Genomic DNA, 144179 nt, shown 5'->3' with positions numbered 1-144179 from the left:
ATTGAAAAGAGAGTTCAATTTCTATTTTTCCACATGCTAAATGACATTTTTCACTCTAAAATCATGTCATATTTAGATGAATTTAGTAGGAATTTTGGGCCAATCTCCTAAAAGAATCATATGTAGTCAAGAAAAAGGCATTGGTCTAAAAGGCTTAAATAAATTGTGGATCTAATTCCAAGCAAATTGAGCTATAGTGCAAAAACAAACAAAAATTGCTTAAGAGTTTCTTGGTGTTAGAAGGGGCAACAAGGATTGAAAAAATCCAAATGGATTAATCTGGATGCCATTGGAAGGATTTGGTAGAGAAACAACAAATAGAGCAAGCACGTTTTTATATATATTATAAGTAGAGTACAAAACAAAATACATTATAAGGAGCATTGTCCCATAAGGTTAGATTGATAACTCCTACAAAAAGATAGTAAATAATACGTCCATCTAAAAATTGGCTCAAAAAGAGACATATATAACAGATTGCTGCATCAATAGAGAATGGCAAATACTGAAAAAAATATATCCACCGAATATCACATTGGTAGAAGTGAAGTTATTCCCAAAGAGCCTTTGATTTGTTTCTATAGTTTGCATAATCCTAGTCATATGTTCCAATTGGAGGCTCTATCTCATCCTCAAGATCTAGATTCTTGACAATAGGCTGATAGTACTCCTTCTATCCTCCCTTTGGTTTGGCAGTTTCCTCTTCAAGAGGATTTTGAATTTTGATCTTGCCCATGTATTGTTTAAGAAGTGAAAGTTCTTCATTTAGATTATTCCTTCCATTTGGGAAGAAATGGGCAAACATGATTTCTATTCAGTACACAAGAGTTAAACCTTCTTTAAGGAGAATCTGTCTTTTGGAATATTTATTACCACCCAGACCTACAACATAATATTAATGAAAGTGAGTCAACTAGTGAACTCAGTAAGGTACCTTTTGTTGCCTTGAAATATTTTTTCATTTCTCTTCTTCTAGGTAAACCATAAAATCCCATTAGACAAAACAAGCCAAAAATCATTTCAACTTAGCTAGAAAAGCACTAATATAACCCTTCAAGATATCAAACCAATTAAAACCATGATTGTTGTCCTAACCAAAAAGCATACCCAAAACATTGACCACAAAGAAGAGGCAATCTTGCAATCAAAAAATAAATGCTCAAAAGACTCATTAACTTGACAAATTCACAAGACCTAGCAGGGACATAAGCAACCTCAAGGACATTTCCAACAACTTATTTTTAAGCAAAAGTAACCATCTAAAATAGGCTTTCTTGGTTTCAATAGACTTGGACTAGAGGTGAAATAATCTATTAAACTAGATAATATCACTCCAATTCAAGTTCCAAGACTTATTAATCTAGAGAATAACATCATGTGTGCCAGTAAGCATATTGCAAAGTTTCTTGACATGGATATCTTGAAATTGAGAACCATCACACCAACAAACAAAATTTAGACATTCCTCATCACATATAGTAGAAATTATAAAACTCAAATTTTCAATGTCTTTATTTAGAATAGAGTCTGTTATTTTTTGAGTTTTTGATAGGTTATACTAAAGAGATAGTTTTTGCTAGCTAAGCAAACCATTATCATAAAAATGTCTTGAAACAAATTAATTCCCTTAGCACTCCACCCTTTAGTTGAACAACCTTGGGTGAGAGCAATGGATTTATCTTTCCAAACCAAACTCTACCATATAGATATGCATTTAAAATAAGACTAGAGAGAGGAGGATAAAGGCTTAGTATTAAGAATAAGGTTCTTAACATTGTTCCAAGCCTTCCAAATGTTACTAAACACCGACAACCCAAAGACCTTTTCACCAAAGTTCCCAAACAATATGTCATGAAAATGAAGGTTACCCCAACATTTGCCTTTTTTTGGTTTAGATAGCCTTAAATTATTTTAGATCAATATTTTCTAGTGCTCTTCCCTAACATAGGCTTTGAAAATCCATCTAGTGGCTAAGGCTGAACCTTGCATTTTCAAGTCCATAATGCCCAAACCACCCATATGTTTAGGGAGGCAACACCACTTCTAGTTTACAACATGTTTATTCCCTTCACCCAAGTAATCATACTATAAGAACTCTCTTAGGATCCTTATAAGATTGTTGAATTGACTATTTCAAATCAACCAAGTAGAAGAGAAATAAATAGCATGAGAGGCCAAGACTTTTTACACCACTTGAATTCTACCAATCAAGGAGAGGAGGTGGGTCTACCATTTATGATGTTTATATTCAATCTTAAGGAAAATATAGTCCCACATCTCTTTTATATTGGGAGAAAGAGAAGATGAAATACCCAAGTAGCATACCACCTAATTAGGGCCCAACCACTACCAATCTTGGTCTCTCAACTAGTCAAAATGGGATCAATTCCAACTAAAAATAGAGGATTTACAACTAAAGATCTTAGCACCAAAGGCTTTACAAAAACATCCAATCTATGAAGAGCATTATCAAAGTTCTCCTTGTTCATCTAAAGAAACATGACAATATCATTAGCAAAAAGAGCATTGAGAAACTAAGAGCTGCAATTAGGAAGAGAAATACCTTGGATAGGGGATATAATGAAGGAGGTTCTCAAAAAATAGTGAAGGGCATTAGCTGCAATCATGCATATAAGGTTGAGGTAATGGGGTTGCCTTATCTTATATACCTCTATAGAAAAATAGAGAAATCAAGTTCCCCATTAATGTTAATTTATGTGGAGGAGTCTTCAAAGAGAATTCTAATCCATCTACAAAATTTAGGAGGAAACCCAAGAGCTACCATCATATCCATAACAAATGACCATTAAATCTTATCATAAGTTTATTTAAAATAAAGGTGTTTGTGTAATTATTTATTCATGTTGGATATTATTACACCTTACTTAAGTTTACTTAGGTACATGCAAAACATAGTAGTTTGCATATGAGATACTTAGGGAGATGTGCTAAATTGGGAGTGTGTATGTAGGAGAATTTCCACCTTTTATGGTGTGATCTTGTTGTTACTTTACCATATCCACTTATTGTGGAGTGATAATTCCACCTTCGGTGGGTGATCCACCTCATGTGGAATATTTTACTATTTCTCCTACCTACCCTTGCATCTCATTGAGCCGCATGTCATTATTGTGTGCTCTCTTGTCTCTTAGCCTCGCCTTTATAAGCATGCTCATCTACATTGTATGTAATTTTTCTTGATGATCCGGTTGATTAGTATTTGCTCTTGATAGAATACAGTTTATTCCTATCAATATTTTGTCTCTCTATTTTGTACTTTTCATTGAGCTCTTGATCTTGGAAAAATCTCACATGGTATGAGAGCATAAAGGGCTTCATTGATTAGTCTTTTGGAGACATTTTGGAGGCTTCAATTTTTGGATTTGGGGATCTGCATTTTTTGGGGGCGTCTTATAGTGATTTGGACATCACGATTGAGTTCAGGAGGCCATTTGCATAAATTTTGAGAATAAACTCAGCCATATTCGGTGAAGGAAAAAATTTCGCCGATTCTAGTATATTGTACGGATTTTTGCAAATATATATATATATATATATATATTATTTTTTTGCATTTTTTCAATTTCTTTATATTATCCCACATAATTTTTTTTTATATATTGGGGGTGTGATTTGAAAAAGTTATTTATTTAAAACAAAAAAATTATTTGGGTTCAGGGGGGTCAAATCACCCCACCTTCGACCCACATTGTATGTCGACAGATATTTTTCGTAGAGTCTGTCGGCTGTCATACAATAGCTGACGCCATTCCGGCTAGCCATTTCTTTCTGTGGTACTGAGCATCCAACCTCCCCCTCGCTTCGGCCCTTGCCGCTTCTCTAACCAGACTGTGTTGCCCGGGACCAGGACTGCTTCCGTTGTGATTTGCCTGGCCTCCTCACCACTTGCGGCCCCCATCTTGCCCCTCCGTTGCTGCTCGTGGTTGTTATTCTGGCCACTCGAGCTATGCCAACCAGCCCTAGCTGTGGCCCTTGCTTCTCCTTTGCTTTCTCGTCCCACCACCCCGTCTTCCAATGTTATCTGCCACCCAGTCTCCACGTGTCGCAATATAATTTGTTGTTTCGGCCCAGTCATCTCACCACGCAGGCACCGACTCAGCGTATGGCTAGCCATGTTGTCCGCCACATCAAATTGCACACTCAGCGAGCCATATGCATAGTTGGCAGCCATATCATTTCCGTATGGTGCCACGCAAACAAACACATCAGTTTTCGGTATCGCCAGGTCATCGTACAGAGCTAGTCGTGATTCACTATGTGATCCAGTCCATACCCTACAGACAACTTGTACAGAGGGGTGTAATGACCATCAAATTTAACCTCATGAATTGGCGATATCAGCATACATCAGTAGTATTTTGAATTTTTTTTAACCCCCTCTCATTGAGCTTTTTGATCTTGCAGTTCAACCTCCAGAGGCCGTATCTTGCTCATTTTTGCTTCTTTTTGGGTGCAATTTTTTTTATTTGGGCTAATTTTTTGTGCTCTTCATAGTGGTGGAGGGATTTTTTGATTTTGATGGACAAATTTTTCACAATTTGGAGTTTTTGATGATTGTACCTGTCTAATCCTCAATTTTGCAACTTCAGAGGCTTCATTTGGGGTCATACGACCTCCTTTTCAGGTGTCATTTTTTTTGAAAGTGCATAATATTTTTGTCCAATTTTATAACATACCATCAATTTGTAGTGATTTTGAGTAGAAATTATACTTTCAGTATTTGGTCATTTTTAGCCTATTTGGTACTTGTATTTTGCTTGGATCTCAGTTTAGATCACTTGCAGTATTTGTTGGGGTCTCTTATAGCCTATTTGAGGCAGTAGTAAAGTTGAAATCAGAAGTCAACCTTTCCTTGTTTTGCAAGTGGCCCATTGTATGCGCACTAAGTATAAAGTGCCAAATCATCTTTTTTTTCTTTTTTTTTGGGGGGGGGGTGTCTTGTGTGTTTGCACCTCTCTCTATCTTGTGCTTTTTCATTTTGGTGCTATGGTTTCTCCTAAATTTCCACTTTTAACTCCTCATAATTATGCTTCATGGAAGGTTAAGGCATGGAGTAAACTAATGGCAAAAGGACTCATTCATTATGTAAATGAACAATTACAACACCACCTGATCTTAAGGTTGATCCTAGTGCTCAAGATGAATGGATCACTAAAATTCTATGGCACTTGGAACTCTTAGAAAGTATCATTCGCATGACCTCATTTTTCACATTGAGAAGTGTACAACAATTAGAGAGGCTTGGGATATTTATGATAAATTGTATGGTCAAGTTGATGAGATTAAGGGCTACAAGCTTGATAGTGAACTCACAACATTGGATCCCAAGGATTTTGATACAATCCAAGATTATGTCACAAAAGTAAATGAGCTAAGAACAAAGCTAAAGGATTGTGGCATTGATAAAAAGGTTGCTCAATTGGTTTACAACTTGTTGGACAAGTTTCCATCAGAGTATGCAACCTTTGTCTCTAGCTTTCACACCCATCGATTGGCTCAAGGTGCCTCCTACACTCCACCATCCTTTGATGCATTCATGAAGATGTTGATTCTTGAGCAATCTAAGTTGACTAAGATGGGGATTCTCAAATCTTCAAAGTCACAAGCATTGGTGGCTAATAAAGGGAAGCAAAGCAATCAAGGAAAAGGCAAGAACCAAAAGCAACCTAAGCTTAAGCCACAACAAGATGGAGCACAATCCTCCTCTCCACAACAAGGTGATTCTACATCCTCACCTAAGAGGAAATCAAATAAGGACAATCTTTTTTATGCATATTGCAAGAAGTCAAGACATGATGAACAACGTTGTTACAAGAAGGCTATTGATGAGTTAAAACATCTTCTTAAGAAGAACAAAATCAGTTTACCTTCTAGAATGTCTACTTCGGCTTCTTCTTCTAAAGAAAAGGATCACTCTTTGGGATAGATAAATGAAAGGGATAAGCTCTTTGTGCTACTACAAGTCATGATTTAGGGAGATGACTTCTAGATTCAAGGGCTTCTCATCATATGGCATCTTCGCAGTCTATGTTCTCTTCATTTGAGCCTTGAACCATGCCGCAGATTTTGATGGGTAATCATACATACATGAATGTGATTGGGAAAGGATCTATTGCCATTGGGGATAACTCCTTGAATGATGTGTTGTGTGTAACCCATTTGACAAATAATTTTCTTTCCATCTATCAAATCACACATGGGGCAACGAAGAAAACTGTGGAGTTCACACCTGATTCAGTTATCATTAGAGACTTGGAGACTAGAGCTATCATTGCGACTGGGGTGGTTGATCATGCGTCTCGATTGTACTCCTTTTTCACATTTTGATGCTATTGATGAGGTTGATTCTTCACATGACGATTCACATTTTGAGGAGAACTTTGGGTACTTGAACTTGGGGATTCTCACATGTGACCCCCTTCTCGAGCCTTCCATTTCATCTCCTCCTATTGATATCACATCACCTATTGCACTTGATGATGCAACAAGTGCGACAATTTTGCCTTCTTGTGATTTAGTGCAGTAGGATATATCTTGTCTTCCATCTTCAGTTCATTGGGATGACCACTTGACATACATTGCAGTTTTGTTTGTGGAGTCCTACATTGTAGATTTGGGAGACATCATTGATGACATTCATCTTCTCTTTGATGAAGATGATCCTTCTTTGATTGTTGCGAGGGAACACTCTGACCCTCTTGTGCATTCTCTACATGATCCTTCTTTCGAGGTTGACATGATTGTGGATACTTTTGTACAACAGTTGGAGGAGATCTCTTTATCCTTAGAGGAGACATGTGAGTCTTTGGATATTGTTCTACATTCATCTCCACTAGATCTTGGAGTGCCTCTTTCAACAATGTGGAGCAACTCACCACCTTTGAAGGGGGTAACTTTTAGCATCGACATGGGGACACTTGAACATTTTTAAGAGACTTCATTCATCATGAGTTTTTTTCCATCTTCCCTTCACGATTGGGGAGAATTCATGGATACACCTTTGGTTTTGTTTCTTCCTAAGGGGAGGAATGTTGTTCAACGTTCATGGAGTAGTTTCTTCATTCACCTTCGAGCTTCTACCATTGGTGCATATTCTCCATTGAGGGGGGGGGGGGTACTTGGTCTCTCTTCTTTTCTCATATGGGGTGATGAGTTGAGACATTGTCATATTTCTATCCTTAGAACTCTCAAGCTTTTGTCATATTTTTATTTACATTATAGTAATGATGTATTGGAAGTTTACAATATGTATTTCATATGTTATCCCGAACCTATTAAAACATGTTTTATCTTTGCCAGTTTATTCCTGCAACCATGCCATTTATTCCTGCAGCCATGTGATTTATTCCTGTTGCCATGTGGATTGTTTAGGGCAATATCATATGTGAAATTAATAGATGTCTTGATTAAATAAAATACGTATGTATGTTCTTGTATGTTATTTCTTTTGTAGTGCAGGGAATAAATGATGCTGCGGTGGATGTTTGCCTATCATGCCAGTTGAAGGAAAAGATACTCAAGAAGATGACTAAAGATCGAACAACAGAAAAGATGAGAAGCATAAGGAACGACATAAGAGGAGAAATCAAGCGATAATACCGATGTCTAACTTAAGTGGAAATTGAAGTTGTAAATACCGCCATAGTATGTTATGGCTGTGGTTCGGTCACATTTCCTGTAGCATAACTCCAACTATCTCCTTTCTCAGTCAATTATTCGCCTCTTCTTTTCGGCGTGATTTGTGTTGTCTATAGTAGATGATTTATTTTTAATAATAAGCTCTTTATCTTCTTAGAGGTTAGATAGAAAGGAGAGAAAAAACAGAGCAGAGGATTTTTCATAAGTATTTTTGAGTTTCTTTTCATATTGAATCATGTAATGACTTCCAAAGAACGATGAATAAAAATATGTTATTCTAAGCATTTAGAGTTGTTTTTGGGAAGCCTGGAATTACTCACCCAAGGGGGGCCACTTAGTGAGTGTTCCTATGCATTTGTTAAGATTAGTTTTCTTTCCTTAGCTACAGTAGATGTTCTTGCATTGACTGTTCCTGTAGCCACTGGAAACAGATCCACTGACTGTTCCTACAGCCAAACCAAAATAGAGTAATTTCTATTTATCAACATTGAACTTATCCAGTATTGCTTTTATGAATTTATGTAGAAGTTTTCATGTAGCCTTTCTATAGTTTCAATTCTTGCTTACCTTTTTCGCATAATGTTAGTTGCTGCAGTAATGCAGAATAGCTGTTGCAAGAACTTAGTGCATATATAGTGCAGACCCATTTCAAGTATTACGTCCCTGGGTTGACAATCAAATGAACACTAGCTATGGAAATAGTGACTTTACCAAATGAATGTCCGAAATTCGGGTTGAGACTTCAACTAGAGTTATTATTCTTATTGTTGGGTTAAACATTTTTGGCACCGCTACCGGGGATGGTGTCAAACTAAGAACCTGTTATGGCTATTGTCTTTTTCAGTTTTTAGTTAATTGTTTTTTGTTTTTTTTTGGCATACCTGATTGTTCTAATTTTTTTTTCATGAATCTACATGCATAGGCGAAGAAGAGATGTTCTAGGTAGATTTTTGCCCAGTCATCCTAATCATGCAAAAAATAATTCCCCTGATATAAATCCTTTTGTTGAACTTTATCAAATTCCAGAGAATTTGAACCATCCTGAATCTGAATTTCTAGAAGGTAGTCTTTAGTTTCTCTTTGGACCTCAAGTAGAAGAATTTCATATAGAAACCCCCCCACAAGTCCAATGCAAGGAAACCCACCTCCTAGTGGAAATAATCCACCACCGCCACCTTTGAACCCAACGTTTGAGTTTCCCATATTTGATCAACATGATAATGCTAATCTCAAGAACATTTCAACTTCTTTCCTCCCTAAATTCTATGGATTGGTGACTGAGGATCTAGACACCTTTCCATTTGAGTTTGATGCTCTCTGTAGGAGTTTTGATTATACTACAGATGCCCATAGACTCAAAATATTTTCCCCCACCTTGAAGGAATCGTCTTTAAGATGGTTTATGAGCTTGGGTAGTAGCACAATCAATACATGGGATGAGATGAAACGATTGTTTCTTGCAAAATATAAAGATTATTGTAGAGGCACTGATCGTCATGGCGATGATATCTTTAGAATGAAACATAAAGAAGATGAGAGTCTTGAAGATTATCTGGAGAGGTTTCTATTTAGTGTCAAAAAGTACAAACATAGTACTCTAAATGAAGATTCCCTCAAAGTTGATATTTTTGAGTGGAATCAGTGATGAATGTATTGATTCTTTGGATCTTATGGGAGGATGTGACATTACATAGTCTACCTGGATTGAAATAGGACAAATTTGTAAGAAGTATTCCAGATCTACTTCTAAAAAGAACATGCATTTCAAGCCAGGAGCACCTTCATCAACATCTGGTACTGGAGTTTCTAGAATGGAACTTAGCCATTTATTGAGGGATTTTAAAGAGGACATTATAAATAATATGAGTGCTCAGTTGGATACACTTTCAACTATGAAGAAGCATGAAGAAGCTGATGCATTTCTTGCATAAGTTTGCCCTCATTGTAGATAGTAAAAAAAGGACTGCAGATGTAAAATGATTGCAAATGTTGAGGTTCCTGACTTCAATCCAATATAAGGTGAGGATGAGCAAGTTTTCTATGTTTCTCAAAGAAGGCCAAATTTACAAAGATAAGGTATGCCTCCATATCCACTTTCTTTTTCTGGTTATAATGGAAATTCTTATGTACCAAATAACCAATGACAATCACCATATGCTCAAAATTTTGGTAATTATCAAAACTGGTATGGTTCTCAAGGCCAAGGGCAGGATTTTGCTAATCAAATGCAACAGTGGAAGCAGCCACAAGGGAATTGGTATCCACCTCAGGGCCAAGGAAGTCAGTTTCAAGGGAATTGGCAACCTACTCCTCAACGGAGGGGGAGTCAGCCATGGACTACCCAATATTCTGGTTATCAACAACCTATTCAGCAGCCACAACCGCCTGCAATGATGCCTCCCCCTGCAGCCACTGTTGTCCCATCTAAACCAACGCAGTTGCCCACTCAACCAATGCCAAATCCTAATATTAAATCTCAACAACAACAAGCTTATTCAGCCGATCTTAATCAATACCCAACCTATTCTCTATCCCTAAGTGATATTCACCTCCGATTTGGGACAACTCTACCTAATCCGTCTCCTCCAGTTATCACTGAGGTACAAGAAGAACAATAAATCTCTAATCCAACAGATACAGTACCTTAGAAGCAGATATTACCACCATTTCCCCATATATTGCAAGAAAAGGAAGTTCTCACAGAACAAGACCAAGGTTTTGATATCATAGATCAACTGAAACATGTTTGTGTTAAAATTCCATTGTTGCAAGCAATAAAAGATGTTCCTATATATAGTAAGGCATTGAGAGAAGAATGTCTAAAAAAACCTGGTAGGAAGAAGAAGGATCCACAAACAATGCATGTTATGGGTCAACTGGCAGATATTATGCTAGGCAAGGTTGCAATTCCAAAATATTTTGATCTAGGTAGTCCTGTTGTAAGTATAGTCATTAATGGTAGTCAGATAAGAAATGTTTTAATTGATTTAGGGGCAGCCATTAATGTGATGACAAGAGAAGTAATGCAATAACTTGAAATCAGTATTCTAAGGCCTACACCCACAGTTCTACAACTTGCTGATAGCTCTACAGTGAGACCTAATGGTATGATTGAAGATGTGGTGGTTATTTTGGATTCCTGGGAATACCCTACAGACTTTATGATTCTATCTCTAAAGGAAACATTGGGAGGATATCCGGTGATTTTAGGAAGACATTGAATTGCCACGACTGATGCATATATTGGATGTAGATAAGGGGATATGACTATTTCAGATGGGAACTCTACAAAAACATTAGCTTTGTATTCTCCTGCAAAACCCCACTATGATCAACAATAAGCTGTTTGGCCTATTTTGAGAGATGAATCTGAGGGAGTTGACTCTATTAATCACCTTATGATGATCAATCGAGGGCCATTCATGCAATTACATGATGAAGACTTAATTCTTTATAAAATTCTGATAAATGAGTTGACACAAGAACAACAATTGTAGGAGTTGGTACCAAATATTTCAGATTTAGACTTTCTTGCAGCCATTGATGTATTGCATACTCTGTTGCTGCAGGAAGTCTGTACTTCTCATTTTTCTGATATGTCCCAGATTGATCTTACTATCAAGATAGAATTTGATTTGAATAAATGTTTGAATATCAATAGTGATCTTTCAGATACTCAAAAGCGGGCCCTTGTGGACTTGCTAAAATGTCATAAAAATGCCTTTGCATGGGATTACAAGGATATGCATGGAATAGATCCAATGGTTTGCACCCACCGTATCTATATAAAAGAAGAATGTTGCCTACTCAGACAACCGCAAAGAAGAATCAATCCTGCATTAAAAGAAATAGTTAAAGAAGAATTACAGAAGTTGTTAAAGGCCACGTTTATCTATCCTATCTCTGATAGCCAATGTGCATCACCTTTGGTAATAGTTCCCAAGAAAGGAGGAAAATGGAGGGTATGTGTTGATTATAGAGCCTTGAACTTAGCAACAAGAAAAGATCATTTTCCATTACCATTTGTGGCTTAGGTATTGGATTATTTGGCTGGTAAAAGATATTTTTTATTTCTTGATGGATTCAGTGGTTACAATCAGATTCAGATAGCCCCAGAGGACCAAGAAAAGACAACATTTACTTGTCCTTGGGGCACATATGCATATTCTGTTCTTCCTTTTGGATTGTGTAATGCTCCAGCCACTTTTCAAAGAGCAGTGATCAGTTTCTTTTTGGATATTTCTAAAGACATCATGGAAATCTATATGGATGACTTTACAACTTATGGTTCTGAATTTGAACAAGCATTGGGGAACCTGAAAAAAGTTTTGTAGTGATGTGAGGACTATAGTTTGTCATTAAACAATGAGAATTGCTTCATCATGATGCAGGAAGGAATAGTCCTTGGTCATCGTATCTCTATAAAAGGAATACATGTTGACCCAACAAAGATTAAAGTCATTCAACATATCAATCCGCCTGTGAAGCAAAAAGATGTAATAAGTTTCCTTGGTCATGCTGGATACTATAGAAGGTTTATCAAAGATTTTAGCAAAATTGCAAGTCCCTTATATTCACTCCTTGCCAAAGATATGGAATTTAAATGGACCTCTTCATGCAATGAAGCTTTCTTGAAGCTTAAGCATGCTTTGTCCCAAGCACTAGTTCTTAAAGGTCCAAATTGGTCTTTTCCATTTCAAATTCATACAGATGCATCTGATTATGCAATAGGAGCAGTATTAGGACATAAGATTGATAACTTGGAAAGTGGAATATATTATATTAGCAAGAACTTACAGGGTCCTGAGTTGAATTACATAGTCACTAAAAAGGAAATGTTAGCCGTTATATATGCACTCAAAAAATTCAGGCACTATATCACAAGATATCCCATATTTGTGCATACAAATCATACTGCAATCAGATATCTCATGAATAAGCCTTCAATTACTAGTAGATTAGCTCACTGGTTATTGTTGATGTAGGCATTTGATATCACACTTGTTGATAAACTAGGAAAGTCTAATATGGTTGTAGATTATCTTTCAAGACTTCAGTTATAGGAATATTCTACAGTAATAGATGATGCTTTTCCAGATGAACATTTATTCCTTATACAAGCTCACACTCCCTGGTATGCTGATATTGCCAACTATTTAGTTGCTGCTAAAATGCCACTTCATTTCTCTCTTAAGGAAAGAAGGTTGTTAGTAGAAAAAGGATTTAACTTCTCATGGATTGTTGATTGTTTGTTTTATACTGGGCCTGACCAAGTCATGAGAAGATGTGTAAGGGAAGATGAAACATATGATATCCTGCATGCGTGTCATGATGAGTCATGTGGTGGACATTTTGCTGCCAAAAGAACAACACTGAAAATACTAAATACAGGATATTATTGGCCCACATTATACAAGGATGCAGCACAACATACAAGAAAATGTGACAAATGCCAGTGTATGGGAAGACCTACTAAATCTGATGAGATACCATTATATCCACAAATATTAGTTGCACCATTTGATAAATGGGGATTAGATTTTGTTGTCCCAATTGATCCGTCTTCTAATGACAAATCCTACATTTTGGTATGTACAAATTATGTAACAAAATGGGTGGAAGCTCGTGCCATGACACATGCAAGAGATAATAAGGTGGCCGAGTTTCTTTATGAGGAGATATTTACAAGATATGGAGTACCAAGAGAAATTGTATCAGACCAAGGCCCACAGTTTACTTCAACATTGATTGTAACTTTGGTCAATGAATACAATATAAGGCACACAAAATCTACTCCATGTCATCCACAAGCTAATGGACAGGTAGAGGTTACAAATAGGGAGCTTGAGGATATTCTTACCAAAACAGTATCTGTATATGGTGAAAATGGATATCAACAATAACAATATTGAAAAGGCTATATGAATTCAACCACAAAACCCTAGCCTAACAACAACAAAGATCCACCATAACATATGAAGATTACCTAAGACAATGCAAATCAAATGAAATTACAAAGTTTATACCATCACATGTCCAATAGGGTTTTGATCTCCATTCTTCCTATCTCCATTGATCTTGCTTGATATATTTGCTCTCAGATTTTATGTGCACAAGAGCTCAACAAAGAATAGAATGTGGTTGCAAGTAGGATCGTAGTGTAGTCAAGTCATTAAGATGATTCATTAGAATGCATAGAACGAATAGGGTTGATAATGAAGGAAGCATCCTTTTATATAGAAGACACTATATGAAATGGAGGGATAAGATTGAGAGGTGTAAAAGGAGGTCGGCTATGATTAGAGGGTAGGTAAAAGAAATAATAAAATAATGAAAGGGGTAGGTAGTGTATGAATTAAGACATGAATGACATGTGTCATGGGTAGAAAAGGTTAATGAATTAATTAAATAAATAAAGATTTATTTAATTAATAGAAGAAGTGGGATAATTAAATAAATAAGATATTTATTTAATTTAGGAAAAAGATAATTTAAATAAATAAATGTATTTATTTAAATGAGAAATAAGGCTAGAAGAGGATAAATGAATTAAATAAATAAATAAATAAAGATTTATTTAATTAATAGAAGAATTAAGCTTAGATAATTAAATAAATAAAATATTTATTTAATTAGATAATTAAATAAATAAAACATTGTGTCTTTTGTGTCTTCAAGTGTATGCAAAACAATTTTACATCAAACAACACACTTTTCTTGGAGTCATTGTCTGTCTAAACACTTGCAAACATTGAGTCCTCATCAACATTGTGTCCTCTTGTCACGAAAAACAGTCAAACATTCAGATTTGGTCACAACCAACAACTTCACAAATTGGAAAAATTTTATAGTCCAGCAAACAAGAGCAATCAGTTTCGGAATTCTTGAGCTTCCTAGGTTATTTCTCCAGGTTTTCATCTAGCATTCAACTTGTCTTTGGGTCTTACAAAGTCCATCATTGCTTTACATCTTGCATTAAATTTACATTTGTCTAAACTTGAGTCAAAAGATCACTTGCTTGTCCTCATCATACTTTGTCAACACACTACATACAACAACATTTTGCTAAGTGGTCCCTCATCAAGGTCTATCACCTTTGGGTCTCATTTAGTCTTACTTAGAGTCAAGGTCAACTTACCTCATCAAGAGAAACTATCCTCTCTTTGGAAGTCACACCTACTCTACTACATACATACTTGGTCTTACACTTTGGACATTGCAAGTACACTTCAGATTCATTTACATTCCATCCAACCCTTGGTCTTCCATACTTTTTCCATTTTCATCTAGTCTCACACATCTCGATCAATACCTAGTTCATGGTTGAAACCCGTTCCCAAAAATCTAGGAGAGAAACTAAAGAGGCTCAAGAGTCTGCAAACATGAGTTCTTATGAGTATGACAATGATATCTTTTTCAATTCTGATCATACTACATTACCTGACATGGATGCCTATAGAAACATTCCAAATGTTGAGAACATGGACACTACAAACAACAATGATACACACAATGATGATATGGACAGCTTTTCAGTACATTCAGCAGATGTGGAAGAATCCATTATGGATCCCTGTTTCAATCGATTGGTTGAGGAAATAATGAGGAGGGATAGACAATACTTCTTACAAATGATGGCACAAAGTGGAGCCAAGATACCTCATGATTTTGACATGTCTCAAATAATGGAAAATAGGCCTTTGCAACAACCTCACCATCACCTTTGTTTCAAAAACTAGAGGTCCCACATACACATGGTCAAGCATATGATACTCACCTTCACAAACCATTATGGATGTCTTATGCAGAGAAATATGCTCAATCACATATTAATGCTAAGGATCAACCACCAAAGCATTTGGATATTCAAAGGCATGCTCTAAATTTGGACACAAGGAAACCCTATGTCAAATTTGGGGGCAACACAATAGAACATGACATGCCTGTAGAGTATGGTATACATGGACAAAATAGATATTTCGTTCCTCAACATGAATCTATACCAAGTGGTCCATATATGCAACATCACTATAGACCTCCTCCATATGAACATGTGTATGATCAATATCATCCATATATGCAACATGCTTCTCCTCCAATTGGTGCCTCAAGCATGGGGTATGGTCCAAGAAGTTGATCTCCACCTAAGAGCAATTTGGAGCAACAAATCAGGGACTTACAAAAGAAAATGGAGGACATAAATACACCAAAGCCAACATACACAATGAGAGACATATGTCCTTATCCATTTGACAAGAGCATTCCAATGCCTCCTTTTCCTACACACTTTGTGACACCTAAGTTTGATAAGTATAGAGGAAAAGGGGATCCTAAGGCACACATAAGACAGTTTTTCACAGCTTGCTTTGAGGTAGCTTCAGAAGAGACATATTTGATGAGATTATTCCCACAAAGCCTAGGTGATCAAGCTATGGAATGGTTTTCCCAACTTCCACATGGTACTAAGTCATGGGGTGACTTAGCAGAGGCATTTATTCAACATTTCTCCTACAATATAGAGACAGACATATCAATCACTACTTTGTGCAACACCAAGCAAAAAGAGGGAGAGTCTTTTGCATCATTTTTACAAAGATGGAGAAATCTAGCCAGCAGATGCTCTTGTGAAATTCCACAAAAACAAATGGTAGAAATGTTCACCCAAAATGTTAACAAAGACATTGGCTATGATCTAAGGAAAGCTTGTTTGTCCACCTTCAAGGACGTCATTGAAAAAGGCTTGGCGATAGAAAAGGTCCTAATTGAACAAGGAGTCATTAAGATATTCAAGGAAAACAAAGATGACTTTAAAGGAAAAGACAAGCCAAGATTTTGGAATAAAAAAAAGAACAAAGTCAATGATGGTGTTGTTGATGCGAATACAGTGCGAACCAAATTCATTTTTTCCGGATCAAATCAGGTGAATACTCAAACAACTTCTAAATCACGAAGGAAGTACACTCCATTGGGAGAACCACTTGAGTCAGTTTTCAAAAAGCTAGTGACAAACAAGGTAATCACTATTCCAGATTTTCCTCCGTATGAACCAAAGGTTAAACCAAATTGGTGGAATGATGATGAATATTGTGAATTTCATAAGAGCAAGGGTCATAAGACAGGAAATTGCCATCGACTGAAGAACATCATACAAGATCTCTGATAGGGGTGACATTGAGATTGAAGGGCACTCATCCAATCAAGAACATGAGATGTTTAAGGAACCATTCCCAAAGCATGACAAGGGAAAAGCTAAAGCCATAGATGACCAAACCAACTATACCAGAGCAACCTATAATTATGATTCAACTATCAATCACATTTCAATGGACAATTATGTCTCTACCATTATCATCAAGGACAAAAACCCTGAGAATTCTACCCAGAAACCCAAGATTGTCCTGAAAGGTGTTGGATCTTCTTCCAAACCTACCTCTGAATGTAATGTCACAACCCACCGAGGTAAATTCACTTTGCAAGGTGCTCCAGCTAAAAACACCGCTTCCTCATCAACCAAACCTGAGTATGATCTTGTAGAACAGTTAGGGAAGACACCCGTGCTCATCTCTATTCTTGAGCTCCTATGCATATCCCCCTCACATAAGGCCATTCTTGACAAAATCTTGAGAGACACTGCCGTTCCTACTGATTTGAGTGTGGACTAGTTTCAAGCCATGGTGGGATACCTTTCCATTCCACATTCCCTTACATTCACATAAGCCGATGACGCCTCCGTAAGTCAACCACATAATGCACCACTACACATTGAAGCCTTCATACACAAACATCAAATAAAACGAGTCCTGATAGATGGAGGAGCTGGTCTAAACATTTGTACATTGAGCACAATTAAACAATTGGGATATTCTAATAAAGCTGTGAATTCTACAAATCAAATCACTATCAAGGCATATGATGATGAAGAGTGTTCATCTAAGGGCACAGTCACCTTACCTCTCAGAGTCAGGCCGGTTACAAAGGATGTGGTTTGTCAAGTCCTAGACCTAGATCTCACTTACAACATATTGCTAGGGCATCCTTGGATTCATGAAATGAGGGCAGTCCCATCTACATATCACCAATGCATTAAGTTTCCTCACAATGGAGTTGAGGTAACAGTTAATGGTGATCCTAATCCATTCATATATTGCAACAATCTGCAACCAAGATCATAAATAACAATTCCAACCAATCGAGAGGCTATTCCTTCATCGGCATATGTGGATCTAGAATCCTTGAAATCTTCTACGTCAACACAAGCAGAGATCAAAGAAAAGTTCAAGGTTAAAGACCTGGGATGTGGTGAGTATATCTTTCATGTTGATCAACTCCCACTATCTCCTAAGGTATTCAGTCAACAAGAACAATCTATAAATAATTTGCAAGGAATTGGGTATGAATCACCTAGTGTTGTGGCTACTAGGTCTGAATGCAAATCTCCTCTAGTGGTGCAAGCAACTTTTGATATCAATACTCCTAAGAGTGGTTCCAATGAAGAATCTATTAAGCATATCGCCAGCCCTCTTGAGAGCTCACATAGCCTTACCATTTCATCCACTCATTCCATTTCCACTCCACTTCCAGACTTGGATCAATAAGAATTACAAAAGCCCTTACTCATTGGGGATCAAAAATCAAACTTTGAAAGGAAAAATCTAAAAGTAAAAAATAAAGAAAAGTCCTTTAGTCTAAATCAAAATCAAAAGCTATTGAACTCTCCAAAAATCAAATTCAAGGATAAAACTCCTATGAAGCAAAAAGAGAAAGAGTTGATCTCCCCTAATATCAAAATAACTAGGGGCAAAAGTTCTAAAATTTCAAGTCAAAAAGCATACTTGTTGATCCTAAGTCTCCATCATGCTATCCTACTTTCACTTCTTTTCACAATCATAAGCCTTCATCACTCATTCACTTGTTCCGCACATCCTTTCCCTTCTAGCGATACATCATGGACCTTTAATGGAGCTTCCTCAAGGGACTTTGTTATCAGGGATGCCCAAACTTCTTTAGGTGACATGCATACGGGCCTGTGTAGTCCACACACTAGTAATTCTATCTCAGTTTCTTCATCAAGGAAGACAGTCACTCAAGATACACATCATTCAGTCAAGGAACGTTGCAGTTACAATCATAAAGTCAAGCCTTGCACATTTGAGGTAGGTGACTTGGTTCTCAGAGAAAACCCCAAAAATCAGCAAGTCAGAGAGAAGAAGGGCAAGTTTGAACCAAATTGGCTTGGTCCTTGTATCATTACAACAACATATGGATCTGGGGCATATCAGCTCTCAACTATAGAAGGTGAACCTTTGAAGGATCCTATCAATAGCATGCACCTTCGCAGGTTCTACACATAGCTCTTTGGAATATCCTAATTCAAAAATACAAAAAAATAAAAAAATTCAAAAATACAAAAAAAATCAAAAAATGCAAAAATACAAAAAAAATTATAAAACAAAAAAAATCGTTACTTGGTGAAAACCTGGCAAACAGGTGCCTTGTGACACAAAAAAACATTGAAAAAATAAAAAAAAGTAAAGAGAAATAATTTCTTCCAACGGTGAAAACCACTTTGGTGGCGCCCTGGGCAAGTACCATGGTGAAAACTGGGTCACCAGCGCCATGCGTAGAGACATTGCTCCTCCCTCCTTCAGGATTCACTTTCATCCTTTCACTTTGCACACACTCACAACCTATTTGTTCATAATAAACTTACCCATTCCCATCATGGCTTGTTATTGATCTACCCAAGATTCATTAGCCATTCATAATAAATCTCCCTTTTCACCTCCCTTTCCATCCATAATAAATCAGCTCCTATCTGTGGCTAAGGCAAATCCTACATCTAGTGATGGGTGTGGAACTGAGAACATCACATGTTTCAAGGAGTACAGTTTCTTCTAGCTTCCTTCAGTTAGTGATGGGTGTGGAACTGAGAACATCACATGTTTCGAGGAGTACAATTTCTTCTAGCTTTCTTCAGTCTATCCGCACACAATTCGCAATAAAGCAACATTTGCATTGCAGACCCGCAATAAAGTTCCGTCTTCTTCGCAATAAAGTATCAGTTTCATGGATTCAGTTAGTTTTAGATGAGACAACAACAACAATGGGCTTCAACAAAATCAAATCTTTCAACAGACTCAGACAACATATGGTTCCGTGCTATCTATTCATTTCTGTGAAAGTAAACATTGTGACCACAATCAAATCAGACTTATACAAGTGACAAGAGACACTAAACTTGAGGGCTACAGTGGATGTTGGTGTCGAGTCTTGGTTTTCTTTTGATTTCATATTTTTTGGTGACATGTCTTTTAGCTTTTCCGAGATGTCTCTGACTAGAGATTCTATCTCCAAGATGTCTTTGACTAGAAAGGGGAGGATGGGGTATCGTCACCTATTTGTATTTGCTGTCTGTGGATTGTCTCTTAGTAATGCTATGACTTGTCCAAGGATATGAGGACACTGTGAGTCTAGTATGAACTGGGGCATTCCTTGTTTGTGACTATCTTATCTCCATGCAAATAGGTACAATGACTTTCTGGGTCGAACATATGCCTCGATTGTCATAACCTACTTGTCATAATAAAGCTCAATGATGATAACACACAAGAAGCTCTTTCACTTTCATATCTTCTGTCTTTCATCCGCCTTTCTTGATTGACTTCCATCATCCTTCTTGAGTCCACATAGCCTGCTATCACATGACTGAGTATAATGACACACCAAAAACATTTGCATTTCATGTAGTGCACCTGTATTACCACATATAAGCATTTCATACATACATATAGATATCACAATTGCATCACATCCTGCACACAACACATGTTAGAACATTTTATATTCTCATCATGTAAATAGTTATTTGCATTGTCATATCCATCCGCATTTCATACATTCACATTTGCATTAGCATAACATATAAAAACATAAAAGAAAAAAATATTGTATTTCATCATATACATATTTGCATCCATATCATAAGCATCACATAAGAACATCTCATCACATAGGTACGCATGCATATAGCTGCCACAAAGATGAATCATCTCATATATATATATAAAGTGTCATGATACAATGATGTCAAAATCATATGGCTACAATCACCCGCAGGTGTCTACATCATCATATAAAAATGGTACAATACTGATACATAGGGAGCCCTCTATGGCTACGATGAACTCCCTCCCTCGGAGCCGGCTGGCCTCAAGGGAGTCTGAGCCCTAGAAGGACCCACCCCAAGATCATCTCTCCTGGCCCCTATGTTCTCTGCAGCCACCCCTCGTGTCGCCCTATCTGGATAGAGGAACCCACTGATAACTCCTGCCAACACTGTTGGTAGTGCTAATCCTGTCCATGTCATGGTATCCCATGCCACATGTCCCACCCTCATCTCCAGTCCCGGATCCTAGAACACTCATCTAAGGGCATCCCTGTCTCCATCTCAATCATATGGAATCAACTCCCCATCGATCGATATCCACAAAATCCTGTATACATCCTCCAAGGTGACTGTCATCTCCCCCATCAGCAAATGAAAAATGCAGGTCTCAGAGTGCCACCTCTCCGCCAGTGCAGTCAACAATCCCATGTTCGCCCGAAACTCAGGCACATACATAATATGTCTCAATCCCATAGCCTCAATCGCAGCTCGGTCCTTGATTGTCAACTCAGGTCGCAACCTCTGAGTCGATGGGAATCTCTCCCATGACTCCAGCATAGGCAAATACTCCTATAGTCACACAAATCAATCATCTTAGTCCTAGTGACACTCACTGTTCACAAAGTGTTGCTTCTATCCTAGTGTTACTCCCTGTTCATCACAAAGTACTACGTGTTTGGCACTCCCTGTTCATCACAAAGTGCTGCTCATATTTTAGTACTCCCTGTTCATCACAAAGTACTATATCCTGGTACTCATTGTTCATCACAAAGTGCCTTGATCTATCCTATCCTAGGGCCTATGCTTGAGTGAATCCTCTTGAGTAGTTTCCTAATTGGCAATGTATGGTCTATCACATAATTGTCAATCGTAGCCCTATTTGCTATCCTAGTTTTCCCTAGAGGACCTGCTTGAGTGTATCCTCTCAGCAGCTTATCCAATCGACAATGTATGTTCATCACAGAACTGCTGATTTGGCCTAGAAGACACAAACGTGCTTTCTTGACATAAATGCGCATTTATTACATTACCTAGTATGCATTAATGACAACAACAAATGCATCAAAGTACAAGGAGGTTTTGTGGTACTTACTGGCTCTCCTGCCTCTGCTGGCCTCTGGAATCGGCGAACGCGGTCGAATCTGTGAACCAAAGCCATCACTGCTAACTACTGCTGCTCTTTTCTCTCTCTGCACTCTGATTTCTTGGATGTGTAGATGACAATGAGGATGTATTTCCCTCATGGTCTATCTTATAGACTACCCTAGCCCTAGTCCTAGCCCTTGTTTTCCAAGTCAGTCTTCATTATCTCGTGACTCTGTCACTCCATCCTATCCGGTCAGTCCATTCTAGCCTCTCTTTCTTATCGAGAGATTATCTGTGATCTTTTCGCACATTTTCATCCAATCTCTTGAGGGGGCATATCATTCCCATCTTGGGGCAACTCTGTATCAGTTCATATTATCTTCTTTGAAACAACGCGACAAGCCGCATTGTCTCAAAGAGGGGCAAAATGTAGACACCAAAAATTGTCCAGTCTAATTAAATAAATATTTTATTTATTTAATTATCTTAGCCTAATTCTTCTATTAATTAAATAAATCTTTATTTATTTAATTAATTCATTTATCCTCTTCTAGCCTTATTTCTCATTTAAATAAATACATTTATTTATTTAAATTATCCTTTTCCTAAATTAAATAAATATCTTATTTATTAAATTGATCTCACTTCCTCTATTAATTAAATAAATCTTTATTTATTTAATTAATTCATTAACCTTTTCTACCTATGACACATGTCATTCATCTCTTAATTCATACACTACCTACCCCTTTCATTATTTTATTATTTCTTTTACCTACCCTCTAATCATAGCCGACCTCTTTTTACACCTCTCAATCTTATCCCTCCATTTCATATAGTGTCTTCTATATAAGAGGATACTTCCTTCATTATCAACCCTAGCTAATCAATTTATGCACTTGACTACACTACGCTTTTGGCATATGCGATCCTACTTGCAACCACATTCCGTTCTTTGTTGAGCTCTTGTGCACATAAAATCTGAGAGCAAATACATCAAACAAGACCAATGGAGATAGGAAGAATGGAGATCCAAACCCTATTGGACATGTGATGGTATAATCTTTGTGATTTCATTTGATTTGCATTGTCTTAGGTAATCTTCATATGTTATGGTGGATCTTTGTCGTTGTTAGGCTAGGGTTTTGTGGTTGAATTCATTTAGCCTTTCAATATCAATATTGTTGTATCCATTTTCACCATATACAGTATCTGTTCATAAAAAAGACTGGTCTCATAGGCTTTCAGAAGCAATTTGGGAATACAAAACAACTTGGAAAACACTAATTGGTTTTAAACCTTTTGAAATGGTTTATGGAAAAGCAATAATGATGCCTATTGAATTTGAGCATAAAACTCTGAGGACAACTTTGCAATTTAACATGATACTATCTAAAGCACAAAAAGAATGTATTCATCAATCGAATGCTTTGGACGAATGGAGGAAAATGGCTGTCCAACAAACATAACTGATCCAAAATCAGAGAGCAAAGTGGCATGATAAATATATCTCAGAGAAAAAGTTTGAAGCCGATGACTGGGCATTATTGTATGACTCTAGATATAAAGATACTATGGGAAAGCTGCAAACCCGATGGTTAGGTCCATATGAGATAGAAGAAGTTTTCAATAATGGAGCTGTTCGTTTGACCACAATTGACCCAATTTGGTTTAAGCTTTTGGTGAATGGTCACCGATTGCGTCTTTATCATAATCCGACCAATAAGGAGGAGTTCCTGCAGGAATTTGCTCAAAAAGATGAAACACAGGTTCCTGCAACAACTGATAAGGTTCCTGCAGCAATTGATCAGGTTCCTACTGCAATTGAGCAAAGTAATGGAGGTAAGGTTCCTACAGCCACTGCAGTGAACATGCTTGCCGCTTCATAATTCTTCTAGCGTCATTTCACAACAATATTTCCATGTCTTATGGAAATATTCTTCTCCATAAATAAAATTTTCATCCACGTCATCCCATCTCATTTTCTTATCTGTCATTTCATTTCATCACGCCTTCCCTTTCGTATGGCTGCAAGTATGTACATATTGTATTTTATTTTAATTACGCATTATAATTTTATTATGATTACTACCTTCCTAAATATGCGTACACTCCCCTAAATCTTGTCAGCTTGTGTGGACACGTGCTAGGTTAAGTTGGGGGGGGGTGTTTTATGGTTCAGTTACCAAAGTTAGTAATTATTCGTCCTTTTCGGTACCTTGAATTGATTGCTTGCCATCATTTTTTTTAACAAGATATTCTTTCACGCAAGGAAGTAATAAATTTTGCCGCCAAATTTGGAGATATGTATGGAATTTTCAATTTTCAAGTCTGTAGGATATTTTGGTTCTCCGTTTCTCAGCTGCAGAGTGTGCTATACTAACAGAGTAAGAAATGGGTGGAGATCCAATCCGCCATGAACCAACAGTCCATGATGTGTTGCTGCAGGATTCTCTTTGTGAGCATTATTTTAGACACCATGGCTGGATTGATTACTTTTTGAAAATCAGAGATTTTAATGAAGAAATTGTTGCAGAGTTTATGCATTCCTTCAATGAAGGAGAAGCTACTGTTAAAGGATTAAGGGTCATTGCTACGGAGCAGCAGATAGCTGAAGTTACAGGGTTTCCGCAGGAAGGAGAATTTTTTCCAGAATCAAAAGACGCCAGGAGTGCCAGAGCAGAGTTTACACTTCCCGCAGATGGACCTCTAACAGTGGACAAGCAAGGAACCAGGAGGGTTTCCATACCAGGAGAGTGGCCTCAGGTAGCTTTATATGTAATGAAATACACTACTTGCGAAGGGAGGTATTCATATCTATATTCACCACATTTTAAATTACTTAGTCATCTACGAAATGGCCAGAGGGTGAATGTCCCTAATTTTCTATACCACCTCATTTCTATAAGTGCCAAAGAAACGCGAAAGAATGGAAATCATTCTATCAACCATCATGGTTTAATTAAATTTCTTGTAAAACATTATCTTAGAGATGTTTCATAGATGGAATGGGGGGTATTTGAGGACATATTGCAGTTTAGGGTTGAAGATGCTCCATTGCAGATGATCCACCAGTTGAAGAAGAAAATATTGAAGAACCCTCTTCTCCCATAGTTTCTGTAGAGAATGATTTGCTCATTGCCGAAGGAGTTATGGTTATTATGGAAGAAGAGATGGTTGAGGCAAATGTGGAGCGACCCTCCACTTCTCTTCAAAGAGAATCACCATTTTCTAAGAGAAAAGGGAAGGAATTAGAAATAAATGAAATAGATGAAGAACCTATGGTTTAGCTGCATGCAACTCGAGTTTCTCCTGTAGCCAAGAGGCGTAGGACAAAAAGAAAAAATCCTGCAACAAAGCCATAGGTTGAAACCATTCCTGCAACCACTCCAAAGGTTTATGTGAGAAGAACTCGGAGTAGGACCCAAAAGGCTCGTCCAACAGAGGTTATTTTAGTGGAAACATCAGAAGAATGGAGCCCTACAGATGTTGAAATCCAGGAAGAAGATGATGTAGATAGACTATCAAATCTTGCTTATGTGGCAGAGTAGCTTGAGGAACCTGTTGAAGAGATTCCATGGCCTAAGGTAACACCTATTAGACCTCCATCATCCCTAAGCAGTTTATATATTGCGTTAACATTTTATAGACAATGGGAAATAGAGAGGGCTAGATTGCAAGGGGTTATTGACAAACAACAAAGAGAAATTGAAAAAAGGGATAAGAAAATTGAAGAATTAGAGGCTAAGGTTGAAACAATCACTAGTATGGTCCCCAAATTGATGTAATGTAGGGCACCGCCAAGGGTTTATGCTCTGCATTTAAGGGAGCGATATTTAAATTTCAAATTGAACCACATTGTCAGGCACCTTAGCCCCTCTTTAAGAACCCCTGAGGAGTTTTATGATGCTTACCAGACTTCTCCAACAGCTGTGAAAAATTTGTTATGTGAATTTTATTTACATAACTATGCTATAGCTTCAGATAGTGAGTTGAATCCTTTGTTATATATTGGTGATATCCATATAAAAGCTTTAATGTCATGGATTCAAAATGAGATCAGCATGGGGGCACAAGCTAGAGCATACAAGGATTTTTAATTTGATTGTCCATTGCCATTGAGGAAGGAAGCAAAAGAGCCAAGAGTTCTTTATTATGAGTGACATAAATTACTGGTAAGAAATGATGTTAGGAATCTAGTGCTTCCGATGAAGGAAGAAATATACCAGGCATATGAGCGTTTAGTTCAAACTGACAATGCAACTGGAATAGATGGTTTAAATTAGCATTGGAATAACTTGCTAGAAGAATTGAAGTAGTGAGAGCCTCATTCATTGCCAAATTTTCAGGCAGCTATGCAAAGAGCCCCCAAATATATATAGCTGGGCAGAGAGAAGACCAATAACTGGTTATCGCTGATCTTTCAACCTCCTATTCTTATGTGGCCACTATTGGGATGTAAAACTATAGATAAGCCCTATGAAGAAGTTACAGAAGAAGCCAGATGGTCTAGGATGGAAAAGATGAAAGGATTTTACTGGAATTTAGCTTCAGGAGGAATAGGTCAAGGAACCATTGGTGACCTAAGAATTAGTACAAGAATTAGAAATTTTCCTCTTGCTAGAGGATCAACAAGAACTTAAAGTTGGGGGGCATGATGAGTTGAGACATTGTCATATTTCTATCCTTAGAACTCTTGAGCTTTTGTCATCTTTTGATTTACAAAGTAGTAATGATGTATTGGAAGTTTACTATATGTATTTCATATGTTAGTCTAAACCTATTAAAACATGTTTTATCTATGCCAGTTTATTCCTGCAACCATGCCATTTATTCCTATTGCCATGTGATTTATTCCTGTTGCCATGCAAATTATTTAGGGCAATATCATATGTGAAATTAATAGATGTCCTGATTAAATAAAATACGTATGTATGTTCTTGTATGTTATTTCTTTTATAGTGCAGGGAATAAATGATTCTGCAGTGGATGTTCACCTATCATGCCAGTTGAAGGAAAAGATACTCAAGAAGATGACTAAAGATTGAACAACAAAAAAGCTGAGAAGCATAAGGAACGACATAAGAGGAGCAATCAAGCGATAATAATGATGTCTAACTTAAGTGGAAATTGAAGTTGTAAATATTTCCATAGTATGTTATGACTGTGGTTCGGTTTAGATCCGCATTTCCTGTAGCATAACTCCAGCTATCTCCTTTCTCAGTCAATTATCCGCCTCTTCTTTTTGGCGTGATTTGTGTTGTCTGCAGTAGATGATTTATTTTTAATAATAAGATCTTTATCTTCTCAAACGTTAGATAGAAAGGAGAAAAAATAGAGCAGAGGATTTTTCATAAGTATTTTTGAGTTTCTTTTCATATTGAATCATGTAATGACTTCCAAAGAACGATGAATAAAAATATGTTATTCTGAGCATTTAGAGTTGTTTTTGGGAAGCCTGGAATCACTCACCCAAGGGGGCCCACTTGGTGAGTGTTCCTGTGCATTTATTAAGATTAGTTTTCTTTCCTTAGCTACAGTAGACATTCTTGCATTGACTGGAAACAGATCCACTGACTATTCCTACAGCCAAACCAAAACAGAGTAATTTCTGTTTATCAACATTGAGCTTATCCAGTATTGCTTTTATGAATTCATGCAGAAGTTTTCCTGTAGTCTTTCTATAGTTTCAATTCTTGTTTACCTTTTCTACATAATGTTAGTTGCCACAGTAATGTAGAATAGCTGTTGCAGGAACTTAGTGCATATATAATGCAGACCCATTTCAAGTATTACGTCCCTGGGTTGACAAGCAAATGAACACTAACTATGGAAATAGCGACTTTACCAAATGAATGTCCAAACTTCGGGTTGAGACTTCAACTAGAGTTATTATTCTTATTGTTGGGTTGAACATGGGGGTCACTTTTTCCTCACATGGGGTTTTATCCTTCACATAATTCTTTGAGAGTTCTTTGTATATAGTTTTCATCTCTCTTTTGGGGGAGGGTTTTTTCCCATTGGGTTTTTCTCTCTTTCCTCACTTTATGGGAGATTGCATTTGCATTTGTACATGTGTACCTAACATGGCCTTGTAGACGAGATCCATCTTACATTGCTTAGTTGCATTGTAGACCTAAGTGCATTCCCCTAAGTTACAATTAAGGGGGTGTGTTGGTGTAATTATTTATTCATGTTGGCTATTATTACACCTTACTTAAGTTTAATTAGGTACATGCATAACATAGTAGTTTGAATATGAGACACTTAAGGAGATGTGCTACATTGGGAGTGTGTATGTAGGAGGATTTCCACCTTTTATGGTGTGATCTTACTGTTACTTTATCATATCCACTTATTGTGGAGTGATAATTCCACCTTCGGTGGGTGATCCACCTCACGTGGAATATTTTACTATTTCTCCTACCTACCCCTACCCATCCTTGCATCTCATTGAGCCACATGTCATCATTGTGTGCTCTCTTGTCTCTTAGCCTTGCCTTTATAAGAAGGCTCATCTATATTGTATGTAATTTTTCTTGATGATCTAGTTGATCAGTACTTGCTCTTGATAGAATACAGTTTATTCCTATCAATATTTTGTCTCTCTATTTTGTACTTTTCATTGAGCTCTTGATCTTGGCAAAATCTCACAAAAGGAGCTAAGCAACATTTTTATTAGTGTATTTCGCCTAATGTATTCTTTCCAATTGGTAATTAGATTCTCAAGAATATATATCTTCCCTTAATGAAACCAGTTTTGAGTATTTGATACAACTTTTCTTAATACACCACCAAGCCTTATGCAAAGGGTTTTAGCCAAGATTTTCTAAGACACATTTAAGAGAGTTATAGGCCTCCAATTCTTGATTAAACTTTTGTCCCCCACTTTATGAATGAGCTTGATAACCCCTCTGTTGATATTTTCCCCAAGGGTTCCTAACTTGAAGGCTTCATTATAAACCCCAAGCAACTCTTCCCCAGTCTAATTAGAAGTATCCTTGTAGAATTCAATAGGAAGCGCATCTACACTTTAAGCCTTCCCATTGCTGAAGGATTTAATAGTGCCAAGAATATTAGACACAATGATGTCTTTATCTAGGAAACAATCATCCTCATCAGGATACCTTATGAGGAAAAATTTTCATGCAAAATTAGCTAGCATTTTTAGAACTAGAGTTCTCTTCAGAGGAGAATAAGGTCTTGAATAATGAGAAGAAACCCTTCCTCGTAAAGGAATTTCATCCAAAGTAACTTTATATCTACACAAATAGGGCTAATTCTTTCCCTATCTTGTTTTCACTTAATGATATTGAATAAATATTTGGATCCCTTTTCACCTTCATGCAGCCATGTCATTCTAGCCCTCATCTTAGTTCCTTGATGCTAATAATTCTAAATTTTCTCAAGTAAGGATTTAGTTCCAACAAGTCTTGTCTCAATAGTACCATTTCTAATATTTCTCTAAATCTCTCCCTCGTGGTCACTCAATCTACTTTCGAGGATAGATTCAACTTTCCTTCTATCATTTTCTTTCCTTTTTCTCACTTTGGAGAATAGGTTGCTCCATAGGGAGACAAGACTATCCTATTTTTGTAGTGGGGAGCCCTTACTGAGTCTCTTTGAAATCTTTATGGCTACTTTAATTCCTTTCAAGAAATCCTTGTCAGTTAGAAGAGAAGTGTTAAGTTTATATAAATAGGAGGGAGGCCCCTGGGTCACAAGGGAGATATTAGCAATGACAATGCAAGCTTCAATAGGATAATGATCTGACATTTGGTAGGAAAGATAAAGAAAAATATAGCTTTATGGTCAAGTTGAAAGTGAAATAATCCCTTATTGACAAAGAATCTATCCAATCTTGAATAAATCCTTCTATTTTGAGATTGATTGTTCCATTAGGTAAACCAAATATCCTTAAAATGAGACTTCATATTTTCCAAGGGATATTTCAAGAACAAGTATCTTTTAAGTTTATACCAACAATATAGTTCATTTCTCTTCCATAAACCATCTTTATACCCCAACTTATCTTCTTTGTATTCCAACATATTAAAATCCCCTACAATAATCCAAGATATTTTAGAGAGATTAATGGCCATCCATGCCCAAAGCTGACATCTCTCATTAAAATCATTTGGATCATAAATATAAAAGAGACCAAATATTTTAGAATTATAGTCGAATTTGGTCCAAATTTTCTATTACAAGGAGAGATACCCCAATTAACTACATATTTATCCCATTTCTTATTGACCAAGACAAATGTGCCCCCTTTCCCTCTATCATGGAATGTGCAAAATGTAGTAGAAGAAATCCATAAAAAATTTAGGACACTTTCCATTTGAAAAGCAACAAATTTGATCTATTGAATGCATAAAATATCTATTTTAGATCTTTCATTACAAAAATACTTAAGGAAGTATTTTCTGTCATTGGATTCTATGACCCTGACATTCCAACTTCTGATGTTTAGAAGGATTAAAATGTTGAGGTTGGGCCTTCTAATTTTCTTATAACCTCTCAAAACACTAAGGGGCTATATGTTTCTTAATAGACTTATCTTCTTTGTCAACCTTGTCTTCTTTACCCTTTTTAACCCCCCTTTTTTGTGAGTTTGAGCTTTTAGTTCTTTACATCCATTTTCTCTTCTTATGGGTGTCTCCATTTTTAGCCCCCCTATGTGATTTGGGTTAAATGAAAATTAGAAACTGAAAAGATGGGGTTAAAATTATTGAGAGTGGGGACCTCTGAGGCACGACTAAGGGGAGGCCCCAAGGCCTCAAAGTTGAAAATATTTAGTAGAAATTAATCTTGGCATGAGTTTACACTTTACCTCCTTAATTCCTTAATTTGATCATTAATAGTCACAAGAGCTAATTTTTGAGCATTCTCGGGAAGAAAATTTTCTTCCTTCAAAGAGTTTTTATTAGTATTAATGTTTTCCTCACCCTTCTTTGGGTCCAAGGTATCAATAGCTCTTATAATCTCTATGTCACCTTCAAATAGGGGGTCTATGAGATAAATTTTTGGGTAACCCTACCCATACAACCCCATGTTTGAAACATAGATAACTTCCTTTTCCACATTCATAATAATCTTAACATATACCTTTGAATGAATATTGCTATTACTAGGTGATGAAATCTTTGGTACATTGTTAACAATATTAGGTTCATTAATATCGTTCTAAATTAGAGAGGTATTAATAATACCACTAGGGTTAGCCTTATTATTCCCTTCAATTTTGTTAACTGTATTGAAAAAAACCCATATTTTAATTTTTTTTGGGACAATCTTTTATTGATGACCACTCTTTTTACATAGAAAGAAAACATTTAAAGAACCCAATAACTCAATTTCACATTAGTAAACATTGGATTCGATTTGAACAACAATACCATTCAAAATTTCAACATGAGACAAAGAGATTAAGACCCTAGCATGAAGGTGGGGTAGGGTAGCCCTAGAGTCTTCAACTTGCAAAAAATTACCCAAAGGCTTAAGAATGCCAGGGATAAATTTCTAAAGGTGAGAAGGGACATTCTTAATTTATAGCTATCTTGGAGAGGAATTAGCAAAAAATTAATACCTCTCATATGACGGTCAAGGGTTTGAAAAGAATAAAGATTGGCCTAAATTCCCAAATTTCTTTATCAAAACCCTTTCCTGCATAAAGTGGCTTTTAGAAAAAAAAACTAGTAAACCTTTTTGAAGCATTCGACAAAATGAAATGTATATCCTCATTTTCTTACTCTAAATATTAAGAATTAGTCATCGACAAATGTTCTAGATGGTAGAAGATTAGAGTCTAAATAGACAAAAAAGATAGCAATGCTCTTGAGACAGTTTTCTTCATACTTAATATAGACTGGGAGAGATGGATTAAAAACTTGGTACAGAAGGGGCCTTACCGTCTTCTCCACATCTAAGGTTTCCTCCTTCAAAGACACCTCCATCTCCCACTCTAATTGTCTCAAACCCCATTCTAGGGCTTCCTTGTTTATTTTGCACAATATCAAAAATAGTAGTTTGAAGAGTATTAATACCTTCTATTTCGACATGAAGAGCCTCCTTGTTAAAGGGTCTCTGTGCACCCTAAGAAACATTAGAGATCTCTAGAGTAACAAAAACTTTAGAAGAAGGGCCCAATTTTTCTTAAAACTTTTGAAATAACCTCATCAATATGTATATTATCATCTTACTCATTATTGGTGCCTTCCATAAGGTCTACATGAAGGAGTTAATACCCAAATTCAATTTGAACACTAAGCATTAAAAGAGCCAACATAAGCACACAACACACTAAGACAACAACCACACAACCTTGGCCTTTGAGCTAGAAAGAAAATGTGAAGGATAATCAATTTAAATTTAAATTAAGATAATTAAAATCAAACCAAAGCATGAAGAACAAGGAAACCATAAATAGGAAGAATAAGCACAAATCCAAAATAAGAGAATGAAGAAAAACTAATAACCAAGTGGTGAAGACCATTAAGATGAGCTCTGCAAGTGTAGCAGAGAGCTCGAAGGCGCAAGAATGGAGGGTGACCATTCAACTCCATTAGAGTCCTACTTGCATCTATTAAAATCAAGTTTTTATTTACAAATGATTGTCTAAATAGATTGTAATCTAAATTCTCATGCGCTGCTAAAGAGTTTAGGGCCCATCTATCATCATGTTTTTGCACTACATGCAAATGTAGAGAGAACCACAAGTATTGTTTGTAACATTTATAGTTACAAAATGGGTATCATTGTTGAAGTTTTCAACACAAGAACTTGTAAGATCAAACAACAAACACACATCTTCGACAAATAAGAGTAGCAAGAAAAGACTTGCAATATTCCTTGTTGGTTGAGTAGTGTTGTTGGGATCGCTACTGAAGATTCATGTTCCATTTATATATTTAACTAATAGATGTTTTGCCTTTGTTTTCCATCTAATCATTTTTCAATAAGTGTCATTGGGTGTACTCGTGAAAATTGTTGTCTTCTTTATCCTAATCATCATCTTAGTTTTAGAGGAGGTTCTTCATTTCAACATTATAGTAGTCTTTTTTCAATAGTTTTTTGCAGATTATTCATGATTGAGATGAAGTTCTTCATGGTATTATTCTTTTTGGGACATTATTTTTGAGGCTTCTTAGTTCTTCATTCTTTTTTCTCTCTTTTGGAGAGTAGTTTTTTGCCTCTAGTTTTTTCTCCTTTTCTCTGATTGTGAGAGATCTTTTCATTTTTACTAGACCTACCTCATCAAACCTTTATTTGTTGAGAGCCATCCTTTTTAATTCATGCATTTGCATTTAGAGATTTTTTACTTCTCCCTAAGTTTTTCTTAAGGGGGAGTGTTAGAGAATTCTATGCTTAGGAGGCATCATGCATTTAGGTTATGTTTACTTAGGACTTCATTGAGATAACTTTATTTTCTTTGAGATAGTATTAGTTCCCTAATTATAAGTTAGGTTTCTCTTGCTTTATTATAAATAAGGCCTTTATTTTTTTTTTCCTCACAAAATTTGATGAATTTTGGAAAATTGATGGATACCTAGATCATGGTTTTTTGTGTCGACAAAAAAATACCATTTTTTTCTCCAAGATCAGATAATTTTTAGGTTTTGGGCTGTTGTAAATGCAATGGTGAGGTCCCTTTTGCTCTAAATTTCTCAAAAAATGCCCACTTCTAGATCCACAAAAAAGATATATTTGTGATCCTATAACACACTTGAGAAAAGAAACCCTGAAAGATTGAGAAGGGGATTGCAGGTGCTGAAGACAAGCACTTGCAAGATCAAACAAAAAACAAAACAGCTTCAACAAATGAGAGAAACCAAAAAATATTTTATATAATCCTCATAAGAAAAGAGTATAGAATGAATGAGAAAGAGCATAAACGCTTGCTTCATGAAAAATCATGAGGAACCTAATCACAGTAAGGGAACTAAAATTAGTTCAAAGAAACTAAAGTTGGCTCAATAATTCTTTAGTAAACTTAACCTAAATATAAAATTCCTCCTAAAATGTATAATTCTCCAACAATCAAGATACTATTTCTAGTCTTTCCACTAGGATCTATTACACCTAACTCCAAATTTTTAAAGCATTTTTATAGGAGTTAAATAAATAAAAACTAGAAGGATTCAAAATCATGATTAGAGAGTCTAAATTTTATTTTGTCAATAAGTTAAGACTAATAACCATTTTAAAAAGATTTAAGATATTTCTACTATCCTAGTGAGAAAATTGTCGAGCATAAACCTAACGGGTTTTAGTAAGAGACATTTATTAGCAATGGTCACTAGAGACCATCAAATGGATAGGTTATTGATAGATGATTTATTTTGAAAATCATTCCCCCTTTATAAAATTTATAGCTTGATAGCTTCCCAAGCCTTCAGTATGCTTTTGATCACAAGTTTGTGCCCTAGATCTAAACATGTTCCTTCATGAGGGAGACACCATAATTCCTAGAAAACCCTATGAATACATTTACCTTAATTAGAAGAGGCCCATCAAAGATCTTGAGATCTCCTTGATATTTGGATAGGATAATTTTTATGGCACTCAATAGGATGAATAATATACATGTGTAATTTCTAAAATCTTAGAATAAATGTTAAATTTTCTTGCAAGGGAAAGAGACTTGTTAATCCACAATTCGATTAATTATTTGAATGAGAAATGATATCTTTCTACATTTCAGAGAGATAAGCTTGAAAAGGTGAAGGGATTCCAAGAGATATGGATATCTCTCCATGATAGATTTATTTACAATCAAAAGAATTGATCCAATTAGGATAGGATATAAAGGGTTGTTTATAAAAGTGGGTTTTCTACCATTGAATACTCAAATCAAATCAACTAAGAAAAAAACATCTAGGCCCTAAAGATTAATAACTTCAATAGGTTGAATCATCAAAAAAGTGACAAATATGTTTAACTAGGTTTTGAGAAATTCCATAAGCCAAAAGGTAGAAAAATCCTTTAATAGCCAATACATAAAACAAAAGAGTAAGAAGACATCCCTACTCTTGAGGAGGATTGGTAATGAATGATAGTAATGAAAGAAAAATCATTGATAAAGTGCATTTGAATATAGTGTGAGAAATTGGTGCCAAAATTCAATGCTTATAACATAACAATTATAAATGGCTATTCAATGTGATCATATGCTTTTGCAAAATTAATTTTGATGAAAATACCTTGTTACAAGCTAGGGTTGTCGTTGCACAAAAAGATCGACCTGTCAATGCCCAATACAACCACTAGACTTATAGAATCCACAAGAGGCTGTTAAACCATGTCGCAAATCCTCGTGAGGGACGCTGGCCCACTACCAACAATCCCACTCCCAATGTCACTCACCGTGGCTTGCCTGATTCAAACATGTGACCAATCTCTGATACCAATTGTTAGCAACAATCAAGAAGGAAGATTGAGAGTGGGGGGGGTGAATCAGTCTTCACTGGATCACAACAAATTAAACTTCAAAACATAAACTGATAGACTGCAGCAATAAAAGATAAGCAAATTAATAGCGCAACACACAACACCAAGATATTTGACGTGTAAAACCCGGTTAAGGGAAAAACCACAGTGGGAACCTACCCACAGTAAGATGATACTCTGCAGTAGTATATGAAAATATTACAATGGGGAATGCACATGCATTCAAGAACATTACCTAGAGCTCACTGCTCAAAAGATATATGCTTAGTAGGCTACAACCCTTAGGGAAGTCTCATTGACTTACACTATGATTTAGAATACAATCTGGAAGGAATGAACTGCAATGATAACATCTACAAATGCCTGATGACAATTCCGATTAAACATAATTTTCTGCTCTACAACACCTCGCCTCAACACTTCACCGAATGATAACTCTCTTGTTCGCACAATCACCTCTCTCTGATAATTCAGACATAATACCAACACCTAAATTACATAAGCATCTCACCTATATATACAAATCATCACACAAAGATGCAAGACTAGGAATGTGAAGACTGATGTTGGGGCTGACCTAAAGACGGGCCACCCATCACAGAGACGATCTATACAAAAGGAAGTGTTAGAAGGAATCAAGAAGGAAGATTGAGAGGGGGGAGGGTGAATCAGTCTTCACCGGATCTTAGCAGATTAAACTCAAAAACATAAACTGATAAACCACAACAACAAATAGATAAGCAAATTAATAGCACAACACACAATACCAAGATTTTGACGTAGAAAAACCAGTCAAGGGAAAAACCACGGTGGGAACCTACCCACAATAAGATGATACTCTACAGTTATATGTGAAAATATTACAATGGGGAATGCACATGCATTCAAGCACACTGCTTAGAGATCACTATTCAAAAGATATTTTCCCGAAAGGCTACAACCCTCAGGGAAGTCTCATTGACTTACAAAATGATTCGAACTACAATCTAGAAGGAATGATATGCAATAATAGCATCTATAAATGCCAAATGATAGTTCTGGTTAAGCATAGTGTCTACTCTGCAACACCTCACCACTTTGTTGAATGATATGTCCTTGTTCACACATTCACCTCTCTCTGATAATGCAGACACAATACCGACACCTAAATTACATAAACATCTCACCTATATATACAAATCATCAACCTTGATAACAAGGTCGACTAAACCCTCAACCCTCAAGTCATAATTACAAAAATTACATCACATGATACAAAGATCGACCACCAAACCAATATTGTGATTTACATTACATAACATGGACCTAATTCAAATTCCCAAATGATTGCATCCATCGGAAATTCTGCCAAGATCAACCGCAACACACTACACCACCAAAAATACTGCATAACACGAAAAATCATGATCGGTTTATAGAAATCACCAAACACTCACACAACGATCAATGCAGATTGCTAGAGAAAATAGGACACAACTAGGAAACACCAAAAAGCACGTTAGAATCATCTAGAATAGTTGCACCAACAACTCTTCTCAAATCTTCATCGATCAATGTCTCAAAGCTTAAGAACACAACCAATCAACAATTGTCATGAGGAAAGATAACTTGCGGAGCACCAAATCATGAACCATCTGAAATGAAAATACACAAGATCATCCCAAACAATAATACAAAGTCTTAGCACAAGATCTGATCACACCAAAATATACTGGAGGAAATACCAAATTCTGCAAAACACTGATCAACAAAACTAAACTACAAAATTAGATCCAAAACTCTTCCCAAAATCATGCGAATAGGTCACAAGAATATGTTGACATCAATGACAACAATATATCCTAGCAATAGTAATGATCAACCAAATTGAACAATCTCCCCAATAATCCAATAGGAAGCAGCAAGGGATGTCGCCAATGATAGACAACAGACCTTGGAGATGTCCATAAGAGGTAAGAAATGAAGGTTCTCTCATGGAATATGAGGGGCCTGAACAACCCTCAAAAGCAGTACGCTCTTAAGAATTCTATTTTTCAAAATAAAATTGAGGTTCTTCTTCTTCAAGAGGTTAAAATGACTGGTGCCCCTTTTTCGCTTATAGTGGGCAGAATCTGGCTTGGTGGTGAGTTTTTTTATAAGTGATGCTAGTGGAGCCTATGGTGGTTTAGTTACTATGAGGGACCCCTCTAAGTTATCTGGCAGCCTGATTACCACTTTTGCCAACTTTATTGTCTCCAGACTCTCTTCTACCTTGGAGTCCTGGTTCCTCATTAATTTCTATGCCCCTAATTTGAGATTGGGTAGGTTAACTCTATGGAATGACATTACGACTCTCCTCCAAAATGATCTCAATGCTCATTGGATGATTGCGAGTGGCTTCAATTCCCCAATTTTTCAGTCTAAAAATTTGGGAGGACTTCTAGAGTAATCTAATAGCATGACTGACTTGGCATATTTCATAGGTACTTGATATGGACTTAACTGGTCAAAGATTCACCTGGTCCAATCTTAGAAAAGGGAAGGATCTTATTCAGGTTAGATTGGATAGATTTCTCATCTCAGGCAATTGGGGTATTGGTCCCTCTCTGAAACTCTCTGCCCTCCCTAGAACGGTTTCTGATCATAACCCCCTTCTCCTCTTCAGCACTACCAACTCCAAAAGAAAAAGCTACCCCTTTAGGTATGAAGTCATGTGGAATACCCACCCAGAGTTTAAGTATTGCCTTAAAATATGGTGGGGGATTGATATCCATGACACACTCATATTTCGAGTTGCCTAGAAATTAGATTTAATTAGAAGAAATGTTAGGGGATGGAATAAAAACACCTTTGGGGACATTTTTATTCAGAAAAAGGAAATCAATAGCAAGTTGGAGGTCATTTAGAAACAAATTGATCAAGGGGATTCTCTGGAAGCAACCCAGCTGGAGGAGCCTGACCTTTGAAGGAAATGTAAGGAAAACTCTATGAGGGAAAAAATCTACTTGAAACACAAATCTAGGGTTCAATGGTTAAAAGAGGGAGACAAAAATATTGTCTTCTTTCACAGATCGACCAATATCCATAGGAGAAGGAACCACATTTCCTATTTAAAGGATGACCACAATCAAGATGTCAAAGATGAAGTTAGCCTAGGGAACATGACTACTAACTATTTATATGCCCTATTATGGTATGATTGCAGTGTTGGAGATCCAATGAGAATCTCCTCCATTGCCTCCCATCCCCCCTCATGAGGGAAGATAATGAACTTATCATGGCCTTGGTTTCTGAGGATGAAGTTAGGATTGCAGTGTTTTCTATGGGGGCCTTCAAAGCTCTGGGCCAGGATGGTTTACCTCCTTTTTTCTAGGACTTTTGGGATATGGTGGGTGCTGATGTGGTTCTTGCTACTAAGGATATCTTCAGATCTAGAAATCTCCTCAAAAAGCTAAACAACACCTTCATTGCTTTGGTCCCTAAAATTTAGGAGCCATCTACTCTGAAAGACTTTTGTCCAATCAACCTCTATAATACTATCTAGAAGATATTCACCAAAGTCCTATCAATAGACTCAAACCCTTTCTGGACTCCCTTATTAGTCTGAGTCAAAAGGGGTTCATCCCTGGCAGACAAATTCTTGATGTGGCCATCTCCGCTCACGAGATCATTCATTCTATGGACAAATATCGTAATCCTGACATGGTGTTAAAGTTAGTTATCTTGAAGGCTTATGACAGAGTTAAATGGAGCGTTCTTTTCAAGGTTCTGCAAGAGATTGGTGTTGGGAGAAAACTATTAAACCTTATTAGGGAATGCATAACTATGGTTAACTACTCTGTCCTTTTCAATGGGAGCTCTTTGGAGATGTTTGGGGCTTCTAGGGGGCTGAGACAAGGTGACCCTCTTTCACTCTACCTTTTTATTATCCTTGCTAAAGCTTTGGCAAAAAAAATCAACTCTTTGGTTGGCAGAGGGGTCCTCCATGAAATCAAACTGGCTTCCACTATTCCTCCTACCATTTTGCAACAGTTTGTGGATAACACCACTCTCTTTGAGATCTCTTCTGTGGTTGAGGCCAAGAGATGGAAATCCCTTCTCAACCAATATATGGATTCTTTTGGTCAGCACATTAATTATGGTAAAAGCAATATCTAGTTCTTCCACACTACTGTCAATCTTCAAGATAAAATTTAAAGGATCCCGAGTTGTCAAATGGCGTCCCTCCTTGGTATTTACCTTGGGTTACCTCTAACTGTCAAGGACATCTCCAACTCCTTTTTGGCGACTATCCTTGAAAGAATGCAGATAAAATTGGCTGGGTGGAAGAGGAGGCTCCTTAGTAGTGTGGGGAAGCTTTAGCTGCTGGCCTCTGCCCTGGAGGACATCCCTGTCTACTTCCTTTCCCTCTTCAAAATTTCTGCTGCCATGGCTGACAAATTGGAAAATATCCAAATAAATTTTCTTTGGACTGGGATGGAGGAAAAGAAAAGGCTTTCTCTTGTGGGTTGGGATAAAGTTTGCTACCCAAAATGAATGGAGGGTTTAGGTATTCATAAAATTACCCATTTCAATAAGGCTCTCATGTCCAAAAAAACCTAGAAGCTACTTCACAAGGAATTATATTGGGGACAAATTATGAGGGCTAAATACCTTGGAAATGACAGTTTTCTCTATGGTTTAAGCGAAGATGGACTCCCCAGAAGGTCTAAAAATTGGAATAAAATTATCATCTATAAGGGCACCATCTTCCAGGGTATGAAATGGATTATTGGAAATGGAAAATAGATTCTCTTCTGGGAGGATTGTTGGCTTGGGGAAAAACCCCTCATTGCCTCACCTTCCCTTAGGAGGATTGAGAATATCACTAGAAGATTCTTTGGGGAAAGAGTGTTTGACTTCTTCCTCAACAACACCTAGAAGACTACGGTGAAATGTTGTCTAGATCAACCTATTCTGCTTCCTATTGCTAATGAGCTATAGAAGATTTTGGCTGGGACCCTTCTCTCTTTCTTTCCTAGGGAGGACAAATTTATTTGGAAATGGGACCCCTCTGGGGATTTTTCTGTCAAGACTACTTACAATAGCTTGCTGCGGGAACCTATCTCGCCTATTAATTGGAAAGAGGTATGGAATCCTCAACTCATCCCTAAGATTAATTTCTTCTGGTGGACTTTTCTACATAGCAAAATTCTAACTCAGGACAACTTGGTCAAAAGAGGATTTCAGTTCCCCAACAGATGTGTCCTTTGTAAAATTGATGCTAAAAGTTCCCCCCATATTTTCCTTCACTTCTCCTTTGCCAAAAATCTTTAGGGGATGGTCTGTCACAAGCTTAACATTTCATGGACCATGAATGAAAATTTGTTACAGTTGATGATTGAGTTTGGGGCCCCTCCTCCAACCCTATGGTCCGCCAAATTTGGAAGAAAATTCCCGCTCACCTCTGTTGGAGTATCTAGACGGAAAGGAATAACAATATTTTCAAGAACAAGGTGGACTCACTAGATTCTATCTTTGTTGGTTTTCTTAAACTCATCCTGGAGAACATTTTTGTCGCTAGGATTAAATTGCCCCCAATCCTCCCTCAAAACGGGATTGGGAGATCACTAGCAGCTGGAACCTCCCTAGCTCCTTTGCTCAGTTTGACAGCTATAAATGTCTCCTAAGGAAGAATACCATTTGGTCCCCCCCTTTTCTTGGTTGCTTCAAACTCAAATTTTATGGGGCATCTTGTTTGGGCTTTGTGGCTGAGGGTGGTGTTATCAGAACTTAGAGTGGCGCTTGGGTTGCTGCCTATGTTGGGAACCTGAATGGCTACTCTAGCAATCAAGCATAAGCTATGGCCTTGGCTTGGGGAATACAACTATTCCTCTCCATGGACATAGCAAATGTTGACATTGAAGGGGACTCTAAGCTCATTGTGGATACTGTCAAAGGGTGGAACAAACTTAACTAGACTATTGAAAGTATCATCCGGGATATTCTTAGGCTTATAGCTAGTCTAGACTCCTTCTGTATCATGCATGTGTATAGGGAAGGCAATGGGGTTGCTGATGCTTTGGTAGGCCTTGGATTATTGAACACCGACCTAAGATGTTGGAGGAACCACAATTCCTTGCCTCCTCATGTTAACTCCCTCCTGAAGGGTGAAGTTACCGAAATTCACTCCTATGATATTACTTTGGTTTAACCTCTTCCTCTTGATGCTCTAGATTCTCAAGCGGATTTATTTTTTGAATTTGAATATGGGGAATATGCTGATGACTACAACCAACTTTTGGATGAGATGGATTAATCAACAGGGGAATATGCCGAGTACTGCCAGCATGTCCACCAAAGGGGACGTGCATGTGGAAATCATATTTGGGTACGAATTTTGAGGTCACCTCCTCATGATGATCTGGAAGGGTGATGAAATATTTGGATGTTGTCCTCACTGGATTGTTCTCAAGGCTAGCCATATGCAAATGCCATGTGCCACTTCTATCGTTAATCGAACTAGCTTCGATTACTTGATAATTTCCTATGTGCCTAAGGTCCTATCTTTTGTTACGATTAATGACTCACAAGTTCCCTATTTCCAAGGTCATTATTGGCGATAATTCTGCTTTTTGGTGCCTTGTTAATCGCCTCAGGCTTAATTTATCTGACCCCTACGAAATTGTTAACTATATTTTGTGTAAAACCTGCAGCCTTAACATTCTCTACATGACTTTGCTTATGTCCTCTACTAAGCAAGAGCTCTCAAACTTGGCCATGGGGGGTGATAGAGTGTGTTACAAACTTGATAATATGAATGATTTTAAGAAGGATGCCCTGGTCTGGAGTTACTATGTGGAAGGTGGGATTGTTAATTTCATGGAGCACCTTACTAGCCATGATGAGCAGCTCTCTGTCCAATTTGCAACCTCTTGGTCTGGCAGAAGGGTCACGATTTGGTGTCTCTTTTGAGGTTTTGGAGGATTCTATTGCTCAAGTGATGGGTCTTTCACTGGAAGGGAGAAAATGGAAGAGAACCAGCCATGTGTCTAATAGTGAAGATCTGAAACACTTCTTCAGAAACAAGGAGGAGCCGGTGAAATTGTGGGGTGGTTTTTCCCGTGAAGAGCTGAAGCACCCCTGGAACCAAATCTGCCTGTTAATCATGAAATACTCTACACTGGAAGGCCACTTCAAGGTATTTTATTACTACCACATCCCTTTGCTCAAGCACTTCCACAATAATGACCTACTTTGTTTACCCTTTTTCTTATTGGATTCTCTGGAAGTTTCTATTAAAGAAGCCCTAGACCCCAAGAATGGGAAAAAGCTGCCAATTCTGCTTCACCAAGGCCTTATTTACAGGCTCTATGATTACCATAGGTCTCTCTGTCCTCCTAGGAACTTAATGTTGGTTCATTCCTCTGCTTCGGCTTCGAACCCTTTCACGACCTTCCCTTTTGGCTTGGATTTTCCTAAGTTTCTTCAATTTGCGGAGAATGACCTTATGACTGCCCAATTTCCCCCCTTTGTTTCTATCACTGAAATCACCCACTCAGTGCCCTCTCCCTCCACTAGAAAGGAGAAGTTTCTTATCCCCCCCAAGGGAAAAGGGAAATCTCTGGTGAAGCACAAAATAATTTTTATTGATGATGACTCTTTGTTAGATGATGCAGAGGAGGAAAAGCCCTCTCCGGACATGGAATGAAGGAGGGGATCCCATAGACTTGTGTCTAAGGGATCCTTGGAGAAAAAAGTGAAAAACCAACATGTCTATGATGCTGAAGAGGATTATATTGATGACAAGGAGGGGGAAGATCTTAAGGATGTGGACACTTCTGGGCCCCCTATGGATGCTGGAAATGATAAGCTGGAAGGGGAACCTATGGCCCCTATCAACCTGGTGGACTTAGAGGAGGTCATGAAAATGGTGGGCCTGGAGGATATGGCAACCTAGGCAGTTAGTGTTGTTGCTGAGGATGCACTGAAGATGGTTGAAATTACCAAGGAGGATAGAGTGGACTTGGAAGAAAGATAGGGCACAATATGGAGTAGAACAAGGAGGGCAGTGCTGCTGATACTGAATTCCCACAAGGGATCCCTACCATGGAGCAAATACAGAGTATCAACACAGAGGTCAAGATGATCCTAAACCAGATTGAAATCTTGACGCGAATCCTTGATGTGAAGGCCATCATTGATGAGGTTAAAGAGCTAAAATGAAGGATGGACATCCATGATATGCAGATTATCGATGTTAAAATTTTTTGCTTGCAGGTTCTTCACAGCTTGACTCTAACTCTCTCCCTCTTGAGAGAGTGTACTGCGGACAATGATGTTGATAAGGAGGAGGCCAGGGAACTATATAAGTTCCTCTTCAATGAATAGAACAGGGTCGTAGATATGAAAGGGGTTCACAAGTTGACCCCTTAGGTCTTTTTTTCTAGTGCTTTTGGTTAGGGCTGGTGTCCCTTGTTTTGTTGTTTTGAACTCTTGGTGTTTTTTGGTTCTAAAAGACTTTGGATTTTAGCTGTTTTTGTTTTGTTATAGTGTTGTAGGGTGATGTTGATAGTTCATGCTATGTAAACCCTCAACTCACAATTACAAAAATTACATTGCACGATACAAAGATTGACCACTTGACCAATATTATGATTTAAATTACATAGCATGGACCTAATTCAAATTCCCAAATGATTACATCCACCGAAAATCCTGCCAAGATCAACCGCAACATGCTACACCACCAGAAATACCGCATAACACGAAAATCATCACCAGTTCATAGAAATCACCAAAAAATCACACATTGATCAATACAGATTGCCAAAAAAAATAGGACACGAATAGGAAATACCAACAAGCATGTTAGAATCATTCGGAATAGTTAAACCAACACCTCTTTTCAAATCTGCATCAGTCAACGTCTTAAAGCTCAAGAACACAACCAATCAACAACTATCACGAGGAAAGATAACTTGCGGAGTACCAAATCACAAACCATCTGAAACAAAGATACACAAGAGCATCCCAAACAATAATCCAAAGTATTAGCACAAGATCTGATCACACCGGATAATACCGGAGGAAATACTAGATTCTACAAAACAATGATCAACAAAACCAAACTACAAAACCGTATCAAAAACTCTTCCCAAACTCACCAGAATAGACCATAGGAATATGCTGACATCAATGATAACAATATTTCCTAGCAGCAACAATGATCAACCAAATCCAACATACCTTGTTGAGAATCCTTAGTCCATTTCATTTCTTACCACACAATAATGATATTGTCAAGAGCATATTTGAATTGTATGAATCAAGTTTTTTAAAGATATATAATGGAGGAAGTAAATAATTCAACTTGAGAGAAAGGGCTTTCACAATGATTAATTTCCAATTGTAGATATAGTTTAGATCTTCACATTTCTAGGTGTGAACTTAATATCACCTTTATTGATTATATTACCAAAAGATTTTAAATGATAGGCTTCAAAGAACTTAATTTATTTCCAACCACATCCCATAAGGATTTATAGAATTATTAAGGAATCCATCACATGCTAGAGTTTTATCATTGCCCATTATGAATAAAGCCTCACAAAGGTCATCTTGGGTGGAAATTTAGTTACATTAAACATGTTGTGAAGTAAAGAGACAAAAAAGAATCACATTAGTGCACTATTGAAGAGCATAATCTCTCTTAGGAGAGGAATCTTGAGCCTTGAAAACCTATTAATGGCAAGCAAATTCATGAAGAATGACATGGTTAAGAGTTACTGAAGTTATTTGATGTGCCCAATTTCTTAGGAATCATTATAATATCTTAATAATTGAAAGATTTCCTTAGAAAGTATATCCCCAATAATTTATTTCAACTCCCATAGTAGAATAATTATCAATAATTTATTTTTGTTTGAAAATTTATCACTTGTAGCTACAAAAAATGTGCAAATAGTTGGTCTTCCAACTTAGTAGTGGCATGATTAGAATATTTAGTGGTAGAATTGTATGAACAATAGAAAAATGTACAAGCTGATATCAACAAATACATAAAAAATATAGTGGTGTGCTTGATAGAATAATTTTACCATTTAATTAATCCAATATGATGTCAAGGACATGGCTCCAAATTTAAGATAAATCAAATATGGACAAGAGTGGATTGATGAGATAATAGAGACATGCTACTTGATTTTTCTTTATTTTTTTTATATGAAGTGATAAAAAAGGACGATTTGTAATGCTAGAGCACTCAAGTGCATAAGCAATCCATGTCACCCATCATTTGTGTTTCTTCTATTTGAATTGACATTTTTCGTTTTTCATTTTTTTAGTTTAGTTTTGATATTTCTAATGCTAGGGTGTAATGGAAAATCGAGATTTCTATTTTCAAATTTAAATTTATCAATAATGCATGTGATATTAGTAAATACCATAGCTTGTATATATTTCCAAGGGGAACACGAGGAGAATAGGTTTACAACAGTTTATATACAATGCATGGGAAACTGGGAAGGTGCCAAAATATGAAAAAATAAACAATTACACATATTGGGAAGGGAAAGAGATGAAGGGGAAGCATAGGAACAATAGGTGAATGTGTAAGAAGGGACAATGAAAGGCTAAATAGAATAAATAATTGTGGGCTAGAACAATATTGTAATGGTGGAAATATTGTTCACTTATCTTAGTTATACAAAAAGGGAACTAACGTACTTCTAATTAACATTACATAAAATGGGAATGAAGTCAATAGATCCAATCCCAATCTTATGAAAAAGGTTTAATGTTGATTGGCTTATGTTTCCTCTTTGTTTGAGTTAAAAATGAACTATGGAAAGATGTAAATTCAATGCAAGATCTAGGACTAAAGATGTGAAATTGAAAAGAATCAATATGTACAAGAAGTCTTAGATATGATATGCAGACACATGTGTAGATTTGGAAATAGGAAGCCAAGAGGAACTTGTGCCTGAAATCTAGGCTCAAAACTGTCGAACATTGGTGCTTGGAGTGACCTTGTCCTTGAGGTGTCAAATGCAGATAACAAATACACTTTCGAGATTAAGATGTTGTTCTAATTGTTTCTCAAAGTTTCATCAGAAAAGTGTTAGACAATGGTGCTAGGGACAACCTTGTCCTCCAATTTCTACTTCTACAAAAGCTAAACCTGTGTGTCTTTATCTTCTCTTCCCAAATTTGTATATCTTGTCTTCAAATCCTACCACCTACACATACAAAAGAGGAAAATGGTGTTGTTGATAGGGTTTTTCCTAGGTCAAACCATAATTTTGGAATTAACGTTAAAATTGAATCGAAATTTAAAGGAAAACTTTGAAGTAAAATGATGAATATTATACCTCAAGCTTGTTGTAATTGATGATGGTTGATGATGTAATTCTCTTTGAATATGATCATAAGTGTTTATGCAATAACATGAAATGACATGACGATAAATAAACAAACCAATCAATAAACACCTGCTTGCACGAGGATTGTTATAACTTGCTGCTCTATAATGTGTAGATTTGAAGAATGCTTGAAGGATATGGTGGGATGAAATGTCACCTCGATGGATGCAAGTAGATGGAAAATGAATACTTGTGATAGTAGAGGATGGATAAATATGAAAATGAATGAAATAATGCTCTTATATAGGGTTCTCAAGGTATTTCATAAATTAGGTCAACCTCTAATGATCATATTGAGATATTGTAATCGGGAACCAACTGGCAGGAAGTAAGCACCAACATGTTCAGATTTGTGCTCAATTTTGAGGGACAAGGATGCTCCAAGCACCCTTGTCTAGGTCAAGGGTCCTCCAAACACCCTTATCCACCAAAAATAGGATGAAAAATCTATGGAAAAGGTGCACTCAGCTTCGTAGAAAACACACAAAGGCAACAACACGAAAAGTATTGTAAAATTATATAGGGTTATAATTTATGATACTACAAATATAAAAGTTAGAAAAATAAAACTTAGCACAAAAGGAAAGAAAATAACCTACCAAGCAAAGAGAACAAAGGAAAAAGTTTTGGAAAGAACACGGAAAATTAAAAAGAGAGACATTTTTAAAACAAAATTTGTTGTACCAAATTCTAAAAGGGTATTAAGTGTGGAATAGAGGATAGTTTAGTGTGGAAAATAAAAGGACGATACATTCCTTAATAAATTATTGTGGAAGAATAAGATAGAATGAAATAAACAATGAGAAAAGGCATAGGGTTTGAAGAATGAATTGAACATATAAAAATTGGTGTGGTGTATAAGAGCCCAAGTTTCAACACTGGGTACTTTGGTTTCATATGAGCCCACCTAACTAGACCAATTGCTAAGACTTAGTGCATGTGTCTTCCTTGTTAGTATCCTTGTTGGAGATCTAAACTTTTATTCTTGTGGTGTTGTTGTTAGGATTATAATTGGTAAGGGTAAAGGTTGTGGTCGCGATTGTGATCGTGGTCAAGGTAGAGGTAGATGACATGGTCATAGGGCTAACCATTAGAATCCTTCACCTCAAGATACTCATGAGAGTGCTGAGGTAGAGAAACATTGTTCGGTTCACCTGAGTGAGCAGAGGGATGTGAGTCAACATAGTGAGTAGTGTAGCATTTAGAAGATTCATGAGAGGGAAGAGTTGCGTCAGATGTTTCAGGAGGTCTTGGCTCGATTAGGCCCTAGACCTAAGGTTGAGCAGCAGGATAATATGTCATTTGGGGAATCTCACCAGTTTGAGCATGTTGATAGAGATAGGGAGAGGTCCCCTAGGAGGAGAGAGAATGTAGTTGATTAAGAGGTTGTAGCTGGTGGTCACATGAGGGATTTGTTGAGATCCCACCCTCCTACATTTGATGTTTCAGCTAGTGGACTAGAGGCCGAGACCTGGCTTATTGATTTGGACCAGTGTTTTTCCATGCATCCATATGATAACAACACCAAGGCGAGATGCGCCATCATGCATCTCAGAGATTTTTACTCCACCCGGTGAAGACTTGAGGAGCAGAAGATTACTGTGGAAATAGGTTCATCTTCATGGGAGTTATTTCTGGAGAGGTTCAGGGCTCATTTCCTTTCAGTTCAGTGGAGGCAGCATCATGCAGACGAGTTCCATGATTTGCGCCAGATGGGGATGATTGTAGAGCAATATGAGCACAAATTTTATGAGCTCAAGCAATATGCTGGTATAGGGAATGATGAGGCTACGTTGGCACAACACTTTATGAGTGGTTTGAATGACCGTATCAGTGGAGGAGTTTGGGTGTTTGAGCTGACATCTTTATCCATAGCGAGAGCTCGACTAGTGGAGCAAAATTTATCCCATGCACTTGGTGGACAGACTGGGGTTCAGATTGGTAGTGCACCATCCGGTGGATCTGGGGATAGAGGTGGTTAGTCTCAAGCAATTGTACCTTTTAGGAATTTTTAGGCACCCACCAAGGTTGGTCAGCAACAACATCAAAAGTTCCAACCTAGGAAGAAAAATTTTCAGGGTCATCGTGAGGGTAATCCTTAGTTCAGGAAGGATAGAAACTGACAGTGAGCTAGGTAGATTTTTTCGGGTTAGTCTTCACAGAGTGTTTCTCAGGCCCCTAGTAGGGGCATTTTTTAGAAGTTTAGTGTTCCTTCAAGGGGTAGAGGTTTTGGTAGAGGAGAGTATTTTTCTTGTGGCCAGTATGGTCACATAGCTTCTTATTGTCTGCAAAGATCTCATCAGATAGGGACTCAAAGACCTTCTCCTTCTGAGGCTACTGTTGGGGATGTAGGATGATCTCATAGTTTATTTGCAATGGTTGATAACAATAGGCAAAGCACCGGGGCACCGTTATTGAGACCACAAGTGTGTTGGGTGGTATATCTATTTCAGTGCTATTTGATTCAGGTGCTTTTGATTCTTTTTTTGCTTCTTCGCTTGTGGATTAGTGTGGTCTCGTATCTGCTAGACAAGCAGATAGGTGGCAAGTAGAGTTGGCTATTGGTTCTCATGTGGCTATAGATTTCTTCATTCCAAGGTGTGAGTTGGACCTAGGATCGTTTTATACCATAGTTGACCTTTGATTCATTCCTTTGGGGTCTTATGGAGTTGTGTTGGGGATGGATTGGTTAGAATCACACCGTGCTAGTGTGGACTATCTTCAGAAGATAGTAGAGTGTTTAGATGACCATGGCAGGAAAGTTGAGATAGTTGGGATTCATAGACCGATATCCCTCCGTTTGATCTCCGCTATGTATCTTAATTGATGTATGCATCAGGGGTGGCAACTTTTTGTAGTTTCTCTTGAGGAATTGGATGATGAGAGAATTTGGGAAGTTGCTTTTGATAGTCACCCTCTTCTTTGGGAGTATTCTGATGTGTTCCCTAGTGACATTACCGGTATGCCTCCGAAGTGAGATATAGACTTCCACATTGATTTAGCTCCTAGAGAGGAACGTATTTCAAGAGCACTATATCAGATGACCACTTAGGAGTTGAATGAGTTGAAGTTGCAGATCAAGGAATTGTTAGACAAGAGGTTCATCTATCCTAGTCTTTCTCCTTGGGGTGCACCAGTTATCTTCGTGAAGAAGAAGGATGGTTCCCTTTGGTTATGCATTGACTACAAATAGTTGAATAAGGTGACCATCAAGAATTAGTATCCATTTCCTTGTATAGATGATCTCTTTCATCAGGTAAAGGGAGCCAAGGTGTTCTCTAAGATAGATCTAAAATTTGAGTATCATTAGTTGTGTATCCATGATGGAGACATTTATAGGACATCCTTTCATACTCATTATGGTCACTATGAGTTCACAGTGGTACCATTTGGGTTGATGAATGCACCTTCGGTGTTCGTGAGACTCATGAATGGGGTTTTTTGTACCTATCTAGATTGGTTTGTCCTTGTGTTCTTAGATGATATTTTGATTTACTCTAGAACTATGGAGGAGCATGAGGACCATTTGAGGTAGGTATTGCAGTGTTTGATGGAGAATCGACTTTATACCAACTTGGCTAAGTGTTATTTCTTCCAATCTGAGGTGAAATATATTGGTCATGTGGTTTTGGGAGAAGGTGTACATCAATGGATCCTTATAACATCCAAGCCGTTGTAGATTGGCTAGCACCGACTAATGTTTGAGGTTAAAATTTTTATGGGCTTGGCTGGATACTACCACCGTTTTATTCAGAGTTTTTCCTGGATTGCTCACCCAATCACCTCTCTTTAGAGGAAAGGGAATACATTTGTTTGGCTGGAGCAGTGTGAGGAAAACTTTTGTAATATGAAGGAACTCCTTGTTAGTGTGCCAATTTTGGTAGTTTCTGATCCATCTAGAGACTTCATGGTTGTACAGATGCCTCTCTAGAAGGCATAGGAGCAGTGCTTATGTAGGATGGTCATGTGGTAGCCTATGAGTCTTGCAAACTCAAGGACCACAAGCTAAACTACTGATGACTTAGAGTTGGTAGTTGTAATTCATGATTTAGTCAGGTGGAGACATTTTCTATTAGGGCGTCAGTTTGAGCTGCATAGTGATCACCCTAGCTTGCAGTACATTTTTACTCAGCCAAACTTGAATGCTTGATAGTGAAGATGGATGGAATTCCTCTATGAATATGATTTTGAGGTTCGATATATTTAGGGGAAAGAGACTATAGTTGTGGATGCTTTGAGTCAAAGATGACATGAGGTTGCAACATTGTCCCTTGGGGTGGATTTGAGAGAGAATCATTGGGATTATTCCATAGGAAACTTGGTAACAGGAGGTTAGAGCCATGACTAAGACTGGAAGACCATTAGAGGGCAGATAATCTGGATATAACCTTGAGGTAGATGGTCTTCTTAGACATCTTGGGTGGATCTATGTACCTTTGTTGGATGAACATTTGTACTTTGATCATGACTGATGCTCATCGTGCACCTTGCTCGGTACATCCCGGTGTCAAGAAGATGCATGCAGATCCAAGACAAATATAATATTGCAGATTTTGTTGCAGATTTTGTGTCGAATTGCATATAATGAAATGTTATATTGCAAATTTTGTGTCAAATTGTTTGGAGTGTCATTGGGTTAAGGCTGAGCATTAGCATCTTGTAGGGCTTTTACACCTTAATTTGGCACCAGATTAGAGATGGGACATCATTTCCATGGACTCCATAGTAGGGTTGCCAGCTTCTTTGTATTGTCATGACACCATCATGGTCATTGTTGATAGATTGACCAAAGTTGATCATTTTGTTCCCATTCAATCTTCTTATATGACAACAGTGGTGGCACGAGTTTTCATGGAGGATGTGGTGAGACTTCATGGGATTCCTAGGTGGATCATCTCAGATAGGGATCCTATCTTTACTTCAGCATTGTGGACCTCACTTCAGCATGCATTAGGGACCCAACTAAACTTTAGTTTAGCTTATCACCTAGAGACCGATGGTCAGAATGAGTGCGTCAATCAAGTTTTGGAGGACATTCTTCACATGCATGTGATGGATCAGCAGTCACTCTAGGAGGATTATCTTTATCTTGTGGAGTTTGCTTATAAAAATGGATATCATAGCTCCATGGGTATGTCCCCCTTCCATGTGTTATATGGTCATCCTTGCCATACTCATTTGAGCTGGGATCGGTTAGAGGACAGGGTGCGTATAGGTCTAGATATGCTTCGAGAGATGGAGCAGTATGTTGAGCATTTTTGTGAGCATTTGTTAGCAACACAAGATAGGTAGAAGAAGTATGTCAATGCTCACAAAGTAGAACATTGATTTTCTAATGGAGACCAAGTATTCTTGAGAGTGCGTCCGCGAAAGAGTCTGATTCGTTAGGGAAAGGGTTCTAAGTTGGTGCCTTGCTTTGTTGGCCCTTTTGAGATCCTTGAGAGGATAGGACCTGTTGCCTACCATCTTGCCTTACCACCAAGCCTATCCTGCATCCATGATGTCTTTCATGTTTCTATTCTTACACCATATAATCCTGAGGTGACCTGTGTTCTTGATTGGAATGCATTGCATGTCGAGGACGGACAACTTTCCATGTAGCCCATGCACATTCTTTAGTGTCGGGGTTTGACCCTCAGGAGTCATACATCGACTATCTAAGGGTCCTATGGGACCCAAATGATGAGACCTCAGCTATGTGGGAGGATGTAGCCAAGATGAGAGAGCTTTACCCATATCTGTTTTAGGCTTCCAAGAGTAAGCCTAGTTTTGGGGGGAGGATGTAGTACCTATGTAGGGGAAAAAGTGAGACTAAGTATGGAAACCCTAATCTCACTCTCATACACACTCATGGAATATGAAAGAGCCTAGGGAGGTAACACACGTTGGCTACTTCTTATGAGAAAGAGAGAGTCATGGATTACCTCTTAGGTTTTCTATTCCTTTGCTGTAAATGAGAGAGAGGAATGATGCGAAATCCAATCTAACCTAGAAAGCAAATAAACAAGCAAATCCTAAACTAAGAATGAAAATCAAAGAACAAATGATACACTGCTCAAAAGTATAGATTAGAAGGCAAAATCAGAGGTGCACCTGTGTCTAAAATATGAGCAGAAATATCCAAGACCAGGGTGCCACACCACTATCCTGATTCTGCAATTCTAGAGCTGCAATTGACGAGAGGGATTCTGAGGTTTGTAAGTTGTTGTTCTGCCAAGTTCCACTGACATAGGGCAGGACCAGGGCACCACGCCCTTGTCCTTGACAAATTTCTACACTTCTGAGGTTCCTAGGTGGTGTAGATGCATGTTCCAGATCTGTAACTGCTTCCAGATTCTTGTTTCTGCACCTACAACTAAAAAGGGAAGGTTTGGGGTGGCTATATAGGGTTTTGCCTTAGTCAAACCCCCCCGTGTTGGTGATTTCCACCTCCATGAATAGCTGATAATATATTGAAAAATGTGTGTGCAAGAACCTTGTGTATATGCAAGATCCTAAGAATGAAAGTAAACAACCTAGAGCAACCCTAAAGAGTAAACCCTAATTGCTTATAATTGACAAATTAAATTCTCTAAATCCACAATGCAAAGTGATCTAAAGCATAAATATGAATCAAAATGAAGCTTATGCAAAGACATGAAAACAACATGAAACTATACCCAACCCCAAGGGTGAGGTACACGCCAATCGTCAGTCAGTGATCTCCTATTGTTCTTCTGCGTCTTCAAAAGCCCCCAATTGATAAAATGGTGTTTGATGAATGTTTTATGGATGAATGATGAATATTGTTGAAGATGTAAAAGATCTACTCTTTCGTTGCAAAGAAGGCTCTAATACTCAAAAAACCTTCTCTTAGATTCTTAGAAGAAGACCCTTCAAATGAAGAAAGGGAGCTCTTAAATATGAAACCCTAGATCTTAATTTCATGTTTAGGCCGACCTAGGATTTGAATTTCCTGTTGAAATTTTGGGGTTAAGCATTATCATATCATAGGATTGTGCTCCAGAAGTTTTGGGAAAAAAGCTCTAGACCATGTGCATTCCCACCACGGTCCGACCAACTTTTCACCAAATTTTTGAGGCCGTTAGATATGATGATATTAGAGCGCATCCCAAAGTTACAACTGATTTCAAGATGTTTTGATATGCGAAATCGGGCCTAAATGGTAAAAATAAGACATAATTAGGGTTTATGATTAAATGATTCATTGGAAGAATAAAATGAAAAGGGGAATGCTTAGGGTAACGAGCCCATCTTTGTAATGTATAAAGTGATGAGACATGACCTTATATTTAATTAATTTAATTAATTAAATGCTTAAAGGAGAATGAGAAATGTAAGATGCAAGACACACTAAGGCGGGTGCTAACCTAAGTGTGAAATTGTACCACCATATCAAGGGTCTACAATTTACGACACTACAATACCCCTCCCTCGATTAGACTTTTTCGAAACTTATTTTGACCATGGTTGACTTTTCAGTGGTTTTGTGGATACACTTTGTAGTGATGCTTTTATTAAGATATCATGGACTATGCTTTGATCTGTGATATATATATATATATATATATATGTATATATATATATGTATATGTATGTATGTATGTATGTATGTATGGTTCGGTGATGTAGGAATTGCAGGTACAAGGTACTGACTTCACCTAGCTCCACAAGTCGGAGCGTACCTAATTAACACGATGGAAGTGGAGGAGATAGTCTTAAGGCCATAGATATCATCCCTAGCCTTGCTCGATAGTGAGCATTGTTAGTCTTTTGTCAACCTTTCCTATGTTAGTATGCGAGTCAAGTCTTTATTTTTGTTAAGTTGAGTTTGTGTGTTATGCGTTTTGTGACTTTATTAATTTTCTTCTAGTGTTATTTAATGTGAAATTAATTATTAATACCTTATGGTTATTAATAATTAATGTGTATTGCATTTATAAATTAAATTAAGGATAAACTAATATGGGCACCTTTTTATGGTTAAATAAATAAATCAAGCATTCTAGGTTGATTGATTATATTAATTGTTTAAAATTTATCATCCAGTGGGTTTATTATTATGTCTTATGTATTTGTAAAAAGTCATTTTTACTTTTTAGTAAATAAGATATCTAAATGGCCTTTTGTGTGAGGAAATGTAATTTTTAATTTAAAATACAATAATTATTAATTTGGAGGAAAGTATTTTCATTTTTTTTAATTTTAAGAAAAGTAATATTATTCAAGGAAAATAATTTTTGCCCTAAAAGATATTTTTGTGCAAAATCCTATATATTTGGGGATTTTTCCAAAATTGGGAGTTCTTTCATTTTGGGAAAATATTCCTCTTTGTTGTTGAATGTGGATTTTGGTCGGAGGTTCTGAAGAAATTTTGAAGGGGTTTTAATTTGGTGGAGAGCTTTGGATTCATCTTCAATTTTCTTCCAAGAAAGCATACCAGGTTGGGGTTTTTAAATCTCCATTTTGAATTTTAGTGTTGTTTAAGAAATATTAATGTTTTTTTAAATTCTCTATTTAGTTTGTTGTAATTTCTCCATGAGAGTCTCATAAATCTAGAGCAATAAATCTAGGATGTGAATTTTAAATTTCAAAATTTTAATGCCTATTTTGTGGCTGGCAAATGGGGAAAACTTGTTTACCTGAAAAAATGTTTGTTTTGTTGTTTGTACACAACCATGTTTTAGCCATTTCTATTTGAGTTTTCTGTTTAAAAAAAAAAGAAGAGAGTAAATTATATTTTTTTATTTATCAAATTGGGGGGAAGTGTTGTTGATTTTTTTTTTTTTAAATTGTTTTGGGTGTTTTTTTTAATTAATTATTTATATATAGATATTGTGGGTACCCCACTGTGGGGAGCCACAATTGTGGCTTTCTGACAGTCGTGGGAAGCCACGACTGAGGGGAGCCACCGCTGTGGCCACTCCCACAGTTGTGGGAGTCCACAACTATGTGGAAACCCACAGTCTATGGTTAATACCATGGATGTGGGGGTGGAACCTACAACGTGGGTCCACAAACCCACACCCTCGTCTCGTTCCCTTGGGTGGGGCCCAACACTATATATATTTTATTGGTAATAATGTATATATATATGTATGTATATATGTATATATATGTATATGTATATGTATATATATATATATGTATATATATATATATGTATGTATATGTATATATATATATATGTATGTATGTATGTATGTATGTATAAATATATGTATATGTATATGTATACATATATGTATATGTATACATACATACATACATACATACATACATACATACATACATACATACATACATACATACATACATACATATATATATATATGTATGTATATATATACATATGTAGATATATATACATACACACACACACACACACACACATATATATATATATATATCTCTGTGTGTGTGTGTGTATGTATATATATCTACATATGTATACACACACACACACACACACACACACACACACACACACACACACACACACACACACACACACACATATATATATACCTGCGAGGGTTGGCTTCGTAGGTGTTCCATTTGTTCTCGAGGATTTGATCATCTTATGTACCATTTGGAATTCTCTTTTTTCTTCTGGATCATTCTTGTAGCTCTTGGACCTTATGTGGTCGGATGTATCATTTGTTATTTATGCCTTCATGACAAGATATAATTTTGATGCAATCAACATGTACTCTTTGAGACTTGGTGTTCTAAGTGCAATGTAATATTATGAAAACCTCATAATGTATATCCAGTGTATTATGATGAGAATTAGATGGTAGCATTTATATCTTTAATTAGAAACATAGATGTAATGTAAATGAATGTAGCACATAAATGTTTATGTTATCAAGTGAAAAAGTATGAATAAATCATTGTTTACTTTAATTAAGTTCCTAATTGTTAAATATATCTTAAGTGGATTATTGACCTTAAACGATGATTAGTTTAATTAAGTAATCCACGTTGGGAAACCCTTTAGGTGTTGTAGTTTAAGTCTTCAACTTGTGCAATTTAAATGTGATGTTTATCTTAATGCATCTTTTAGTTTAATAATATTTAAAAAAAAAAAAATTCCACTCTTTTTCTAATGCTTTAGTTTAATCCTTTAGGGTTTCTTGGCGGGGAATTACATGATGTAAATAATTATATTATATATTTTAGATATTGTATATGTTCCTTGGAAAGATATTTATATTGTACATTTTAGGCATTGTATCGATTCCTAGGAAGGACTCAATAAGCATTAGAAAATAGTCAACTTTTAAATTATGAGCTTTTGTATAAAGTAATTTGCAATTGTTTTTGAATTTGAGTTACTTTGGCTACAATATTTCTCAGTCTAGAAAGAGTCAAACATATTGTCCTATGTGAATCGATATTAGAGCCAAGTTGCAACTATGTTTAGGAGAAATCCTAGGAGAGTGTTGTAGGTGGGAGAAGAAAGAAGAGAACCTATAAATAATAAATGGTAGCCAACATGACATAGAGGATGGCATTGTAGAGGTACAAGACCTAGAGGCATGGAATTTGGCATTGTAGAGGTAGTAAAAGTTGATGAATACTAAGAGGGGGGGGGGGTGAATTAGTATACCAAAAATTACTGTACTCAAACACTTTATCAGTCTAGCGGTAAACCAGTATAATAGTTTAATTAACAAACCGGTTAACACAAATGCAAACCAAACAACAAGTAAGGCATTCACCCACAAAAGCACAATCACCATAACACAAGAGATTTTGACGTGGAAACCCGAATGGGGAAAACCACGGTGAGATGAAACTCACAAGTAACTATCTGCAGAATAGTAATCAGACTGGTTAAGGTCATACAATGTTCTTTACCAGAATAGATCCTGTTAGGAATCTCAATCTCTGTTAGGAGATAAGTCCGATTAAAGACTACCTTGTGAGAGGATTTTAGATCCACAGATGTAAATCACCTTGTTAGAGGATTTACAAAGGCTTTTTTGGGCCTACCAGGTTAAGGGTTTCTAACTTGTCAAAGATGTGAGTAATCAACAAGTCAATGATCTAGCAAATAGCACAGTCTGCTTGGTTAGATCCATGATAGCTTATTGCTAATGCATTTCAGCATTACTTCATTCTTCAGTAAATCCACACTCTGTTACAGTACACAGACTTGATCTTTTTGTTAAGATCACACATACAAGAACTCATCAACCACTCCAAACCCTAACAACTACACACACATTAAAACCCTAGACATGACGTCCTTAAAAGGAATCTGATTTCATGTCGGTCCAATAGGATTACATTGCAAGTTCCTAGGTTCATTGTATGTAGACACATTTGGTAACACAACACAAAATCATCATCAAAGTGTCGGTGGATGGTAACTCATCACAAAGATATATCGGTTGGTAACTCATCACAGAGTATTACCAATTAATACAACTTTACCGAACTCAGAGTAATATCGGTTTAACAGATTACCAGTTGACAGAAATGAAGACTGGGAAAATGATAACTGTTGCTTCTAGTTCCTTTGCTGCATTTCGCTTGAGGTCCTCATGTCACTTGAGATTGGTAAACACTTTCTGCAAGACACCGATCGTCTAAAGACTATAACATAATACCGGTTTGAAATAAATACCGGTTGAGCATAACTCATATATACAAAAAGTGATCTCATAGAAAGTGTGTGTCCATCAATGACAATCACAACATAATCATAAAAAATGCCAACAAAAGTAACACGGAGGCAATAAGACCATTTATGTAAATCAAAGGAAACAATTTAACTAAGTTTTCATGATACTAAAATGATTGGTTCTTAACCATCCATGATGCTTTGAAGGTAGAAGAGAAACAAAATAGAAGGAAACAAAATAACTACTAGGGTAAAGGAAAATTTTCACGTGGAAGAGGACAACCAAATAGTGGTAGAGGTTACCAAAAAGGAAAAAGAAATAAGCACATCAAGTGCAAGTGTTTTGGAAGGTAAATAAAGAGGAGACTTCTCTAGAGGAAGAGGAGATTACACATGTGGAAGAGGTAGAGGAAGAAGTTTCAACATTACATGTTTCCATTGTGGGGAAATGAGACATTGGGCATTTGAATATCCATAAATATAGAATGATGGATAAACTAAAAAAAGGAAGGAGTGCATGTAGAACAGGCTAAATATAAAAAACTAGACTGCAACAAAGCATGAAGAAGACCCCAAAGATGGATAATCATTGATGTTGTGAATAATTTTGTTGAATTAGAATAAAAGAGAAATTGGAACCAATTCAAAGACGAAATTCTTTCAAACAAGGTGTAATGTTAGTAGAAAATATTGTAGTCGTTGTGGAAAGTGGTAGCAATGATAATATAGTACCTGAAAAAAAGGTGGACAAGCTGAAATTGAAGGGAGACATGCATCCCAACCCATATAGAGTTTTGTGGGTGCAAAACGAGCATCACTTGTTGGTGAATAAGAAATATTTGGCTATTTTTTGAATTAGAAACAACAAAGAAGAAGTTATATGTGACATAATGCCAATGGTTGCATGTCATATTATTTTGGGTACACTATGGTAATTTGATAGATAATTTGTTAATGATGGCCAATTGAATACATATACAATAAAGAAACATGAAAATGATTACATTCTAAATCTATCGAATAATTTTGAGAAGAGGAAAGTGAAGATATACCATAAGTGCTCTTGGTTTCTATAGTGTCCTAAATTGTACTTGCTTACAATTTTGTCCTCACTTTGGATTTTGTCCTCGAAGGCCTAATTCCAACGTTGATTCAACTTTCCTGTTGGCTTTCCTCTTGGCTTCAGCCACTTGATGCAACCTTAAAGCGTCTTGGGCATGAGAGTGGGTATCTTTTACCACTACAGGAACTTTTCCTTCTAGCAACAAAAGTCTCCTTCTTCTAATGAAGAAGAGGCCTTTATATCTTTCCTTTACTTCATAAAGTTCAGTTTTAGGCACATTAGGAAAGTATTGTGCAAATACTTCCTCTCTTATTTCCTGTTCCTTCTCTATGGCAATGCACCACTTGTTATCTAAAGAATTATACAAAGAATCAGGTGTCTCAGAATTAATTTTTGATGGCCACTGGTCATTAATACATAAATAATTAATAACTTCCTGTTCAAATTCCTTCTTTTCATCATCATTAAAATCATCAAAGCACTCTTTCAAATCACCAAGTACTTTTCTTCTAATATTTTTAATAGTTCTTTGACAATGTGTCAAAGGTTTGTAGGAGGAAATATCAATATTTATCAGTGCAGATGATGCCGGTTCATTCTTTGTCTTTTTCCCCATTTGTCTAGTCTTCTTAGACTGTTCTTCAGACATAGTGTCCTCTGAGTCTGGTGTGGTGTCTTTTGTCTTCCGCTTTCTCTCAAAGACTTTGGCGGGTGCAACTTCCGATTTCTTCTTTGCTGGTGACCGCTTGGTCACTTTGGGACTTGTTGTGGTAACCGGTGCCGATACTGAAGGCACTACCTTTCCCTTCTTTCTGATGGTTCTTCAACCAGTGTAACCCTTTCCAAATAGGTGCTGGTTCTCTTTGCCTTTGGATCAAGGGGCGAGGGAAGTAGGTTAGAGGCATAACCATCTAGCATGTCATACATTACCTCATATCCCATCGGTTCCACTTCTTTCTGTCTAGGCTCAACCGCCTCCATTATGCACTCATCAATTCCAATGGTGAAGCATATGTCATCTTAATATTTCTTGACAATATCACCTGATATTCTCACTCTTTGGTTCATTTTGCGTCTGAACTCATCAAAGTATTTGTTCAGAACTTCTAGATAACTGGTTCCAACCGCTTGAAGGCTTTCCTTGATTTGCTTTGTAACCGGTTGGTCGGTAGACCATTGAATATCTCCGACTCCTAGGAAGTAACCTTGGAAGTAGAAGAACAACCCAACCAATAGTTGTACAAACTTAAATCTCAAGACATTGTCTTGTTCAATCGCCTTTAGGTTCACCAGAAGTTGCCTTTGCATATAGGTGCATAAGTCAAATGATGCATCTTCCATGATCATCCGGTAGGCAGCATTTACCACTGCAGCAGAGACAGAGTTGATTCTGCTGGCGTGGAACATCTGGTATCCTATCACCATACATGCATATTTAACCAGATTGTCCTTGATGGAATTGATAGTCATTCCCCATGAGTCACTCATAGAACCAGTGAGCTTGGTCATTTCCGTCTTGCTGATCTTCCTTAGGGCTGGTACTTCACCGATGTTACAGAAATTGGTGAAGGCATGAATTGCTTCCAGTGTGATGTCATGCGTTCGCTCTAAGTATATTTTATCACCATGCACTCTGCTTAGAATGATGCGGATGTGATCATCTGAAAACTCTCCAAGGAAATAGACTGCATTGTGAAGCTTCTTCTTTTCCAGGATGCTAAATTCTAGTTTAATCTTCTTGTCCTTCCCGCAGAACAAACTCAACTGGAAATGGATTACAAGAGATCCCAAGTCTTCAATTTTACAGTCAATGTAATTGGAAATGCCTTCCTCCACTATAACAGTAGTGGGTATCTGAGATAGGGCATTGTATTTTGCCTTCCGTTGAATGAAGTCTATTGGATCAACGAGTGCACTAGGGCTAGAGTGTGATACGGAAGCCATGATAAATAGAGAGATTTTGAGAAATACCTTCATAATTCAAATTTTAGGGCTTGCAAATTACAATTCGTCACTCACTCCTTCAGTTGTTGAAATACCACTTTGTGCTCTACACTTGACCGATTGATATTCGCTTCTGTTTCTTCTTCAAGATTTTGAGAATTCTTCGAGTCGTAATCCAAATCGCTTTTCGTTGCTCAGTGCTTAAAAAAAACTTCTTCGCTCAAGAACTGATAAGTGAAAAATGACTTAAAAAATCCTTTTAAACAAGTTCTCCACCTACCATAATAAATGCTCCACTATTAGGGTGTAAACCCTAATTTGTCTTTTACCGTTTCCGATCTTCTGCCAGTTGATAGGTATCACTTATTGGTTAAGGTCTTTTACCGGTTTAAACCGGGGGTTTGAGATATTTCACCATTTTATCCCCCTAATCTTTTCTGATGCTTAGTTTGCCGGTTCAGTGACTTCCACAGTAGGTGCAGAAACCGGTTCTTCTTGAATCACTTCTTTTGGCTTCTTCTTCCAGGTTTTCTTCATATCCGTTTGAACGGTTTCAACATCTATCTTTTCTTCCGGAGTTACCGGTATATCATCTGATATATTCTTTCTCGTTCTGCAGAATCTTGCTGTATGACCCTGTTTGTTGCAATGATAGCAAATCATTCTAGGTGCTCTCCAAGGTCCATTGTTCATGTTTCCATTCTTCCTTCTGCATGTTGCAGCAGTGTGACCATTACCAAGACAGATCAAATAGGTTTCTCTCCATCCAGTTGCCGCTTGATAGCCACTGCTTCCTGACTGATAATTATAGGTATTAAACCGGTTTGGGTTTTGGTTCCTAGAGGGTTCAGAAAAAGATCCTTTACTCCTTTGAGGATACCTTCCAGTGTTGTGCATGACAGACCTGCATTCAAATTCTCTATGCCCAAACTTGTTGCATGTATAACAATTACCATTGAATCTATTAGGTCTAGGCTTATCATTTAGAAAATAAGGAAAGTTATTGTAAGCCTTACTTCTACATACATTAGCAGTGTGTCCTTCCTTGAGACAATTAAAGCAAATAGGTTTGAACTTTTGCTTACCTTTATCCTTTGGTGCTGGTTGTTTCTTTGATGCTCCATCTTTTGTTCCAGAGGTCTCACCTTCCTTATATTCAGAGAAACCAAGTCCATTGGTATTCTTTACCAGTTTAGCTGAATCAAGCTTTTGCTCTAGCTTGACAGTGCTGTTATTGAATTTGACAAGTATTTACTTTGACTCAGTAAGTTCTTTGGTGATAGAAGCATTGGATTCCTTCAAGGTTGCATTCTCAGAAACAACCATGTGTAGTTCACCTTGCATTTCTTCCTTTTCCATTTTTTTCCATGAAGATGAGCGGTAAGTGCATTAATCTCTTGCTTCAGCATGGAGATCTCATGATCTTTGTGTTTTACCAGATCTTCAGCTTTCCTTCGGTTCTCAAGTTCTTGACACATTTTGATAGTTAGTCCTTCAAGTTCCCTTCTTAGGTTGGCATTGGACTCATTCAATTTTTCAACTTCTTGAACTAGGGCTTCCATGTCTGCTTCATCAGAAGAACTATTTTCAGTTAGCTCCTTCAGTTTTTCAGCATGCTCTCTTCTTTTTGCCTGAGAGGCCTTATATTTGACTTTAAGTTCAACATAGGCTTGCTCAGTCTGAGTGAGCCGATGAGTAAGTTCCCTCATAATGTATTCCCCCATATCTGTTTCCAAGTGGTTAGACTTATAGAAAGCTTGGCTCTGATACCAATTGATGAATACTAAGAGGGGGAGGGTGAAATAGTATACCAAGAATTACTGTACTCAAACACTTTATCAGTCTAGCGGTAAACTGGTATAACAGTTTAATTAACAAACTGGTTAACACAAATGCAAACCAAACAACAAGGCATTCACCCATAGAAGCACAATCACCATAACACAAGAGATTTTGATGTGGAAACCCAAATGGGAAAAACCACGGTGAGATGAAACTCACAAGTAACTATCTGCAGAATAGTAACCAGACCGATTAAGGTCATACAATGTTCTTTACCAGAACAGATCCTGTTAGGAATCTCAATCTCTGTTAGGACATAAGTCCGATTAAAGACTACCTTGTGAGAGGATTTTAGATCCACAGATGTGAATCGCCTTGTTAGAGGATTTACAAAGGCTTTTGTGGGCCTACCCGGTTAAGGGTTTCTAACTTTTCAAAGATGTGAGTAATCAACAAGTGAATGATCTAGAAAATAGCACAGTCTACTTGGTTAGATCCACGATAGCTTATTGCTAATGCATTTCAGCATTACTTTAGTCTTAAGTAAATCCACATTCTGTTACAGTACAAGAACTCGTCAACCACTCCAAACCCTAACAGCTACACACACATTAAAACCCTAGACATGATGTCCTTAAAAGGAATCTAACTTCATATCGGTCCAATAGGATTACATTGCAAGTTCCTAGGTTCATTGTATCTAGACACAGTTGGTAACACAACACAAAATCACCGTCAAAGTGTCGGTGGATGGTAACTCATCACAGAGTATTACCGTTTTATTCAACTTTACTGATTGCTGGTTGGTAACTCAGAGTAATATTGGTTTAATAGATTACCGGTTGATAGAAATGAAGACTGGGAAAATGATAACTGCTGCTTCTAGTTCCTTTGCTCCGTTCTGCTTGAGATCCTTGAACTGCTTGAGGTCCTCATGCCGCTTGAGATCGGTAAACACTTTCTACAAGACACCGATAGTCTAAAGACTATAACATAATACCAGTTTGAAACAAATACCGGTTGAGCATAACTCATAAATACAAAAAGTGATCTCATAGCAAGTGTGTGTCCATCAATGACAATCACAACATAATCATAAAAAATGCCAACAAAAGTAACACGGAGGCAATAAGACCATTTAAGTAAATCAAAGGAAACAATTTAACTAAGTTTTCATGATACTAAAATGATTAGTTCTTAACCATCCATGATGCTTTGAAGGCAGAAGATAAACAAAATAGAAGGAAACAAAATAACTACTAGGGTAAAGGAAAATTTTCACGTGGAAGAGGACAACCAAATAGTGGTAGAGGTTACCAAAAAAGAAAAAGAAATAAGCACATCAAGTGCAAGTGTTTTGGAAGGTAAATAAAGAGGAGACTTCTCTAGAGGAAGAGGAGATTACACACGTGGAAGAGGTAGAGGAAGAAGTTTCAACATTACATGTTTCCATTGTGGGGAAATGAGACATTGGGCATTTGAATATCCATAAATATAGAATGATGGATAAACTAAAAAAAGGAAGGAGTGCATGTAGAACAGGCTAAATATAAAAAACTAGACTACAACAAAGCATGGAGAAGACCCCAAAGGTGGATAATCATTGATGTTGTGAAGAATTTTGTTGAATTAGAATAAAAGAGAAATTGGAACCAATTCAAAGACGAAATTCTTTCAAACAAGGTGTAATGTTAGTAGAAAATATTGCAGTCGTTGTGGAAAGTGGTAGCAATGATAATATAGTACCTGAAAAAAAGGTGGACAAGCTGAAATTGAAGGGAGACAAGCATCCCAACCCATTTAGAGTTTCATGGGTGCAAAAGGAGCATCACTTGTTGGTGAATAAGAAATATTTGGCTATTTTTTGAATTGGAAACAAGAAAGAAGAAGTTATGTGTGACATAATGCCAATGGTTGCATGTCATATTATTTTGGGTACACTATGGTAATTTGATATATAATTTGTTAATGATGGCCAATTGAATACATATACAATAAAGAAACATGAAAATGATTACATTCTAAATCTATCGAATAATTTTGAGAAGAGGAAAGTGAAGATATACCATAAGTGCTCTTGGTTTCTATAGTGTCCTAAATTGTACTTGCTTACAATTTTGTCCTCACTTTGGATTTTGTCTTCCAAGGCCTAATTCCAACATTGATTCTGATCACACCATTCATTTACCTCATGTTTTGACCAAATTTCTAGCTTATTCACTAGCTTGGAGTCCTCATTTCTAGGACTAGGATGTACCATGCCTTAGTCCCAAATTAGTACTAGGTTGTGCCACTCCCTATTCCTAAATTAGGACAAAGGTTTATATACCCTGGGCTTCCTAATTAGACCCCAAATTTCCCCCCTTTAATCATCATCTTTGATGAGCAAAAAATCTAGCCATGTGTTGGCCAGTTGCAGAATTTCAATAGGATTTTCGACAAGTATAAAAGGAGGTCTACCCCTCTCATTTTAAACCTAATATGAGGAAATTCAATATCTCAATTAGACTCTAGTGGATTCAAGTGAGAAAGCAATCAATCTTCTATCAAGCATTGGAGATGACATTCATATTCTATGTTTTAAGAAGACAACCTACATGAAACCTTAACTCCTTGGTGGAGACAAAAAAACTTCATTAAGGTATATCATTAGTGTTTCATTCATTTTCCGCCTTTCCCTCAAAAGGAAAGTGTTTTACTATAGTATTTCATTTACATTTTCAATTCAATTTGATGGTTAATTCCAAAATTGTGGGGTTTGACCTAGGGCAAACCCCTATTCCCAACATATTTCTCCTTTTCACTATGTAGGAACAAGTATAGAGTTGCATTCGGGACGATCGATAAGATTTGCAAAGATGAATAGGTTTATCTTTCGACGATGAGAAATTCAGAGGATCATGGCGAATTGATACTAGTTGGTCTTGAAAAATTAGGCTGAACTTTTGGGAACAAATCTGAAACATCTTCTTTTGCTTAGATCCAGGTTGGTGGATCCATATGACATCTATAGCACACTGTTTCTATCATATTGCTTTAATAATTCATTATCTTTCCCTAATCTTCAACAATTCAATTCAAGGAGGATAGAGTCCTATCAATGGAGGTTGGAATTTGATCAAAATCTTGGTCTAACAAGGCTAGATCAATTAAATTCCTCTCATCTTTAATGTAATTGGCTAATTAGGTCATTTAGTGGTTTTATTATCTTAATTTAACCCTAACCCTAATTTTCCATCATTAAATTTTGGTGAACCCGTCTTCTTACACCTTAATTTCTAATTTGTGATCCTAGATTTGATTGTTTATGCATTTTAAAATTCAAATTTGCACTCATAGATCTCATTTTCAATTGAATTACATAAATTTAGAGGTTAAATTCACAAAAAACCCTAATTTATAATTCTAAAATTTACTTATGGGTTGCATAATTTTTCAAGTCTATTTTCAGATCTGATCTTTATGACATGTTATGCTATGATTTATAGGTATTTATCTTTCAAATTCACAAATTAAATTGCTTAATTAATTGGTTAATCAATTTTTTTTTAATAAAAAAATGCATTATTTAATCATAATATTTAATTTGTGCATTCAAATTTTCCTCCTTCGTGCATGAGGATTGTTACCATTAGTCCTACCTACAATATTCATGTGAGAAGTTGTAGAATTAAGGCTTTCCAAGGTTTAATTACTAAGGACATGGAGCCTAATTTGGATAACTTATTTCATGAGAACGTTGGTGCTTCTTCCAACCCAACAAATGATATCTTTTATCCTTATTCTCTTAATAATTCTCATGATGAGAATGAATCATTAACTAGGGTACTATTTGTAATGTCACCAAAAGGTAATGGTGCGTGAAAAATTTGTGAATGAGAGATCAAGAGGAAAACTACCCTTTCCCTCCAAGGAGAGATGAGAGTTTCACTACGGATTTTGTTTCAAACACTTTTCATCTGTTACATTGGAAGAGGAGAGGAAAATTCACCGGATTCAACCTCCAAAGAAGAAGATAGAATTCTAAATGAAATAGGAATTATAAGTTGATCCCCTCTTCCTATTTGAAATGGAAAGGAATTGATTGAATTATGTAGTGCAAAAGTGACAAAGAACTGATTATAACTTTTGATCGGATCATGGGATGAAGTTGTGCACGTGTATCTGGTAGTAATATGTCGAGATGAAGCTGCCTGCGAATTTGAGGAAAAGTTGCTTGGACCGTGGCGGGAATGTACACGATCCTCCGAAAAATGCACGAAACTAAAAGGGTTTTTCCACCTCTTTAAATGGAGTCCAAATATGAAAGAACAACTTTGCACCTGCAACCTACACACATAAAAGAGAGGAAAATGAGTTGGGATTGGGGGTTTGCCTTAAGGTCAAACCACAGTTTTAGAATTAACTAAGTAATGAAAGAAAGTACTTACAAGTAAATGTAAATGAAAGACTGAAATGTAAATCACCTCAAGGGAGGCTGTGATAGCAATGTTGATAGAAATTCTTGAGTGGAATTGAATGTTGGGATCAGTCTCCTCTTCAATGGTTGAAATCCTTGACTTGAATGCAACACCTAGCCTTGAAGGGAGACTTGAGAATGCTCAATGCTGAAAAAGAATGCTTGAATGCTTGATCACAAATTTTCACCTTATTGAACTTATGCAAATGAGAGGGAAAATTCCACTTTAATACATGTCAATTAGGGTTAATGAAACTAATTTTTGTCACAGGTCTACATCGGGGAAGTTTTCCCGCTCACTGCACAACCTACAATCCAAGCTCAGGAAAGGGTCCTGCCCCAAAATAGGGTAGGGGCAGGGGCGCCATGCGATGCCCTTATCTTGGGAGGACCAAGGTGCCACGCCCCTATCCTAGGGGGGACAGAGGCACCACACCCTTGTCATTCCCCTTTCTCTAGGGAAGAGTGTAGATAGGGTGGAGTAGAGGCCAAGGGAGAAGCAGATTCTGAGGGTTGAGAAGTCTCCGATCTTTGATCATGCTAGGGGATTCGATCTTGCGTGCGTGAGGACCCTAATATGGTCAAAAATTGCTAGGGTTGCAATTTTATGACACTACACTATTGAACAATTGGATAACACTAACAATGAATTTGAAAATTTTCAACAATAGATGAGTTAACAATACCTAGAAAGTGAGACAATCTCATTGATTGAAGGATCAAAGAGAATGGTGCAAAGTGATAAGATTAGTGTCAATTTGTTGCGTGTCCTTTCTCATACTATTGACACTAATATCATGCCTATCAAAAGTTGTGTCAAAGTTCTTTGTTACTCTCAACCCACTAGTTAGGTCAATCATTCCATCCCTATGCCTACATCCTTTCCTAGTGTGCCTACCTTTACAACTTCTAAGTTTCCAGATAAAATGTTAATCCTACGCATGTTAATTATGGGGGCAATCCCATTAATCAATATTCTTATTGTTGGCAAGAAACATTGCATGCATGTTGAGATGTTGTCATTTATGGTAACTCATATCAGTTTTGACATCTGCACTTCATGTTTTCATCATTCCAGAAGATTCGGTGAAGATTACTTAAGTGTGGTAGGCCTGGTATGATGAACAGGGTATCCAACAAAGTGTACAGTATTTTAATTGGTGGATTGTTTTGGTTGAGTATTTTTCTTTGAGGATCTGATATATGTGTTTTGAATATACAATTTACCTTATTCTAGATTTACAGCCTTTGGTAATAAGTTTTGTGCAAGTTAGAAGGTCTGGTAATCATGTCTTTGGTTAGAACAATGGTTATCTATGGTAACATGTGATGATTCATTTTGTGGATCTCGTGGATCTATTTTTGTGGTTGATTGTGTGTTAAAGGTTGGTAATACGACCTATGGGAAGCATGTGGACATTTTGTTTTGGTTTGCTTATTTGTTTTGATCGATTTGAGCCAACTTGGACAACACGTTTCATGTTGCGTGTTATGCGGTTTTTGGGCTGACATGGACTTAATCTTAATTCATGTTGCATATATATATATATATATATATATATATATATATATATATATATATATATATATATATATATATATATATATATATATATATATATATATATATATATATATATATATATATATATATATATATATATATATATATATATATATATATAAGAGCTTGGTAAGTTCATTTTATACATTAGTCTGTATGTGTGTCATGTGTATATGTGAGTGTGCACAGTTTCTTGTGCGTCATTGAAGGATTTTTTCTTCGGATTGAAGCAGTTCGGCAGAACAGTGAGTGAGTCTTAGAGTAGAGAGATAGTTGTATTTTGTGTTTAAACCGGAACTATTCCAGGCATTTTCAGATTCTATTTCATATTTCATCTTCATGTTTGTTACTCTTGTAACTCTTTTGTAAGGTAGTAAGCCTTTCTAGGTTGTATCCCTTATTGTATTTGAGTAGTGAGCTCTAGGCAGTGTGCCTAAATCCATGTGCATTCCTATGCAAATTTTTCACATACTTCTAACAGAATACCATCTTACTATGGGTAGGATTCCCATTGTGATTTTTGCCTTGATCAAGTTTTACACGTACACAATTTGAGTGTTATGGTGGTGGATTTGTGTGTGTTTTTCTTATGCATATCTCTTTTGTTCATTTGTATTAAGTGGATTAAACGACAACTAAAGAAGATTAAAAATTGGAGAACACTGATTCACCCCCCTCTCAGTGTTCCTTGTTTGTAACAATTGGTATCAGATCCTAGTTCCTCGGAGGAAGCCTAACTGCTTGAGAGAGATCCGGGAAAGCAAATCCATGGATTTCGGTAGTCTTAGAAAGGAGTTAGTTATTTCTCTTGAATATATTGATCATGCGCAAGCTCAGATTCGACAAGTAAAAACAAATCTCAAGGATGCTGAGGAATACATTGAAACATTAAAGGATCAGTTAAACAAATCAAGGGATAAGAGAAAGGAACTTGTTGACAAGTTGAAGGAAAAATAAAATCAAAGCATTGATGAAGAAGCCCTGAAAGAGAAGACAAAAGAATGTGAGAAACTTGCTAGAACCAATATAGTTTAGAAGAATGAAATGGAATCTATTGTGATGATATTGACAAAAGATATTGAAGAAAGGAAGAAGAATGAAAAAAATCTCACTCAGTCACTAAAAAAAAATCTAAAATGTTGCAGACTTGAGAATGAGAATGGACAATTGATAAGTGATCTACAAGATGCTAGAGATCATGAGAAAGATCTTGAAAATAAGATCCTAGTGTTGGAATCCAAGAACACTCTTTGGGGGGGGGGGGTGAATCATTGTTCTACCGAAATGTTCAATTTTAACTTTATTAAAACATGCATACACCAACCGGTATACTAGTACATATAGAATTGAAAGAAGTAAAGCAACCAATAAGCCAATCACGCAAATGAATACCATAACACACATAATTATACATGGAAAACATCAAAGAGAAAAAAACTATGGTGGGATTTGTGACCCACAATATCAATCCACTGGCCATATGAAGAGATATTACAAAACATAGGGGCTTGCACTTGCAGAAAGGCTTACAGCCTAGAGAACACTGCTCAATCACAAAAGGAGCCTCACTAACTACATACAAATCCAGACTACAATCCGAAGAAATGATTGAACTGTAATGATAACATCTTCTATTCTTGAATACAGTTCCAGTTAAGCTCTATCTGTTTTGGTCTAAACCCTAATCCCTTTACTGGAATAATCCTTACATAAATATCCTCACATACATGATCTCTCTCATATATTCCGCATCTCCTTCATTATTTCCTTCCTCATACATATTACAAAATGATCTAACCAACTGACCTATATACCCCTTTACAATTTATCATGCCTTATGTCAGCTTACAAAGATGATTACAATTTGAATATACATGTCGACTCAATAACATAAATACATGAATATAAAAAACAATTTTCGATGCCGGATCTCCAAATGATGTTAACCTCCAATACCGATAACCTGATTCCAAACCATGTCGGCCTGCATTGCTGGTAATCAAAGAAATTTATCCAACCCACCAGTGCTGGTGCTAGTGAAATGTCTGTGAAATACCTTCCGGTACACAACTAAACCAAAATATGAAGCAGAAATATGTTGCCATGTTGCCATCAATGACAACATATTGAAACCAATCAATTGAGTGTCGATTCCCAACAATTTCTTAAAGTTGATCTTGAAGCTGCAAATGAATGCAAAGAGAAGTTTTGAATCAGCTCAACCAAGCTTGATGAGATGCTAGCTAATCAGAAGAATCCAAATGATACTCAAGGTCTCAGATATGAGAAAGGTGAAAGCTCCAAATCGACACAACAAAAGAACAATTCAAGAAAGCCTCTGGTAAGGTAGCCTAATGCTAAAAAATTCAATGGTAACTATTTTGTTTGCAATAAAGTTGGTCATATGGCTAGTTAATGCAGAAATAGGATGAACAATAATAGTCCATCTATTACCGGTCAATGTTTTAAATGCAATAAGTATGGTCATAAGGAAAATGTATGCAAAAGTGTGATAAAGAACTTTCAAAATAGAATAAATATCAGATGTTATGCATGTGGTATGCTTGGACATATTGCTAACCAATGCAAATCAAGGATAAATCAAGGAAACTTTAGACCTAATCAGAGGAACAATTTTGTTTTCTATGCTTGCAACAAATCCGGTCACATTGCTAAGTACTGAAAAAGTAGAAATGTTAATAGGCGAGGTCTGAAAGACAAAAACAAGAATGTGAAACCAAATGAGAAGGGAAAAGCAAAAATTGAAGAGATTAGAGAGCAGATGACGAAGACTTGGGTGAGAAGAGTGATAATGATGTAGGAAGTAGGTCTGCACCTAATTCCGATGCTGGAAATTCATCTAGTAACTGAACTTAGGCATCCGGCTTTGGGGGAATTATAATGAAAATATTTCAAACTCCCTGTTTGAAGATCTATGCATGTTTTCTGCAGGTTGCAGAAGTGTTTATGATTGTAGTAGATTTTCAGAAGATTTGAACCTATCTGGAGATCTGGTGAAGAAGTTCTATTAGATATAGAGCATCCAAAAGAATTAGGGCAGAGTGCATTTATTGAAGTGAAAAGATAATTTTGCGACAAATAAAAGGTAACTTTTCCTCTTCATTTCTCACTTTTCGATTGAAGAGAAGAAGTATAGAGAGCTCTGCGAAAAAGGTGATCAAGCGAAATTTGGTGCTATCAATTTCTGAAGAGATTTGGCGAATAAACCTAATCTGGAATGAAAGGTATTTATTGGTGAAAACCCTTTTTTGGTTGAATTTTGAAATTTGAATCTGTAAGAATGGCAAAATCTAGTATCGCAACCCCTTTGGTTGTCAATATCATTGAGTGTTCTCATCCCAACTTTAAGAATCATCCATTCATTTCGATGGAGGATGATCCAAAGAGTGCTTTTTCATCTATACCCCACAAAGTGCTACATATTGAAGATATAAGGGTTTACACTCATGGTCCGATTGAAGAATTGGGAAGCTCCCAATTGCTGAATCTTTTCAACAACTAGTTATCCGATCAAAGTTCAATGTTGAAACCTGAATTTCAAGAATTGGAAAGAAAGGGTTTTCTTCAATTTGTGAAGTTTCTGATGGCGTATGGCAGGAGTGCATCTAGGATATTTAGAGTCATGTTCATGATTAATTCATGTGGTTAGATAAGCCGCACAAGATCACTAAAAGTGTGATTCAGGTAGTTATAGGGTTGTGTGCATCTAGTCTATTGCCATCTCTAAAAATAGTGAAGAATGACATTTTAACCAATGCAACTGGGTCAAAGTTTGATAAACGAGCAATGAACATTGATGACATCTTCGAGGATGACATCCGGCTTGCATCTATGGTAATAGGCTATAAGATTTATTACTCCAGCTGAATGAACTCTATATCTGGTACTACAATATATGCTACATATGAGATGTTAAGAGAGAACAAGAAATATGATCTTTGCGAGTTACTCCAAAGTGAGCTCATCAATAATATCAAGAAAATCAAATAAAACAAGAAGCACCCCTTTAAATATGGTACCCTACTTCTGTGCATTTTCTTCTATTTCAAGAAGTAGATTTTGAGAGCTAGTCTGGTACAATGGGCATTTGATAGGCCTATGAGAATGCAGATTAGGGAGTATCCATATAGCTCTGGTGACTCCAAAGCCCGACAAAAGAATCTATAGGGATATTTCAAGAACTTTCAAGAGGAAATGCATGAGAGGGAAATAATCCCTAAAGATATTGTGGAAAGATATGCTGACACCATATGTTTCATGGTTGACATCGATCAGTGCTTGATGGAGGCCGTGGATCCCCAAACTTCATCAATTTCACCAATGGGCTATGAAGTTGATGAACAAATTTTGAAACTATATGTGCAACGTTTGTTGAGCCAAACAATGGATGCTAATGAAGAAAGGTTCAGAACCTACAAGGAGAAGAGTCTAAAACTTTATCAGTAATTTAAGAGACCAATTATTCAAAAGAATGTTCAAAAAAAGGTTGAAGCTTGCAGAAATCATGCAAATATCAAAAGAGGCTATCCAAAAAGCTAGAGAGGAAAAAATTACCTTTGAAGGGAAATCAGTAAAATTAAAGAAGGAACCGACAATAGTCCCTAAGCCAAAAGCTAGGACCAGAAGTACTGCTCCTATCTCTCAACCCCCTGAGCATAAATCATCAGTTAAGCCATCCAGTGGAGTGCAGAAGAAGAAATTAGTCAGATTTGTGGTGATTGACGAAGAAGAAACCAAATTAGATGAGGTAGTAAGAGAAGTAAAAGAAAAAGATCCTAAGGCCACCAAAGTTTGTAAGGAGAAGCCATCTAGTAGAACAAGATCAAGCAAGAAGCCAAAATTTGAGCTTGATGAGGCATTGATTTCAGGAAAACTTCAAGGTAATTACACTATTGTGCCTCCTATTACAGTAGAATATTTTTTTAATTAAGTTGTCGAAGATGGTAATTTGAAACCACTATCTGAGTGGTATGAAAATTTTGATGAAAGTGGGAAAAGGTCATTAGAGGAAGCCGCATTTGAATACATGAATGTGTACCGTAAAGAATTGATAGAGTTATTATCTGTAATTCTGAAGAGTTTGTATGACATTTTGGATGCTCGGAGATTAACAACAAATAAAGAAGATGAGAAACTAAAGGAATATATATTAGTCAATTTGTGTTCAGTTATTACGAAGGAAGAGATAGGTAGATTACTCCAGTTAGCCAAGGATAAGTTTCAGAGTAAGCACAGAGTAAACAAGATCATGTTCGGTAAGATTGATGAAGTGGCTAAGGAAACAAAGAAGAATTGGACAAATTTTTTGCAAGAAAATCAATATGAAGTCAATCCAGCAAAGGATCAAGATGACACCTATCCGGAAATTGAGCAGATGAAGGTGGATACACCTTCAATTCTAGAAGAACCTCTAGTTGGGTAGGTAGTAGGTGAAACTTCTATTTTAGATGTTCAACTAGCAGATCATGTAGAGGTCAATATTATGAAAGGAAGTAGAGTGGAGAATAATGCAAGTGGGAGTGAAGAAGATAAGGTTGAGATCTCTCTGGCACCTGGAAAGGAATCAATAGAAGAAGAGAATATGGAGAAGATAGAAGTTAAGGTTGAAGTTAGAACTATTACAAGAGACACTATAGAGATGGTGAAAGGTAAGCAGGTCATTAATAACCTAGAGTTTATACAAGGACCAATCAATCTTGCTTCCCTATCTCGCATTCAAAAACTTCAGTTGGCATCCTTTTCTCAATCCAAAGATAGTGAAGACCCTTTAAAAACTCACACTAAAGGAAACTTGTTGAAGGACATGGCAGTCAATACTTTAGAGAATTTAATGCCCTCATTCCAAAAGGATTCATCTGATACTTCATCTAGGTAATTGAAAAGTCTAATTGATTCTGTTAATTCTCATTTTTAATCTTTTGAGAAATCTATAGAGGTTAAGGTTAGGAATGAATTTGAAGCTAAAAGGCTCCACACCTTGAAGAAAATGATTTCAAATGATAGAACCACATTGAGTAATTGTGTGAAAAGCATGCAAGATGTAATAACCGTAGGTGGAAACTTGTATAAATCATTCTTATCTTTGAACAAGTTCACTGCGGATATTGAGAAGAAGTCTTAGGAGTACAATGATTAGTTGGAAAGCATATATAAGTCAGTTGATCCATTGTCAAATTCTTTAAGACAACATGAAAATCAGGTAATTTTATTGCTTGAAAAGATTCAAAGTCTGAGTTATGATCGAGAAAGGATAATTGGCAGAGTTGGAGAACTTAGGAGTCATATTGTCTCTAAGTTGGATGTAATGCTAAATTCTCTTCAAGATGCTCAGAGTGCTCTCAAGACAGATGATCCAAATGATCTCAAGACCATAGAAGCGTGGTCTTATCTTTTGAGTGGGTTCATAACAGTTTTTGAGAATTTGCAAAATTGTTGGGATAGTCACTTGGACTCTTTGAATAATTTGTATGTAGATATTTTTAAGTTTTTGTGAAGATTGTATAGCATTTTTGGCCTTAATTCTTGATTTTTGGTGTCTTACCTTTGTTATTGATGTCAAAGGGGGAGTTTATAGGAGTGAAAAATGTTGATCCTAGGGGGAGTTCCTTAATTCTTTGATTCTTTGAAATCCGGTGATCTGATTTTTGGTTGCAGTGTATTTTGGTTTTGATTCGACACTTACTGATTTTTCACTAAGTGTTGCCATCAATGCCAAAGGGGGAGATTCTTGGCAAGATACATTGCATGTATGTTGAGATTTTTTCATTGATGGCAACTCATATCAGTTTTTGCATCCGCACTTTGTGTTTTCATCATTGCAGAAGATTTAGTGAAGATTACGATAGGTCCGGTAAGATGAACAAGGTATCAGGAAGAGTGCACAATATTTTGGTTGGTGGATTATTTTAGTTGAGTATTTTGCTTTACTGATCTAGGAGATGTGGTATGAATATATAATTTACCTTATTCTAGGTTTATATCCTCTGGTAATAAGTTTTGTGCAAGTTAGAAGGTTTGCTAATCATGTGTTTGGTTAGAACAATGGTTATCTATGACAACATGTGATGATTCATTTTGTGGATATCGTGGATCAATTTTTGTGGTTTATTGTGTGTTCAAGGTTGTTAAGTTGACCTGTGGGAAGCATGTGGACATTTTGTTTTGGTCCACTTAGTTGTTTTGATCAATTTGCACCGACTTGGACAACACGTTTCATGCTGTGTGTTATGTGGTTTTTGGGCCGAGATGGAATTAATCTTAATTCATGTTGCGGATTTATATAAGAGTTTGGTAAGGTCATTTTATACATTAGAGAGTATGCGATTTGTGTGTATGTGCGAGTGTGCGCAATTCCACATGCGCCATTCAAGTATTTTTTTCTCTGGATTGAAGCAGTTTAGCATAACAGAGTAGTGAGTCTCAGAGAAGAGAGACAATTGTACTTTGTGCTTAAACCAGAACTATCCCAGGCATTCGTAGATGCTATTTCACAGTTCATCTTCATGTATGTTACTCTTGTAACTATTTTTTAAGGAAGTGAGCGTTTCGGGGTTGTAGCCCTTATTGTATTTGAGCATTGAGCTCTAGGCAATGTGCCTGAATGCATGTGCATTTGTATGTAAAATTTTCACATACTTCTAACAGAGTATCATCTTACTGTGGTTAGGATTCCCACCATGTTCTTTTCCTTGACCGGGTTTTCCAGGTACAAAATCTCTTGTTATTGTGGTGGATTTATGTGTGTTTTAATTATGCTTATCTCTTTTGTTCATTTGTATTAAGTGGATTAAAGGACAACTAAAGAATATTAAAAATTGCAGAACACTGATTCACCCCCCTCTTAGTGTTCCTTTTTTGTAACACTTATATCCCTCCTTCCATGAGTGTTCCATATGTATCCCAATCATTTCCTATACCCACATAACATAATGTTCCACATTATTATTGTCAATCTCCACCTACATACACCAATATTACTCATCCATCACAATCTGATATGTCCAATTTTAATCCATCCACTGAAGCAACCATTGATAACCTTGCCCAAATTGTTACATCCCTACAACAATAATTGGCTTCCATTACTCAATCCAAGTTTAATGCCCCCAAATTTGATGTAATGACCCCATTATCCGATGACGTTGTTTATGTTTTCCCTCCTAAGCATATGGAAGTCCCTCAATTGTATTTGTACAATGGAAAAGGTGACCACTTGAATCATGTAAAATCATTTCAAACTTTGTGTAGTGACTTTGTTAATGATCAATGACTTATAGCTAATTGTTTACTTGAAACTTTAGGGATAAAGATTTGAAATGGTATTGTTCTTTGTCTCCTTATTTTACTACACCATTTCAACAATTAGCTAATGCTTTCATTCAATAGTTTCACAATAATATTGGTCCTAAAATACTTTGATTGATTTGATTCATTGTAAGCAAGGAGTTGAAGAAAAAGTGACTTATTTTATTGGTGGATATAAATATTTGTATTCTCAAATTTCTTATCCTATGCCTGATCATGACATTCAAAGAATTTTTATTGTTAATTTACAAAAAGACATTAGGTATAAGCTTCTATTTTCTAAATTTACATCCTTTACACAATTTTGTGCAGTGCTTCATAATTATTAGCTTCAAGTGAGTCAATTTGAATCATCTCCTTCAATGGCTCCAATTGATAAGAATGAGAGTAATCAACAATATTTTACAAGAGAAACATGATCAAATGTTTAAAGGATGAAAATGGAAAGGAGATTACAGATGAAGCCCAAATTGGTCAAACTACTACTGACTTCTTCATCCATATGTACACTAATTTTGGAGGAGGAAGTGAGGCTCTTCAGAACAGGCTTCTGAGTAAATTACCTACTACCATTGGTGAGGAGGATAAATACTAGCTTCTTTCACCTATTTCCTTGGAGGAGGTCCATTTGGTAGTCTTTGCGATGGGTGCTTACAAGAACCTGTGTCTGGATGGCTTCCCCCCAACATTTTTCTAGGAATTTTGGGACATTGTCAGCTTTGACATCACCAAAGCTATGAGGGAATTCTTTAGGACTAGTAAATTGTTGAAAATTTTGAATAGCACCTACATTGTTCTCATTCCCAAGTCTCAGGACCATAAATGCATGATGGATTATCAGCCTATATGTCTTTGCAATACTATTTATAAGATCATCTTTAAGGTCTTAGTGAGCATAATCAAACCACTGCTTTCTAAGTTTATCAGCCCCTCTAAAAAAGGCTTTGTCCTAGGTCGTCGAATCTTGGATGCTGCCATTACCACTCACAAAATTATCCATTCCATGGACAAGAGCAAATCCCTAGGTATGGCTTTTAAAATGGACATCTCAAAAGTTTATGATAAAGTGAACTGGTGTTTCCCGTTTAAAACTCTTTCAAAACTGGGCTTTAATCAAAAAATTGTTGATATGATACGGGAGTGTGTGTCTACAGTTCAATTTGTTATCTTGATCAATGGGTTTCCTAGGGGTTACTTCAAAGTTGAAAAAGGTATCAGACAAGGGGACCCCCTCTCCCCTTATCTTTTTATTATGATTGCTGAGGTTTTGGGCGGAAATTTCCTTGATATGATGGTCAATGGGATATTATAGGGTGTCAAAGCTGCTTCTACTAATCCCCCTTCTATGATCCAACAATTTGTGGATGACACCTTCCTATTTGGTAAATCCTCTGTGATAGAAGCTAAATATTGGAAGAACCTCCTTACTGACTACGCCTCTACTTCAGGTCAATGTATCAACTATAATAAAAGTAATCTTTTCTTTTTCAACACCCCTATTGTCTTAGAAACTAAAATTCTTAATATTCTTGGGTGTCATTCTGCCAATTTACCCGGGACTTACCTGGGTCTCCCTCTCATTGTCAAAGAGGTTACTCTAGCATTTTGGAATACTATCCTTAAAGGAATATAGAAGCAACTTGCAGGTTGGAAGGGTAAATTCCTTGGTAGTGCAGGGAAACTCCAACTCCTTGCTGCTTCCCTCTAGGGCATCCCTATTTATTTCCTCTCCCTGCTCAAAATTTCGGGCGTTATGGGGGAGAAGCTTGAGAAGATTCAAAGATCTTTCCTCTGGATGGGTATGCAAGAAAAGAAACGCCTCTCACTGGTTAATTGGGATATTGTATGCTTGCTTAAGACCATGGGTGGTCTAGGTATCAGAAAGACAAACATCTTGAACAAGGCCTTAATTTCCAAAGTGGGTTGGAACCTAGCTAAAGGGGAGGCATATTGGTGTAACATTATCAGGGCTAAGTACCTAGAAAGGGAACAATTTTGCTTCAACTTGAATTCCGTTGGCCTACCTCTTGGTTCTAAATTATGGAACAACATTGTCAAGCTTAAACCTATTGTCAGAGAGGGACTGAAGTGGAAGATTGGAAATGGAAGAAATATTAGATTTTGGGAGGATACATGGTTGGAAGATAAACCTCTGGCTGAAACCTGCTTCTGCCAATTAATGAACATCCTAAAGGACCATTTTGGTGGTTATATTGCTGACTACATTATGCCAGGAAGAGGAAAGTGGAATATATCTTTGATCTTTATTGATTGGCCTGACCTATTGCCTAATGCCCTTGAACTCCAGGACCTCATGCTCACATCGCGGATACCTCTATCTTCCCATGAGGATAAATTCATCTGGAAGGGGACTCAGTCTAGGGATTTTTCGATCAGGTCTTCTTACATGTAGCTCTTGAGATTCAATGGAGATATGGAATGCTAGAAAAAGGTCTAAAACCCGCAACTTATTCCAAAGATTAATTTTTTTTGGTGGACCCTTATGCATGGAAAAGTATCAACTCAAGATAACTTGAGAAGAAGGGTCTTACAGTTACCTAATAGATGTATCCTTTGTAAATTGGAGGAGGAATATATCAACCATCTTTTTATCCACTACCCTTTTGCTAGACATTTGTGGACCATTACCCTTGAAAAATGTGGTCTCGAATGGGTGTTCCATGGTGCCATACACCAGTTTGTGAATGATTGGTCATCACCTTCCCACCACCCCCTGGTTATATAGCTATGGAAGCAGATCCCTCCTCATATATGTTGGAGTGTTTGGAAAGAAAGAAATAACATAATCTTCAGGGGCACTGAAATCTCCCCATACAATGTTTTTAATAGATGCTTCAAGATAATTATGGATAATATCCTAGTGTCTAGATGGAAAACCCCCTCTAACCCCCCTAACCCGACTGATTGGAGAATTGTTGAACATTGGAAACTTCCCTCGAAGTTTAAGTTGTTCAACAACACTAAAAATATCAACACAAAAAGGACCAAATGGGAAGCCCCAAGTCCCTCATGGCACAAACTAAACTTTGATGGGGCAGCCCACAATAATAGGCAAGCGGGAGATGTGATACGAGATCATCAAGGTGGTCTTATCGCCACCTTTGCGGGAAGCTTGAGGAATCATACTGTCAACCAAGCTGAGGGAATGGCCCTTTTATGGGGAATGAAGTTCACCACTGCTATAGGTATTAGACAACTTGAAATTGAAGGGGATTCAAAAATAATTGTGGAGTTTGTCAATGGTATAACTGCACCGGGTTGGAAAGTGGAAGCAATTTTGAGGGATGCCAAAATTCTTCTAGCTAACCTTGACAGTTTCACTATCCGCTATATTTATAGAGAAGAGAATGCGGCTGCTGACTCCATGGTTGTTGTCAACATGTTGCAAGAGGGCTTATGGTGTTAAAGGAGTACTGATCCGCTACCAGTGATCACCAAGGAGATCTTGAAGAAAGAAAAGACTAAGTTCTAATGATGACTCCCCTCCCTCTGCTTTACCTTTTAATCAGTTGTAATCTGATGAAGATCATAAATTACCAAATTTTGAATTTGAAGTTGGATCTCGCCAATTGTGGGATGGATATGCCACGTAGCTGCATATGGCCTAGTCATCATTCGCAAAATAATCTAAGGGGGTTAAATAATGATTTTATCTACTTGCGGAGTACCGATATCGGGAAAGGCAATATTTTTTTAATCATCTAGACGAATGACATTGGCGATGATGAAGGCAATAGCTTGTCTCAGGTAAGTAACATTGGGTGTATTGATGGTTCACATGAGTAGAATAGATCTCAGGCTTGGGAGATCTGTTCAAACTTGACTTGCAATAATCATGATGACTATTGCAGTTTTATATCAACATTTGTTGGGTCTGTTTCGGGATTCTTTTTTGGCTCTTGAGCGGCTTTGTATTTTCTTTTCCCTGCTTCTCATTACTACTGCTAAGTTGGAGGAAGTGATTATGGGGGCTGACAAATTGAGACTTGAACCAGATAAAATAGATTATTTCAAAGCCAGGCTGATGATTTGGTTTGTGTGCATGGAAGGAGGAATTGATAAGTTCATGGAGAGTATGAAAGGTAATGATGATAGACTATCTAAACAGTTTGTGGCTTCCTGGGAGGATAGAAGGGTCACTATGGGTGGCATTTAATTTGAAGTGAAGGAGGAGGTTATTTCTTAGGAAACGTACCTTTCCATGGAAGGCCAAAAATGGAAAAAGTAGAGCCATATCTTAGACACCACTAGTCTGAATCAATTCTTTCGTGATGGTGAGAACCCTGTAAAGCGGGCTAGTGGATTCAATCGTGAGGAGCTTCCACTACCATGGGATGAGGTGTGATACATCATCATGAAATATTTTACTCTCGAAGAGTGGTATGGGGTTTTCTATTACTACCACCTCCCTTTTCTTAATCATCTTAGGAATAGTGATCTTATTTCTATTCTATTTTATCTATTGCATTCTATGGCTGCTAATGTGAGAGATGTTGCCGAGGCTAAGAAGAAAAAAAAAGATTATACTATTCTCCATCAAGGCCTTATCCTTCTCTTGTATAATTTTCATTTGGCCCTTTTCCCTCCCCGCACGATTTCGTTCCAAAATGTGCTTGAAAACTAGTCCCTGTCCATTGATCCTCAACCTTCACAAACCTTGACTAAAACTATAAGAAACCATTGCACGAGAGAAATCCAACAAAGACATTGTGCCAAGGCTTGTGAACTTGCTTCACAAACCATTTCCTCCCCAAAGACAACAAATTTTGACTTGGTACCATTTTTCCAACCTTTGCCTAACCCTAGGGAGGAAGTTCAACCTAAATCACTAAGATTAAAAATTCTTAAGAAAAATGATGGTTCATGCTCTTTTCATGTTAGAGATCCTATTTTTATTAATCTATATGATGAAATGGATGATGATTTTGTTCATGCTAACAATGTTGATTATAATTATTTTGATGATATTTATGAGCTTGTTGATTTTAATATTGATCTATCTTCACATTTTTAAAAAGAATTAACCCTAGCTCCTAGTGAAAAACAAAGTGACTTATCATTAGAGCATGGTTCTTGTTTGGAACTTGCAGGAGCTCCATCTACCATTATCAAAGTTTCTCCTCTTGCATCTTGTCCACCTTCCCAAAATAGTGTTCAAAAAGATTGGGAGGTGGAAGATTTCCTTGATTAGCTTCATTCATGTCGTAGATCCTCTCTCGCTTGTTTGTAATGTGTTTTCCCCATGATTGTTTTTTTGTTATGTTAGGTTCTCTTTAGATGATCCTTGTTACTCCATCAGTGCAAGGTAATAAAGAGGTTGAATCTATTGTGACATTATTCTATTTGTATCCCAATTCTTCTATGTATTTTCCTCTATGTTGTCTAGTTGGGGATGATGCAAAGCATTGAGATCTATTTTGGTCTCTTTCATGTTGACTCAAAAGACACGTGTTCCCTTCTTCCATTGTGTTTGTGCTTCCACTACCTTTGGGGGATGAGGTCAATTCAATTCAAATATTCATGATATACATTATTTATCATAAGAGCATAGTAACCCCTAAGATAGTGGACCCCTTATGTGCTTTTATGTTTTATGACCATATCCTTTGATTTGTCCTTTCTTGGGGGCATCTCATTGTGGTAATGTATGTGTCTTTTGGATGCATGCTACCTTAAATTAATTTCTCTTGATAAGGCATATGCAATTGCTTTAACTAGGGGGCATACACTACACTCAATGTTATACTTTATGCACACACCATGACATGTTTCGATACTCAAGTTACTTTGCAAACTGAGCCTTTTGTTTTGTAATTTGGTATTTTTCTTTTTCATGACTCATAGTAAGAAAATCTTATTAGGCTAGTAGTCATGTTATCTCTCTCTTTCCTCTTTCTTGTGATGTACCTTTTATCTTGATATTGGAGTAGTAAGATTCTAAAGTCCTTCTTGTCTCTTTGATATCTTGATGAAAACTTTCAATGCAAAACTTTATACTTTACCATGAGTATGCTTAGTCTCATACTCCCACTAAAGTGGGGACTAAATGCAGCATCCTAAATTGTACTCACCTACGATTTTGTCCTCACTTAGGCCTCACTTTGGCATTCTGTCCTCCAAGGCTTGAGTGCAACACTGATTATACTCACACGACTCATTTACCTCACATTTTCACCAAATTTCTAGCCTATTCACCAGTTTGGAGTCCTAATTTGCAAGACCAAGACGTACCACACCCTGGTCCTAAATCAGGACCAAGGTGTATACACCCTAGGCCTCCTAATTAGGCCCCAAATTTGCCCCTTCTAATGGTCACCTTTGGTGAGTAAGAAACCTAGCCCCGTGTCGGCCCATTGTAAAAATTCAATTAGATTTTTGACAAGCAAGCATAAAAGGAGGTCTACCCCTCTCATTTTAAACCTAATCTGGTTAAATTCAAGATCTCAATTACACTCTAGTGAATTCAGGTGACTAAGCAATCATCCTTCTATCAAGCATTGGAGCAGAAGTGAAGTCAAGATTCAAGCATTAGAGATGACATTCATGTTCTATGTTTTATGAAGACAACTTCCATAAAACCCTAATTCCTTTGTGGAGACAAACAAAACTTTATTAAGGTATATCATTAGTGTTTCATTCATTTTTAGCCTTTCCCTCAAAAGGAAAGTATTTTATGGTTAATTGCAAAACTGGGGTTTGACCCAAGGCAAATCCCTATTCCCAACATATTTCCACTTTTTAGTGTGTGCATGAACATGTACAAAGTCGTGTTCAGGAGGATCAATAGGATTCACAGAGATGAACAGGTTCATCTTTTGATAACAAGAAATTCAGAGGACCATGACAAATTGATACTACCTGGTCTCAAAAAATCAGGTTGAATTTCTAGGAACAGATCCAAAACATCTTCTTCTGCTTAGATCCAATTTGGTGACTCTGTATGACATCTGTAGCTCACTATTTCTATTAGATTGGTTCAATAGTTCATTATCTTGCCCTAATCTTCAACAATTCAATTAAATTCAAGGAGGATAGAGCCCTATCAAAGGAGCCTAAAATGTGATTAGAATCTTGGTCTAACAAGGCTAGATTTATTAGATTCCTCTCCTCCTTAATGTAATTGGATACCTATTTCTGGAAATATTTTACTTTAGAGAGTGATTGCTATACCAAGGATTTGGTTCTTAAGAGTGAATACATGCTTTCAACAAATTAAGTGGGGAAATTGTGATCACATAATAAGGATGATTTACTATTCAAAACAAGTGATTCAACAATAACATGTCATGCTTTCAAAACGCTATTGGTAGAAGAAGAAACTTCTAGCCATAAGTATTTAACATTAGGAAGTTTTTCTTCTATGTTAACTTCCTCCCACTAGGAGTTCCATTGTTCTCCAATAGAAGTCATGGTAATTTAGTGACATATGAGGACTTGTTAGAGAGCATCTCCATGAAGAGATTGAATAATTCATTTAGCAATTAGGTATTTTTATTAAACTCAAGAGGCAATACTGTCTTATAATATAATGAATCCAAGAGACAATGACACACTTCTATGATAATTGTATATTTTTTTTTAAAAGAAAAGTGGCAAGCCACTGATATATATATATATATATATATATATATATATATATATTAATAAGAAAATTGATTCAAGAGCTCAATAGGGAAAGAACCAAGAAGAAAACCCTATATCCTTTCTCAGATACAGTGACGAAGAAGGAAGGAGGTTATGAGAAGAAGCCACCCGATCTAGAAAGATAAATAGGGACTGCCCATAGAATGAGTCTCTTAGGGCCCAAAAAGAGGGTAACCGGTTGGGACGAGACCGGAGGAAACAAAAAATAACCGGTATGATGTTCTTATGACCGGTTCATAAAAAGAGAAGCCTCCAATACCGGTGCTAGTTGACAAGCAAAGAACATGACTCCTCTACTAGTTCGGTTTCCATTAGATTTTCCATCCGACAAAAAAGAGCATATTCTGGGAAGCAAAAAACAAAACCGGAATAACTTTACTCGTTCATGGCGGTGTCTTCTTGGGGTTGAATTGTAGGGGCATCGAAAATGAGCAAAAAGGAAGTAGTCCATCCCGTGACTTCATCCTGTGCTAGTACGTTGAGGTCTAGAACCCTATCCGTAGTCCGATCCCTTTCCACAGGTTGTGATGTTTGCAAACAGGGGTCAATATTTTCTATTTCCAGGATTTCCATTAGAGCCCCAACTTTAATTTTGACTCTATGTATAATGTGGTCATCCAATTGTCCGCTGAATTGATGCAAGTCATTCTTCACATGGCAAAAAATTTGCCATTCCAAGGCATGCTTTATTCGGTCATAGAGTACCATGTAAGCATGGATAGATTGAATAAAATGACGTGGAAAGAGGTCCCCAAGGAGAGTCGACCCCTGCTATAGATTATATTTTGCCAGGGCTTCATGAAACGGGGCCGAGGGAAGCACATCTTGTCTTACCAACTTGAAGAATACTAAATCCAGCAGAGGAATAGATTGCAAGAGATCCAGACCTTTTGACAGAAAGGAACTAAGAAGTTGATGAGGATACAAAATCCTTTTGGTTTGCAGGGATAACATCTCCTCACCGATGAAGTCTTTGACAACTCTTCTCAATTGTGGATTGTGTAAGAGAAAAAGTTGGTCAAGGTCCCTGTCATTAATGTGTCCATGAAAAGCCGCCGAAGGTTCTGGAATTTGCACTGAAATCCGGTCGTTCCATGGCATATACTCCCAGTGAATTTGCCTGCATCCTCACCATTTTCCATATTGTAGAGCATTGTGATACTTCAAAAAATTTAATTTCCAAAATTTTTGACTAAGAACTGTGTGTAATTTTTGAAACTTTCAGCTGAGAACAATGTTTGTGTACGAGCAAGCTGGTTCCATTTATAAACAAAAATACCATCTCAAAGTGCAATAAATGATCAGATTTTAGGATCATGTTTGCGATCCTTGCATTAATTTTATGACCATAACATAGTCAAGGGGATGTGTGAGAGGCCTAAGTCTGTTTTACCCCGTGTGAAGTGACGTATTGAGAATCCCTGGGTACTTCGCACTAAAGTTCCATACATGCCATCTACAAAATGCATTAAAAGCATAAATGAAAGTGTCCTATCAGCCTTCTTATTCACCGGCACCGGTTATGTGCTTGCATGCGAGTATTTAATAGGAAGTATCTTGTGGTAAGAGTGTTGTACTTTCCTTTTGTACTAATTTGAGCAATTTGGGAAAATAAGACAATTTAGAAGGAATTGCAATCGACTCCACAGAAATGCCATCGCAACCCATGTTTGCTAACAAGTTAGCAACAGAGTTGCCCTCTCTTAGTGTGTGACTGACAGAGTAGTCCAAAAAAGTGTCGAGAAGATCCAAGGTATGCTTCAAGACATAAGATAGCTTCCAGGTCTTAGATCTTTTCGAGGTAATTGAGTTGATAATGACAAAAGAATCCCCTTCTATGTGTATGTTAGAGAGGCCACACTTCCTTGCTAGTACTAGACCGGTTAGTAAAGCATTTTCTTTTGCCAAGTTATTTGTACCCGAAGGGATGGGTGAAGCTTGGAAAGCACACATTTTGCCAAAATGATCTCGTATGCAAACTCCAATTCCCGATTTCCCTGGATTTCCATGAGAAGAGCCGTCAAAGTTGATCTTAAAAAAAATTGGAGTTGGGGGTGTCCATTTTATGGAGGACCTATCTTTCACATGGATTGAAGACCAGTTTGGGGGAATCCTTATTGGCAAAATAATACCGTGCAAGGATTTTTCGATTTCCTTGTCCCATCGGGTAAATGACTGGATGTCCTTGGAATTTGTGAGAGAAGAGTTAATGATTTCCGCAATCGAATTTTCCAATTTGATCAAAAATTGATCCAAAGAAGAGGATGTTTTTCTAAAGATTCTTTTGTTCCTCTCCCACTAGATTGCCCAAATAATGTGAGCAGGAGCACATTTCCAAATACCTGAGAAGGTTGATGTAGAGAATGAAAGAGGCCAGGAGTTAAAAATATCCCACAATGATTTCGGAAAGGGCAACATGAGTTGGATTTTATTCATGATGAAGGACCAACATTGGGAGGCGAAAGAGCAATGTAAAAATAAATGATCAACTGATTCTTCCTCTAAGTCACAAAATACACAATTAAAAGCTTGTGTTATGCCTAGTTTTACTAATCTCTCTGCTATTAAGATTCTTTTATTCAGTGTTAGCCACGCGAAACAACCTGCTTTTGGTAAGACAATGTCATTCCAATAGAAGGAGTATGCCCGACTGCTTGCCTTACTACTGCAACCCTGCTGCAAGGCATTGTAACCTTCTTTGATTGAATATTGCCCTGATTTTGCAGCTGCCCAAATTAACACATCATCTCTGTTAGACATGATAACTGTTCTATTCAATAAAATGTTGGCCAATGAGGAAGCTTGTTGGAGGGGTATTGGGAGAAGAGTAGGATCTTTCCAGATTATTTTTCCTAAAAATATTTCTACAACAGACACATAGTCACTCAATTTTATACCCCAATGGGCTATGGCTGTATCCATAATGTCTGCCATGTTATCTAATTGAGCAATAGGAGGATGCCCACACCACGAGTCTATCCAGAAGTTAGCACTGAGACCATTGTTGATTTCCCATGAAACATACTTGGATATTAGATTCCTTGAATCCATCATGAAGTTCCAAATAGCAGATCCCTTTGGAGGGTCTAAAAGTGTCAATACTCTTGATGGTTGAGTGTTTTCCAAATATTTAGCTTGCATAATCTGACACCATTTGGAGACCGAGTTAGTGTACATTTTCCAAATCAAAGGCCTTGTTGCGGTGCTTCAAATTGTGAAGTCCCACTCCCCGTTGGGATTTTTGGCATGGCATATTTTCCAGAGAGGTTAAGGATATTTTCCTTTCATTTTTCATATTATTGTTCCATAGAAAATCTCTGACGAGTTTCTGCAGTTGTTGGATGACGGATGAGGGATCCTTGAGGACAGACATGTAATAGTTCTGTATTGTTGTTAGCACTGACTTGATAAGAAGGATTCTACCTGATAGTGAAAGCCACCTTACTTTCCAAGCTGAGATTCATGCTTGAATTCTACCAATGACAGCAGACCAATAGGATAGTTTGTTTGATCCCATAAAAAAGGGTATGCCAAGGTAGGAGGATGGAAATTGGTCCATTGAGAAGCCCAAAGTCTTACATATTCTTAGTGATAAGATTGAAGGTGTGTTGAAAATGAAAATCTTAGACTTGGCAACATTAATTTTCTGACCCAAAGCAAAAGAATAGATATCCAGTGTTTTCTTGATGAGTTTGGCTTCTTTTAGAGAAGACTTACCAAATAACAATGTGTCATCAGCAAAGAGAGAATGAGTTACTGTTATTGAAGTATCTGGAAGGGTGACCCAAAGCCAAGCCCATTTGAGGATTGAAAATTGATGTATCTGCTCAAAGCATTTGCCATGAGAATGAAGAGAAAGGGTGACAGAGGGTCACCTTGTCTTATCCCCTGTGTACCTTGAAAAAACCCTGATGGATGACCATTTATTAGAATAGAGAAATGTGGGCCTAAGATACAATTTTTGATCCATTTGTACCATTTGTCTGAGAAAATAAATTTTGATAATACTTTGAAGAGGAACTCCCACTTGACTCGGTTGTATGCTTTCATCATATCAAGTTTGATAACAAAATTTTCTTGTTGGCTCTCATGGACAGAGTGTAAAACCTCATGCGCGACTAGGGCTCCTTCCATAGTCTCTCTACCTGGGACAAAACCCCCTTGTTCTTGTGAGATGATCCTTGGTATGAGGAAGTGCATTCTAAGGTAAATGGCCTTAGTTACAATCTTATATATCGTGTTACAAAGAGAAATGGGTCTGAACTCTGCGAATGAAGAAGGGGAAGGAGTTTTTGGGATAAGAACAATATTTTTTGCATTAAAACCTTTCAGCATAGCTCCCCTTTTCCTAGATTCTTCCATTACCTCTAAGAGGTCAAAACCAATCACATCCCAACACTTTTGAAAGAAGAGGGCGGTCAACCCATTCGGACCTAGGGCTTTATCTGGGGAAAGGGAAAATACCACTTTGTGGACTTCCTCCAAAGTGAAGGGGGCCAAAAGGGCTCTGTTATCCTAGTCGGAAATTAGAGGTGGAATAGATTGTAGTAGAAGCTCGGCATTGTCCTTCCAAGAAGGATCTAAATTAGAATGTGGTGGGGCTAGGAGATTCTTAAAGAAATTTACACCTTGATCTTGGATATCTACTAAATTTTTAATCAGTTCCCCTGAGTCCTCATGCTTGATTGAGAATATAAAGTTAGATGCTTTCCCTTGTTTTGTGGAGGCATGAAAGAATTTTGTGTTATTATCTCCCTGTTGTAGTCAGAGCTCTCTTGATTTCTGCCTCTGGTACTCTTCTTCTCTCTTATAGGCCTCTTCCCATTCACTTTGAAGGTCCTTTTGTGTAGAGTGCAGGAGTTGATTCAAACCATTGGAAATTATGTTTTGGTTAACTTCTTCCAGTTGTTGAGCAATGATTTTTTTGGGCAAAAACATTCTTAAAAATATTTCTATTCCATTCCTTAGCCTGGATCTTAATAAACTGAAGTTTCTTAAAAAATTGGAACATCTTTGGTCCTCTACATGTAGGGGTAGATACCCACCATTGTCTTAATAAAGCTTGAAAATGTGGGTGTCTAAGCCACATGCTCTCAAACTTGAAGGAGGAACCATAAATCGGCATGTGGTTCTGTTTTTGCCATTCCATGGTAATTTGGACTAGGAAGTGATCTGGTTCAGAAATAGGGAGAATGTCTGAATGATAACTGACCTGACTGAGGCGCCATTCCAGAGGAATGAAAAACCTGTCGAGTCTCTTTGCAATCTAAAGGAAGTCTGATCTCTTGTTAGTCCAAGTAAAGAGAACATTATTGGGGATCATATCCAATAAGTTATTTTTAATGGTGAAGCTAAGAAAATTCTGCATAGATCGTGGGGGTGGGAAGATTCCTCGATTTTCCTTATGAGACAGGATTGCATTAAAGTCTCCTCCAATGATGAAGTTTTGTGCTTCCTCTTGTTGGAGTAGAAGAGTCAGCTTGTCCCATAGGCCTTTCTTTTCTAGAGTGGGGATGGGGCCATAAATATTAAATACCGTGAAGGTCATGTCATAGCATACTGCTTTCAACATTTGCCAGTTAAGATCTTGATCTAATAAGTGAACTTGGACTTTTTTTGGATTCCATAATGTAAGCAATTTGCTCAAGGCCCCAACACCTTGCATGTGGGCCGATCCAAATGGTGTCCATTTAGCCACTTTTTTGTGATACATTTCCTGTGATAGCTTCATTTTTTGGATTAAAAAATGGTCCGCCTTTGAAGAATCAAGGTGAGATTTTATTCTCCCTCTTTTGTCAGGGGCATTAATGCCCCTAACATTCCAGGAAATCATTTTCATTGTGAAGAGGGAGTGCCTTTTGCACTCCTTGTAATTCTTTTTGATACTTTAAATTTCCCATCTAAGGTGCTCTGTACACTTGCCTCTATTTCTTCTTGAATTTTCACAAAGTTTGGTTTTCTACCTCTCTTTTTTGGGGTGGTGAAGCCATCAGATTTCAAACTGGGGCTCTATTCAATCGATAAGGATTGCGCATAGTCAAAAGTAATTTTTTTTTTCCCTCACCATCTTGTGAAGTGGTTGCCACTCCTTCCTGCCTAATTTCGAAGGGGAGTTCCCCTCTATCTGAGATGTCAGGAGATGAAGCACCACACCTTGTTTCTCGTAAGGGACACATTACATTTCTCATACTAACACCTTCCTCTTATGCAATTTCCTCAATCATAGTGGCAGCTAGAGTGGACAGGATATCGTCTGCTATTTCCTGGATATGACCCTCCTTACTTGAGATAGCTATCCCTGAAAATGATAAGCTTTGCATTAAATTCTGGATATCGATCGGGGATTCGTTGAACATTAGTTCCCGAACTATAGCTTTTCTGTCATCATATGTTTTTTCACATAATTGGAGAACCGGTGTAGGCATGGAGGCAAAATTATAGCTAGAAAGGATCTAGTTATACGTGATAAAAAAAGGGTCAGCTGATTAATCCATTGAACATAGGATGGTTCAGGGGGATCATTATGAGGTTCTACATGATCGGAAACCCGAACTACCTCATGCTGGTGGGCAGGACATAGAAGAGGATCTGAGCAATGATTTTTACAGACTGAAAGCTCTGAGCGCTCATGACCACTATAGGAATTCGTGAAGTGGCCTAAATGTTGCTGATATTTATAGATGACCTCAACATTATCCAATGCGATGTCTTGATGCCACAAATCCCATTTTGATGAAATGGTTAAATGCTTTGGCAGGGTCTTTTTTGAGGCAAGGAGAAGACAAACCCTAACATCTCTCTGGATTATTTCAAAGGGTATAAGATTGTGAGTGACAAAGATGCCTAGTTGATTAGCCATGGTCTCCACAATATCCGGGTCTCTGTATTCCAAAGGCAAACCTGGAAGGGAGATCCAGTGGGGATAAAATCTGCAAAGATTAGCATCTAGTTTAAAGTTTGGAATCCAGGATAAGGTAAAAAGATCGGCCCCTTGACAAAACTAGCCTTTGTTTTTGTGTATTGCATCTCTATCTTCTACTGAAGAGAATAGGGTTATAAAAAATTCCGAGTGACTGTCTATGAAGAAAATATCACGAAGAACCGACCAGTGACTATTTTCCCATGAAAGCAGAGATTGAAGTGGGATTGAAGAACTAAACTTACCGATGAGAGCCGATTTCCAGAGAAGAGAGACTGACTGGGAGGGACCATGGTTCGGAAAGGATATCTTGACAGCGAAGGTGTCCTCAATCGGAGCCCGAGCGAGAGAGGAGTCCGTCTCTTTAATCTTTGCTAGTTTTCTTTTCCACACAGAGTGCATTGGTATCAACTTTCTATGATCTCCTTGTTGATTTCCTCCAGTTTTCCCGTCAACAAAGCTAGCTTTGAGAGGGGGTTGGTGAGGGACGGAAGGGGATGTTTCACAGATGTCAAAAATCAGTTGTTTCTTTTGGAGTTTTGTTTGGAATGGATTCAGAAATGGAGGCTTTCTGACAGGATTTTGAAATTTTTTTTCCCGCCCAAATGAATTTTGAATTTTTTTTCCCTCCCGAAAGAATTTTGAATTTTTTTTTCCTGCACGAATGAAGGTGGATGGTGGCCTGGGTGTCCCCTGAAGGTCGTACGTGCCCCATGGTTGAGAGAAGCTCCCTGGATGCAGGTGTTGGAGTTCAAATGATTCTGAAGATTACCAACTGCTTTATGGGGATGGGAGTAAGAAGAGTGGGCCGAATGAGCAAGAGGATTATTGAAAAAAGTGTTGGGGCTATCTAGCTGGTCTTGAAGACATGCGAAATGATTTAACCATCGGTTTCCTGAGGGTAAATCTGAAACCAATTTGATGTAAGGTTTGTCCCTGAAGATTTTGATAAAAGGGTTAATGTCAAGACCATCTTAATAATTGTATTTAGTTCATAAGAATTGCCTTAAAAAAATCAAACTTGCATATTCTATAATATTGTAGATTGGTTTTTTGGTTTAAACTATGTAAAAAATCTCTCATCAATGTTTCAAATTGGACCACATGATCCATAGAGAGAGAGAGAGAGAGAGAGAGAGAGAGAGAGAGAGAGAGAGAGAGAGAGAGAGAGAGAGAGAGAGAGAGAGAGAGAGAGAGAGAGAGAGAGAAGTTTAATCTAGAAATGATAGCCAAGAAGAATAGTAGAATACATGGTAGCAATAGAAATCTTATTGATAATTTGAACTCTTTCCATAAAGAAGACAAGATTTGACACTCTAAATCTCCAATTAACCTTAATAAAAAACTAGTCTCACATTTGAAATGTGATACCAATGCCATTTGAACTCTTTACATTCAAGGTGGATCTAATATAAAAATTAGTTCCCTTAAACTAACTAATATTATATTTTTTATTATTTATGAATGTAAAAAATACCAATTTAATGTATGAATTCTTTAATCTAGAATTATAGGTTAAAATTAACAATAATTTTAAAATATCAAATTTCCTTAATGTTTTGCCATTTTTTTATTTAACTCCTTATTCATTTCAAACAAGCATGTTAGGAAAAAGATCTTCATGACATTTCTTTAAGGTAATATTCCATACCGCTTATAATCTTTAAAATATGGTTGTGTTTTCAACGTAATTTTATATGGATATTTTAACTAAAATAAAATCTATCAAATTAAAATATTGTTTAAAAATTATTTTTATATGAAAGTGTTATTTAAATGAACTTTTCATAAAAAACAAATTAAAGAAAGAGACATTTAATCTTTTATTTTTGTCTTTTTTGGGATTATAAAAAAGTGGACGATAGAAACCGAGAAAAGTGTATTGATTTCCACGCACAAAATAAATTTTTAATATACCGAAATTTTGGAAAGCCACATTTAAATATATAATGGATAATATATTTTTTTTATAGATTTAAATATATAATGGATAATAATTGCTTTTGTTGACCTTTATAAACAGTATGGTCTGATATAGAATAATATAATTATGTCGTACTTGTTCAAGAAATCTTGGAAATTGTTGATAACTTTATTGTAAAAAGCGCTCCTTTAAATTAATGACATGTCTCTTAACTATAATCGCAATTTTTGACTTATCATTTTGTTTCTATCATTATTATTATCATTGGTTTTTCAGTCCACTAAAGCCAAAAAAATTATTTTTTAAAATAGTTATAATGTACTTAGAAAGTTTAAAATGAATGAATAAATAATAAGTTTACGAACTAACCTCCAAGGCGGATATTTCCATGCTTGTACATTTCAATTCTATCTTTGTACTTCCTAAGAAAAAAATTTGTGATTTAATTATTATTATTATTTATATTTTTTTAATAAACATGACTGGTAATTTCTAATTATTTGATATATAATTTTTATGTTTTATTATATTAAAAAAAATAGATTGTAAAGAAAATTGAATTCATGAAAGTTCTAAGTCTATAATAATATGTTTGTTATTCTTTTGGATTCGACTGTGTAGATTTTTTATGCAACATTAAAAATTTACATAGTCGAATCGAGAAGAATAACAAACATATTGTAAATAATAGCCAATCGTCGCTAAATGGTTAAAGAGAGAAATTTTATAATATAAATTTATTGTATTGTTTATTATTTGGGTCTTTTATATTCTCTATGCATGTAAAATTAAATAGCATTCATTTAAAGTATGTCGTAAAATATGTAATAAGCAAGGTAAAACACTATTAAATATGTTGATGAAAGCGATAATATCATGATTTCTTTTGGTTTACTTAAAGAGTAAACATATGATTACATGGAGTTTGAGTATAGAATATGCCCATTGATATATTTTATACACCTTGGTCTAAGTTCTACATGGTCTTTTAGGGAGTCTTGAACATTTCACAAGGTCATCTTGTTGTTTGTAAGTTTTAGAATCTTGGGTCATGTCACATAAGGCACAAGTGATTTGCAAAAGAAGTTTTAGACTTTTATAAGGCAAAAATAAGTATCGATGTTTCCTAAGAACCCACTCACACACTTTTAAGAGGGAAGTCATGCTTTGAGAATGTCAACTAATTTAGAAGTTCTAGGGTTTCAAGGCATGGAGATTGGCTTATTGTCCTTGCATATGGCATGTTGTAGAAGCAACAAGAGTGTGTATAGCATGTTGGACGAAGGATAGAGAGATTTTATGAGTTGATAACAACTCAACCCTATGTGGTCAAGTGTTCAAAAAGAGAAGTTCTATAGGTTTGCATTCTATTTTCATTAAGTATGTTATTATCTTATGGAAGCTTAGATGAAATGGGCATAATTTTGTGCATAAGTTGAAATGTAATTTAGAAATATTAATGTCTCTAGAGATCTTCCAAGTGTGAGGTGTCTTAGTTTAAGTTATGATCATTTAGTGAAAGAGAGGTTGTTAAAGGACCAAATTCCCACAAACATGGATAGGACTATCATGGAAGATGATTTATCACTAGCATACAAGATTTGTCAAACCAAAGTCTTGCAAGAAAATGTCTTCTAGAGAAGAGGGTTAGTAACCAATTGTTTAGATATATTTCTCTACCCTTTGTGATTTTTTCCCATCCTTTTTAGGTGATATGAAAATAATGAAGTTATAATATGGAGATGGTGAAGACATTTCAGAGAGATCTTGGTCAAAAGTTGCAAATAACTATAAATATTTGATAAGAAAATAAAGGGTTATGTTATTAGTGATTAGCCATGTTACCGTGGTCTTTTTTTGATTGACAATTGTGTAGCGCGAGATAGTGAATTAGACTATCTTGTCTATAGAATTTTAGTACAACTTCCTCTTCAAAAACATACCAATGGGAGAAAGATTTTGAGTTTATGCTAGAAGAACCACCTATCTTATCTTGAATTTATAGGATTGACTAACTACAAGCCAACCTAAACAGATGGGTTTTCTAGTTGTTGCCGAGAATAATCATTAAGTTATGTTGTTATATTATGTTTATGTTGTCGTCGGTAATAATGAGTTACGACGGTTAGTTAGTTAGCCGACAGGTAGGTAGTTGGAGTCGCGACGGTTGTGTAGCACCCCTTCGGGTATTATATATTGTGTACCTTTTCTTCGAAAGGATCATGTTAGTCGTGTCAGATGTAATGTTATAAGCACTTATTGTACATGGATTGTTGAATTAATATAGAGGCTGGTTATTTAATATATTTCCATTATGTTCTGTGCATTTACTTTCTGCATTTAACCGTTTACCCGAGAGGGTAAACATTTGGTGTCGTTGCCTAGACGAACTTGGGAACGGAAGACACGAATGGCGCACAGACACAAAGGGCCTACCCATTAGTGAAGTAAACCCGGAGGCCGACGACGCGCGGATAGAACTTTACACAGGAGAAGACACGGCAACGTGAGAATTTTTCAGTTTTGCTCCAGGTAGCCATTCAGACCTACGTCCGACGAGAGGCGGCGGAGGCAGAAATCCCACCAAGTGTCGTGTGGACAACGCTGGAAGTTAGCCCGACAGTAAACCGGTTGATGAACCACCTCCCCCGGTTGCTTGCACAGGCATCGCTGGCACAACAGGCCCGCCTGGAGGAGATTGCCCAGGAAGAGGGACGACAACAAATCCTGCAACGCTACGAAGAGAACAGCCGATGGGAAACAGAACGAGATGGTGCCAGGCCAGGAGGAAATTGAACCTTGTAATAATCCCGACACACTGCTGATATAAATTGTGGCCGAAAGGCAAAATAAAAAATAAAAATAATAAAAGTTTTTTTGTGTACATGGCGTGTGTTTGCTGTGTATGGAAGTGACTTATGCCCAATAGACTAAATAAGGACAAAAATAAAAAGATACAGAGTGACGAATGGGAAGTGGCACAAACCGCGTTGAATCTCGGATAGCAGATAGAACGAAGGCGTAGGCTAAGGCAGCTTGCCGAGGGACGACCGGCCGAGGGGTTGCTCGAAGGGAACCCAGGAGGTGTCACGGAGGTTGTGGAGGCGGAGATAGACGGAATGAACTACACTGTCTACACTGTTGTAGGGCTGCCAGAAGGAGTCACGGAGGGTGCCGAAGGAGAACTCTATAGTTCGCCAGAATACCACCGTAGGGTAAGAAGCTGTGAATAGTTGGTGGAACAAACAAGGCAAAGTCTAAACCTGATCGACGCTACCAGAGACTTACTAAAGAATTTGTCCATTTCAGAGGACAACCGGAGGGATACAATGAAAGGTGACAGTACGACTGAAGGTGCCGAGGGAGCACAAGGGTACCGTATGGGAGGCAATTTGTTTGGTTTGGTGTCAGCATCTTTTTCCGTAGGACCCACGAGTGGAGGTTCAGTTGCAGGAGGCGGAGGATCGCTAGGTACAAGCACACAAGGAATTAGAGGAGCGAGACCCAGCGGTGGGATGGTGAGTGAACAAAAATTGCCAAAGTTCACAGGGGAGGGCAAGGAAGACCCCTTACGGCACTGCCGTACATGTGAAACCATTTGGTCCACCAATGGAGTAACAGGCCAGGATGACTGGGTACAATAGTTCCCATCCACGTTACGAGGAGTTGCCATAGATTGGTACTCCGATGTGGACAAGCAAAAAGTGGCCACGTGGGCCAATCTACAAAAGGAATTCATGGGGGAGTTTTGCTTGCTCTGCGATGACAATGAAATTGTAACGGAGATATACAGTACCAAACAAGGTACCAGGGAGACAGTACAGGCATACAGTCGGAGGCTGAAAGAACTCTTGGGTAAAATGGAAAGCCAACTTGCAGATGGATTGAAGAAACGATGGTTCGTTGAAGGGTTGAAATCCTCCCTATGGAGGAAGATGAAAATTGTACCCCCGACGTCATATGACGATGCTTATAATAGGGCGATGGACCTGAAGAGCGAACAAAAAACATCAAAGAAGAAGAAAAGTAATAAATCCTCATCCGAGGATGATGACTCTTCACAGGAAAGCAACAACGATGACGAGGCTGGCAAACGGGTGCAAGCACTGCAGAAAGACATGGAGCGAATGAGAAAGGAATTCAAAATAATGAGAAGCACTGGTCGGAACGAAGGGGACATATGGTGCACTGAGTGCAAAGAGGAAGGGCACACAAAGGGTACTTGCCAAAAGAAGGCATTTTGTGAGATTTGCCAAGTGATGGGACACTCCACGAAGGAGTGCCCATACAACATGAAAACCCGAGGAACACAAATGAACCAGGTGCTATTCACGGAGCAGGCCACAACATCCGCACCAGCGGGTACCGACCAACATACTAACACAACGACATCATCTGGAGGATACTGGGATAACAGACGCGGCGGCGGAAGGAATAGCAACAATAACAATAACGGAAGTCGTATCCAGTATGACGCCAAGGGCCGACCAATTATCCAATGTAGGGCCTGTAATCAGTGGGGGCACTTCGCCTGTGATTGCACGAAGGAAGCCACCCCTCAGCACCTCTGCCGTTGGTGTGGGCCAGGCGACCATGAGGACGCAAATTGCCCGTAGGCAGGGGTTAATCTCCTCAACATTGAGAAGGCTGAGAAGACTGGTGAGAAAGAAGTACTGGCGATCACCCGCGCCTAGACGAAAAAAGCCACTTATCCCGACCCCCGTACGAAGAAGGAGAGATTACGGGAGGCAAAGGCCAATATTGAACGTGAGATGATGACCGAACGATGAGACAACGAGGTGGCGAGTACATCATCCCGTACGGAAGCGAAAAATAACATCATTGGGACAATCTTGCAGATGGAGGTGCCGATAAAGGTAAAAGACCTTCTAGACTCTATGCCACAATTGAGGACTACCATCCTCACCAATGTGCAAAGCACCGCATCATCCAGTGCACCATAGGTACGGGTTCCCACCACCGCATCGTCGAGTGCACCACAGGTAGGGGTTCCCGCCACCGCTTCGATGAGTACACCACAGGTGGAGGTTTCTGTCAGCCCTTCGAATGACCCGATGTTATTAGCCATGAGCAGTGGTAGACACCCGGCTATGGTAGAAATGGGTATCCGTGGAACCATTCTGAAGGACACCATTATGGACGGAGGATCTGGGGTGAATGTACTACTAGAAGAAACATGGAAGTGGCTAGAGAAGCCCACCTTGTGGCCACCCACATTCAATCTGGTGGGAGCGGACCAACACGACATTAAGCCACTCGGCCTGTTGATGGCCCAGCAAGTGACGATTGGTATGCAACCATTCTTGTTAGATTTCGTGGTTATTCCCTCGAAGAAGAAAGGCTATGATGCCATCCTGGGGAGAGCCTGGTTGATCAACGCGAGGGTAAACCACAACTGGAAGAAAAATACACTTTCCATGGAGAAGGAAGGGCGAAAATATACCATTGACCTACACACCCAAGATGTCGGCGAAGAGCTCGCCTCTTCAGACTCGGACTCAGAGGACTCTAATAAAGGGGAAGGGGGTCCCGATGAAAGCAAGGGCAAGAACGCGATGGAGCCGAATAGTGAAGGGGTGTTCGAATTGGAGGGATGTTCTGAAGATGAGGTATGCTCACTTAACGGGCTCTTCCACTGGCAAATGGAGGATTACAAAATGTTCCAAAGCTACAGGCTTGAAGTAGAGGAACCAGAGCAACCAACAGAGGTGTACCTGCCAGAATACAAAGAATATTGGAAGGGAGATGCCCCAAACCTTGGTGACGTAGATAATCCGAAGAGTGTTGGCAACGATTGGAACCCTGTGTGGAAGACCGCAGTCTTCAAAATCTTTATTATTCTTCTTCTTCTTATGTACGGGAAGGAGGTCACGGTCCCTGTAGAATTTGTGGTTCCAGGTCTTCGGATGGCCATGGAAAATAAACTTGCCACCAATAGGTTCAAATTGAAACCCTACCACGCGAAGCGCGCAGGGGACTCGAGAGGCCGGACGGACACCCGAGAGCCCGAAGGGGGACCTGAGAGGATGGAAGGGGACCTAAGAGGCCGGGCAAGTGACTCGAGAGGCACGGGACAAAAGGAGACTTTTGGGTGAGGAAAACCGAGAAGGATGAAGGGTGATCCTAGAGACAGGGGACCCGAGCCAAAGACTCTCTAGACAACTTAAAAAAAACAAAAAAAATTGTGAAAAAAAACACCACTGTACGGGGCCGTATGGCAGATGACCGTACGGTTGGAAGAAAGAAAGAAAGAAACGTACGGTCGTATGATAGGCGATCGTACGATCAAAAATTTATTATATAAAAAAAAAAAATTGAAAAAAATCGCACGGTTGTACGACAGCGACTGTATGGTCAAAAAAAAAAGAAAGAAAAAGGGAAAATGGCCACCATACGGTGGGACCAAGGTGACACCACCGTGCGGTGAAACCACCAAGGTGACACCACTGTGCGGTGGACGGTGACACCACCGTGCGGTGGAATCACCGACGGTGAGACCACCGTGAGGTGGAACCACCGACGGTGACACCATCGTGCGGTGGGAGCCACCGAAGGTTGTTGCCGAGACATGAAACCACCACCGCACACCACACCGCACACCACACAGCCCGACCACCGCACAACACCGAACACCGCCGCACAACAAGGGATAAAGGAGGAGGAAGACGCACCGCACGACCCGATCAACATGCACATCAAGAGTTACGCTCACCAACGCGCAACAGCCGCAAAAGGAAAAAGAAAAAAAGAGACCAAGCCCGCACAATCCACACAGCCACGTAAGGGCAAAACGACCGCCACAGGTAGACCAAGCAGCCGCACGATTGGAGGTGCCAGTGCTGTTGTTGACCATACAGGGAGGTTGTTGGTTGGGGTGCCATCGAGGACATTACAGTGCCTAAAAAAAAAAAAAAAAAAAAAATGACGACGGTGGATTGAAAAATGATTCGATGACATCTGGAGCCTAGAAACTGAAAATATTGGAGTGTAGAAGAAGGGTTTTGACATCATAAAATATTACAGAAATGATGCACGAAATGATGCGCTGCCCCAGGACCCCGCGAGGGGCGCTACCCCTCGACCCCGTGGGGGCGCTGCCCCTCGACCCCGCTGGGGGCGTTGCCCCCAGACGCCCAGTTTATTTTTTGAGCTACAATACACTTTTTTGAGTTGGGCGAAGGGCATCTGAGAAGTCATGGTAAGTGTGGGTTGTTCCGTATGGTGAGAAAGAAGCCTGATGCTAAGAATTGGCGGGGAAGCCATAAGCCGTAGAGGGAGACGGATTTGGAGGTTGGGAACAAACAGAGTTTGAGGGAAGGCATTGTAGGTTCGCGCAGTTGTATGACATCAGGGAGCTATTTAGTTCAGTTTTTAGCCTTTAGGGAGTGTGATGGAGGATTTGAGGTGTCTCCTAGCATTTGTGCTAGCGGATTGTGGCCACCTCCAGGCATGACTGGTACGCTTTGAGGAACTCGGAGTATGTCTCGGCTGGACGTGAGGTTGCCTTGGTGGATGCACAGAGGGCTCGGGAGGAGCTGACCACCAGGTTGGAGGCAATAGTCGCGTGAGACTTAGTTCAGCATACCCAGGAGTTGGATGCCAGGAGAGCAGCATGGGTGGCTATCGAGGACAAATTGGCTAGGGAGATAGTACCAATTGAGTAGCAGTTGGTGGAAGCTGAGACTGAAAAACGTGTTTTGCAGACAAGTTTGGGTTAAGCACAGGAGGGCTGTGATGGCAAAGGAAGCAATATTGGTGAAATCCGCACTTGAGCATCGGATGGTAGCAGAAAAGGGTTTTCAGGCGAGGACGCAGCAAGCGTATAAGATCCGGGCCCGACTGGCGTCAGTAGTTCCTGCCGTTCATCTCTATTTTGTATTAAGTCGTCGGAGTCGACTTCTTTTCTTGGGGGGGATGATGTTGCCGGGAATAATCATTATGTTATGTTGTTATATTATGTTTATGTTGTCGTTGGTAATAATGAGTTACGGCGGTCAGTTAGTTAGCCGACAGGTAGGTAGTTGGAGTCGCAACGGTTGTGTCGCACCCCTTCGGGTATTATATATTGTGTACCTTTTCTTCGAAAGGATCATGTTAGTCGTGTCAAATGTAATGTTATAAGAACTTATTGTACATGGACTGTTGAATTAATATAGAGGCTGATTATTTAATATATTTCCATTATGTTCTGTGCATTTACTTTCTGCATTTAACCGTTTAGCCGAGAGGGCAAACACTAGTGTTATTCTAAATCTTATTGGTTTTGGATTTGAAAATATTCTGAGTGGACTACGCATTGAATACTTCATATTCATATATTTTCAATCAAATGAAGTGAAGGAATCAATAATGAGATCAATTGGTGAACTAAATTCAAAGTATTTGTGAGGTCTTCTAAAAGAAAGTCTTTTATGAGTAAAAAATATTGATTATGAAAGAATTTTTTATTAAAATAAGTGGGGGAAGGACCCCCAACCCTTATAGAGAAAATAAAAGCAAGGATGCTACAAAAACATCCAATAGACTACTAGGATCTAGACAACAAAAAAGAACAAACTACAAATTGAGCAATAGATAAACACCATTAAAACTTAAATAAACACTACACAAAGACACCATAGGACATTGAGGGAAAAAAAAGCACTGGAATGAGATAAAAAACCAAGATAAAACAATGGGGAGCTCTAGTAAAGAGAATCTTATTGTGCAACCATAAAGTCCAAAGTTTCATCCCATTCAGAAATAGCAAGGATATAATGTTTTCATTTTTTTAAAGCATCACTTGAGCCTTGAATCTTTCTCTTTTTCTTCTTCTTCTTCGCTTCTAACTTGATTGTCAAACTCACCATTCCCACCACATTAGGTCGTTGGTTACTTTGAGAATTTTTCTCAACAAAATCTCCTAGGAAGCAATTTTTTCCTTGCAACTAGAACAACCAATGCACTCTTGATTATTTTCAATACTCACCATGTTAACCTCAAGGTCTTCCATCTCACTAATAGATTTTGTATATTCTTTGGAGCTCATTTCCTCATTCATTTACAGATCCTTGAAGGCCTCATCCTCATCATCCTCATTTAATTTATTTAATCCATCATGGGCTTCTCCAAAATTTAGGTCCAGGGTTGTAAAATGTGGATAGTGGAGAGTGAATCTTCAGGAGATCAGGTCCACCGGCTCTCCAAGTGACTCAACATGATCTTCCTTGTGGAGAGAGGAATCCCTCGAGTCATCCTTAGTATCAACATAGAAATTAGGCATCCCAAGTGATGAAGAATTTTTTTCCAAAACATGAATTTTAGCAATTGTTGACAACATCCTCTCATCAAATGAAGAAACAACCTCTTCCTTTGTATTCTCTTCACCTAAGATATCAATTGCAAGGCTATGAGGGTGGGTCACCACATGGATTTTTCACTTCTTAGAAGATAATTTTCCTTTTTCATCCCTAACAAATTTATTTATTTTACTATAAGAGGGGACAAAAACCTTCCCTTTATCTTGGAGAGATAACAAGATTTTCTCTATGCCCAACTTGTCAATCATAATAATTCTCACACCCTTACTCGTTCATTTTTTTTCCTTTTTGGAGTCTACACAAATAGGGGAAGAGCCTCTCTTTAAACCCTTATCTTGCAAGGAAGAAGGGGAATCCTCCACAAAATCAATACACTTTCTACCTTTGTCTTTAGAGGAAGGGTTAGGGTTTTGATAGGGACTATTCTTGAAAATAGGGACAAGGGGATTAATAAATAGTGTACCAATAAGATAAAAGTTATACATAGAAAGAATAAGCCCCCAATGAAGAGGAAAATAAGCACCATCTTTTACACATTTTTCCATACAAGTTAGTCAAAAATAAGGAAAATTGATAGGATTCTTATGCCTAGGGTGATTTAAGAATTGGAAGTGATATTCACGAATAGTAACAAATCAAACTTTTAGATTGAAACATTTGATCAAATGATGACATACCATTCCCAACAGAGTAGGCAAGTCTCACTAGATAAAATAATTTCTAGTGCCTAACCAAACCCTTTCCATCTTCCAGGAATGAGTCAGTGTAATCCTAGTAAGCATTTTGGCTAAGGCATGGGACTTTTTCACCTTCACAACTAAAACCCATCACCTGAGAAATAAGGTCCTCAAACACTTCAATTCTCACTCCTCCAACCTACACTTTACCATCACACCAATTATTCATGAATTGAGAGGAAAGTGCATCACCACACCCTTTCATAGCTTTGAAAAAATAAGTTAGCTCCCCACACTCAAATATCTCCCAACCTTCCACATTCTTTCATAGAGACACATAGGAGGTGGGATCCATTTATAGATGCTAGCCTCACATAGTAGTAGAATGCTGATACTAGCATCCCACATTGAAAAACTCATACAAAATAGCAACAAATCCATAGAAAGATTAGCAACCTTTCAAGTAACTCTGCTCAAAAAAGTAATGTGAGTAAAATAGCCCATTAACTATCTTATTAAGTTTTCCATTAAAATGGGTCACCCAAGGATGACACAAGTGATAAAAATTATCACAAAAATCTATATCCCATTATAATTAATATTTCTTCCCTTATAATATTTCAAATAACTTAAAATTTAAAATCCATCTTATTCTTAGTTCTTCGTACCCATTACTTGTTCCTCTAATCATCATTAAACTTGCATCCCAAATAGTGAATTAAAAGTTTGAGGAGAGGCTATTTTTTAATGATATAATTAAACTTTTGATAGAACTCAAATTTGAACTTTTAATTTTCTTTAAATATTCTCAAGAATCAGAAAGGGTTTGTCCTAGGTAGACAAATCCTTGATGTTGCAATTTCAACAAATGAAATCATTTGTTAAATGGATAGATGTTGCCTTCCTAAGATGGTCCTTAAGCTTGACATTTCCAAGGCTTATGACAGGGTGAGATGGGATTTTATTTTCAAATTCCTATGAAAGATGGGGTTCCAAAACAATCTAATAGATCTAATCAAGGAATGTGTAACCACTATGAAATACTTTGTCTTGGTCAATGGAGCACTTAGGGGCTTCTTTGATGCTGAAAAAGGGCTTATGCAAGGGGACCCTCTTTCCCCTTACTTTTTCATATTGGTGGATGAAGTTTTAGGTAGGAATTTCCTAAATATGGTGGAAAATGGAATTTTGTAGGGTGCTAAAATGGAATTTTGCAGGGTGTTAAGGCAACTTTAACTATCCCACCTTCTATTTTGCAGCAATTTGTGGATGATACTGTTGGAAAGAGACACTATACCGTTAGAGATTAGTGCATGAGGAATATTTTGGGGTTTTTATTGATAACTCAAATAAGAGATCACATCTGATATATGCAAAATTCTTCTATCGGAAGTTTGATATCCATTTTGCTTAAGTCTGGAAGGTGGAATATAGAGTATATGTACATTTAGCAGAAATCAATTTTGGTTGCATAGTTATGGTTGCGGTGGAAGAGGTAGTTGATTGGATGTTTGAGTTAGTTTAATTTTCAATCCTAGTCTCTGGTATTGATTATCGCACAAGATAGAAGATCCGGTATCCAATCATTCAGGAAGAAAAGGGTTATTTTGGTGTAGCATGTTGTGCCGAATCTTTGGGATGATTTTGATGATTTTTTTGAGCTTGGGGTGGTTAAGTCTACATGTGTGAAGCTTATTATAAATTTTTTTAGGTCATCATATGGATTTGTAATTGGATTGAGATGACTTATTATTGCATGTGTCATGTTGTGTGTTATGCAGTTTTTGGGCCGACATGGAATTGATTTAATTTGATGGTGCAGATATATAAGATCAATTTGTATGAGAATTTTGTAGAGAGATTTGATTGTATGAAGAGTGTATGAGCGTTGGTTCATGTGTTCTATCTTTGATTTAATGCTCTGATGTATGACAAAGCAGCAAAACAATGCAGTGAGACAAAACAGTGGAAGAAGTCACTTTGCACTTAACCAGAACTACATTTTGGCATTTGTAGATACTACTTATCAGTTCAGTCATTCTTGTTGTAATTGTAAATCACTTGTAAGATAGTGAGTCCTTTGGGGTTGTAGCCATCTTTTGTAATTGAGAAATGAGCTCTAGGTAGTGTGCCTGAATGCATGTGCATTCACCTCTTGTAATATTATTATACTCCTGATCATAGTATTATAATATTGTGGGTCTCAATCCCACCTTGGTTTTTCCCTTTCTGGGTTTCCACTTAAAAATTCCAGTGTTATGGTTTTGTGCTTGTTTGCATTTAGTTTATGTACTTTTCTTTTATTAATTTGCATCTGGTGGTTTAAGAATCAGTTTAAGAAAGTTGTTAATTGCAGAACACCGTTCACCCCCCTCTCAGTGTTCATTGATTCCAACAATTGATATTAGAGTCTATTTCCTTTGAGGAATCCTAGTAGCTTGAGGAAGATCTAGGAGAGTGAATCAATGGACTCTGATTTGCAGAAACAACTTATCGTGGTACTTGAAGACCTAGATGCAGCAAGGAAAGAAGCAAGTAACCTGAGAAGAAATCTGAGTGATGCTAAAAATTTCATTGAGTCATTGAAAGATCAAGTGAACACATCTAGAGAGAAGAGAAAGGAGCAGATGGACAAACTCAAGGAGAAAGAAGAGCAATGCATTGATAATCAAGATAAGACAAATGAATGTGAAAAACTTGCTAGAGATAATGCAGTCTTGAAAAATTAAATGCAATCTATTGTGATGAAGTTGACAAAGGATATTGAAGACATGAAGAAGAATGAAGAAAGTATGACTTAGTCATTGAAGGATAAATCTGATGAGTGTTGCAGACTTAATCATGAAAATGACCTGGTGAAGCTTGAATTGATACAATCCCGAAATAATGAGAAATAAATTGAAAGGCAAAACATAATTCTGAGAGATGAAATTACCACAACTAATGATTATAAAGAAAAATTCAATGCTAGATCAGCTAAGATGGATGAGATGTTGAAAAGTTAGGAGAATAAAGGTGATTTGAGAGGACTTGGATTTGAGAAAGGAGAAAGCTTTGGATTTGGTCAAAATAATCATTAGAAGAACAAGAAACCTCCGGTAAGACAACCTAATGCTTATAAATTCAATGGTAAATTCTTTGTTTACAATAAATTTGGTCATATAGCAAGTGAATGTAGAAATAGAGCTAATCAGAATAATTCATCATTCTCCTGACAATGTTTCAATTGCAATAAATATGGTCATAAGTCAGTTGAATGAAAAAGTATGGTAAATAGGAGAAATGTAAGATGCTATGCTTGTGGAAGATTTGGACATATTGCTAACCAATGCAGATCAAAGGGAAATCAGGGTAATTTCAAGCTTAATCAGAGAAACAACATTGTTTGTTATGCTTGCAACAAATCCGGTCATATTGCAAAATTCTATAGAAGCAAGAATGTAAGCAAGAATGCTCCGATAGACAAGAACAAAGCAGATGAAAAGGGTAAATCAAATGTTGAAGAGACCAAAGAGAAGAACAAGAAGATGTGGGTAAAGAAGGATGATTCAAATGCAATAAATGGATCCACACCTGATTCCAGTGTTGGAACCCCATTCGATAACTAAGGCATTTGGCCTTAGGGGGAATCTTTTCATGCAGATTCTTGAAAACCTTCTTTATGAGATCTGTAATCGGCTATGGAAGGTTGTAGATGATTTTCAATGGTTGTGTAGATGATCTTGAGAGGTATCCAGAATATTTGATGTTGATATGATGCTCCAATACAATGTTCATGAGATTTAGAGCATCCAAGAGAATTTTAGGGTTGAGAATTTATTGCACCTTAAAGTTAGATATTCAAAGGATAAAAAGGCATTTTAACATTCATTTCTCACATTGTGCTCGAAGAAAAAGACTAGAAGATTGCGGCGAAAAATATTGTGTAGCTAAAACAAAGCTTGAAAGGATTTAGCAAAGATTTCTTGCATCCGGTTGAAGACAAAAAGGTATTTTATGAAGTTCAAGCTATTTGTTCATAACCTAGAATTCAATAATGGCATCATCTAGTTCTGGTGTTGCGACTCCATTGGTTGTTGAGGTAACTGATAGGGAAAGGATGAAGTTCAAAAATCATCCATACAAATCAATGAGAGATTATCTGAATGGTGCATTTTTGTCTGTTCCGTATGGCGTATTGCATGTCAAACATATTAGGGCATACATCCACTACAATATTGAGGAGCTTGGAAATGTTGAAATACTATCTCTGTACACCAAGCACATGATAGATGGTGATGCACTGCAAAAAGGATGTTAGGAACACACAAGACAAACAAGTCAAATGTTAGTGTTAGTAGTATCAATCATAAATGAAATACAAAGGAAACTACAATCCTAAGCATGCATATCAAGAGAGATATCAAACACATTATGGAAAGCATACAAAAACAGAGAAAAGACATAAAACACTCCCAAATTCTTGCCAACATGCTCATAGTTGCTCCTCCCTTGTTCCTCTCATCTCCAAGTTCCACATGAGTGTAGCCCTTAGCTTTTTGCACTACAATGGAAGTCTTATGGAGATTCAAGATTTATGAAAAACGATTAAAAGACTATGCAAATGCAAGCTAAATATGAGAAAGCCTAATTAAGCTATATTGATTTTTAACCAAAATAACAATGTAGATTATGATTTACTCCTAAAATGCTCTCTCAATTTTAGTATAGATTATATGCATACAAGATTTCTGGATCTGGATATGAAGGAAATGGGCTCTATTTATAGGAAAAATAGAGAAATGGATGGTTGAGATTGAGTAATCTCAACAAGGGCTAGGATTGATGGGTTTATGATCTATGTGAAAGATTTCAACCCAATCCCAAGATGATAAATGTCAACATGAGATGGCTTGAGAGTAGAGGGACAAAGCATTAAATGCTTGAGATGACATGAAGGTTAGCCTAGGAGGTAAGGTTAGGCTTGAGTTGAATGAATAAAACCATTATCCAATGAATAATGCATTTATCCAATGGATAAAATCTTGTGCAAGAGTTAGTGAGGATAATCATGGTCAAAGCAATAAATGCTTGAAGAGACCCATGAGTTAAATGGAGGCCGATTTAGTAGGAAAGTCTCTAACCATGTGGGTGAGTTGAGTTTAACCATTAATGGTCATGTAAGAGCCATAAATGATAATGTAAGAGCCATTAATAGTTTGGAAGACTTTAGGGGTTAACTTGTTGGAGACATAAAGCATTTAATATTTTTCAAAGACTTTGAGGCTTTGAGAAGTGACTTCAAGTTGCTTAGGAATGTGACAATACTTAGGAAATGCATTAGGCTAATTAGGAATGGTTTAGAAGAATTTAGAAAGTGGTTAGAAGAGTATAGAAGAGGATTTAGGATGCAAGTGGGTTTGGTGGGTGAGGGAAAATAGGATTTTAATTAAAATAAAATTTATTATTTCAACAAAATAGGTGCAACTTGCATTTGTAGGAGAATGCAAGTGGGGGGTAGTTTAGGGATTTAAATAAATGTTATTTATTTAAAAGAGGAAAGGGGGTTAAATTAAATAAATGTGCTTTATTCATTTAATTGATTTAGAGTGCAGCTTAATGAATTAATTTAAATAAATTGGATAATTTATTTAATTAATAGGAGAAGGGGTTGAGGTTGAATTAATTAAATATTAATTTAATTAACTGATTATTGATGGTTAAGTAATCAAATAAATATTAAATATTCATTTAATTAAGTGGACAAATTTATGTGACTACATATGGTAAGGGCAACTTGAAACCATAATTCAAATCTCTGCAGGATTAGGGTTTCATTCAGTTTGTGAACTTTTCGATTTTCAATGAACCCAAATGGGTTAGGTAAATTTTGAGTAGGGTCCAAGATGAATTAATATGGCTTGATAAACTATACAAAATTACTAAGAGTGCAATCCAAGTGGTAACATGTCTAAATGCAACTAGTGAAATTCTTGGTCTAAGAAATGCAAAGAACACAACATTGACAGAGGTAACTGTTTCCCAGCATGATAGCAGATCGATGACAATTAGTGATATTGTTGAGTATGATGTGAGATTCACACCCATGGTGATAGGGTACAAGGTATATAAATCTAGTAGAGAAAACTCAGTCTTCGGTATCACAATATATGCAGCTTATCAAATCCTAAAATTTGACAAGTTGTATGACTTGTGTGGAGTACTTTTGAGTGAACTGATGAACAATTTGAAGAAGATAAAGCAAGATAAGAAAAATGTTTTTAAGTTTGGAACTTTTATTATCTATCTAGCTTTCTATTTCATGAAGGAGATTCCTGGTGTAGGCACAATACAATGGGCATTTGACAAACTCATGGCGATGTAGATCAAGGAAGCCTTACAAGGATTAGGAGATGCTCGAGCATAGAAAGTTGTCCTATGGGGTTACTTCAAATCCTTCCAAGGAATGATGCAAAGTAGGGAAAGGATCTCGAAGGAGATTGTAGAAAAGTATGAGGACACCATATGCTTCATGGTGGAAATTGACCAAAGCCTAATGGAAGATATTCAACCAAGAATAGTGTGAATCATACGCCTAGGATATGGATTTGATGCTAATACTCTTGATATGTATGATCAACATCTTTTGAGTAAGTCAGTGGATGAAAAGGAAGAGAGATTTGGGACATATAAGGAGAAAAGTTTGAGCTTGGACTCCCAATTTACCAACCTTGGAATTTGGAAGAGAGTGAGGAAATAAGTAGAGAAGCTTGCTAAAGATATGGGAATTACAAAGGAAGTAGTTCCCAGGGCCAAATAGCAAAATATCTTGAAAGAGGAGGACATGGTCAAACCCAAGAAGACTAAACCCTCTACTCATCCTAAGCCAAGGCAAACAAAGTCAACACCTTCCTCCAGTGCTCAAGATCTTGTCCCTCAACCAAAGCCTCAATCTAAATCATCTAGTGGGGCAGAGGAAAGGAAGAAAGAGAAGCTAGAAAGAGTCTATGTGGAAGCCACTACAGAAGAAGAGACTGAATCTGATGAAGCAGTGAGGGAAGTGAAGAAGACTGCTACCTCTTCCAAGGTAGTCAAGAATCCACCATCTGGTGATGGTCAACCTAGCAAGAAGCTGAGAGTTGGAGTTGTACAATCGAAAATACCTTGACCTAGAAAGAATCCCAAGTCTAAACTCGATGAAGCTTTGAAGTTTGGAAAACTTGAAGGTAACTACACTATTGTGTTCCCCATCACATTAACTTAGATAATTGATACAATAGTAAAGGAAGGGAATTTGAAGAATTTATCAGAATGATATGAGAATTATGATGAGAATGATAAAAGAACCTTTATAAGAAGGCATTGTAGAGTACATGAATATATATAGAAAAGCCCCGATAGAATTATCATCAATGATTCCGAAGGGTTTATATGAAATTTTAGATGTCGGAAGGCATATGACTAGTCTAGAAGATGAGAGAATAAAAGAGTATGTATTGGTTAATTTGTGCTCAATAATTTCTAAAATTTAAGTAGATAGACTCCTCCTAATTGCAAAGAGTAGATTTAGAAGCAAAACCAGAGTTAACAAGATCATGTTTGGAAAAGTAGACGAAGTAGCTAAGGAGACAAAAGTAATTTTGAAACAATTTTTGGAAGAGAAGAGGTATGAGATAATCTAGTGAAAGATGACACCCATCCAAAAGTGAAAAAGGATGATACCTCCATTCCAGATGACCAAACAAATGAGAAAACTGCAGTTGGAGATGATACTGTTGATAATCAGAAGGTTGCAGACTTTGGTGAAGCTAATCAAACTCCTCTGGTAACATCTATTTGAGTCAGAGAAGGAAGCTAAGGAGGTTAGAGATGAAAAGGGAGAGAATGATGAGAAAGGAGAAGATGCACACAAGGAAGAGAAGGAGAAGGAGGAAGACAAGGTTGAAGAGGTTCTAGCAGCAAGAGACATTATGGACAAAGGAAAGCAAATTATCAACAACACAGATATCACTAAAGGGCCTATCAACCTTAACTCTCTATCTCCTATCCAAGAGCTCAAGCTTGCAGCACTTGCATAGGCCAAAGATAGTGAAGACTTATTGAAGTATCACTTTGAGGAGAAACATCTCAAATCCATGGCTACAAGTGTGTTGGAGAAAATTCTGCCATCTTTCAAGCAATACAAAGTAGACTCACCCTTCGGTAGGATGAGGAGCATGTTAAAATCAGTGGATTCTCATTTTGTATCTTTAGAGAAAGCTACCAAAGGTAAGGTTCTTAGCCAATTCAATGCTATGCAGTTAAGGATGATTTTGAAAATGGTTGAAGGTGATAGGGTTAGTTTGATGTCTAGTTGCAAGGCCATTCAAGAGGTAGTAGATGAAGGCAGTAAGATATACAAGTCATGTCTTCTTTTGCCTAAGTTCACAATTGAGATTGATACAAAAATCAAGGAATGCAAAGGGCAATTATCTAGTATTTCTCCATCCTTTTCCCCCCCAATCAGTTTTTGCTAGCAATCTGGAAGCTTAGGTGATGACTTTGCTTGATAAAATCAAGAGTCTTAATCAAGAAAATGATAGAGAAGTTGGAAGAGTGGGAGAACTAAGGAACTTAATCACTCCCCGATTAGACACTTTTCTTAGCACTCAAAAAGATGCTATGAATGCTCTGAATAAGAGCGTTCCTTCAGATCTTAGAGGAGCAAAAATGCATTCCTATCGATTTAGTGCTCTCATAAATTTTTTGGAGAACCTTAAGAAAGGTTGGGAAGATCACCTGCAATATGTGAAGATCATTTTTGCAGGCATTTTTAAATTTTTGTAAGTTTTTGAGTATACCCTTGTACATAAATTTTGGTGGATACCTACCTTTTCCATTGATGTCAAAGGGGGAGAGAGAGGAATGAAAAAATATTTTTATTCTTAGGGGGAGCTTATTGAGCTATTAAATTGTTTCATTTTTGAAGTTTTGCAGTGACTGTGTCATTTTCATCTACTGTTGCCATCAATGCCAAAGGAGGAGATTGTTGGCAAGAGACATTGTAACGGTAAAGATTAGTGCATGAGGAATATTTTGGGTTTTTTATTGATGGAAAGTTTGATATCCATTTTGCTTAAATCTAGAAGGTGGAATAGAAAGTATGGGTATGTTGAACAGAAATCAATTTTGGTTGCATAGTTTTGGTTGCGGTGGAAGATGTAGTTGATTAGATTTTCGAGACAACTGAATTCACAATCCTAGTCTCTGGTACTATTTCTCATGTAAGATAGAAGGTCCGATATCTGGCAATTTAGGAAGACCAAGGTTGTTTTGGTGTAGTGTGTTGTGTGAAATCTTTGGGATGATTTTGGTGATTTATTTTTGAGTTTGGGGTGGTTGAGATGACACGTGTGAAGTTTATTATCAATTTTTTTAGGTCTTCATATGGATTTGTAATCAAATTGAGCTGAATTATTGTTATACGTTTCATGTTGTGTGTTATGTGGTTTTTTGGGCCGACAAAGAATTGATTTAATTTGATGGTGCGGATATATAAGACTGATTTGTATGAGTATTTTGTAGAGAGATGTGAGTGTGCAAATAGTATATTGTATGATCATTTTGTAACACATTCATTCTAGAACTCTATTTTGGAAAGACTTCGAAAGAAGATAGAAAGGTGGAAAGGTAAGATATTAAGTAGCACAATAAAATCACAACTCTCTTTTGCCTCCTTATAGGTGATCCCTGTCTACTATCTTTCCCTCTTTAAAATCATAGTATCTATTGTTAATAAACTTGAGAGAATCCAAAGAAACTTCTTGTGGATAAAGACTAAGGAAAAGAGGCAAACGACTCTAGTCAACTAGAATGTGTTGTGTTATCCTAAGAAGTTTGGAGGACTAGGATTAAGAAGAATTAGCTTCCTCAATAAGGCCCTTATATCCAGAATGTGATGAAATCTTTCTCTACATAAAATTGAATGGTTTAGTTTTATGAGTGATAAGTACCTCAACTCTAAAATGTTTTATAGATAATTTTCCACCTCTGGACTCCTTAGTGGGTTTTGGGCCTAATGTGGCAAATTGGCAAAGGCCTGACAATCTCCTTCTAGGAGGAAAAATGGTTGGGGAATATGCCCTTGGTTACTCATTCCAATTTTAGAGATATCAAGGAAGGGGCTCAAGTCCTATTTGGATATTGGGTTATAGACTATATTTCGCCACATAAAACATGGAAAGACATAACACATTGTTGTTAGAATCAACTATAATTACTCCAAATGGCTTCCATGCTACAATAAATCTTACAATGAATCAGAATTCCACTCTTCACAAGGGACAATAAGTTTGTCTGGACAAAAAAATAGAAATGTTACTTCTCAATTAAATCAGCTTACAATCTACTGATAAAAGTGGGTACGCACACAAGATTATGGAGGAAAGTCTGGAAAACTCAACTCCTCCCAAAGATCAACTTCTTTTGGTGGACAGTGATGCATAATGAGATCCCCACTCAAGATATTATCAATAAAAGGGGATTTCAACTCCCTAGAAAATGTATCCTTTGCAAGAAAGAGGAAGAATTCATCCACCATATCCTTTTACGCTATCACTTTTCTCATGATATATGGGGTTAGGTTTTGCAAAATCTAGATGTGCATTGGTCCATGAAAATGGCCCTTCCAACCCTTTCTTTGGATTGGGTGTGCCCATCTTAGCATCCTCTACTAGGGGAACTCTAGAAACAAATCCCACCACAACTATGTTAGAGTATCCAGAAGGAAAGGAATAATAGGATCTTTAGGAGGAATGAACTGTGGAAGAGGTGTTTATCATATTTTCCAAAATCTTGAAAGATAACATATATCTTTTTAGATGGGCATGCTCCTCTTACCCCACTCACCTTTTGATGATAAAATGGATAAGAATTGGAACCAACCCCACTCTTATGCTTGATTTGACAACTAAAAAAGGATTGACATAATGAATACATAGTGCCACCCTTCTTGATTTAGGTGGCACAAACTGAACTTTGATGGAGCATCTAGGGTAATTTTTGGTTATTGTTGGAAGATAAATTTGATCCTACATGGGTGCCTTGGTGGCATTTTTCTTGGTAGTTTGGAGAGGTTAATAGTAATTAGGTGGATGGAATTGCACTTCTTTGGGGGTTAAAGATTGCCCTCTCAATTGGCATCTGAGTTCTCGATAATGAGGGCGATTCAAATCTCTTTGTGGATTCTATCAAAGGTGATAACATGGCAGGATGGACCATTGATGGGACTATTAGTGATATTTGGAAACTACTCTTAGGGCTTGATCCTTTTGAAATAAGACACACATTTAGGGAAGGAAATAGAGTTGCAAATGCCATGGTTTCTTTGTGCCTAGGAATTGGAAACCTCAAATTCTAGAGATCATGAGAATGCCTACCCACCAATGTTCAAAGACTCCTTATATAGGAGAGTACATCCAATCAACATATTGAATGATGAAAAAGTGGGAGTTTTAGATTCTAGGTGCCATTCTCTGCTCGCTCTTTCTAGAACCGAGGATGAGAAGTAATGATAGAATATTCAAATCATTTAGGTGGGAGATGATTTAAATTGCTTGATGACTAAACATGGTAGTTGGTCTTCTAATAGAGCTAGGGAATAAGTGAGGGACGTGGAGCTAAGGTAGATGAATAAACAAGGGTACAATAGGGCCAATCAAAAGTAAGGGTGGATCCCTCTTGGTAGTAGGTGGGACAATAAGGGGTGAAAGCTCATGGGTTGAAATGGACACCCCACTCATGGTCTACATGGAAGAAAAGGTGGCACCTTAGGTACAATAAGTTAACTATCAAGTGGGTGATTACTACTGAGATATGTGGAAGCCGAATTCATGGTACTATAGGCCAAGTAGGATGAAAGGATGGGTTCATCTTTATAGAAAAGGGGTTATGATGATGAGGTGGTCGACTCATGCATGGTTTGTTCATGTGGCCACCCAGGAGTAACTTAATAAAATCAAGAAGTTATCATTTTATGTGTAACCAAGCAGTTGAAATAACTATTAAGAAAAAAATAACACCTATTTAATGATTGTCTTAAGTGTTGCTATTTACCATGCTATAAAATTCCAACATAATATTTTATTTGGTCTAGAGGGAAAGGGTTGACATGTTTTGGGTTTAATGTGAGTGCTTATCAATTATTACATCACTCTTGGTAGGCATTTAACCAAGGCTTTTAATTTTAAGGCTCAAAAGTTTGTTTTACTAACTAATTTTGAACTATTGGAAAAATAAAGGGCTAAGTCTCTAGTTTGGGTTCTTTATGTTACTATGAAAAATTTCACTACGGGTGGGGATAGGGTAAGAATTGAAACCAACACTCATGTTTTTGGTTATGGAAAAAATAGGTTTTGAAGGGACCCAAAACCCTTTACAAAGAAGTTACATATGGTATATCATTTAAGCCCCTCAAAATAGAGAAGACCAAAAAGACAACAGGACAGACATGAAAAAAGACAATTAGAGAAACACATTGCCCTACATTAGAAAAAAGCCAACAAAAAGCTAGTAGAGAAACCAAGCAATACCAGCAAGAGGGACAAAACTAATCCAGGTTCTTTAAAGTTTTAGCAACTTCAGCTTCAAGATGATCCATCTTCTGGACCGTATCGTTCAACTCTAGGATATCTTGGGGCGTATTAGTAGAATTTGTTTTTGTACTTGCTTGGTTCACTTGGTCAGACCTGAAGTGTCCTCAGTTCCCAGGTCCTTATCTTGGTCCAGGTTGACAAAAACCCTATCTTGGTGAAACTTCTCTAGCTTAGCCACCAGAGTTCTCATATTATCTACCACAGATTTCACAATTTTATGACTATTTTCCATAATTTTACGTAGGGTAGTCTCACATTTGTTAATCCTCTATTTTTCTTCCTTGAACTTGTTATCATACCTATCCTTCATTTTTTTAATATCCTCCACATTCTTAGTTAAATAATCTGCCATCATTTTCTTCATATTTTTATTCCAAAGGGCACAAACAAAGGTTCCTTGAGGTTTCTCTTTCACACCACCAGATTGCATAAGCTCAACAGTAACCTGGATCTTCTCTCCCAAATCCCCCTTAGCCTATAAATTTTCAAATTTCAAGGAAAGGGCTCTCTATTTAAGGTTGAGGTTTTTAATCTCATGAAAATCCCATCTGAAGAGTCTTAAGAGACATAAAGTTGTTTTTGGCTATCTCCAAAACCTCAATAGTCATCTCTTGCTTGGCCTCTTGAAAGCTGAAGTCCAAAAACTCCTGAGAATTCCCTTCCTTATCATGAGGAGAAAGAGATTCCTTAGAGTCAGAAGATGAGATAGGAACATCATGATCCTGGGAGCTATTAGCTGCAACAATGGAGGAAAATTGAGAGGGGGGGGGGGGGGGTGAATCAGTTTTCACCGGATCTACAAACTTAACCACAAAAATAGATATGATAATCTGCAACAATAACAGAGATAAGAAAATTGATAGCACAACACACAACACCAAGATTTTGATGTGGAAAACCCGATTAAGGGAAAAACCACGGTGGCAACCTACCCACAATAAGATGATACTCTGTAGTAGTATGTGAAAATATTATAATGGGGAATGCACATGCATTCAGGTACACTGCCTAGAGCTCACTACTCAAAAGATAATGACCTAGAAGGATACAACCCTCAGGAAAGTCTCACCGACTTACAACAAGATTCAGACTACAATCCAGAAGAAATGTACTGCAATAATAGCATCTCCAAATGCCTGATGATAGTTTTGGTTAAGTACAATCATCTGCTCTACAACACTAATCTCTCCTCAATGCACTACACTAAAAGACAAATCCTTGTTTGAACATACACCACTCTCTGATAATGCAGACACAACTGGGTGAAACAACAATAGTGGGTTACACTTTTTCGAACGAAAAAAATTGACTCTTTTGTCCAAAACTCAATTTTATCCATGTTCTATCGAAACCCCCTCTCGATGAAATGTAAAAAGCACATTCGATTGAAACCCACTTTGAATCGAACCCAAAAAAACATAAACCCTGAAATTTGCATTAGGGGGTTCAATAGAAGGGGGGTTCGATTGAACCCCCTCTGATAGAACATATGTTCTATCGAAAGTGCTTGGTTTTGGACTCCCCCCAAACCTCTCATGGTTTCTACAGATTTTTGGCCTTCAAAGCTCAAATTGGGGGCTCAAATGGATGAATTTTGACAAACCCAAATGCATGATAGTAGTACTCAAAGCAAGCTTTATAATCACTATTATTTTAATATATAAAGAGTTTATTATGAGTTTTTATTTAAGATTAACTAAACATAGGTTTCATACCGAGCATCAACTTATGAATTCAATGGTTATGGAAAAATAGTAAACAAGTGAGAAAAAATTCTTTAAAATATATGTGCACTAGGTATTGAAGTCCTCTTTCCAACAAAAAAAATAAAATTGAGCTTGAATACATACACAACAAGTTATGATCAACCAAATCAACAAATGTCAAAATTACAGTTAACTCAACTTCAAAACTTAATAAAATATGAAATATTGAAGATAATGTTATGAAACCAATTGGAAACATTAGATATGGATACCACAAAACCAAATTTGAAATAATCACATTCATATCTATTTTAGAAATAAATTCATGACATACCAAGTGAGTATCCCTCTTTAAAAATGTTGTTTTTTGTCAAAAACTAGTTTTCGAGGGAGATAGAAAAATGAAAATATATTGATTCAAAAAAATTTCAAAAAAATATATTTAGAATCTACATGCAAAATGTCACAAATCACTAGTTCACATCATCTACAAATTTCTTATGGTTTAGCAGTAATAAGTCTTCGAATGTGAAGTTTTTTCTGAAAATAAAAATTGAAGTGTCAAAGTTGGAAAAAGAGTATAACCCACTATTGTGGGTTCACCCAACCTTGATTAACAAATTACATGACAATACCACCTATTTATACAATTCATCAACCTTGACAACAAGATCACCTAAACCCTCAACTCACAATTACAAAATTACAACACACGATACAAGGATCGACCGCCGGATCAATATAATGATATACATGACATAACATGGACCTAATTCAAGTCTCCAAACATGCAACACTACCGAAAATCATGCCAAGATCAACCGCACCACGCTACACCACCAGGAAAACTGCATAACATGAAGAACATCACTAGTTCAATAAAATCACCAAAAACTTGTACAATGATCAGTGCAGATCATCAAAATAAATAGGACACGATTATGAAACACTAGAAAGCACGTTAGAATCATCAGTAACATCTTCACCAACACCACTTGTCAAATCTTCATCGATCAACATCTGAAACTCAAGAACACTCAAACAACAATTGTCACGAAGAAAGATAACTTGTAGAGCACAAAATCATGAACCATCTGAAATGAAGATACACAAGACCATCCCAAAAAATAGAACAAAATATCAGATCAAGATCTGATCACACCAGAATATACCAGAGGAAATACTAAACTCCTCAAATAAATGATCAGATAAACAAACTTTAACCGGATCATATGATATGATCAATTAAGCTTCCCAGATAACCAACACTAGCACAAAAGAATATAATGATACTCCATACACAAAACCATAATCACAATGAACCAATCTGCAATCACCAAAGAAGAAATATGTTGACATCAATGAAAAAAACATATCTTAGCAGCAACAATGTCCAATGATCTCCCCAAAAGTCCAACAGGAACTTTCAAAAATCACAAATACAAAGCCTTTCCATTTCCCCTTGGTTTTCTTTGCAGACTCAGCTCCCCCCGATGAAGGAGAACCCTTAACCTTGCTAGTCCCTTGCAGACAAATGTATTTGCTCCCTTTTAGGTTTCTTAAGAAGGGGGGAGCGTCCTCTTCCTCATCATTCTCAGTGTCCCATCCCCCAATCTCAATGCTTCCACTGCACTTCCCATCATAATCGAAGACCGAGGGAGCCTTATTAGGGTTCTCAGAGGCCCTATCCTTAAAATGCTAATAGATAAACAAAATTAACCCTTGATGCAGAAGAGGATTAATGTGGGGGTTCTCTCTATGTTCATTAATACTAGCATTTAGAGAAGATAACAAGTAAAAGAAGAAAGAAATCTTCACCTTATATCTGAAGTGGTTTAGCAAAACAAAGTCGTATCCAAAAATCTTCGTAAACCTGTCGTCTAGAGTGAAGAACTCCATGATAGCTTTCAGAAGTTCCCTCCAAATGGGCTTTATCTACTTTGGCTCAAAATTGGACTTGTTAACCTTAACCATATTTTCCTTCTCCTTCATCATCTTGGGGAACTTCTTAACAACTCCATCTGAGAGCTTTCTATCCCTGCAAAATTTAATATCTTCCATAGAAAGGTTGGTAACCTCCGCAACAACGCTCTCATCCACCACAAACACCTTACCAAAAAGATTGATCTTCCCATTCTTCCATTCCTTCATAAAAATATTAGTCACTCTCTGGTCATTTCCATGAAGCCTCTCCAGGAAAGGTTTAACCCCACCTTTTTCTAGTCGATACCAAACGGTTGCATTATTTTTCCACTCCTCACAGTTCGCAGGCTCCACCCTTCCTCTATTCCTACCCATCTTGCAGAATAGAGAAAAATAAGCCCAAAATAGGTAGAAAACCAAACTACTCTCTAAAGAGCCAGCAAACCTGATAAAGCCAAGAATAACCCAAAAAGCGTGCAAAATCAATATGAGGTCACTGATATCCAGGGCTTTTTGACAATTGTCATTCGCAATAATGATCGCATAGTAAAAAAAAAGTGGGCAGATTGCCAGTATTACCATGAGTTGGGTCATATGATAGAAGGGATTTAATATCTCTATCCAGGGTGTCCTCCCTGTACCAAGTGCATTTTTATTTGGATTTCACCCCCAAATTAGCAAGACAATTAGCCACGATATTAATTTTCCTATAGGCATGAGAAATAAAACATTTTTCAAAGGATTGAATTATCTCAATTGAGGAATTTATAATATTTTCAATAGTCCATGAAGATTTATTCTCCCCTTTAAGACATTTAATAATGTTGTTAGAATCACCTTCAATCCATACCATTTTGCAATTAAGACACTTTGCAATTTCTAGCATTTGATAGGCGCTCATAGCTTTCGCTAGGTGGTTGGTCTGGCTACCCATGGGGAGTGCCATCGACGCAAGACATATGCCATTCTCATCTCTAATCACTCCCCCACACCTAGCTGGCCCTGGATTAACCACCACTCATGTTGAGTTAAAAGGGAACCCTACAATATGGCATATTTTTAGAGAAGGAGGGGTTGCAAAATTTATTGAATGCATAAATAGTTACGATGAAAACCTATCTGTCCAATTTGCCAAGTCTTGGATAGATAGGATGGCTACTATGGGAAACCTCATGAGTGGTGGCCTAATTTATTGAATGCATAACATGAGTGGGAACCCCACACTCATGTTGATTTCAAAGGGAACCCTACAATATGACATATTTGTAGAGAGGGAGGGATCCCCTAATTTATTGAATGCATAAATGATTATGATGAAAACCTATCTATCCAATTTGCTAAGTCTTGGATAGATAGGATGGCTACTATGTGAGGTGCATTGTTTGAGATCAATGAGGAATTCATTGGTAAAGTGACGGGTGTATCCACTAGAGGGAGAAAATGGAAGAAGAAAAGATGGGTTATAGACAATGAAAGCCTAGCCCAATTCTTTAGGGATGATGAGGAACTAATTAGGCTACACAAAGGATTTTCTCATACCAAATTTTTGGACCCATGGAGCGAGGTTTTTCTAATGTTAATGAAGTTTTTTACTTTATAAGCAAGATTCAAAGTGTATTACTATTACTATCTTCCTTTTCTTAATCAATTTTGTAACCATGATCTGTTCTCTCTTGTATTTTTTCTACTAACATCTTTGGAAATTTTAGTTCATGATGCTCTGGATTTGGCTAAAAATCAAGGCCAGAAGCCTATACCCCTCCACCAAGGCCTTATTTTCCACATGTACCACTTCCACTTGGCCCTTTTCTTGACTAGATAGATAACAATTACAAAAACCCCTGAAGCCCCCAAAGCCTAATGCTCTGACTCACCCTTTGTGGCTAGCATACTTGATTCCCTAAGGACTGGAAAAAAAGAAATTCCTACAAATCCCTTCGGCTGCTAAAGCCCTATCTCATCTTGACTTCCCACCTACCCCTACCCTTGGCATGGTGGCTAAAGATAAACTCTCGAAAACCACCTCTTACATGAAGAAAAAATGAAATCCCAAAGACCCTCCCTTTGGCTAAAAAACACAATATTATCATTCAGGAGGTAATTAGTGATGATGATGAAGAGGATGCTAAATATGATAGTAAGAGTTGAAGTTATAATTATATATTCTCAAATAGATTGAACAACCGTACAATGAGAAAATCAGATGGAAAAAAACTAGTTGATTATGAAGAGGAATCAAAGGAGGAATAAACTAACAATGAGAAGGTTATTGAGGATGAAGATACAACAGAGGATGACACATGGAAGGCAGAGAGTTTGGACAAACCAACCAGTGACAAATTTGAGAAAAGTGGTAAAAATGAACCCCTAAACTTGTCCCAAGAGTCCATTCCAGAAGAGGTGGACAATCAACAAGGGAGAGCGCCCACAATTGTTCCAGTTATAGGACCACAACAGAGGAATTATAGGCCCTAATAAAAAAAGTGATAGAGAAATAGCAAAAGATTATCAATGTCTTCAATAGTCTAAGGGTGATATTTAGCTCAAAATTTTCCCTATGTCTGATGCAAATGTAATGGTGAAAAATTAGGGTTTCGCCATAGAATGTAGTAAAACCATATTTTTTTCTTAGAAACCATTACATTGGGGAAAGTTGGAATTTGATAGATCCAACCTTGATAAATCTAGATTCTAATCAAATTCCTGGTTTCCTAGATGGAGTCGTTCTTTCCCTTTAAATTGAATTAAATTAATTAAAGATGTTGAAATTAGGGTAAATATGTGAATATTGAAGCAATTATGCATAAATAGTGAGCTACAATTGTCAAATGAAGCCACAAACATGGATCTGAACAGTAGATGAAGGTTTGGATTTGTTCCCAAAAGTTAAGCCTGCATTGTCAAGATCGTGGTGGTGGTCACCCCGGTCCTTCAAACTTTTCGCCATCCAAAAGGGAAATTTTTTTGTCTCTATGAATCTTGTTTGATCCTGTTGGCCATTTGGAGGAATTGATAATGTGTTGTATTGATGTTCTGTCATTGATGTCAACACTAGTTGTTTTGTCTGCTTTACCGGTATCCTTCTGGTCTCTATAGGTTGTTTGGTTTTTGGTTGGATTAGATCATGATGATCCAATATGCTCTGGTATGTTTTGGATTATGGAATTGGCTTAGATATGCTACTCAGATTCATGTTCAGTCATTTGGTTTTGATAAGGTGATCGGATGCTATCATGTATGCTGGTAAGATTGGTTTGTTGTTCCGGCAAGGGTTTCACCGACAAAGATTTTATTGAAGATCTTTGATGTTATGCATAAGTGGTGTTGGTGTAGCTTCTAGTAGAGATTCAGGATGTTGATGGTGATCATGTTTGATACTTGGTTGATTTGGATCATTCCTTTAGCATGTGTGGACCTAAATTGGGTCCCGATTTATCTAGGTTATGGACCGACTTAATGTAAAGTGTGGATTGGACTTCTCAATGTGTTTCTGGGATGTCTTATGGGTTGGATATTATTTGTTTGGTCTCTAGCCGACATGTTTTGTAATTATGTAATTGGTTTATTGTCTGGTGGTTGACCTTATTGTTTATGGTCGAGGGTTTATATATATGATGTAAGATCTCATTGTAGATCATATGTGAGGATGAAAAAGATGTATAGGAGTGAATAATGTAATAATCATTTAGGTAAAGGATTTGGTTGTTCATTGGTGATCGAGTTGGGTTTATGTAAGAGGATTAAGTCCTCCAGTATTGAGCTTAACCGAAATTGTACTTAGGCATAGGAGTTGCTATCATTATAGTTCATATTTTCTTCCGGATTGTAGTTTGGATTTTTGTGTAGTCAGTGAGACTCCTTTTGTGATGAGCAGTGTGCTCAAGGTTGTTGGCCTTCCTGCAAGTGCAGGCCCCTAATTTGTAATCACATAATTTCTAGAGAAGTATTATCTGACTGTGGGTAGGCTTCCCACCGTGGTTTTTCCCTTTATCGGGTTTTCCACGTACAAATCTTGGTGTCATGTGGATGGTATTTATTCTCTAATTGTTTCTTGTGCTTAATTGATATATCTGCTATCTCGGTATTTGGTTTATGCATTCCGGTATTGATCTTTTGGGTTCCGGTATTAAAGTTTTAATTTCTTAAGGTTCCGATAATCTGAGACAACTGATTCACCCCCCCCCCCTCTAAGTTGTCTGTTGGTTATTTGAACTATCTAACAATTGGTATCAGAGCTCTGGTCCTCTCTACATAAGCTTAACTACTTGAGGAAGATCCTATGGTGACTAACAGTTCAAGTTCATTTAGTTCATCTACTGCTATATTTCGGAGAGATATTCCTAGGCTTGATGGAACAAATTATAGAGTATGAAAAATTTAGATGGAGACTCATCTAAGATGTCTTGGTAAGGAAATTTGGGAAATCACAGAGAATGGTGTTACACGTTATAATCCGACATCTGGAAATCCTCCTATGGCAAACTTGGATAAGGAGCTTGAGAATTATTGTAGAGAAAGAAAATCCCTCTTGTGTGCACTTTCTGATCAGTAAATAATGGGATTAACTGACAAATCATCAACAAAGGCTATAAAGGACAATTTGGAGACTGTTAATGAAGGTGACCCTACTGTTAAGATTTCTAAACTTGATGGTTACCGGGTGAGATATGAAAACTTGAAGATGGAAGAAGATGAAAGGATTACTGCATTCATGGAAAGGGTAAATGAGATTTTTATGGAAACTCAATGTTGTGGTGGAACTCTGAGTGAAGATGAAATAGTTTGTAAAGTTCTAAGAGCTTTACCACCAGCTTACAAGATGAAGGCTACTGCAGTTAATGAATTGAGAACAATAGCTAATACTTCTGTCAACTGAGATACACCTTCTAGAGCTATGAAGTCTGAAACTGCTATTCATGCATCTACATCAGCAACCGACAAGAAAGATTGGAAAGCTTTATATACAAAGGAATTGGATGATATGAAGAGAGAAGATGAAGAATTTGAGCAACTTGAAGCCCTATTTTCTAGAAGAGTACCTAAAGGACCGATAGGAAGTAAGTATGATGGAAAAGTACCTTTTAAATGTTTTGCATGTAATAAGATAGGTCATTTTGCATCTAGATGTCCTGAAAGAAATTTAAGATTTGAAGAGAGAGCTAGAAGATCTTTTAAACCTAACCCTGGTTATCAGAACAAGTATAAGTACATGAAAACATAGATAAATCACATTACATTGCAGATGATGAAGGTGTGACTGATTCTGATGATGAACCGACATAAGACTCTGATAGTGGTTCCGACAATCGAAAGGAATGGGTGTTCTTGGCTATCAAGGAAGATGTTTCGACAGTGGAAGAGAATGTACCTGAAGAGAAGCCACTTGCTGCTAAAATTGAAGATAAGGATGAATGAGTAATTGACAATGGATGTTCACATTATATGACTGGAGATAAAAGAAAGTTTTATATCTTTGCAAGAATTCGATGGCGATCTAGTTAGATTTGGAGATGACAAAGCATGTATGATCAAAGGAAAAGGAACTATATCATTAGATGGTAAGCACACTACTAATAATGTTTATTATGTTGAAGGTTTAAGGCATAATATTTTTAGTGTAGGACAATTGGTGGATAAGGGATTTCAATTACAATTCAAGGATGGAATATGCAAAATCATTAATAGATCTGCTTTGGAGATTGCAACCAATACTCAAAAAAAAGGTAATATATTTCATTTGAATTTCGGTGAGAAGACATGTTTGATTGCACAAATTGATGAGAGTTGGCTATGGCATAAAAGGCTATGTCATGTAAATTTTGATTGCATGGTAAAGATCAGTTCAAATAAGGCAATTAGAGATATACCTAAGATTGTGAAGCCCTATAATCTGGTATGTAAGGAATGTAAAATGGGAAAATAGGCCAGGACCTCTTTTAAGAGTATACAAGACAAATCTAATCATGTTCTTGATCTTATTCATACTGATTTGTGTGGCCTTGCTAGAATTAAAAGTTTTCAAGGTGATAGATATTTTATGCTAATAATTGATGATTATTCTAGAATAATGTGGGTTAATTTTCTAAGGGAGAAATCTGAGGCTTTTGAAAAGTTTAAAATCTTCAAAGCTAAAGTTGAAACTGAGACATGATTGAATATTAAATGTCTAAGGTCAGATCATGGTGGAGAATTCACATCTGGTGAGTTTAATAACTTTTGTGAGAGGCATGGTATAAGGAGACAATTTTCTGCTCCCCGGACACCTCAACAAAATGGAGTTGTGGAAAGAAAGAACATAACTATCTTGGATGCTGCTAGAACAATGATGATGGAAGCTAATCTACCTCATATCTATTGGAGAGAACCAGTGAGCACAACAATTTTTACATTCAACATAGTACATATCAAAGGAAAAACCTGTAAGACATCTTATGAATTATGGTTTGGCAATACACCTACAGTTAATTATTTCAGAATCTTTGGTAGTATATGTTATATCAAGAGAGATGATATCATTGAAAAATTTAACCCTAGATGTGATGAAGGAATATTTCTTGTTTATTCTAATGAAAGCAAAGCATATAGATGTTATAACAAGAGATTGCAGAGAATTGTGGAGAGCACTAATGTCAAGGTGGATGAGCTGAATAGAAGTCAAATCAAAGTTTATGAGAAAGAACCGGCAATGGAAATGATCATAACTGAACCAGTAACACCTTTACCACAACAAAATGTTGAGCCAGTTACTCCGTCACTATCAGAAAATTCAATAGTAACTGAAGAACCGGGAAGAGGAACAGAGAGTCAGAAGACTCCTAGGTATGTGAGGTTGAATCATTTAGAAGATCAGATCATTGGGGATAAGAACAATGGAGTGACGACAAGAAGAAGACTGGCAACTAATGAGGTATGTTTAATTTCTCAAGTTGAACCGGTATTAATAATTAAAGCATGTAAAGATGAATGTTGGATAAAAGCTATGGAATAAGAACTAGATTAGATAGAGAAGAATAACATAAGGACTTTAGTTCTCCGGCCTAAAAATAAGAATGTTATTGGAAATAAATGGGTTTTTAGGAATAAATTGAATGAATATGGACAAGTTGTAAGGAATAAAGCTAGATTTTTTTGTAAAGGATATTCTCAGAAGGAAGGAATTGATTATGGTGAGACTTCTGCACCTGTAGCTAGGATTGAAGCTGTAAGATTATTCCTGCCTAAGCTACACATAAAAACTACAAGGTTTATCAGATGGATGTTAAGTGTGCCTTTATGAATTGGGATCTTGATAAGGAAGTTTATATTGAGCAACCTGATGTTTTTTCACTTTCAGAAGATAAAAACATGGTTTGTAGGTTAAGGAAAGCTTTATATGGATTGAAATAGACACCTAGAGCTTGGTATGCAAGGTTAGATAAATATCTTTTGAAGCTTGGTTTCACTAAAGGTAATGTTGATAGTAATCTATATTATAAAGTCACTGATGATGATATATTGATTATTGAGGTATTTTTTGATGACATTAATTTTGGAGGTGAAGATAAGTTGTGCATGGAATTTTCTAACAATATGGAGAAAGAATTTGAATGTCTATGATTGGGGAAATGAAATTTTTCTTAGGTTTGCAGATTAGTCAGACTGATAAAGGTATTTTCATATGTCAAACTAAGTATGTTAGGGAGATGTTGAATAAATTTGGTATGGAAGATTCTAAACTGGTAAGTACTCCTATGTTTACAAGTGAGAAATTGACAAGGAAAGATGAATCTGCATCGGTAAATCCTACAAGATACAAGTCTATGATTGGAGGTCTGCTATATTTGACTCAAACTAGGCTTGATATAATGAATGCTATTTGCATTGCATCAAGATATCAAAGTGATCCTAGAGAAAATCATGAGAGTGCGGTGAAACAAATTTTTAGATACTTGCAAGGTACATCTGAATATGGTTTGTGGTACCCTAAGGATAATGACTTTACTTCATGTGTATATATAGATGCAGATTGGGCAGGTGATGTTGATGACCGGAAAATAACTTCTGGTGGAGCTTTCTTTCTTGGGAAGAAGTTGGTTTCATGGATCAACAAGAAACAATCATGTACTTTTTTATCTACTATTGAAGCTGTTGGCCATTTGGTGGAATTGATTATGTGTTGCATTGATATTTTGTCATTGATCCCAACACTAGTTGTTTGGATGCTTTAACGAAACCCCACTGGTCCCGGTAGGTTGAGTGGTTTCTTGTTGATTTGGATCCAACATGATCTAGTATGATTTGATTATGGAATTGTCTTGTTCATGATAATCATGCTCATATTCAGTAAGTTTGTTTTGGTCTGGTGATTAGATGCTATCCTGTTTGCTTAGAAGCTTGGCTTCTAGTTCCGACGAGATTTTCACTTGCAGAGCTTTTGATGAAGATCTTTGATGATATGCATAAGTGGTGTTAGTGCAGTTTCAGGTGGAGTTTTAGGATGTTGATGGTGATCATGTTCGAGACTTGGTGTATGGAGATCATTGTTGTAGCGTGTGGACCTATATTGGGTCCCGGTTGGTCTAGGTTATGGACCGGTTTAATGAAGTGTGTGGATTGGACCTCTCGATGCGTTTCCAGGATGTCTTATGTATTGGATATTATTTGTTTGGTCCAAGGCCGACATGTTTTGTAATTATATAATTGGTTTATTGTTTGGTCCTGACCTGATTGTTTATGGTCGAAGGTTTGTATATATAGATGTAAGATCTCATTGTAGATCATATGGTAGAGATAATAGGAATGGGAAATGGATATGTAATGTGTGAATAATGTAATATGATTTAGGCAGAGGATTTGGTCGATCATTGGAGATCAAATTGGGTTTATGTAAGAGGGTTTAGTCCTTCGGTATTGAGCTTAACTAAAACTATACTCAGGAATAGGAGATGCTATATTTTGTAGTTCACCACTTCTCCAGATTGTAGTTTGGATTTCTATGTAGTCAATGAGACTCCTTTTGTGATGAGCAGTGCACTCTAGGCTATTGGCCTTCCGAAAACTGTAGGCCCCTCAATTGTAATTCACATACTTATTGCAAAAGTATTATCTGACTGTGGGTAGGCTTCCCACCATGGTTTTTCCCTTTATCGGGTTTTCCACGTACAAATCTTGGTGTCATGTGGATGGTATTTATTCTATGATTATTGTTTATTCTTAATTATTCCGATATTAATGTTTTGGGTTCCAGTATTAAAGTTTTAATTGCTAAATGTTCTGGTAATCTGTGACAACTGATTCACCCCCCCTCTCAGTTGTCTTCCAGATATTTCAACTATCTAACAATTGGTATCAGAGTTTTGGTCCTCTCTGCAGAAAGCTTAACTGCTTGAGGAAGATCCTATGACGACAAATAGTTCAAGTTCATCCAGTTCATCTAGAGCTATCTTTTAGAGAGATATTCTAAGGCTTGATGGAACAAATTACACAGTATGGAAGGTTCATATGGAGACTCATTTGAGATGTCTTAGTAAGGAGATTTGGGAGATCACACAGAATGGTGTCACACCTTATAATCTAACTTTTGGCAATCCTCCTTTGACAAACCTGAATAAGGAGATTGAGAATGATTGTAGAGAAAGAGAAGCCCTCTTGTGTGCACTTTTTGATCAACAAATAATGGGATTAACCGACAAATAATTTGGAAAGGCCATATGGGACAAGTTGGAGACTCTTAATGAAGGTGACCCTACAGTGAAGATTGCTAAACTTGATGGTTACTGGGTAAGATATGAAAACATGAAGATGGAAGAAGATGAAAGGATTATTGTATTCATAGAAAGGGTAAATGAGATTGTTATGGGAATTCAATGTTGTGGTGGAAATCTGAGTGAAGATGAAATTGTTTCTAAAGTTCCGAGAGCCCTACCACCGTCTTACAAAATGAAGGCTACTTTTATTAATGAGTTGAGAACAATGGCTAATACATCTGTAAACAAAGATACATTGGTTGGGAAACTATTTGCTTTTGAGCTTGAAGAATTTGGACCTTCTTGAGCTATGAAGTCTGAACCTTCTTTTCATGCATCTACATCTGCAACCGATAAGAAATATTGGAAAGCTTTATATGCAAAGGAATTGGAAGATATGAAGAGAGAAGATGATGTGTTTGAGCAACTTAAAGAACTATTTGCTAGAAGAGTACCTAAAGGATTGGTAGGAAGTAAGTATGAAGGAAAAGAACCTTTAAAATATTTTGCATGTAATAAGATTGGTCATTTTGAATCTAGATGTCCTGAAAGGAATTCAAGATTTGAAGAAATTTAAAAGATCTTTTAAACCTAACCCTGGATATCAGAGCAAGTATAAGTATAGGAAAAACAGAGACAAATCATGCTACATAGCGGATGAGGAAGGCATTACTGATTCTGATGATGAATCGGCAGAAGAATCTGCTAGTGGTTCTGACAATGGAAAAGGAATGGGTGTTTTTGGCAATCAAGGAAGATGATCTGACACTGGAAGAGAATTTAGCTGAAGAGAAGGCACTTGCTACTAAAATTGAAGACAAGGATGAATGGGTAATTGACAGCGTTTGTTCACATCATATCACTGGAGATAAAGGGAAGTTTCTATCTTTGCAAGTATTTGATGGGGGTCTAGTTAGATTTGGAGATGACAACACATGTATGATCAAAGGAAAATGAAATATATCACTAGATGGCAAGAACAATACTGACAATGTTTATTATGTTGAAGGTTTAAGGAATAATCTTTTGAGTGTAGGACAATTAGTGGATAAGGGATTTGAATTACAGTTCAAGGATGGAAAATGCAAAATCATTAACAAAACTGGTTTGGAGATTGCAACCGGTACACAAACAAAAGGCAACATATTTCATTTGAACTCCGGTAAGAAGACTTGTTTGATTACACAGATTGATGAGAGTTGGCTATGGCATAAAAGGTTGTCATGTGAATTTCGATTGCAGTGTGAAGATTAGTTCAACTAAGATAGTTAGAGATATAGAGATATACCTAAGATTATGAAGCCCTATAATCCAGTATGTAAAGAATGTCAAATTGGTAAACAGGTCAGAATCTCTTTTAGGAGTATACAAGATAAATCTAATGATGTTCTTGATCTTATTCATACTGATTTGTGTGGCCCTGCAAGAGTTGAAAAATTTCAAGGTGATAGATATTTCATGCTAATCATTGATGATTATTCTAGAATGATGTGGGTTACTTTTCTAAAGGAAAAATCTGAGGCATTTGAAAAGTTTAAAATATTTAAGGCTAAAGTGGAAACTGAGACAAGATTGAAGATTAAATGTTTGAGGTCAGATCATGGTAGAGAATTAACATCTGGTGAGTTTGATAACTTTTGTGAGATGCATGGCATAAGGAGATAATTTTCTGCTCCCCGGACACCCCAGTAGAATGGAGTTGTGGAAAGGAAGAACAAAACTATCTTGGATGTTGCTAGAACAATGATGATGGAATCTAGTCTACCTCATATCTACTGGAGAGAAGCAGTAAACACAATAGTTTATACATTCAATAGAGTACATATCAAAGGAGAAACCGGTAAGACACCTTATGAATTGTGGTTTGGCAATACATCTATAGTTAAGTATTTCAGAATTTTTGTTAGTAAATGTTATAGCAGGAGAGATGATATCATTGACAAATTTGATCCTAGATGTGATGAAGGCATAGTTATTGGTTATTCTAATGAAAGGAAGGCATATAAATGTTATAACAAGAGATTGTAGAGAATTGTGGAGAGTGCTAATGTCAAAGTAGATGAGCTAAACAAAGGTCAAATCAGAGTTTATAAGAAGGAACCGGTAGTGAAAATGATTATATCTGAACCGATAGCACCTTTACTAGACCAAAGTGTTGAATGAGTTACTCTGGCAATATCAAAGAATTCTACAATAACTGAAGATCAAGGAAGAGGAACAGAGAGTCAGAGGACTCCTAGGTATGTGAGATTGAATCATTCAAAAGATCAGATCATTGGGCATAAGAATAATAGAGTAATAACAAGAAGAAGACTAACAACTAATGAGGTACGTTTAATTTCACAAGTTGAACCGATATCAATAATTGAGGCATGTAAAGATGAATATTGGTTGAAATCTATGGAAGAAGAATTAGATTAGATTGAGAAAAATAACACATGGACTTTGGTTCCTCGACCTAAAAATAAGAATATTATTGGAACTAAATGGTTTTTTAGGAATAAATTGAATGAGGATGGTCAAGTTATAAGGAATAAGGCTAGATTGGTTTGTAAAGGATATTCTCAGAAGGAAGGAATTGATTATGGAGAGACTTTTGCATGTAGCTAGGATTGAGGCTGTAAGATTATTTCTTGCCTATGCTACTTATAAAAACTGCAAGGTTTATTAGATGGATTTCAAATATGCATTTTTGAATGGGGATCTTGATGAGGAAGTTTATATTGAGCAACCTGATGGTTTTTCAGTATCAAATGATACAAACATGTTTTGCAAGTTAAGGAAAGCTTTATATGGATTGAAACAAGCACCTAGTTCTTGGTATGCAAGGTTGGATAAATATCTTTTGAAGCTTGGTTTCATTAAGGGTAATGCTGACAATAATTTATATTATAAGATCACTGATGATGATATACTAATTATTGTATTATTTTTTGATGACATTATTTTTGAAGGTGAAGATAAGTTGTGCATGGAACTTTCTAAGAATATGGAGAAAAAATTTGAGATGTTTATGATTGGTGAGATGAAATTTTTCCTAAGTTTGCAGATTACTCATACTGATAAAGGTTTCTTCATCTGTCAAACTAAGTATGCTAGGGAATTGTTGAAGAAATTTGGTATGGGAGATTCTAAACTGGTAAGTACTCCTATGGTTACAAGTAAGAAATTGACAAGAAAAGATGTTTCTGCACTGGTAAATCCTACAAGATACAAATCTATGATTGGAGGTTTGCTTTACTTGACTCAAACTAGGCCTGACATAATGAATGTTGTTTGTATTATTTCAAGATTTCAAAGTGATCCTAGAGAAAATCATGAGAGTGCAGTGAAAAGGATTTTTAGATACTTGCAAGGTACATCAAAATATGGTTTGTGATACCCTAAGGATGATGAATTTACTTTATGTGCATATACAAATGCTAATTGGGCTGGAGATGTTGATGATCGAAAAAGTACTTCTGGTGGAGCTTTCTTTCTTGGAAAGAAGTTGGTTTCATGGATCAGCAAGAAACAATCATGTACTTCTTTATCTACTGTTGAAGCTGAGTATGTTGCTGTTGCTACCAACTTTACATGGGTTTTATGGATGAAGCAAAAGTTGAAGGATATAAAAGTGGATTGTGATGCACCGGTAGTTATTCACTGTGATAACTCTCCTGCTATTGATATATCAAAGAATCCGGTATTTCATTCTAAGACAAAGCACATATCTATCAAGTACAACTTTTTGAAGGAAAAGGTGGAAGCAAATGAAGTTAGACTGGTTTATGTTAACACTAAAGAGTAGATTGCAGATATTTTCACTCAACCTTTGCCCAAGGAATCATTTGAGTACCTGAGAGACAGATTGGGAGTTTCTGCCCCTCTGGTAGAGACTTGATTGATGTGGTTTGACATCCGTGCGGTATACATTATCAGATATACTATTCATTCCGACACTGATGTGAGGATGCTACTGCTCAGGGGGAGTAGTCAGCTTTGCGATTCAGTGGTTTATGTTTTTTCTTTGATATCTTTGTCAGATTTATGGCATTGATGTCATAGGGGGGGAGATATTGATGTGAAAAAGAAAAAGAAAGTGAAGAAGAAAAAGAAAGGGGGATAGATATTCATGAGAAAAAGAAAAAGGGGAGAGATATTGATAGTGGGAGAGATACATGTATAATTCAGAGCTTTACAAAAATATTATTTAGAGGGGGAGTTTGGTCTTTGTTTCAGAACCTCATTGCTACATCTGTATGTGGGAGATTGTTGATTGTCTTCCATTGGGGGAGACTTGTTTGGCATTTCTTGGTACTTAGATGTTTTTTACATCTAGTGTTGCCATCAATGCCAAAGGGGGAGATTGTTGGCCATTTGGTGGAATTTATTATGTGTTGCATTGATGCCAACACTAGTTGTTTGGATGCTTTACCGACACCCCTTTGGTTCAGGTAGGTTGAGTGGTTTTTGGTTGATTTGGATCCGACATGATCCACTATTGCCTCGGTATGATTTGGTTATGGATTTGGATTGTTCATGATACTCATGCTCATATTCAGTAAGTTGGTTTTGGTATGGTGATCAAATGCTATCCTATTTGCTTAGAAGTCTGGCTTCTGGTTTTGGCAAAGGTCTCACTAGCAGAGCTTTTGATGAAGATCCTTGATGATATGCATAAGTGGTGTTGGTATAGTTTCTAGTGGAGTTTCAGGATGCTGATGGTGATCATGTTCGAGACTTGGTGGATGGAGATCATTGTTGTAGTGTGTGGACCTATACTGGGTCCCGGTTGGTCTAGGTTATGGACCGGTTTAATGAAGCATGTGGATTGGACCTCTCGATGCATTTTCGGGATGTCTTATGTGTTGGATATTATTTGTTAGGTCTAAGGCCGACATGTTTTATAATTATGTAATTGGTTTATTGTCTAGTAGTCAACCTGATTGTTTACGGTTGAGGGCTTGTATATATAGATGTAAGATCTCATTGTAGATCATATGGTAGAGATCATAGGAATGGGAAATGGATATGTAATGGGCGAATAATGTCATATGATTCAGGCAGAGGATTTGGTTGATCATTGGAGATCGAGTTGGTTTTATGTAAGAGGATTTAGTCCTTTAGTATTGAGCTTAACCAGAACTGTACTTAGGAATAGGAGATGCTATCTTTTGTACTTCACCACTTCTCCAGATTGTAGTTTGGTTTTATATGTAGTCAGTGAGACTCCTTTTGTGATGAGCAGTGCAATATAGGTTGTTGGCCTTCCTGCAGGTGCAAGCCCCTCAATTGTAATTCACATACTTACTGCATAAGTATTATTTGACTATGGGTAGGCTTCCCACCATGGTTTTTCCCTGTACAAGGTTTTCCACATACAAATCTTGGTGTCATGTGGATGGTATTTATTTTGTGATTATTGTTTATGCTTAATTGGTTTAACTGCTATTCTGGTATTAATGTTTTGGGTTCCAGTATTAAAGTTTTAATTGCTAAATGTTTTGGTAATCTGTGACAACTGATTCATCCCCCCCTCTCAGTTGTCTTTCGATTATTTGAACTGTCTAACAAAAGATGAGTATGTTGCTAATGCTACTAACTGTACACAAGTTCTATGGACATATCAAAGAATCCAATATTTCACTCTAAGACAAAGCACATATCTATCAAGTATAACTTTTTGAAGGAGAAGGTGGAAGAAAATGAGGTTAGACAGGTTCATGTGAGCTCTAAAGAGAAGATTGCAGATATTTTCCTTAAACCTTTACCTAAAGAATCATTTGAGTACCTCGAAGACATATTAGGGGTTTCTACCCCTTCGACAGAGAACTGATTGATGCTATTTGGCATCAGGCTGTTATGCATTAGCAAAGATATTATTCATTCCGAATTGATGTGGGGATGCTACTGTTCAGGGGGAGTAGTTAGTTTTGTGATTCAATGGTTTATGTTTTTTCTTTGATATTTTTGTTAGATTTTTGGCATTGATGTCAAAGGGGGAGAGATATTCATGTGAAAAAATCAAGGGATATATACATGAGGGAGAGAAATTTCAGAACTTTATTGTTATATTCTTTTGTGGGAGATTTATTTGGCATTTCTTGGCACTTGGATGTTTTTCACATCTAGTGTTGCCATCAATGCCAAAAGGGGAGATTGTTGGCCATTTGGAGGAATTGATTATGTGTTGCATTGATGTCAACACTAGCTATTTTGGCTGCTTTACCGGTATCCTTCTGGTCTTGGTAGGTTGTTTGGTTTCTGGTTGAATTAGATCATGATGATCTGGTATGCTCTGATATGTTTTGGCTTATGGAATCGGCTTAGATATGCTACTTAGATTCATGTTCAATTAGTTGGTTTTGATATGGTGATCAAATGCTATCATGTATGCTGGTAAGCTTGGTTTGTTGTTCCAGCGAGGGTTTCACTGATAAAGTTTTTATTGAAGATCTTTGATGTTATGCATAAGTGGTGTTGGTGCAGCTTCTAGTAGAGATTCAGGATGCTGATGGTGATCATGTTCGAGACTTGGTTGATTGGGATCATTGCTTTAGCGTGTGTGGACCTAAATTGGGTCCTGATTTATCTAGGTTATGGACCAACTTAATGTAACGTGTGGATTGGACTTCTTGATGTGTTTCCGGGATGTCTTATGGGTTGGATATTATTTGTTTGGTCTCTGGCCGACATTTTTTGTAATTATGTAATTGGTTTATTTTTTGATGGCTGACCTTATTGTTTATGGTCGAGGGTTTATATATATATGATGTAAGATCTCATTGTAGATCATATGTGAGGATGAAAAAGATGTATAGGAGCGAATAATGTAATAATCATTCAAGTAGAGAATTTGGTCAATCCTTGCTGATCGAGTTGGGTTTATGTAAGAGGATTGTCCTTCGGTATTGAGCTTAACCACAACTATATTCAAGCATAGGAGATGCTATCATTGCAATTCATTCTTTCTTTCGGATTGTAGTCTAGATTTTTATGTAGTCAGTGAGACTACTTTTGTGATGAGCAGTGTGCTCTAGGTTGTTGGCCTTCCTGCAAGCCCCTTATTTATAATCACATACTTATTGCATAAGTATTATTTAACTATGGGTAGGTTTCCCACCATGGTTTTTCCCTTTACCGGGTTTTCCACATACAAATCTTAGTGTCATGTGGATGGTATTTATTCTCTAATTGTTTCTTGTGCTTAATTGATATATTTGCTATCTCAGTAATTGGTTTATGCATTCCGGTATTGATCTTTTGGGTTCTGGTATTAAATTTTTAATTGCTTAAGGTTCCAATAATCTGAGACAACTGATTCACCCCACCCCTCTTAGTTGTCTTCCGATTATTTGAACTGTGTAATAGATTCTTTGAAACGTAGCTCTGTACTTGTTCTTGTACATAATTAGAAAGGCGAAAATAGTTGGGAATAGGAGTTTGCCTTAGGTCAAACCCTAGTTTTGGAGTCAACCATGAAATAAATTGAAGTACAATGTAGTATTGTAATGAAAATGCTTTCCTTTTGAGGGAAAGGATGAAAATATCTAAAACACTAATGATATACCTTTTAATAAAGTTTTGTTTGTCTTCACAAGGAATTAGGGTTTTATGTATATAGTCCTTATAAAACATAGAACATGAATGCCATCTCCGATTCTTGAATCTTGACTTTACTTTTGCTCCAATGCTTGATAGAAGACTTATTGCTCGCTCACTTGAATTTGCTAGATCTTATTTTTTCTCTCTTGAGTTGATATGAATTCAAATTAGGTTTAAAATGAGAGGGGTAGACCTTCTTTTATACATTCTAGTTGAAAAATAAATTAATTTTTTAACACAGACCAACATGCGATCTAGGTTCTTTCTCAAATTGAGTTACCATTATGAGGCCCCAAAATGGGCCCTTTTTGAGAGGGCAATGGCATTGGGTACCCTATTACTTGAGGACCATGGTGCCCTATGCCCTGGTCCTAGACATCAGGGTCCCAGGATTAAGGGGAGAGAAATGCAGATAGTGAAAATTTGAGTTTGATGCATGTGAGCAGAATCAGAGCCTCAATCAGGCCTTAAAGGACAAATGCCAAAGTGAAAGCCTCGGTGAGGACAAAATTGTAGGTGAGTATAATTTAGGATGCTACAACATAAAAAAGGTCCTGGGTAAAGATGTTGACAATGAAGGGAACTACAAGGAACTTTTGAAGTTCCTTACTAATGACTGGAGCCATGTGCTCAAATAGCTACTAGGTGGTTGGCTTGAGCTTTCTAAGATTTTTGGTTTATGTTGTTAAGACCTTATATATCATTTTACTATCTTGTTAAAAACTCTTTTCTATTTTTTGATGTTGTAAGTGTGTTGTAAGTTGTTTTAATGGTTCCATTGGGTTGCTTGTGTAAAGGGCCAACACCCTTGTTTTGTTGCTTTTAATATAATAAAAAAATCAAATTTTAATAATTATATATTTAATTCATTTACTATATGTATATCTAATAAATGAACTCCTATGATTTATTATTTGTAATATATTTATAATGTTGACATGAGAAAATGCTTACTCGTTTATAACTTATAATACTAATTTGGTATTTCCTTACAAATATAAAATTATACTTGTGTCTTCAATTTTATTGACATCTATCAAAGTAATGTGTTGGGCTCTATAAATTAATCAAATCAATAGTGGAGGAATCATATAATATAGATATTTTGATCATTTCACGTGGACCACAAATATGTTTTCCAATGGAGTGTGACATGATCAATTAAGGAAATACTATATATGTTGTTAATGAAGTTGTCGATAACAGTATGATATTTTCATACCAGCATAGAAATGCAATTCAAGAGAAACAACATTAGGAAACATAATAGAAGTTTAGAGGCATGATGCATTTGTGTTGTTGGATATAGGGTAAATGATGAGATTTTGGTTGTTCCAAATAATATATATACACTGTTCCTAAAAGTATAAGTATATAAATGGACACTCTTAGTACTAATGGACTTCCATCTGCACCACATGTTGATCTTCACCCTTGAGTAATATATTGCATGAAAACTAAAAAGCTTCTTGTGATAGGCTATATAAACTATCTTCTTTTTAAATGCACTCTATTTTCTGAGAGATATATCTTGGAATAAAATTTAGTCCATCACATGAAGCCCCTTCATATGCTAGGAATGTGAATAAAGTCGGCACCACTTATGTAAATGGAATAGCATTGATCTTGGGGGAAACCTTATGTTTAATAGGTACTTACTCAAGTTGAAGTGATTCTTGTTACTAGGATGAATCTAATCATACAAGTTAACCATACTTGAGGCATTTAATACAAGTATAGGGAGCACACACCTATTTATCCACAAGATTAGCTTTAATAGAAAGGTGCCTACCTCAACAAGCATATTATCTTAATATATTGATTGTGAGAAGGCATCTTACCCAATATAGATTTTATGATTGTTTTGTCAAAAGATCATTTATATTGGTTGCAATATAGTATTAAATTATATAAAATAGATATTATAAAGATGTGGAAATAGATGACAACTAAATCATGCCACTTCCAAAGGAAGAGGTTGGATGACTTTAGCAATGAACAATATGAAGAGCCTCAACACCAATCTTCACCTTTTGTAGCTAGGTTTGGTTCATCTCAATGATAAATGGAAGAAGTAAGGATATTTATACAAAATAATGATAATAGGTCAATTGATATGATTGAATGAACACATATCAAGGTCCGACCAATTAATGACTACAACAAAGAAGGATTATTTGATAGGGAATTTCATATTTTTTTAATGGTGAAGTAGAGTGGTTGTAGCCTCATATCAATTATCTAAGGAAACTTTTACATGTATAGCTTGTTCAAAGATAAAATTGCTACATAAAGCAATAAATATTGACACATGACTATTTGGATCACCTTGGCCATTGTATTTCTAAAAACAAGGTATCTCAATGCATTGTGGGATGGGGATCTTAAGTATTTCAATGGAAAGTGGGCTATTAGTATAATATGACATAGGAGAATGGATTGGGATCGGGTTGTGTTATGCCAATTTTTGTTGTAATGCTAACACATTTTACAACAATTGGTTTATGGTGGTGTCTGTATGTGAATTGGCTTGTGAAAATTTGGATTGTCATGGTGAATTTGAAGGTATGTTATGGTAAGTATGTGAAAAATATGTTAAGTGGATGGTGGAGATGGATGGTGGGTCTTTTGAGAAGCAAAAGGAAGATTGGTTGAAGATGGAACATAAATATACTGATTGATAGGATTAGACCCATTACTAACATAAATGACATTATTATTTTGTGCATCAATAGACATAATGGAGGATGTTTATGTAGGAATATTGGGTATTGTTGTAGGCATGAGCATTGGTATCTCAACTTGGTTTGTAGGATTGGTATATCTAAGAACTTTTTTGCAATTGGCTACTTTCATAATGTCTTCATACACTATGTGAGATATGCTATGTATAACATCGACACCATGTGAATCACCTTTATCAATTTCCTTAGATTCTCAACTGAGTGGATTGCCTCTTCAGCCAAGTGTTCTTTACTCACAAATTGTTGAAGACCTTCCAATTCCTTATCAATATTTCTCAAGTGTTCATTAGACACTTGTGTGTATGTGTGTTCATTTGTACATGTTTCAAGTGTTGCATCTCTGATTAACATAAGATAGCCAAATTTGGTATTTTCATGAACAAACTATTTAGAGTAATTAATATTGAGGAATGAGTAAAAAATACATATATTAATTCTCATGTCCAAAGAATATTACAAAACCTTCTCATGGACCTAGCAAAAGATAGCAACAACCCCTTACATAGAGAGGAAACAAAATTGTCCTTGCCTCTAATCATTGCAGCCTATAAATAGGCCACAACAACATTGCCATTTTTTGCACTCACTTGAAGAACGAAAACAAGATACATATTCATCTCGTAAATTATACTAGATTATGACTATAATTATTAACACATACTAATTATATCATTTAAATACTAAATTATAATTAAACTCACACTCTCTACCCCTTAAATTGTGTAGTGAACTTCTTTGGGAGTGTGTTAATTGCCAAACTATCTCCATGGTTATGCTTAATTTAATGACAAGTTTCTCTATGATTTCAATTATAGTGATTAAAGATTCCCTCTCACTCATCTACCCTTTACATTATTTTAGCGAATTCCTTTAGGAATATGTTAATTGTCAAAGTATTTGCATGGTTATCCTCAATTTGAGGACGCTTCTCCATGGTTTCAATTATAGTAATTAAAGCCAACCTTGAACTAAAGAACTTGGTATCTTACTTCTTGCACCAAATATTTCTCAAAGAACATGATTACCATTCATATGATTTCTATGTTCCACCTGCTGGATTATCTGTCATTGATGTAATCGCTGGTTCAAGAAGGAATTTAATGTCAAAGGAAAATGATGTCACTAATATCAATAGGAAATATTATAGAAAATGACTCTTATTTGTGAAAATGTTGGGCATCTCTTTGCCATTTATGTGAAAGGGGAAGAGTAAGAGGGAGAGCTCATGTTCATGCTATATTGATAGTTGTTTTGATTGCAAAGTTGACATCAATGTGAAAAAAAAAGAGATTGTTAAATATTTATTATTGATATCATTGTTTATTTAAATAATAATAAACTCGCTGACCTTACATACTATCTATATTGCTAGTCGATCATAATTTGCCCAAGATAAGCAACCCATGTATATAAAGCAGCAAATGAAATTTGTATAAATGATCATCACCCAAGTGTTTGTTCAGGTAGAGATAACAAGTTTAAAAGAGCAGCGATTGAAGTCTTCATAAAAAGAAGCAATGGAAGATAAAGGGAAGTAGTTAATGAGCACTTATATTGTGAAGGATTGCAATCAGTTTGAATAAACACTATGATTGATTTGAAAGGACATCACTATCAGTATCTTGAATGATATCCTGCATAAATCTGCTTATTCCTCTTTCAGAACTGCATGTATAAGCAGATTTGAATACATGCAGTTCTGAAAGAGGAATAAGCAGATTTATGCAAGATGTCATTCAAGATGCAGATTTGAAAGTGAAGAATACACATGATTTGAGTGGAACAATTAAGTGAATAGAACATATATAGAGAAAACTCAAAGAGCGTAAGGAGGTCATTTAAGGAGGTTGTGTGGAAGAATGAGTATGAGATTTATGTGAGTAGAATTATAAAGCATATATAAGCAAATTTATAAGTCATAGGTGAACATATTTATAAGGTATATATGAGCAGATGTATAAATATATAAATTTTAGATCCTTAATACACGATTAGAATTGAATTGAGAGTTCATATGCGAGTCAAATAAATTAACAAATGACAACTCAAAATTTAATTGCTTTCATAATTCATAAAGTTGTCCCTAATTGACATTAAACAATGTTGCATTGAAATTGAAGTCTACCTCTAAATCACTGCCACTATGAAGGACTGCTTCATTGATTGGAACTTCAATTGATCTCTCATGTGGATTCTTCTTGTCAGTCTAAATGGCATCTTCATGCAACATCTCACTATAAAATTGGAGTCTATTGATACTTTGAAGTCTAACAATCGTGAAGTCCCAAAGCACCATGCTTAGTCACCAACTTATTTGCTCATCTAGAGGTAAGCCTATTATTCTTGGTAGAGTGAATGAAGTTGTATGTGAATCAGTTTCTATTTAGAACAAAGGAAGTGGCAACCTATAAAAGGAGGTGAATGGTATGCATCCTCAACTCTAGTGTACACTTATCATTTAATGTCCACCATCCAATAGGATCAATGAGTTTATGTAGCTTTACCTATCTTTACCTTTGATTTGTTGAACGTCGGACCATGAAGATTAGTAAAGACAAGCCATTATGTCAAAGTACAAACAATTCCTTACATGAATGCATCTTTTGAAGGGATCTCATTAACCTTTATTTCACCTCTTCATCATCATAAGGAGACAAACTCCCAAACTTTGATGCATACCGTACAAGATGTAGAGAAAAGGCTATTATATGAAGTAGGGTGTTCATAGTGATCTACCACCCCACACCACAATGTATTTACTATGTTGTTCATATAATTCCAACTTAAGATCTATGTTATAAATTGCTTACTTCATTTTTCTAAGTATGATGTCAAATGTCTCATAAATCTCTCCAAGTTTAAAAGAGTCTATACCAACGTATCTAATGATATCTACAACATGTGAGATGAAAGAGAAAACATGTATACAAAAATATAAAAAAATAATTAGAATAGAAGCAAAAATCATTAATTTAAGGGTCAGTGCAAGAAGCCGAGTGCACTTTTTGGCCAAAAAGTGGAAGTGTTTTCCTTGATTTTCACATTTTGTCTCATTTGAGCTTAAATTTTGAAACACTTGGATATTGAATCTTGGAAAAAGTCAGTAATATAAAAGATAGCCCTTTGAGTTTACTTTCCAAAAATGTAACTTATTTTAATACCCACATAATAAAAAATAACGTTTGAATGGAGTTCTAAAAACTATGTTTTAAAAATGCTTGTTTCAAGACCATACCATGCATGTGTACGACCCACACTTTTTGACACAATTAAAATTATTTTCTCAAACCATTTTGAGAAATGGTTTGTAACACACTGAAGATAGATGAGCATATTTTTCTATATTTCTTTTTAAATTTTTTTTTTTTAATTAATTTTTTAATGACCGTAATTATCTTTTTAAAAATTTGAGGTGTATGGCCCACATAATTTAACGTAAACTTAACATTTTATTTTTATTTATTTTTAAATGGAAAATAATTCTGGGTAGATTGATGACATATAATTTTTTTTTCAAAATTCATTAAAATAAAAAAGTTATTAAATTAACAAATATAGTTAACATTTCAAGTTTTTGGACCCGATTTAGTATAAATTAAATGAAAAATAGTTAAAATAATCAATTTTTAAATAAATTTACATATTTAGAATCTAGACAGTATAATCTGAAATGGGTTTTAATTTCGTATAAAAATTCTCTAATTACAGGCACAAACTATTTCAGAAGTTCATATTTGTGCTTTCATTCATAGAGATTTGAATTTGCAAGTCCATGTCTCAGGTGTGGCCATCCCAGGCCTATCCCGGGCCTAATCCCTAGCCAAGTGGCAGGTTGTGGAATCAATTTCCACATAACGGGCTCT

Source organism: Cryptomeria japonica, chromosome 11, assembly GCF_030272615.1.
Source record: "Cryptomeria japonica chromosome 11, Sugi_1.0, whole genome shotgun sequence".
In the NCBI taxonomy this organism is placed as follows: domain Eukaryota; kingdom Viridiplantae; phylum Streptophyta; class Pinopsida; order Cupressales; family Cupressaceae; genus Cryptomeria; species Cryptomeria japonica.
The sequence above is the reverse complement of the archived record's forward strand: the minus strand, read 5'-3'. Positions refer to the sequence as shown.